The sequence below is a fragment of the Mya arenaria genome, chromosome 15, assembly GCF_026914265.1.
Source record: "Mya arenaria isolate MELC-2E11 chromosome 15, ASM2691426v1".
NCBI classification, from domain to species: Eukaryota; Metazoa; Mollusca; class Bivalvia; order Myida; family Myidae; genus Mya; species Mya arenaria.
The window spans coordinates 53,114,167-53,258,345 of NC_069136.1; the positions used below are offsets into that span (position 1 = coordinate 53,114,167).

Here is a 144,179-nt window from a genome sequence, read left to right on the forward strand (position 1 = left end):
GTAATATGTTTGAGGAGTTTACGTAGTTGAGTTCCCGCTTTTGAACGGTCACTGAACCACGAGTTCACTATGGTTTTAAAGGAGTCATGCGCATGCAGCCTCTCATTTGCCTCAACAGTTAGCACGTAGCAAAATTCAAAAAGCACTCCAAAAAGTTAAACCTTATGTCAACAATCATGACACTAAAGAATACAAATGGTATTAACTGTTACAGTCACTTCACATATAAGATAAAGACTCCATCTACAAACACATGAATCCAGTCAAAACAACAGTGATATCTTATAAGGTACGATTCAGTAATTCAAACTCAGCCATTCGATATAGCTCGACTGAGTTGATTTAGGGTTAAGAGCTTATTTAATCGGATTTTTATATTGGCCGCGTTTTTATCGAAATAAAAATAATTGACAGTTCGTTATACGTTAAGGAAGATTGTAACAAATCAGAAACATAAAATCATATTAAAAAATGACTAAAGATAATCGACCACCAGACAGATAACGTATTTTCGTTACCAACGTCAGCTTTGATACAAAAGTATATAAGCAATGCACATTTTCTAGTACATGATTCGCAAACGTGGCTGGCAATACTTTTGTTGCAAATATTTCTTTAAAAATCCGGCCGAGGCACGTTCGAGCAATCTAGCTTGATGGACGGAGTGTACTATAAACAGAACTGTCATAGGCAGAACAGATTTAGTGCAAACTAAACAATGCTGTGCAGGCATAACTGTTTCTATCTCAGTCGATTTTGAAATACTGTTTTGGCAGTATGAATATATGTATATGATAAAGAAGGTTCTTTGTTTCGCTAAATTTGGGGAAAAGTTGGGGTATGAAAACGGCTTTCTTAAAGTTTTGTGGAAGAAAAAAAAATTCACTACGGTTGGTGTGATTTGTCAGAAATAACTCCCATCAGCAAATACCATTGTTTTGAAGGATGTGAGGAATTGAATGATGGAGCCGAATATTCTGTTTCAACTCTTGGCGAATGTAGACGTACAACAGGATGCAAAACATTTGGTATACAAAATTCAACAACGGTGAGTAGTTCCGGGGCGAGTAAACAAATATTCAAACCGATGACTGAATACCAAATTCAAAAAATTGAAATGTACTGAAATAAAACGCAACTTTAAAAGAAAACAATATTTTTTTCCATTGCTTTTTAAACAATTACAATTGGAATTTCGCTCCCACAGAAATATAATATCATGACTTTCTTATTGTCTTGTAGTGTTCCGTCTTTCGTGTGTGGTTTGTAAACTCTTTTTAAATCTTGTGCTTCTTAACAGCAAATTTAAAGTTTAGTGTACGTTCCTGAATAAAACATTGTGTAATTATTTCTGGATCTACATTTAAGAATAGCCAGCCATTGGAAACGAATGCTTGCACTAAAACGTAAAAGTTTAAATAAAGTTTCACATACCATAAATGCCAAAATGATAGCTGGGAAGAAATATGATCTAAGCGTTACAATAAAAATATCATTGAACATGTGCCTAAACTTGCATTTCCTAATTAAATAGCAAAGCAGTACGTCATTTGTTTGTCCATAACAGATCCAATGAATGTGAACATAGAGATATTATATTGCAAGAGATCTCAATATAAAGTCAAAATAACATCTCTCCAACCGTTTTAAGGAACCGTAACTATTTGCAAAATTAGATATTTATGACGTTTGTCATCCCTGTAAGCTTCTATTAAGTTTATTTGATGAAAATAAACTTAACTATTAAAGTACTTACTGTACATTAGAACTTTCCTTAAGTGTTCACAATTCGCGAATATTTTTTTTTTTTTATTTTTTTTTTTTTTATGATTACACTCATGGCATATGTCTTGAAGACCTATTTCAGATGATTTTTTTCCATACTCAATGTCCTGTACGGATACCTGTGTTGACTGATATACTTTGGCTTGAAAAAATAAACTGACATGCGTGTATCTGTCTATGCAATAAGGCCCCTTCTTTTAAATCACTTTTAAGAATTTGAAGTAATAGGTTTTATTTTTTTGGTTTTATGTCATACCTTGTTTAGGTGAAAATTCATACTCTTTGAATATGATTAATATAATACACATATACTTATTTTGAATATTTAAAAAAAAGTAATTCATGACAGATATGTACTGTTACTTTCAGTATCATTTGAAATAGTATAAACATTATGTTACACTCAACTTTAAATTCTTACCTCGCAACGAATGAACTAACATCCAAGTTTTTTTCCGTTGCTTTAAATCTTAAATAACACATATGATATACCTTGTATTAAAATGTGTAATTTGAATCTTCTATTATCAACAAGTCTTTAATTATATATAGTAGATAGAATGAACTCTTTTGACGCTTATGTATTGTTATTTTAACTAACTGACTGGCCGTACTGATAAGACATTTTCTCAAGTAACAAATACTCTTTCAGGTTTTGCGATGTAAATGTGCCAGTAAAAACGCCCAACGGAAACAAACATGCAAAGAAAAATGTGAAGAAGCGGATCAATATCCGTGTGGTGACACAGCCGACACCAACATATTCTCATTTTACACTGTTGAAAACGGTACTATTAACATTGATTTATTATGTTTATATCCAGTCGTAGAAAACAAACGAACTTAATGTTTATACATGATAACAAAATGTATGCTTACATAAAAAAATATTAATCGGGAATCAGTAAAGAAAAGTATATCACTTTACCAAATAAACTAAATACATTCAGGAAGAGGGACCATTTTCTCTCCACAGCCGAAAATTTAATAGGGTATTGATAGTAAACAATGAATAATTGCATAACATATGCGTTTTTAAACCGGGCGTTATCGGTTGAAAACGTGCATTATTCAGTAAATTCACTTTTGTTTTACATATGCGCTGCATCATAACAATGGACACTGAGCAACCTGGTTTCTGGCCAAAAATGGGTCAACGAAAAACGACGGTGTAGCGTATGGGGATATTGTTCTGTGATATTGATCAAGACTCGCCAGTCCCTAAATAATTTATCAAATCAATCCACAACAGCAACCGCGAAAGTGTTTCAACTGAAAAAGCTTCGAATGAATGATGCAACTGTCGTTTATTGTTGTGGCCGTGATCAAGCGTGATCAAGCGCATTGTTAAACTTTTCTAAAAAGACAGCTAATGACGTCACATGAGTATCTATAAAAAAATATTTAAAACTCATTGTTTTTGCATTTTTATATCATTTCATATCATTTAACAGCTTTTTTAATCCTAAAAGTAAAAGATGGTGTGTATTAAATGATAATAGCGAGAATACACTTTTTCGGTCGCACGCAGGCTGTAAACCATTTCACGGGCCTTTGCAGATGGTAACGGCCTCAAAAAGGTGTATTAACCCTATAATGTAACGTGATATTTCATTTCCATAAGTGATTGCACTTTGTGTACTTTAAACGTGGCTGATATATCAACGTTTTTATTTCAGTTCCTCCTAGCGAATATTCACAAGACATTCACAGAGACTGCCTCCTGTTCTACTATCATTACAGTCCTGACAGTGATACTTATTGGGAAACGTGCAATTCAGTCCTCCCACCAGCCCTATTATGCAGCAACAACTATTTTTCAGGTAACTATTTTTTTTCAAGCCACCTAATATGAAACAAGATAAATCAATTTGCGTAGCCCGACAATTGTACAGCGCCCACTTAACAAATGGGTTTTTGTGAGTCACTATACGATTGGTCCGCAGGTTAACTGTTTAAAACGGATGACTCTGAAACTATACTTTGTCGCGTAACTGCCAGAAGCGACATTAAAAAAAAATAGTTTGGGTACCTTTTGGCATAATCCCCAAAATTATAATGATCATTAAGTGTACTTTTTCGTTATCCAATGTCGTTTAGGAGTTGTATAGCCCTTAACGTTTGTTGAACATTTAAACGGTTTTGGGTTTGCTGGGCGAACTAGCTCCTTTGTTCAAGTGGTATTCTTGTAATGAAGTGCGAAAAGCACCTATTTTAAGCAACGGATTTTTCTTCGTAGAGTTGCGTGCCTTTGAATAGCACTTTGGTATGCATGAAGTGACCTTATTTTATCCGATATTGAAAGGATTTCCCCTGTTAACATGACATTTTATGTTGCGAATACATATATTTATTAGACCCTTATAAATGGTCCATTGCCCTTATCAAGCTTACAAAGTAATATAAGTGTTTTATTATTTACCATTGCTGGCATTACAGCATGGAGACAATTCATGTATAATAAATTAACTGTTTGGAAAATATGAAACATTAAATGGTTTAGCGTTTGCAAAAGTTCATTTTAAACATTGTGTTCGTATGAATATAATTGAAGTACTAAAAGTACTTATGTAGTTGATTTTTGTTTGATTGTGCCCAGGAGCCACCAATTAACGAAGACACAATTAGGCACACAACGAGAGACAGGACAAGACAACACAGAAGGACCACACGCCCATTAAATTATTTGTTTTTATAATTCGGGTCGCCCCAATAAAACGATCCCCGTGAAACTTACCCCGTTGCTGTTCATTGTTCTTCCCTCATTGATAGCCGTTTTCCGTTTGTGACGGAGGCTCTCTTTGTCGTCGTTGTTACAATTTTCTTCCCTTTCACCTTTTTTCTTTCACAAATCGATGTCTAAGAGTTCGGCTTTTGTAGTGTGCTTGTAGATGATAAACGCTGAATATTAAATATTTGCAGGTCAAAACTCCGCAAAAGAAATCCATAGTATTTTTGTTCACTTTTGTGACCTACATGTAGTTGAAACGCGGCCAAAATAACACAGCAGTTAAAGCTCAAGAATCCTATTTTCCAGCCGTTATGCTAGTATTAGATACGCACGAAAATTCTTAAAGTTGTAAGATTCTGTGTTTTATAATTGTGATGTGATGATAACCGAGTAGAACCGAATCACTTGGGGTTGAGAAAAAGTAATTGGTATGTTTAAAAAATTTTTTAAGCTAAATAAGAGCTAGCATTGCCTTGAGAATTTGAAATGCTGTTGCTATTAATAGTTTCATTGGTACTAGCTTGCCGTACGATCCTTAGCAACGCGTGTCAGTTAGCAACAAAAACGATTACGAATTTGATTTTTTTTTCTGTGTTATGTTTATTATCCGGTGCAATTTGCAACTCGCAGGCAGAATAGTGTAGGAGTTGAAATTGTATCATTTGACACTTTTTCACTCGGCCGAGGTCTCAAGAGACTTGACAAGCTGTTGAACTTGACCCCTTGCATGATAGATTTAGGGAGCTTTATGAGCTTTATAAATTCAAACGCTACGGTTTTTTGCTACATGTCTTGCAACAAATACATATTGTCCCGAATATTTTAATATTTTGTAGATATATAGTCTACTGATGCAGCAAAATCATAACAAGAAGATAATGTCAATATTCTTGCTTTTGTTTGAAAGGAATTAATTGAAAAGTACAATATATTGAAAACCTAACTAATTTGTTGCATGCAATTGTATACATATTTTGATATTTAAAAACGAAATTCAATCTTGGCGCAAACTCTCGATGTACAAAGAACGGTCAAGTCAATAAAATATGCACGAAAGAAACGCGTGGTTGTACAGATTGTTGTACAGATGCCGACGGATTATAAATGTATTATTTATCAACTATGACGTATTTGACGCGATACTAGGACAATCATAGTACTAATACTTAACAATTGACAACGATATATGCAAAAACTCGCCCAATATAGACAGAAGTCGGCCAATATGAGTGTCTTCTGTTTTGATTGGCTACCAAACTGGCCAAAAAACGGATTTATGGAATGGAACATTTTCATTGGCTGTCAAAACTAGGGATAATATTAGAATGCTGTAAATTATTTGACAAAAGGCAGCCATTCTTCCATTTTACCGGCTGTTTTGAAAATAATCAGCCTTGTTTAAATTATATTTTGAATAAATAGCCTATAAAATACTTCAATCACCTTGCACAGTTTGATTTTACAGTAAGAAATAGTTTTTGAAAACCGACAAATTTGACTTCGACCGTGAAAACAATTTTGAACTTTTGGCAAACGATTAACGAAAGAATCACGAAAAGATATGCTTACTTAGACTGTACAGTGCAATCGCCTTTATTCATGAGCCATTGCTATGTCATTTTAAACGATGCATGTCAAAATCAGCAAAGTGCCGTCTAGAAAAGCAGAATCCATGAATGAAAAAAGGGATATAAGCTTCACTAAAAACTAAGGCCACACCAAATGAATGTTTAGTTCCTCGGATTTTTGCCCCCAAAAAATGGAGCGAGCGAGCGAAAAAAAAAAGATTTTTTTTTGTTTTGTCAGTTTTCATAAAAACCGAAGCGAGCGAAGAGCGAAAAATATATTTTTCCTTATATTCAATATAAATAAAAAAGATTGTTCAAAATAATTGCCCTTAAACCCATTTTAATGCCATCTTAAACTGAACCTCTAATGGACATTGGGAAAATGTCGGAATACATACTATTTATTCATCCGTGTTTAGTACAAACATTATATGGATACATCTAATTTCTTATATAATTAAAACGTACTTTAATATGACGATCATTCATAATAATAATTAACCCTGCTTTTAGTAAAAAGTTTGAAACGACTTATATAAATCTTCCTGAATCAGTTTAACATCATATGCAACTGTATTTAGACATAACTTAGGATTGATTTTGGATTTGTAAAAAATGATCACTTACACAGGCATCATCAAACATCTGACTCCATATAACATAGACTAAATTTTGTTTTTATTATCACAGGAAATGCAATGACATGTGCTTATTAAAACAAAGGAACAAGTGTAATTTTCAGAGTACTTTTTTTGGTTATTTAGATGTTTTTATACACCAGCCAATTGTATATGCCCCCCCCCCTTAGTCCGGAATAGCGGGGACTTTGACTTCCGGTCACTCAAAACCTGGGTAAAATAACCGACCTGCAGGGACACACTACTGGTAAAATCCCTGCCAAATGGCCCACGCAACCCCGAATACCTATGTGAGGCCCATTCCCGACTATTTTCAATATGAAGACAAAACCACATTCACTAGGCACTGCGGGGCCACCTGAAAGGTAAAAACACAGCCCATTGCCTCTGCTGTCCCCGGTATACCCCTGGAACAAGGGTGAGGGGTGGGCGGGGCCGTGGTTACAATTGACAAGTGCATTACAATTCTGGATTATGCTGCAAATAAAAACAAAATATAAGGTGATATATTTAGGCTTACTTATGTTGAGGTATATCGCTATTTGTGAAAAGATATTTGTTCAAAACTGTTGTTTTGTCAGAATTTGATCAAAAATGAGCTTGATACATCAATTTGGACCAAACAATGACTCATGTTCCAGTTAAGTTGACCCGTCATCTTCAACATCGTCGTTACGAGGTAAAATTTTGGTCCCTGGTATTACGACTTGAATAAAATAGTACTAAGTTGATCATTCCGATTTCCAAAACGAGTCACTAATTACGCAATATAATCGCTACCAGTCTCAGATACACATGCTTTATTGCATAATGATTGCTTTAAATAATGATCCGTTAGTGCATGAGACGATCAACAATGACTTCAAGCATGCTCAAAACATATTTATTGTCAAAAATAAGATTTAATTTCCAAACTTCGAGCCACATTGTTTATACCGGAAGCCGCCATTTTGATTGAATTTATTGAAACCCATGCTAAACCGATCGATATACAGTATAAAAAACACTACGCATCGGTAACTTCCCTTTACAAAAGCACTAAAACTAGCGTAGAAAAATTATACTTGATTATTTTTAGCCTTTTAATAAATTATTACCTGAAAAAAATTTGGCGATCAAAATGGAGGTGCGGGCGCGCAAAAAAAATAAAAATATTTTTTTTACATTTTCAAAAAAATAGGAGCGGTAAATCCGCGGAACGAAATATCAATTTGGTGTGGCCTAAAGGTAAATCTTTAGAATAATTTAACCAAAATGCATATGTACTAGTATTAGTAGTAGTTATGAGTATGTTAGTAGTAGAAGTAGTAGTAGTAGTAGTAGTAGTAGTAGTAGTAGTAGTAGTAGTAGTAGTAGTAGTAGTAGTAGTAGTAGTAGTAGTAGTAGTAGTAGTAGTAGTAGTAGTGGTATTTGTGGTAGTAGTAGTAGAAGTAGTAGAACTGTGGTACCTGTCGAGTATAAATGTGTAAAGCTGATGAAATCTTCAGTTATAACATTTGGCGACGAGGATAGTGGGAAATGGCTGTGTACGGAATAATAAAAGAGATCAAACTGTCTGGCGGAATTACGTAAATTGTCGGAGGATTTCGAATTTGGCGAGGCACTAGAAATGCTGGTTCGTTATCGACTCGTATGTGGCATTAATGAGGACAGGGTGCAGCGGAGATAACATTCAGAACCAAAGCTGGACTTTAAAAAAGCTTTTGAGATTGCGACAAGCTTGGAAATTGCGGCAAAAAGTGCTGCCGCTTTATATAATCAGTCGGCAAATGGGGCTACTGTGAATAAAGTTGGTCAACATAGGCACCACACAGCAAGAACTGCTACCTACAGACAACCTTTAAAAAGCAGTTGGGAAGCAGTGTTATAGTTGAAAAAGAACAACGCATGGACCATTTGAATGGCGATATAAGGACTGTGTTTGCTACAATTGTTCAAAAACAGGACATGTGCAAAAGGCTTGTAGAGTGGAGAAAAAGCAAAAAATAGCTTCCGCCAAAACAGTTTAAAAAGAGACCAGGAAAGCAGAACTTTGCGGAGTGAAGTGTACACCATGTATAACATTGACATAACCATATGAGGTTTAAAATGACCTTAACTCCACAACTGTGTCATTTGAGCTGGACACTTGAGCTTCACCAACGACAGATAGTCGGGAGACCTGGGAAACATTGAAAGAATCTTCATTTCTTTGAGAAAACTAAAGCAAATTTGATAACACACTCTTGAGAGTATTTAACAAACCTTGGGATATGCAACGTGAACGTGGATTCGAAAACAAAAACGTTGTATTGCCGATCATTGTGGTGAATATTGATGGGCCAAATCCCCTCGGAAGAAAGTTGCTTAAAAACTTAAGTGGGAAGAAATAAAATATTTTCTGTAATATTAAGTTTGGCAACTGATGACAATGATTTGGATTCGATTTTTAACAAATACGGACGCGTATTCAATAAAGAACTATTTGAAAATAACTGGCGTGAAGGCAAAAATCTACAGTGACCTGGATAGCAAACCAAAGTACTTTAAAGCACGACCGTAGTACCGTTTGCTATGTAAGAATGCATCCAGAAATAGCGTGAACGTCTACCAAACGGAGAAACAATAACTCTTGTATAGATTTTTGGAATCGGCGGCGCCGATTGTGCCGATTGTCAATGGTGGGAAATCAATCAGGATATGTGGAGATACTAAAGAAACAATAAATAAGTGTTCGAAGTTGGACAATTAACTTATTCCCTATTCTTAATTACAAATTTGTATGCAACGTTAATTGGGGGAACCGTTTTTCAAAATTGGACTTTTCACAAGCATACTTGCTATCTGAACTTGAAGAAGAATCGAAGAAATATGTCACCATTAATACGCACAAAGGTTGATTTGTGTACAATCGAATACCTTATAGTGTGAAGTCTTGTCCAGGAATTTATCAACGTTCCATAGAAAATATGCTACAGGAACTGCCACATGTTTTTGTGAGAGATGATGCCATTTAAGTCACATAAAGTTCACGCAAAGTACATTTGTAAAATCGGGAATGTGTGTTAGCACGGTTACAGAAGCGTGGTGTCAGCCTGAACCGAATCAAGTGTGTCTTCTTAGCAAACGCGGTCATTTATGCTGTCAAAATTGAGATTTCATGATAGATTGCACTGACAAATTTGGTTTGTTCAGAAATCATATATTTTAGTTTGCATTTAGACTTATATAGAGCTCTGAATTTTGGTTTTGAAAGACAGTGTCAATAATATGGATTATAATGAATGGGGCACTTTGTCTCGAGTAGTTGATTTCGATGAGTATGGCATTTTCATTTTAAACATCTGAACTTCGGTGTTTTGCACGTGTATTTGTATGCCTTGGTGCACAGTGTCAAACTGTTATTTAATCAATGTCTTGAAAATTGTCATCGACAGTCTGCGATATATTTTTTTAATTAGTTGTACGGAAAATTGGGTATACTTTATGTCGACTTCAATGATATGTCGAGTGATACGCACCTTTTAGGTTCGTTTTATAAGTCATTCGCTGTTAAAAGCGGCTACTAATCTAAATGGAAGTTTGTTTGGGCTTTATTTTAAACATAGTAGACATGATTTATTTGTCAAAAAGAAATAATATATCATAGAGTTAATGTGTTAAATGTAAAACACAAGGGTGTAATACTGCACTTTAGAATGATTGCATTATTGATTAAAAGATAAGAAAGATAATCTGAAGATCAGAAGATCTGATTCACAGCGGCATCGCCCGAGATGAATAATAATAGTAAACGTTGGCATCACCTGTTACGGGTATAGTTTATATGCAAATGTTCTTATGGAGTTTTAAAAAGCATCATCGCTGATCCACGGCGGCATTGTCAGAGATGAGTATTTATAGTACACGTTCATAACAAGTATTACTTAATATGTAAATATTGTTATACAATTATGAAAATTAGTATCACTGATTCATGGCGGCATAGCCATAGATAGATTGCTTTAGTACTCGGTGACATCACCAGTATTAGTTAATATGTGAATATTGTTATAAAGTTATAAAGAGCGGTATTGCTGATTCATGGCGGCATCGCCAGAGATAAATGATAATAGTACACGTTGTCATCACCAGTATTAGTTAATATGTAAATGTTGTTATAAAATTGTAGAAAGTGGCATCGCTGATTCATGACGGAATTGCCATTGATGGATGATTATAGAACACGGTGGTATCACCATCACTAGTTAAAATGTAAACATTGTTATAAAGTCAAAAAAAGCGGCATCGCTGATTTATGGCGGCATCGCCAGAGATAAAAAAAAAAATTACACGGTGACATCACCAGTACTTAAGTTAATATGCAAGTATTGTTATAAAGTTATAAAAAGCGGCATCGCTGTTTCATGGCGGCATCGCCAGAGATAAATAATAAGAGTGAAAGGTGGCATCACCATTACTTGTTAGTCTGTAAACATTGTTGTTTTGCTGATTCATACGAAAGTTATAATTCTCAGTCATAAGCCATGATTGTTAACCGAATTGATTTATGTGAATGAACTATAAATAATGATTTAGCAGAAACATGTTTGCTTAAACGTATATTTTTGCAAACGCACAAGGATGACACTTTACCAGATGTTTTACCAAAAGCTTAGTGGGCAAAGTGGATCTTCTCCCGGAACTGCTACAGAAGTGTATGGCCACAAGTATCATTCGTCAATACGAAAATAGTTCATTCAGTTAGAAAAGTAGGATTTAACTAACGGTTTAGGGAGAAGGAATGGTTTGCCTGCTTAAGTTTTCTACTATTGAAATATATTTATGTTCATTGACACGAATTCCTTAAAGGGCAGGTGTTTAGTGGCTTTTGCTGGTTTTACCTGCTCTGGCTGTAGTACAGAACTATTGAATATCAATGTAATAGACACAAACTTATAAAACGAAACAATGTTCACACATATAGAGACAGTTCAGTTATTACTAAAGCTAGAACTTGTGTCCAGTTCATTTAAGGAATGAATTGCGGGGTTGATGTCATTATCGGGGTATGAACGCAATTGGGTTGGTCAATGTGTGTGGAGTCCAAAGGACTCCACGCGTAGTTTTGACCAACCCAATTGCGTTCATATCCCCGATAATGACATCAACCCCGCAATTCATTCCTTATATTTACACCAATAGTTCATTATTTCATTCAAGAATTGTTAAAAAATTTATTCATTTCATTTAAGAAAACCTTTAAGTAATCCGTTCTTACCCATTCTGTAAATAGAACGACCCGACTATAACCGGAAACATTTTTTTCGAATGACGTCACAATAAAGTGGGAAAAGATCAACCACTTGCAATCACTTGTAAACGTAAAATTGAAACACTTCTGGTACCATTATATTTAAAATATAATTAACTAACACTTTTAAAAATGTTGATCTATATTTTACGGGACCTGCAGACACAATACAACCAATAACAAGATCAATAGCTTTCATGTATATTGTTATGCAATGAATTACGATCCGAACATATCCGAAGATGTTGCGTTCATTGATTGATGAACGCAATTGCCGAAAGGCAGTTCATTTAAGGAATGGAAGTTGAGGTGTAAATATTTACTTTTGAAAAGCGATTCATTAACCTAAAATGAGGATGATTTTATCCAAATTTATATTGACTATACAAGGTTATGCGGTTAATCGATATCTTATACGAATATATAAGATTTATTTATTCGGACACTTGTAACTCATGTTGACGATATTTAGAAACATGGTGAACATTTATTCAGATCTGCTTCAGAAACGTGTGATGTCAACAATGGACAGAATGTCAAAACACATGAATGTTAGTTAAGTGAATCTAGTAAAACTAGATATGTGTAACGGTTTGTTTAATATTTGTCTTTGGCATTAAGTTTGTAAACAAAAGTTTAAAATGTCATTACCAGTCAACAATGAGTATATTTGATGAAAATAGTTTTTCTTCATCATATTGAGAATAATTGATTACATATATCAATTTACCCGTCCTTTAAAATTCATCGGTTTTCCAAGTTCTTCTCTGGGACTTCCAAAATAAGAACATTGAAATAGTATTGAGTTTGTTGTTTCCTATAGGTGAATATTAAATGGTAAACAGGGAAATACTTTTTTTTGAAGTTTAAGTGATACGAATAAGAAGGAAATTATGTTCCCTTGTTACGATGTAATAACCGCCAGGTGGCGTTTATATGCACGAATGAATTGTGCGCATATTAATGTAAAGGCATTTGGTTCTGAGGGACCGATACGTTTACATAGATTCAATTGATTGTAAAGTGTTTACAAGAAAACTTTTATGGTGAATGTTGGTTATATTTTAAAAGTTCATCATTTGAATTATCAAATTTGTTTTCTCTTGTCTACGAAGAAACTGACGATATAATTAACACTTGTACAACTCGGTATCGCACGTATACATGAACAATTGATATGTTTTTTGCGTAAATTGCGATGACAAACGAGTGGGGGTTTCTGAGTTTTTCCCAAAAAGAGGGGTTTATCTCAGGTTTTCCTCGGCCAGTCGACCACGTCTTTAAATTCCATTTTCGGTCAAGCATGTTGTACTTAGACTTACTTTACTTATGTTGCAAGTTCATGCTGTTTATGCTTATATATTTCCAAGTGCTTCTCAGAGACTTCCAAAATAAGAACATTGAAATAGTAGTGATTTGAAGTGGAGGCAATAGAATGGTATTCGGGGGATATCATATCTCTAGGTAAATACGTTTGACCCAGATCGAACAGTTTAATGCTTACTAAAGTGTTATTTGTTTGTATTCATAATGCAAGCCCTTTTCTGTTATAGAATATAACCCGATGGCGGAACTACACTATCAAAGTGATCAACTTTGGGCCCAGGCTGTTGAAAACTGCGTCGTTGGAGGGAAATTCCCTGCATCGATACAAAGTATAAGAAATGTGAATTTCACAAACCCGGACGCGCAGAGACATTGGACAGGAATAATAAAGAAAGAATCTATTATATCTTTGAGCGATGTGTTTGGTATGTACATCATTCTTTCATAGTTAACCGTCTAACATTTCATAATGTTACCACGATTTTAACGTATGGGGCGGATGAAGCGATCTATGTCTGTAAGGTGAACAACTAACATGATTCAGATATTGTTCATGTTTTTGTCCCAGGTTAACCGACGGTATGCATATTGTTTCCAAACGTTCTCTACAGGTGTGAACCACTATAACTGCTTTTTAAGAAAACGATCATTTGAATAAAAACCATTCGACAAAATCTTCCCTTGAATCCTATGAAAAAAGAAAACTTTAAAAAAATAAAATAAAGGTAGGTTAAGTCGTATTTTACTTTCAACCAGGATATATGCTCAAATAAAAGAATCGTGACTTTTGAGGTGAAAAAGGATTTGTGGAATAAGTTAATACGTTCGTATTGACGATTAAAACTCGTTAAACAAGCGAGCAACACAGTTAAGTCATACATCATTCAAAAAGAGTAACGGAAAATGAAACGAGTTCATGCTCAAATAATTATTGTGCTAAAATTGGTTCCATTGAAGGAATAACAATGCTTGAACCGTTAAGCATGTTTTAACACAGTGGTAATTTTTCAAAATCAAACTTTTGTTCCTAAAATGATTTGTTTAATCTTGAACTTTATACGAAACTCAAGTAACACATAGCATATTGAACGATCTTTGTTGGCAATAAATATCACGCATAAGACTAGCTAACAACTATGTTTTGAATTTCCATTTGGTGACTTCTTTTCCCCGTATTGTAAGTTTCAAGTACAGGGTCTATTCTGATAACCAAAACATACTTGGATGTCTGTCTCGGTTAGAACCTGTCCGCCACGGGTAGGCTCTCAAAAGTAGGGCAAAACAGGACTGCACTAACAAATAAATTTAACTCATGTTTAAAAAAACAAATCATGATAGACTTTTCAACATCAACTAGACATGGTATATTACCATATAAAAGATTAATGCACACCATGGTGCCAATAACGTTTTCTATAGTGATTATATATAGTTTAGACTCTGTACCGGACGAACACCACAAATTATAAGCGAATAGTTACAATCCAGGCCCCAATTGCTCGAACAGTGTTAAGTAACTTAAAGCAGGATCACGCTAAGCACGTAATGTATATGTGTTACATTATTTTCTTCTTGAAGAGTTCTGAGACTTTTTAAGAACATTATCTTTATCACAATTACAATAAATATTATATATTCTGTAAAACAGCTAGAATTGATAATTTTGCTTTGTAAAAAAGATACAAAAGCTTGATACACTTAGGAATGATTATGGAAATATGGCCAGAAATAAAGAATAAATACGTTTTACAATATTTGTATTGAATTGTTTAGAACAAAGCCTCACTATACGATTCATTTTTGAAATAAGAACAAACTTGTTAACTGTACATCAATTTCAAGAAAAGCCATGATATTAAGCAGTAAATATAGTTGAGTAAAACTATGAAAATAAAATTACATTTATATCATTAATAACAATATATGTTGTTTGTTCACCTTTGCATGTATCCACTCTATAAACTGGTTTCATTTTCATAATATTGTTAGTGTTAAGCTTTTATTTCTAATATATTGGTCTTTTTAAATATAACATTTATCGATTATTTGACAACTGACCATATTCGTACGATTTACTTTTGTTTTATTGATTGAGATTCGTGGTGAAGAAATATGAAATGATCGTGAAAAGGGCAAATGTGGTGCCTTTCTATTATATACTCTCTGTATTTTTTTTATAGAATAATACATGGTCAGCCATGTATTATCCTGTATAATACATATATTTTGTCATTTGTCAATGATTTCAAATGAACTTAAAAACATGATTTTGCGGAATAATAAAGAATATGTCATATAATTAGCATCTAGCCTGAAAGTCTTAAAACTGAGATATAACAAAATGGTTTTGAACGGCATTAGCTGCAAAAAATAACGAATGACTGGAATTCAAAAAAGCCAACCTTTTCGTACGTATTTTTAAAATAAGCCTGCAATTTTTCCATTCTTCAAATATTTCCTGTTTTACATCGGCTGATTGTGATGTTTATTTCAATAGGTGAGCACAGCTTGGGTCGATCAAGCCTAGGGGCAGTTTCATAATAATCTCGGCTTGAATAACCCTAGACATTTCGCTAGAATAATTAACATTTCTCAGCGAATAAAGTAAACCAAAACGTTTCAACAAAACATTTCCTTGTCTCACTGCTTAATGACATTTACCGTATGTAGTACATCCAGTACGGTTTCGGGTAATACTCGTTACAGAAACACGGGAGGTGTCATTATTGGTAAAACTAATTTCACTATTATTGCATCGATTGTTCCATTTTAATTCCTTTAAAGCCTTCAATGTTGAAATGTTTGCCTACCGAGATACGGCGGCCATTTTATTTTCGTGAAATGACGTCAGTGTGCACGTTTTTGTCTTCGTCAGGCAATTATGCCATAATCGCCCTGACGTGCCGTGATAATCTCAAGGGCGGAGACAATATTCATTATTGCGGGAACGAATTTCTATAGTAAAATGTTACTATTTATAGTGAATGTGTATTATTGCCGAATAAAACATAGGAATCATAAGTTAACTAAGCAAACTTATCTTATTATTTATTTTTATTAAATTTTTGGTGTTTGCATCTTGATAGAACTGTTATGGATTTAGTTGTTGTTAAAGTTATATCATGTTTCAAAACTTAAGTTGAATGTCGATTGTTTTTGTTTCGTTCATGACACAAAATTAAAGTAAAATTGATCAAACAGTCATTAAATCAATCAATCAAACAATGAAGAAACGGGGTGTTTAGTTATAGAATATATTAAATTCACAAAAAAATGCTCAAGCATTAATATTTCAGTTTTCGGTGTCCGCTCATTTTCGATTCGAACACTTGTTAACTATGCCGAGGACAACTTTTGCCAGTTAAAAATAGTTTGTTTATCGTTCCACACACATTTCAAAATGTATTGATGTCGAACAAATTGTACCTTATTCACGGAAATAATTGAGCAAATGACATAAACTTCACTATATTCCCTAGTAAATAATGTATTCGATTATTGCTAGAGTTTCTATTTTAACCATCATATCAATATCACACATGGTTGAAATAGAAACGCACGTTATGTCATTCCAAGTTCTTTTCCAACAAGTTGAGGTTTTGGTAGCGGTAGTACTATTAACATTCTTTCTTCACTTTGTAGTCAATCAATTATCGAAATCGCTCCATCCGTCCGTCCGTTTAAACCGTTTTAACCATGAAGTGTTGGCTTATATTTCTCCTTTTTGAAGTTATGCAACTCTTTCGACGTACTGAAATTGGAGTTATTGTCTTCGAAATACGGTCCATAGAACAACATAGAAACGATCATAGGAAGTTGAATTTGAATGCATACTGGATTTGTAGCCCTAGCATGCGTCTGAGTAAATCTCGGTAACTATTTGAAGGATATATATTCGGTGTGGCGATTGTTTTACCATATCGCAAAACGCCTCATCATAGGAACTTGTTGATTTCCAACATTAATATGAGATGAAATAATAAAAATAAAATTATACAATTTCACTGATTTAGTAGCCTTCACTTAGCAATGTTCTATGGTAACTTTTAATAAATAGGGATATTTAAAATATTTTACCTTTTAGTAAAATTTGTATGTTCCTTTAACGTGGCTTTACAATTATGAATAAAAAATCGAGTGTATATTTTTGCCACCAGAGCTCCATAACAATTATGCGGATATCATGCTAACAGCTTCGCTAAGGCAGATTTATGGAGACATATTATGAGGGAAACATACCGTCTAGGCGGGAAACGGGACAATGTTTGTGCTCCAAACATGTACTTAATGAACCTCTTAACAGTTATAAAGAAACAATAAGTAACATGTTAATCACCTGTGGTGACTTCCATTTAAATAATTTATCGTTCACGATTCGGGATTCATAATTCACAAATTTCACTCTGCACGCTTTCCATCTTAATTGCTTGTCTAAGTCATTAAGTAAATGTATACAACAACGGCATAATGGTATTAATTATTTGCTATGAATGAAAAACACAGTATATTGTGTTAGTAAAATAATAAAATAGAATCTACAGGGACACGCCCAGAAGTAAAAGTTTGAACGAACTCTCTATTAAGAGGCGACTTAGGAAGATTTACGACCTTTTGATAATAAAATATAGAACGCTTGGACCATTGTTCCAATGATAGACAGCCCTGTTATTTCTATATCTCAACTATTCTGATACCCATTGTTTTGTAGTTATCCTCCTGCTTTTCGCCGGCAAATTCTGCTAAAAATGATTTTAAAATCATGTACTGATATATTGATCCGAGAGTGCAAGACTATTTGACTCATGCACACTATTGCGTTAATTTACCTTCCTTTATTAGTGGATTATAAATTTGCATTTCTAAAAAAAAATATGACAGAAATGAAGAGTTTGATAATATACTGTAGATATTACAATGTGAAATTGGCCAAATCGCTTGCAAGACGGACAGTGCTGGTGGTTTTCATATAGATTAATAATAATTCTAATAATATTTGTTTGAAATGCGTAAAAGGGGGTATTTTTTCCGAGTATATACTGTTTTATGGAAAAGATGCATATCATATGAATTGTTCAACGAATAGTTTAAGCATTTCAGCATTATATAACCACGTGTAATATGTATTTATTCGCGTTGAAGGGGAGACATCATGTTTTGTATAATGTAACGTTATGAAAGAATGTTCAAACATATGATTTGTTCTGTTGATATTTTAAACAAACTTGAGAAAGTCTTTGATAGTGTGGATCACACGCCGTATTACATTATCTGATATATTACCTTACAGGTGAAAGCACCAATCCACCTCGGACGAATGCATATGCGGAGAAGATAAACCGGACTTTTTACGTCAAATTTGCTCACGAAGGTGAATCGAGAAAAAGCTTGTGCACAGGAGGTCAGTACAAATTGAGCATGAATATAATTCGTAAATACTAAATGTTGGGGTAAGTGTGAGTCTGAGCGTTCGTAAACCGGTTTAAATAACTGGGTTTCAAGTGACAATGCCAAGTCGTTTACCCCCACCATTTACCAATGACGTTAGTTATCTTGTAGCTTTGTGTAGCATGTGTTGTGCTTGTTTGGGCTTTATCATTGTGCTCTTAAACAGGACCCTGGATACTGTTTTTTGCTAATGTTCGTAAGAGATAATAACTTTCCAACGATTTAAATTTTCCATGAAATTCATTTCGAACAAATTTAAGCAAGGTTCTTATTTTGTTAAAATTGATAAATGTAGACTCGTGTCCCATAAACTCGAGTTCCACCTACCGTTCGAAGATGGTAAACACATCATAATCGGTAAAACTATTGTGGTGTGGATGTGGTCTGTTTGTGATGTTTATACGTGTATATGTGTTTACTTTACTCGTTTGTGTCTCTAGTTCAGTGTCGTTTTGACTCTTACCTTGTGTTTCTAAACAGGATTTATATTTGAAATTTTGACTTTTGGGATTTTCCCTGTAAAGCATGTTAATGAAATATGGAAGAACAGCTATAAACTCCACAAACAGCACAGTATATATAAAAAGTATGTTTATTAAGAATTGTTAGGTACCGCCATGGAACGGTCAATCTCGAATAGAAACAAAAACGGTGTATTTTAAATGCATTCTTTGATCAAACACCTTAGCAGAGATGACCTACATCAAACGTTTGCAGAAATGCATTGTCTATTCAAGAGGGGTTTAGTGATTAAAGTACTTTAAAGCCGTACCAAAACCCGAATAAGGCGATATCTTCATGTTTTTCAAAATATCCATGCTACATTGATTTAAACAGATTTTGCTTTTGTAAATGTATGGTTTATTGCAAGTGTTTTTAATGCTTAAAAGGCTTTAAAAACGCTTCGAAACGGAATTCTGGGAAAAAGCTCAATTTCAAATTGTTTAATTTGCTTACTTTTGACGTAATGTCAATGCAACATAGGTCTAAACAAATTGTTCGCATAAATGCATTGTCTTAATTAGCGGGATGGAGTGCTTCAAGTACTTGATATCGCACAATAAGTGAAATGAGGAATAAGGAACAGAAATCTGAAAAACATCGAAAATTTAACTTACCCGTTTTTACACTTTTTAACTAAACAACTATGCAGAAATGGTCTACAAAGAGAATGTTTTGCAGAAATGCATCGTCTGTTCAAACGGATCTTAATACCTTAAGTTATTTAAAAAAGCTACAAAACCCCGAACAAGGACCAGAATTCTTGAAATAGTCGTACATTCACTTACCCGTCTTATTCTTTATGACTAGTTTGCGGCAATGCATTGTCTATTCAATTCAGCTTTTTGTCAAAATAAAAGTTAGCACACAAATAATAAAGTATTTAAAACAAAATAATCAATGTAGAAATTCTAGATATGAAATTGTAAAACATTACAATGCAAACTTAAGGCACGAGCCCAATCAAATAAATCTCTTTCTGCACTATAAAAGACTAAAAAACTAAAATTTGACTTATATTGCAGAGGTTCACCAGTCCTTAGTAGCCTTCAACCACTGTAGGTGGATGTACTTACCTTTGACATCCTTTGAAATTTCCTGACCATTTGGTTAAAAACACAATGACCAAATGACAGACAATCTAATTGTCTTTTAGCGTGCTTTTGTCCGATATTGATACCCTTAGTAGATAAAACGACTTGGTTTCCAAAAGAAACACACCGAGTGTTGTGTTTATACAATAATGATCACTTTCAATGTTACTTAAGTGTATTGAAATCATACAGTGATATATTTTATGCTGATACTGATTCATTTGGCTAATTGATTAAAATATCAAATCATTGTGTTTCTTTAATTGCCATTCAAGGTAGTTGATATACTAGCTGCAGTATAGTGTTAAATCAGCAATTACACTGTCGAGGTGCATTTGAGACCGATATGTTTCTCAAATGTGCTTACTTAAAAACCATAATATTCTATTTATACCACATTAATCAGTACAATTATTCTGGAAGTAATGTTTTGTATTTATCGCATGATAATAGATACGTTGCCGTCAACCGCTTATGGCAATACAACATACACAGATCAAACGCAAGCGCCAACATTGAGAACAACGCCAATATCGCTTCCGGTACCCGAAGAAACAACATCATCTTTAGACAAGGACGAAGGTGGTATATTTAATGATAACTATTCTAGACGGTTAGATCACAAGTAGTTCTTCATAGGTTATGTACTTGAATTTTTCGGCAGCTGTTGTGTTTAAATACAAGATTTCTTTCATGAACTTTTAAATGATATAAAACCTGACCTCAAGCCAAAAAAGTCACAAGGAATAAAACAGAAACAAAAGAAATGCGTTTTGAAAAATCAATAAAACAACACAGATTGAAGATCATGAAAGGAATCTAAATATTAGTTATATATAGTCAAATGATATTCTTGGATAAGGAGCACAGATATTGAAGTAGCATCATTTCGCATAATAATATTGATGATTATGGGCAATCCTTTCTATGGCGCCTTAGATTTTATAAACATAAAGCATTGTCATGTTTCGAACAATCTTTCATTTCCAATGTTGGACAATAGTTAATCATTAAACCGTTTATGGTTCAATGATTTTGGTTATTTCCAGTGTGTGTTTGGTAAATCTTAGTCTTGGTCCAAATATCAGTTAAATTCGCAAATAAAATAACAGTTATATTACAATTACAGGGTCATCCACTGGAATAGTGGTCGGTGTGATTATTGCTGTGACATTACTTGTTGTTGGAGTACTTGCAGTTATGATTAAGAGAAGGTAAGTCATTTATAATAATTATCATTATGATGTACGTTTTGCACTTTCTTTTATTAATACCTGTCAATCATTATTAAATAAACACTAATATATAACATTAATCCCTTGGAAACATTCTTTAATCAAAGGTGTATCATATGTTGACGTTATTTTGCTAAAACATCGTGAAAGGTACATTTTGGACATTAATGGATGTGCTCGCAGCGACAACGACTTGAAGTTACGAAACAGATTGATAAAATATACTAGGTTTTATTTTTTGGTTTATTTCTTAAATCCAAATTTCTTTCAAAAGGTGAATACCACTCATCGTTAGCATATCTAAGCAATGCTATTTTGATTGATGGTTAGACATACTTATTCCTTTTAATATTCATCAAGTTACTACCTGTTGTTAATATATGTTCATACAAATATTAACATACAGATCAGAGGCACATGCTTGATCTTCCTTTGCAGGAACTAATAATGCACTAGCAAAGATATCATTTTGTGAAACCTTGTCATTACAAGGGACAAAAATAACAGTCAAAATTTAAATTAAATCCCTTTGAACTAAATAAAGGAGGACATGCTGAGCTGCTTTGCCTGTCAAAAGATAAAATTCAAGTGCATGTTACCGTACACACATACACATAACCTTACTAACATTCAATTGAATGGGCATTTACTGGAAGAGGAAAAACTTTGCAGGTGGAATATATAATGCTGAATGTAATATTATTATTTAAGTTAAATATATCTTGCATGCGTATATAACAGTACAATATATATATTTTTCAGGTACATGCTCAGGGCTTGCTTTAATAACGCCGCGACAGAAAAGACTACACGACAGCAAGCCACAGGAGTTTCAACTACTGTAGACCATCAACAACGAGTTGAATATGTTAACACAGCAAATAATGAAATGCACATAAACGCCGGAAAAAGTATAGAGAGTAATAATTACGAAAAACTGAACAGGACTACGGGTGTTGACAACTATCTCTCAATCCAAGAAATAAATTCAGACGAACACGACTCTCAAAACACATGAAGGCAAAGAAAATGTTAGTTCTTGGGGTTGTGTGATTCCATATAAATTGCATTTATTTATCAATTAGATTCATAACATAACGATTTACAAGTATATAAATAATGTGTCACAATGTTACTTATTATCATGATTCAACATTATATATTTATCAGTAAAGAACTTTTACCGGTTCTAACCGGGCTCAATACAATACACAAAATAAACAGAACGTAAATATTGTCCCAGTAGTTTTCATTGTTTCATTAATAAACACATTAATAAATCATATGTGTTAAAGTTTGATATTGCTTGTCAATTATTTTCACCAAGTACTCACAGAAAGCAACATTTTCACGATTGATTTAGCGAAGACGAGATTTTCTGAGATTACTGGTGAAGTAAATATTGTCTTCATTTCTTTCTGATTTATTTGAACAACTTAAATGTTCAAATAAAGCTTCTGGACACATTTTAGGCGCAACCTTACTGAACGTTTATGTAAACACTGACGAGTAAGACTTTAGGAAATTATATTCTTTCATTCATATCATGTTACGAAAGGAACACTTCCGGCTGATCATCTTTTCGATTGTACACTCTTTAGTCTTTCATTTCCAAACGTTTAATTAAAAATCCCATCTTTTATCGGCATATATTTGCTTTCATACTGTATTCTACTCAGAAAGTTTAGCGTTAAACTTATTATCAGTCTAAGGTTATTATAAAGTTGTTCTTTAAACCTTGGATCTATAAACCATGGAATTTTCTAGTGTCCTTCAGGATGGCTTCGACATTATACTAGCTTTTATGCGATTGAAAGGAAACTGTCTGTCGTTATAATGTGAATAATTTCCCAACATTGATTCGAGTTCCTTTAATGGTTCAAGTTTATGTTGATTAATGTCCAACTCATAATCAACAATTGTGCAGGTAAAGTATATGCAGCAGTTGGTTAATAGGTCCGGACTATTAATAAGAGACTGAATATCTACATCCTTAACATCCTTTGCATACGTATCGGAAACATTTAAGGTAATTTCATCTCTGTCGTGTATGGGTACTTAAGAATATGACGGAAATGAACGTGTATATCTATACGAACATTTACGGAAATGATCATTGAATGCCATAGACCATGCCGTGTGCAGCTTCACTTTTTGTATATTAGCTACAGTGCACAAGGAATTGTCATGCAATGCATGTTTCTGAGGCAGAAACTTGCAAAGGATTCATTAGACGATTTTGAAGTTGACTATTATGTGATAGCGGTAAGTCGCCATCGGATTCACTATTTTAATGGAGTTTGAATCTCATAATGTAGCTTAAAATACTTTAAAATGATTCAGTTCCAGCTAAAGAAAAGAGGGAAGTAAAATTCAAGAAGGTATCTTACACAATTCAGTTAGAAGTGAGAGTGGTATATTGGTAAAGGTATACGCCTCTCAGCAAGAGCTTGTAGATTCGATCACCACCAGGGTTACTTTCTTATAACCTTTCAAAAATGGTTTCTGCCCAGAAAACGAAATCGAGAGTCAGCCTCAGAGATTCATTTCAACTTTAACCTTCGGTCAAAAATAAATTAGTATACACCAAAATACAGTTTATTTTCAATACAGATTTGCAGGAAGGCATATGATGTTTGCAGAGATTCAACTTCTCAGAGATGCTTCGACAACTAAAACGGTGTGCAATTAAAGCACACGAATACAATACTTGAGGTATCAACCATTAAACCTACGTCGTTGGGATTAACTTGTTCGATAAGCTAACCAATTTCAGGAACCTGTCGTCAATTTATATTGTAAATAAACGTCGTGTGGGCTATATAAGGTCAATGTATCCTGCTGATAAGGGAGACTCCAGGCGGCCGATTAAATTGACTTTTCTTGCATTAACCGAGGCCCACCCGTGGATGTTCTATAACTCTTACGAGGTTATTTTATTCCAAGCAGTATTTAACATTCGCATACTTTGGGATTGTAAATGATGTATTTGCTCCCTGTCGATCTTGGTTAATGACGTGTTATCTCAGTAGAATGTAAATGACGTCGTTTAAACAAGAGACGTCATTGGCACCGCTGCTGTTCAAAATAGCGAATTATACGTACTACGTTAGACTGACTTTAAAACGTTATTGTCAGCGTTAAAGTGGTGTTATCCCAGAGAAAATTCACTTTAATTGATTGTTCATCTGTGTATTAAAACATTTGGCTAGTGCTCGAATAATCACGAAGTATTTCTCTGACAGTGAAATGTTTAACCGATTAACCACTATTGTAGTATAGATTTAATCCTTAAATAAAACGGTGTGTAATTTGCATATTCAACCAAGCTTGAATTATAAATTGATCACTCAATCTTACACATCAAAGCAACTTAATCAAAATGCGTTTTACACTTCCCTTCACTCAAATTACTATCATCCATATATTCGAATAATACATTTCGGAAGAGAACGTCTCTACAACATATTCAATAAACAATACTAAAAGATAATTTATATTGATATAAACAAATTGTTACTATTTACGAGATAAGACGGTTATTAACTGAACATAAATTTGAATAAAGAACATATCAGAATTTAAGATTCCATTTCAGATTGATACTGAAGCTTTTCGAAACCGACTTTTGCTTATCTCACGAGTCGATCTTAACCACGGCGGTATGGTCAACTTTGACATCTTAAATGAATTCTTGAAACGTTTCTTGAGGGAAACAAGTGGGCAGAGTGAGTTACGATCCATTGTAAACCTTACTTTATCTATTCATTAATGAGCACATTTACATACTTCTAATTGGAAGATATACAGTCACCCTTTGTTTGATATTGCAATACATATATATTGGTACACGGTTAGAGTTGCTCAGGTAGATACACCGTTCTCTTAATGATTTATCATGTACTTAGATATGTTTGAGTATCAATGAACATTGTAAACGTAGGTAAAAAACAAATTTATGTAAAATAATAGTATAATAACAATAAGTTGGTAAACTATTTACTACTCGTGATTCATGAATATTTAATGTGTTATGCCCCCAATCAAGGCGCATCTGACACAGGAGTTGTGGGTTCAAGTCTCGGTTGAGGCATTTCTAAATTTATTAAAAAAATATTCTTCCGTTTAGTAAAGACGCTTATGCACCGAAAATTTATACATAGTCAAGAGAAATGCGTAGTACAGCATATTAACTATGTTATATGTTTCAAATGTGTTTATATCTAAATTTGGATTTATATATAGATTAGATGTCAAACAGCAACTGTGGAACATTATCTATAATTCAAAGTTTATAACCGATCACACTTACATGGGTTTCTTACGTATTTCAATATTTTTTAAATATCAAATCAAAACGGATTAAGTAGGAAAACTTCAGGTGATGATTTCCTATTATTTCAAGTGATTCCTTCACATTCAATATTACAAACAAACTTCGGTGTATCGTCCTGCAAATTAATAGACTATTAATAGTCATCTCAAATCATCAATTATGTTGGTTTACACTTCTATATACAATGACTTTTAAAAAAATATTCGATAACCTTAGACTTCAGTATCAATTTTGTACCGTTTCCCAAAATGAATATAATTAACCAAGAGTATAATATCAATATCGCAGGTATGGAGCATTAAGTCCCATCAGTTTTCTTGGTGGAATTCAACTTTATTATTGACCATATTTCTCCTATGGAAGCTCCCGTGGTGATTTCGAGAATTACATTGCCAGATTGCGCGCCGTACAAACACAGGTGACATTTTTGTTCTAAGGCTGTGAATTATAGGGTTCCACTCAAGCAACATTTTGAATGTTTGCTGCATTTCTAAATTCGACTTCACAGATGCAGGTTCAAACAGGTTGTTAAACCTCCAACACTACGTATTTAAAACTGATGATTCCATCGATAAATCGTAGTCTTGAGTAAAATGTTTAGTCGGTGTTTTCCTTTTTGAAGGTATATGCAATCAAGGAACTCGGGCGAAGAGCTCTTGCGTTAAACAGGACGTTGCATAATTTTTCAATGGTAAGTTTATTTTGTGCATTTTGAACTTCGGAACTGATAGTACCTTGTATTATATTGAAAACATTCCAGGTGGTGTTTATTTTGTTTATAATCGACTTTAAAGGGACTAGACACCAGATGATACAATTGCAAGAAAAGAAGAAAATTGTCAAAAACAAACATTAAATTGATATCGCTGTGTGCATTGACTCTTTATTACCATTGTATAACATCACTAACGACATTTGTATCTTTGAAAGCTTTTGCGTATTTTTCAAATTCGAAAATTTTATGCGTCTGTCTACCATGTAAATCACATCGGCATATGCACCTGTACTAATCACATGACTTTCACATGCTAAATATACTCACTTTAAACGGGAAACCATTATGCGCTGTAGGTCACTCAGCTGAGAAAGCGTCAAACTATTTTAATCATGAAAAGAGAAATTCATACTACAGTAGCTTGTATTGACAACTCTATGCTTGATTTAAGGAAATTTGTATTTTGTGTGTTTTGGAACCATCTGGTGTCTAGTCCCTTTAAATACATTTTAATCTAGATAATCCTTTCGTAATATCCATTGGCAGTTGCCCCAAAGATTCACCGAGAATGACTCTCTCCTATTTCTTCTTTTTCTTTCAAACTTTAATAATATAACATATATGTTTACGTTATATTTTTAATGCATATCTGACTTAGATAAAAGCCTGACAAATTGAACAAAAACCTTTTTAAACTATCATAAAGACGATCTTATCATATCTTTCGTAAACCATTGCTATCAACATTATTTATATTCATACATCATGTATTAATCGTGATTTAATCAAATTGAAAAAGTTTCTTACCTTTGTAGGCAAAGGTCCCAGGCCAAATTGATCGACTTATATTTGATCATCCAGAAAATTCCTCATATTTCCTGATTTTTGGCGACGAATTGTATAACAACTCGAATATTTAAAATCAAACTGAAAAATAAGTAAACATTAATTATTCTACATATATCCTGTATTTGGAATAAAGATATTGAAAAAAACTGCTCCTTGTTGCTAGGTGTGTAGACATATTGGCTTTAGCAATACATGTCGTCACAATACAAAAGACCATAACAGAAATATATCTTTATTAACTCACTTATAAGAAGAAATCTTTTCAATATCAAATATAACTGGTTTTATCGATAGCAAAAGTATTATCTAAAATCACTTTGGTTTATGTTTACTAAAAGCATAAAGGTAACTGCATGTATCACTTAAGCCATGTATGTCAACGCATATATAACTAAAGGCATGTTTGTCAAGGCATATCACTAAAGGCATGTTTGCAAAGGCAAATATCACTAAAGGCATGTTTGTCAAGGCAAATATCACTAAAGGCATGTTTGTCAAGGCAAATATCACTACAGGCATGTTTTTCAACGCATATATCACTAAAGGCATGTCTGTCAAAGCATATATCACTAACGGCATGTCTGTCAAGAAAATATATAACTAAAGGCATGTTTGTCAAGGCAAATATATGACTAAAGGCATGTGTGTCAACGCATATATCACTGAAGGCATCTTTATTAAGGCAAATTTCACTAAAGGCATGTCTGTCGAGGCATATATCACTAAAGGCATGTTTGTCAAGGCATATCACTAAAGGCATGTTTGCAAAGGCAAATATCACTAAAGGCATGTTTGTCAAGGCAAATATCACTAAAGGCATGTTTGTCAAGGCAAATATCACTACAGGCATGTTTTTCAACGCATATATCACTAAAGGCATGTCTGTCAAAGCATATATCACTAACGGCATGTCTGTCAAGAAAATATATAACTAAAGGCATGTTTGTCAAGGCAAATATATGACTAAAGGCATGTGTGTCAACGCATATATCACTGAAGGCATCTTTATTAAGGCAAATTTCACTAAAGGCATGTCTGTCGAGGCATATATCACTAAAGGCATGTTTGTCAAGGCAAAATAACTAAAGGCAAGTTTGTCAAGCCATGCAACACTAAAGACATGTTTGTAAAGCCATGCATCACTAAAGGCATGTTTGTTAAGGCAAATTCACTAACGGCATGTTTGTCAAGACATATCACTAACGGCATGTTTGTCAAGACATATCACTAACGGCATGTTTGTCAAGGCAAATCACTAACGGCATGTTTGTCAAGGCATATCACTCACGGCATGTTTGTCAAGGCAAATCACTAACGGCATGTTTGTCAAGACATATCACTAACGGCATGTTTGTCAAGGCAAATCACTAACGGCATGTTTGTCAAGACATATCTATAACGGCATGTTTGTCAAGGCATATCACTAACGGCATGTTTGTCAAGGCATATCACTAACGGCATGTTTGTCAAGGCAAAATAACTAAAGGCATGTGTGTCAAGGCATATATATATATATATATATATATATATATATATATATATATATATATATATATATATATATATATATATATATATATATATCAATTAGGGCTGACCACCCTGGAACGACCAGCAGAAAAACATTTCAAGGGAGTTCTAACAAGAGAACATGTTTTAGTGGTGCTATTGCATACATGCATAATACTAATAGACAAATATTTAAGCACATGCATATAGAAACATTGCATGAATTCCTTGTTTATTTGCAAACTTGTCTTATCTTCAATTTAGCAAATCAATTCAACAATTATGTTCAAAACAAGAATAAGAATATATTCTGTATTATACGAAAAGCGTACATTTTTCAGGGATGAAATAAAAAGTCAAGGAAGAAAAGCAGTGGTGGTTTACATGGATGTAATGAAAGACCTGAAAACCTTCATAACAGATGTAATGCTGTTTTACATCTAAATATGTAATAAGTAAAATAACACAACTGAATGTACTTCTGTGCATCGTAAAAAAGCCAATCCACGATGAAATATAACTCATTCAGTGTTTTTCGGATAACACGTAATGCTTTTATTCGTAACGGATTGCTAAGTATTAAATTTGTTTAAATCCGCTATTCAAAACTAAAACAAAATAATTGCTTTATTTATATTTTGCCAATTATCTTACTATGCCTAAAGTGTTGCCTTTACAAAAAGGAGTATATGCCTGCCGCTTGTTCACAATGGGGTGTGTATGCTTGGGACTCCAGTAATGACTACTACAGAGCATGTCTCAAATGGCATCTCTCGTTTGAGATGTCACCCGAAGATGTTTATAATCTTGGCATTCAGGAAGTCGACAAAATTATGACTGCTATGCATAAGGTAAGAAATAGTATATTTAGTAGATTTCCGAAACTTTATTAGCCTTATTCTTGCGTATGTGATGCTATAGCCGTCTCGTCGTCCAAGGTGAAGCTAGATCTTCTTGATAAGTCAGATCTTTGGATATAAGTTGATGCTTCTTGAAAATATAACATTGCTTATGGTGTTGCTTGGGGCAATGATGTCATGACCATAATATCAGTGGACCATGTCATTCAGACAGAACGCTTCATGTACTTTGTACTTACGAAGGAACTAAAACTTATTAAATGATGCGAATGTTTTTGCAGAGACAATCAAATGTGAGACTCTCTAATCGCATAATTATCAAAAATTTAGCCGAAACACAAAGCGTATTATGTATAAAAAACAATCAATACATGCACACAAATCGAGGTGTGCTTGCTAAATTGTAATATCTACCAGAGGCGGGTCAATGATTTCGAATTAGATGGTGTGGAATAGGGATGACGCGCTCCATGTACACAACGCTTCTTCCCTGTAATAATAAAGGAAATCAGCTAGTAACAACCTATTCTACAGACTTGAACATTAAGTAGTTAATCAGTTGGGTAGGGGCTATCGTAATGGAGCAGTGATGACAGTGTTAGCACTATGTTAAAAATCCGTTACCTAGCGCTAAAATAAACCTGTCACACCATTTAATAAATCCGACTCGATACATCCTTTCCTAATATGTTGTATATACTGCATTTGAAAATATAACTCGTTTTCGTTTTTCTCTTAGATCTTACACAAGCAAGACTTTAAAGGGTCAGTTTCTGAGTTTTTCAAAAGTCTGGAAAACGACACAAGGGCTTTTTCAGACAACCAGGTATAAAAAGACTATCAAAACATGAATAACTATACCCGTAGATATACGCTCATCGGCGAAATTGAATATTAAGCCAAATTAATATTAACGATGAGAAGCAATAAAGAAAGATATCATAAAATTTAAAATTTGTTTGTATTTCATAAAAAAAACGTCCTGCACTATTTGATTATCAATGATTTTAATTGCCATAACTTATAGTGATATAGACATGTTACTGTCAACAAATGTTTCTTTTGCAGACCTACATTTTGCAGTTTCACAATGACACAGTCTTCAAGAGGATAAACCCTAAACTTTGCAAACTGTTTAAGGACATCCCAGATGTTCCTCTTGAGTAAGGCTATTTGGTCTTAAATCACTGATGAAATGGTTTACATTGGACACATTCACCGATTTTATGTCATCAGTTTGCACTTTTGCTAATGAGTCATTTATCTTGTAATGAACAAACGATCCTCTGTAACTGTCAAATATCTATTTGGACTTACCTTTGTAGAAACAAGCCTGAAACAATTGAATCGTCAAATAACTATAATATAGAACATTTTCTGTCTTACTGTTTAATTATTATAACTTATAAGCAACATCAGTCGAGTCTATAAAACTGATAAGTTCTGTTTTGGTAAAAATTAACCAAAATGTTTATTATCCAATTATTGACCCTTAGATAAGACAATTAGATATATTTACTGATACTTGTCCACCATTGCAATATCTCTCTGTTGAGTATATACTGATGTTGTGTATACACGCCAATCATGGAATTATAGTTCGTTAAATGATTAGTTGATATTGTCCTCGGTGAGTAGGGATATTCCCATATGACACGTTCTAACTTATCAGACCGGTTTTCATTCAAATGCCAAGAAAATAAACAGCAACAACAAAGAACAAAACTATTTCACAAATGTTGAAAGTATACTATTTAATCAAAATCAAATACATTATTGTTTATATGCATCCCATTAACAGAATAGAAGCCTCTTCCTCCGACGGACTTGGTGGTGGCTACTCATCGGCGTCCGAAACCTCTCCTGGCAGATTCACTATTTATCTCTTCAGGCCAAGGGAAGTGTGAGTAGCAAGATTAATGATTCTCATTTATTCCTTATTTATTCTTTGTATTTCTTAGAATGAATGTCTTTCTTTTTTAAAAAGGGTTGTTGTTTTATCAAAAAAAGAATGGTATCAGCTGAGTAAATATCACAAACTTTTTATGAAATATTTCAATACATAAAGTATAAAACGCTTACACTTGCCTCTATTAAATTATTAAAAACATTATTGATAAATGCCAAACAGTCATAACAAATTATGTCTGATCATGTTGGAGCAATCAAGGATTATGTCTGCTCATAAAATGTCTTAAGCATAATTAATATATGTATTTGCAAATATTTCTCAAAACTACAAAATGTCTACTCATAAAACATAAAAAATATATTTACATGTGTTGTGTGCTCATATTTGATTTTAAATTTTCGAGAAAATGTAATCATTCTCTCATGAATTATGATATCCTGAATTATTCTCTTCACATAAACAGACCTTTGTTTGAGGCTATGGCATTTTCCCTACACGAGGCCAACCCGGGGCACCACATGCAAGTAAGATGTGCATTGCAATTTATCATTTTATTTAAATTATCTCTTTATTAATACGCGGAAAAAACTGGGGCAATTCAATGAGTAAAATAATAACGGAATACCCTGTTTCTCTTACTAAACTGATATTTTGGTTGCCAGGCTTGCGTAGTGGTTAAAGCACACGCTTCTCGCCAAGGCGTCCGGGTGAGTTTGATTGGTGGTCACCAAGGCGTCCGGGTGAGTTTGATTGGTGGTCACCAAGGCGTCCGGGTGAGTTTGATTGGTGGTCACCAAGTCAGACAAGCAGGTTTGCTCCGGATTCTCCGGTTCCCACACAGCACACGAACGCCCTCTCGAAAAAGTGCCAATTAAAGTGATTGATAAAAGTTGCAATTACTTGTTTCACTATCGTTGTAAAAATAAATAGTGTTTAAACTAAAGCCGTTTCATAACTAATCGATACAACTGGTGTTTGTACGAGTAAGACACAACAATAGTTATATTATGTTTATGTAAACATTTATAGAAGAATGATTAAATTATGCATGTTATGCGTTGTGATCCTGTATTTTTTACATTTACATATAATTATATTTGTTTTTTACAACAGCATAGTTATTCAATAAAAGCAGATTTACCTGACTTTCGACGAGACCCGATGGTTTCCATATTATTCCGCATATCAAGAGGTAATTTAGTTTCTTTCATGATAACAATACATGCTATCTGTTAAATTCGATATTTAACTATGTTGTTTCAAGTGTCTTTCGAATCGACATAATGAATAATATAACTGTTCCGTCAAAATAACCATACCTTTTTGTTTCTGCTTTCATGCAACATTTGTTTAGGTGGAAATGTAGGCAAAATGTATGTAGCTTGTCTAAGAATATTTTCTACAGAAGCCCTTAACCTAGATATCATTAAGACAAATATTCTACCATGTATTCGATGAAACTGTTGACTTATTTAGCTCATTATACGCTTGTTCTACGCTTTTTGACAGTATTTTGTAATATATATTTCTTTTGAACTATTTCCACAATAGATTTAATAGACAAACAATATTACTTCTAATAACAAACCATATTTGATTAACGCCTGAATTCCATTTTGCCAAAGATTATTGGACATAAATTTATACGAACGCCTTTCATTTTCCGGGCGTCCGCAAATGTTTAAGCCCCCAAAAAAGGTATATTATTTCATGCATCCACAGTCTGCTAACGCGTCTTTATTTGCATTTGTGTAATCACAATTATATGAAGGCACACTTGATCTTTATCGATTCGTTGTAAACGTAAACATATGTGAACCAGATGGAGTCGCGCAGTGAATGTTTTTTTAACTAAGCAAAGGCGGTCTATCATGCATATAGGGTTTGGTTTGAATACGTGTAGGAAAAGTCCCTAGCTGAGAAGTAAAATATTAAAATGTGAGAAAAAAAATGCCGCAAAGCAAAACGAACAAAGAGTAAAACTTTTTACTTGAACAAATGTTCTTCTAAAAATCTTACACTCTTTTAACATAAACATAAAACCCTTTAGTCACAAATGGAATAAGGCTTCCATTATGAAACGCGGAGGTTTAAAACAGATGCAGGTTTCTAATGCTTACGGCAGTTTGAAACATAATTCAATATTGTCCCTGGAACATGTTTTAAAACAAACTTAAGTTCGTCAATTTTGGGTAAATTAAACATTATATTTTTAATGCAAGTTAAAGATTCCAGGTTTGCTATTGACTAGAAGATTTTGCCCACGTATTATTAGCTGACGTTCTTCTTCTTCAGGGCTGGGGTTTGTATTCGGAATATCTTGGAGAAGAACTGGGACTGTATTAAGATGACTACGAGATGTAAGAGTAATCTCCTTAATTGTAATTAAAAATTGAAGAAAGAAAACAGCAGAATATGAATAAAATGAAAATGCCATTTTAACAACAACAATACAACATTTCATCTGTGTTAAACAATACAAACCCTTTTCAAAAAAATATAACACACATATAATAAAAATATCGTTACGTTTATGTTCTCTCACCTTCTGCTTCCCCCACCAGGATGGGTAGGCACAGTTACGACATTTTGCGAGCATGTCGGCTTGTAATGGACACTGGCCTTCATTACTACCGGTAAGCACTGAATTTATTCTTACTGAGTCATTCTTGTAATGCAAATGTTTCATGAAATATATACAAAATTAATAAAAATATACAAAACATGTTTTGAAATGTTCGTTGAAAAATGGTTAATAGGTTTATACGCCTTCTAATTTTGTTAAAGCTAAAACAAATTGTTTATAACAATAATGGTCCTTTGTATCGAATATGAGAAGATTTAAAGCGAAGAAAAACGACCATACTAGTCAAGGCATTAAGTATTAAGCCAGAAACGTTCTTAATAAATCATTACATTATTAAATATGTTTCATAATAATTTCAACAGTTGGTCACGTGCGAAAGCAATAGAATACCTTCAAAACTATACTGCAATGTCATATGATAGCGCAGCCAATGAAATCGACCGTTATATCAAGTGGCCAGGCCAGGCATGCGCTTACAAAGTTGGGGAAATAAAGATCCGAGAACTTCGGAAACATGCAGAGGATGAATAAGGTGAGCGTTTTAACATTATAAAATATGAGCATTACATAAAATTTGATTATGAGTTGTTTAAACTTAAAGTGTATTGGTACAATTGCTCAATTTCTGTAGTTAAAGCAATACTTTACATGCTGTATTTGATTTTAACTTTTAGGTTCAAAATTTAACATACAAGAATTTCATCTACAAGTATTGGAAAACGGCGCCATGCCAATGAGTGTGTTGGAATCTCTTATAAAACGCTGGATACAGAATATCAAGTCTGCAACAAGCGCAGGCGCAATAAATACCAGCAATCTGTTGACTTTGTCGGCATTTTATTTATCTTATATCATTTTATTTAAATAAGCATATCTCTGAATATGTTTAAAGAATTTTTATTCAAATGAATGAGGACAGCTTTTTTATGAAATCTTTCTATAGATAAAGTTCAAAATTACTGGAAAATTAATCGTATGCAAAAAATAATGCTGAATATTATGATCAATAGTTATATGAGAACCTTAACTTAAAGGATTTGAATGTAAAAGAATGCAGTTAACATCTCCAAAAAGCTTCGAGTAGTCTTCATGATATTGAAAATGTGACGAGGTCGCCGGAGATTAACCCAATTATCATAACACTAAGTAGACCTATTCGATAACGTGAACAATGTACTGAAATGCATGATTTTGAATCGTGTCTTAATACGCTTTGAAGGAACTTAAAATTGAACTTTCAAGACCGGTATAATGTCGCTAACACCTCCTTAATATGTCCCTTGACGGTTAAAACACATATCCGTTTGTAATATTGGCGCCGCCATGATTGACTATTTTAAGACCCGTATCACATCGATATCATTTCTGTTGGTTGAATGACCGAGAATTGATTCCTCAGTTATAACAAACGACAAAATATCGCATTCTATGCTAGTAAAATTCCAGCGTGTCACATGACCGTAAATTGCAACAATCTGGCGACATGTTTCGAGGGTATTTTGGTGTATTTCTTAATTGGGGAATTTGTGACCACGTAGCTATTAATGGAAAACCCCATTTATAAAGTCAATCTTTCATCAGTACACAAATCATTTGTTTGCTGTTTTGTTTTGATAATTAACGTGAAACGAGTTAAACATACTTATGCATTCAAATTTAAATGATATTTGTGTGCATCAATCAATGTTTTCTACCTTTAGAGTATTTATATTGTGTTTATATTCCATACATCTGATAAATACAAACACTGTCTATATTCGAAGAAAAGAACTCCATACCACTTAATTCCAAACGAACGAACGAAATCATCGAACAGTGTTCAACATTTGTGTCTCTTAATTTTTCACTTGCACCTAGCGTGACATAGAAACACATTCAAATCGAACTCTTTGACGATAAGTCGGACAATGGTGCTGTTCTCTGATATACTCAGTGAAGTGTGGATGTAAATCCTATCTACTAAGCACGTTCAATTAGCAAAAATTTTATTCAGAACTTTTACCTTTAGAACAACTCATTGCCATTTCTATGTGGAACTACATTCTCCATTTTTTTTTAAATTTACTCGTATAAACCTCTAAAAATGAAAAATAAGAAACCATACTCACTGTTTACATCCATATTCCACTCATTGGCACTATAACGGAAGACGCGTTGGAACATTTTGAACACATAACAAAATGTTATGGCTCCAATGATTAACCGGCGTGGATTTGAAAATTGAGTTTCTTATGCTCCAAGACATTAAAACAATAACTCCTGTCATCAATCTGTGGTTTTCATCGATTTGTGTAACTATTGATAAATGATGGGACGAGTGAGAGGTTGGGTTCACATAAACTGGTTTAAATCACGTGAACCTTGGTTCAATTAAACTCATGTTTAAATGACTATCGACGGCGGTTCTCAAGCATTTTCTGATAAAGCCATTATGAAGTATGTATGGACTGCTTGTGGTGTTTGTCAGTTTTATGCCTTTCGTCTGTTATGGGTGGTAGTCTTGTTCTTCTTAACCGGGCTTTTACTCTATTATTTGACTACTATTTCTTCACGATACCTTAACATTTCAGCAATCAAGAGGTTTTTCGTCTTATTCTGTAAAGATTCTAAAACTTAAAAAGCATTTACATTTTACGGGAATGGCTTTACACAAAATTAATGTGTTTATGTGTCTAAATCATCAGGACTCCCCGATCAGCAATGGCTTGCAGCTTTTAAGAAGGTAGGATAGCAGATATTTTGAGAAAGATATTTGTATTTTTGTAACCGGGAATTGAAGTTAATCAACTATATTGCATGATATATTTGAATATCTGTCTTATTTTAAAATATATCATCAAGAACCCGCAAGACATTACTGATAGGTCGTCCGAAGCATTTTGAAACAAAAAAATATTTATATTGTCTACCTACTTTTCCAAAAAATGTTAATGCTTTTTGAACCAAAATCTTCTTTCGTAACATTTGCTCAACTCATTAATACCACAGAATGTGTTGCAAAGGATGTTTGTTCTATTCCTGAACGATTTTTTTCCTTACACTTAGTTATACATGACCTTTATAAACATTTTAAATGTTGGCCTTCCCCAGCTACTTTTGCATTATGGTAGGCCATTAGACAGGAATGTAATGAAGCGCTATACATTTGCTAAAGTACGTTGACCCTTTTCACAGTTATTGTCAAAAGAATAATGGCTATTTTAATGGGCAGTGTAAGATTTGATCATTCACAATAAAATACTACAAATGTGAGGAAAACTGCATGGCCAATTTTACACATTTTTGTACTCGGACTTTTGAGATAGTCTTTAATACATATTTAAAATAATCAAATAAATGGCCGGACCCACATCCGAACCTCTCAAAGTATCCAGATCACTTCTAAAACCATGGCCTATCTATCAGGACTATGTAAAAAGAAATGTAGCAGCGGTGAGATTCGAACCCACGCCTCCGAAGAGACTGGTGCCTAAAACCAGCGCCTTAGACCGCTCGGCCACGCTACATTCACAGTCATTTTAAGCAATTGTTTATACTCAATTTTATCTTATTCGTTAAAGTATCTAAAACTACGCGAATGTAACACCCGTGATGTAAATATCTACTACATACATTCGATAATCTGATGACAGGTATCGTGGCCGAGCGATCTAAGGCGCTGTTTTAATGGCACCAGTCTCTTCGGAGGCATGGGTACGAATCTCACCGCTGCCACTTGATGTTTTCATAAAAATCACCAGCCACGTAAGTAACATTCATATCACAGGGCACTAAGAAAAGGAAATTAATGAAAATTGATTTTTAAGGACCATTCACAGTGAAAAAGTGGGTGAGCAAAAAATTAAAATGTTTGAAAAGTTCATAAATATCTACGTTTTGAGGAACAATCTTTTACAGGAGTAAAAAAAACATCCTTTGCAATACATTTAGGAATAATAAGGAGTTGGGCAAATGTTTCTGTTGTTTGTAATTGTATAATGTTGTTTCATACCACAATGATGATAAAAATGCTACCAGTATAGATGAATATATTGCATCGCTATATATAACATATGAATACATAAGATTATTACTCAACTCATTGTTTCCGATCTTAAATTTAAATCAAAATAAACGCACAAAATTACTTCTGTTATAGGATTACAAAAGGTCGTTGTACGGGCAACCTCCTTCGAAGCATGCACCATGACCAAAATTCTTCCTGGAGATTCTGAGGATCTTGTTCAGCAGTTCCTGATAAAATGAAACGTCGATTTGTTTCATCTTAATGCTATTTCAAAGGTCTGTGAAATATTATGTTATACTACGGTTTATACTCCCCTACCCAAGCATTACGTATTAAAAATAGAAAAATAGCTTTAATTCAACATGTGTTTACAACAAGAAAAAAATAAATGCAAATATCTCTCGCACAGATATTATTTACCATAGCTTAGACGAAACTTGACTTTTTAAACTGCACTCTCACAGATGGACTATTTTGAAAAACACACACAATATTTTAGCATCAATCAATATTTGCGTTTATGTCTGAAAACCAGTGTTATAAGACTGTTGACAAACGATTAGATCGCTGGTTTTCATACCTACTATTTTATATGCCCAAAACGTATTTTTTCTTAAAGCGTTAGTAACGCTTTTAGTCATTGAACTTAGAACGTATATATGAACACTGTGATCTGATCTTTCGTCAGCAGTCTTATATGAAAGGCTCCCAGACTTAAACTCGCAATTGGCTCATTCAAAAAAGAAAAATTGTGAAAAGTTTTCAAAACAAACTAGTAAATGAAAAGTTTTATATACTTCTAATTATTTTTATTAAATACCTTGAACGCTTCTAACATGACAACCTACACACCTGAATCTTCCAATACTTATGTACTTATTTGTGATACTTTTTTCCTGTTAGCTATAGCTAACGAAAATGTTTTAAGATGGAATCATTACGGCGATCCCTGTGTCCGTCCCTTTGTCAGTTTAAACATCTGTTTGTACAGTAGATTTCTCTGAATGTTTACCAGCCCCAATTACAAGATCTTTCAGTGGTTATTAATGAATTAAAGAAAAACCATCACATACAATGTTAAATCACATTTTACGAAAGTTTGTATAGTTGAACAGGAATCTAAATGAGAGGGTATTGCAAAACATCCACTGTTTGCGTCCAATCGGCAATTTCGAGGAAGCCTTTGATGATTTTCACACTGTTTGAATTGATAATATCACTCAAAATTGTGAACACAGTAATTGAAATACCAAACGCATGAAACTTAAAAGCACAAGATTGGTTTACGATAATCTGACCTTGTATTTGACACAATAAAGATGCGTACAGCCATATTTGTCGGCAGCAATATCCTAGGGGTGACACTTTTCCGCCTGACTGATAAAAATGAGGCGGGCAATATTGTGGAAACCAGACATTTATCACATATTTCTCAGAAAAGTACCCTGAACTTCCGTAGGTATAATCACAGTCGCGCCACAATGGAGTTTTAAAAACTACCATGCCACGCAGACAAGAGTATCACTGCCCAGCCTAATTCAGAATGCGGTTGTTTCAGGCGACAAAAACCCCTACCACATCGAAAAAGCTACCTTTCCACTACACAGGATACTTATATACATGTAAAGGAATACCTGCTTAATACCCGTGTATATCACTATCACATGCACTGCCACTAATGGATAGATCACCGATGAAGTCAATGATGGAGCCCGACACGAAACCAGATGATCACCATTCCCAATTACGTAGACATCTTAACTGTCGCGATGCAGTGAAGGATGGGTTTGTTTTATATGTAATGTATGGTAATTAAACCGGTCCACATGGTGACCCGGTCACATAATGTCACAGACTGCTTGTCTGCGCTCAGGAGAACGGCTCATTTCATGATTGGTCCACCGATGAAATTAATGATGAACCCAATGCGAAACAAGGTGCTCAACACTTCTCAGAACCTATTCTTCTTCAATTGCGCAATGTGGTGAATGAATGGTTTGTGTAAATGTAAGACCTGGCAAAAAAACCTGGTTCCCACGTTGAGCCGGTCACTCAGTGTCACAGAATGCTTGTCTGCGCTTACAGAACGGCACATCTCGGCATAACTTATTGTAGACGCTATCTGTAAGACACACTACACACATTCATCATTGCACCAGGCCGGTCTTGCATGTAAAGAAGAAGACAGTGTGGATGCTGGAATGTTTACCAGAGGGTGACCATATGAAAACTGGTATCTGACCTTTTCCGTAAATCCTTGTGGCGGACATCACTACACAACAGCACTACAAGCTTAGATAGCATCAAGTGACAGTTATACAAGTCATTTTGAGGAGTTGATATTGGAACTGAACAAAAAGACAAAAAGCATAAACGAAGTGGGGGTCCAGCGGTTATGTACATATTGCAGAAACGGCATAACACTGAGTCGAGACGAATTCGTATTAGCTTAGGACCCAATTGAGTTTGCAGGGTTTGAAATAACCATCGACAGTGTACGCCCTCGTAAAAAATTACGTGCGTTCGATCCTCAATTTCACGACATCAAAACCATCATGTTCGGTCTCGCTTTGGAATTTTTAACCAAGCTTCATAGACATAAGAATGACCGGCATGTTCTCTTTCCGCTAATTACTCCATGCATACACTATTCCAGTGGACTAAAGAGTTTCAACGAATGCTCGATCACATCGGAATCTATAATCGACTGTACGCTTATTTATGACCGATTTGACTCACTCGCTTTCCGCACTCCTTTACTCTGCATAACAAAAGCAAACCTAAGATAATACGTCACTGTTCACAAATCACAAACGCGTTTTCCTTGTGAGCATGGCAGTTGGTCAAAGGTACCGTCTCCTGAATTTACGCCTAGAGTTATATTTTCTGCACCGTCATGAATAAACCGACCCCTTCTGGTCGCCGTACTATAGCCTTCTATTTTCCTTCTAGCCCCAAGTGCAATACAACTGAGAAATCGACCACCAAAACCTTTGTAAAGAAAACAGCCTCTGAAACCATAAAGATCATTCCTAAAGTCTCCGGTTTTGGATGATTCATGTTCTTGGAATACGATACCATACTGCATACTGTTTTTCCCGCCACGAGACCGCGAAAAAAAAAAAAGATTTTACTGTGCGCAGGTTAGCATTGTTCATGTGCTTCAGTCCTTTGACTTATCAACTTAAAACATATCATATCGAACGCCGTCTGGCTGTTCTCCTCCATTGCATTATGCCTCATCAAAATTTGAATGAGCAAATAACGATCACGGACCCGTTTCAGTTCATGGCGTAAGATTCAAGATCGCATATTTCAAAACGCAACCCCCTTTTTGGGATAAACTGCATTTCAATAAAACAGTCATCGTGTAGATTCTACCCGTACGTTATGTGCGTCCCCGAGCACTCTTAAGCAGATTAAGGTATATGATTAAGGTAACTTGTAGAAACAGGGCCCGCACTCTTTGGCATATTCATATAGGCGCTTATAGTCAATATTAAATGACGGTGACCTTAGGAAAATAAAAATTGTACGAGTATAATTATCAGAAAACATAACCAAAAACATTCGCTTTAAAACCTTAATACAAAGATGATGTCGAAGGGTTTCATCTCTGTAGGTTTTAACTTGGCAGCAGCATGGTTGAATCTAACAAACTTCAATTTTGTTACTTTATTTGCTAAAAACTGACATAAGTGTTTATGTCTATAAGAAACAGCTTTTAATACAGAACGTACAAAATACGATAAAAGCAGAATTAGATAGAATGCTTAAGCATTAATTTAAATTTGGTTAATCAAGGAAAATAACCAAGTTACCTTTGAATCAAGTGCAACATACATGTAGACGGCCTGTTAAACAACTTAATACATCAAATTAACTACATATAACGCTTAAAACACGTCTGCAAGATCCGCTTGTAATGAATACAAACCTAAATGAATTGGACTGATCGGAAACATGTCATGGTTTAGTTGCCAATCACTGCATGCAATGTCGATTTCTTATATATTTCATGGTATTCGATCACTTCTTGTGCAAAAACTTCTACCATTTCTTTATACCACGGCATAATCAGCTTGCTGATCATTCGCATCTATATTCATGCAAGGTTTTAGGGCCCTGGAAGTATCATATCCACTATCTCCATCTGTTTCTGACTTTCCATATACGTTATCTGTGCCAGAGCTTTTTGATTCATGTTTGCCGTCGATCAGGTTATTGGTTATATTGTATTCATTTTCAGTTTGTCTGTCCGGCATTCCATCTTGATGAATATGATCGTAATCATTAGATTGATGTAAATTGACTTTGTTATAATTGCTATTTGGCTTAGCCAATCCGGACTTGGCTGGGCCCTTTTTGACATCGGTGGTGTCGTAATCATTATTAGTATCTTTCTGCGACATTTCAGTGAAATCATAATGGTCAACATTGGTCGTATCTGGCTCTGCATAGTGTTCGGACTCCTCTTCGGTTTCCTTATTAAACGTTTTTTCAAGCAAAAAATAAGAATGATTTGAGGCTGTTAATTCATTCATTGTGTTTGTAGTAGATTCAAGTGTCGGTGTTGATACGGATGATATTTCGGTTTTTGTGTCTTCGTTATGGTTGCCATTTTCACCCTTTCGTGTGAAGTACTTTGCAAGAAGTCCTCTGTAAAGTAAAAAAATCGTAGCATTTGTTTATCATTTAGGGTATCATACATTATTTGTCGGATACATAAATTTATTTGAGCAATCTTATTGACTATTGCATGACCTTTGCCGACTTTTATTTGTTTATTAAGTTATGAATTTAAAGTTTTAACGAGATTCACACCTTGTCTTTAGCATGGACATAAGTCAAATACTCGTTGAATCATTAAATCAGATTAAAACTCCATATTCATTGCGTTATGTTTTAAATTTGTTCATTGCATTATAACCGTTTCCTAGTGCAGCATTAAGAAAAATGCAAGGGATGTTGACCTATTAAACATATAAGCAGCAAGATAAGAACATGCCAATTAACCGAAATTGGCCTTGTAGACATGGTATATTTTAAACGTTCGCGTATTATTTCATATGGGTAAATATATTGATTTACAAATAAACTAACAACCTACCTTCTTTTCAAGAACACCAGCACAATGACCACCAAAACGATAAGCACTACCAGAGAAACGGACAAACCAGCAGCGAGACCTGCCGTTGATCCTGTGAAGTATAAAATATCATTTGGGCGTTTATGTATTCACAGTCATTTCTGTCTGCAAGTGTGCGAGTTTAATCGTGCGCAATCAACACACATGTTACATACCATATTTGTTTTTGGCTCGTTTTAATGGTTGGTTTTAGGACACAATATACAAGATGTAATCAAATATGTTTACAATGCGTACAAAAAAACCTTGATGTGTGTTTAGCTCAATAAACTTTCGATTCATACCAAAAGTAGACTCAGCAATTGCGAACAGTTTATGTATCCTGCATATCTGTAATTTCATATTCCGGTTGTTCCTCTTTTACTTAATTTTGTGCGAACACCAACTTTATACTCATTCGTGAATTTAGATTTTAATATTTCAAACAATCACCCAATTCATTTGCTTTTCTAACTCGCTAAAGCGTTTTAGATAGAAAGTGTTCAAAAGTTAATAATACATTTAAAATGTCACACAGATCGGAGGCCTGTCACAGAAGGGTATATCGCGCCCGGTAATCCATTTTGTAGTCAATGCTTCTCGGAGACGTTTGAACTAGGACATGCACAGTCGACACATATGCATTGCCTCTCATTGCCGGTCATTTTGCTAGGTGTTTAAACGCCGTTTAATTGTTGAACAAACTTAACCATAGCTTTTTGAATGGTTGTGTTATGTAAATTGATCGAATGTTACCCTCAAAAGTGCATTATACCTTTACATTTCGAATGTTTTGAAAAAAATGACAACTAAATGTTTCGCCAGTATTTGTTATATTAGGTTTTCTTTTTAGGAATGATTATGTCAATTTTCTATTTGAATTATGATATGTAAATTCTCAGGGTGTCCATCACACTATAACTGTATCATGATTTATTGTTAATTAGGGTTCTCGGCCGTATTGACAAATACACTGAATTTTTTTCAACTAGGTGAGGACATTTATATATAAGAATGACATCAGGTATTCAAAATAATTATGTTTTCACCTAAACCGAAAATGTAAAATTCGCTTCATGAATATAGTTGACTATAAACAAACCCCCTTCGTCTTTGTCTAAGAACGCTGGTGTTCCTTCAGAAATCGGGTGCGATGTTAGCATTGTAAATGTATTCAACGCTGGTGTTTACGTCGTATGTGTATCTGTTGTTATGACATCATTGGTTGCTATCACGTATGTTTAATCAAATAAATGGCAGTTTTATAGGAATATACGAAATAAAATCCACACTATGGCAACCAAGTGCATGGTCGGGAGGAAAAACAGTGGAAACAAAAAATAATAATATTTTTAGGCCGTACACAACTTATCAAAATATTGCCATACATAAATGTTGGCGATAAACGACTTGGCATGGTCAGTAAAAACCAAATACAATTAACTGGGAATTTCAACCGGATATGAAAGCCCAAACACACACTCATCCCATCATTTAATATTTTACATTTATGATATACATGATATGCATGCTCGATTTGTATTTACCTCCTGCGCACACACTTTTTTTCGAGTAACTTTCATTAGAAAATCTCACGAAAACAGTCTGGTTTATCTTCTTCACATATGCATAGGTCAAAGGTGGATATGTGCTTTTATCTGTAAGGTAATGAAGCAGTATAATTAATATATCATAGACTTCCTCAATTCATACATATACTTCTTTCATTTAAAAACAACCGTAATTTAAAAAAATAAATATTTATAAACACACACACGCACGCACGCACGGACGCACGGACGCACGCACGCACGCACGCACGCACTCACACGCACACGCACACATACACACACACACACACACACACACACACACACACACATGCAGTATATATATATATAATATATATATATATATATATATATATATATATATATATATATATATATACTTTTTGAAAGAATATAGAAGCGTATCATTTGTTGTCTCTTAACATTTGTTGTTCCTGGTCAAACGTTTAGGCTTATCCATGTATTTTCTATTATTTTTATTATTTTAAATAACACGATATATGTAATTTTATATTCATAGGCAATATTTAATAATATTCTGCCGTTGTAATATGCATCTACCTAATGATTAAGACAAGTTTTAAAGAAGCTAGCCGAGCAGAGGGAAATTTTGAATTTCTGAAAATAAGTCTTGAAGTATCTTGAAATATATCTTGAAATATGAAATCCTTAATCGTGAATTAAAAATCATTCAAACGGAAGTCACCACTGGAATGTGACATGCTAGATATTGTTTTATTAACTTTTAACAGGCGTTCATGTTTGGAGCGAAAGTATTGTTCCGTTTTTACTCCCGCATTAGCCTCAGCGGCGCTGTTGGCATGATATCCGTACTGTTTTCATAGTGCTCTGGCGACACCAATATACACTCGCATTTTGTCATATTTACTAAAATCGTAAAATATCTCAAAGATTACCATAGAACATTGCGTAGTAAAAGCTACTAAATGTGAGCAATCGCCACACCGATTGTATTTCTTTCAAGGATTAACGTGGTTAAATCTAGACAAATGCCAGGGATACAACTCCAGGATGCATTCAAATTAATTTCCTGTTATCGTTTCCGACTTGTTCTCCGAAATGTAATTTGAAAATAAGAATATCTACAAATTCAGTACGTCGAAAGAGTTATATAACGACGAAGGGGAGACGCATTAACGAACACTACTGTTACAGCGATTTTCACGAACGGACGATGCAGCAGCACAGTTAACAAGTGTTCGACCCGAAATTGAATGATTTTCTAAAAATTGACATGAAATGATTTTAATTTATTCTATAACCAATACATTTTTAGTTTGAAGGTATTGTTCAATGTCTGTTTTCATCGCAATAATGTGTTTAAACGCTTCTAAAATAATAATTATCCAGGGCAATTGTTCAATTACGTCTGAACAAAATCGCAGGCAATAGTGAAAACGATCAATACTAGTTAGTTCAGTCTTAAAGATAAACACTCAGTATGGCATTTTGGAAAAATTAACGTTTCAACTATATAGATCATTTAATGAAGTACAATAAATTCCGGTTAGGTTGTCCGGTAAGCGCAGTTGTTAGCGCACTCGCTCCTCACCAAGGCGACCCGGGCTAGTTTCCCGACCTGGGCGCATGTGAGTTTAGTTAGTGGTCACCAAGCCGGACAATTGGGTGTTAGCCGGGAACTCTGGTTTCCCCCACATCACAAATTAGCCCACATCATCGCGCAGCATCGTGTCAACGAGAGTGATTTAGTATAAGTTAGCCTATTTTTTCACAATCGTTGTAAAATATATAAAGATTAAACTAATAAACTCCGGTTGATAGGAAAATACGGTTTTGCCAAGCACTATTTATGCTTTTTTTAAATACAACTCTCTTTTCGTTAGGTGTATAAAGTTTTGTCGAATGGTTTTCATAGGATCATTTTGTTAAAAAGCAGTTGAAGGTGACATTTGGTTATTTCCTATGGAGAACGTTGGTGAACAATATGCAAACCGTCGGTCGACTGATACGACAAAGTACACAGTATCTGAATCATGGTAGTTGTTCATCTGGATATAAGGTCAAATCGTTGTAACATTATGAAAATATAAGACGGTAAACTCATATTTAATGTAATACATACCGAGAATATCGCTCGAAGATATAATAGATTCTCTTTTTATTACTCCTGTCCAGTGGTTCTTTGTGTCCTGGTATGTGAAATGCCGATTTTTAATACTTTGTATCGATGCAGGGAATTTTCCTCCATCGACGCAGCTTTCAACAGCCTGAGCCCAATTTCCATAATTTGGATTTTCTAGTTCCGCCATCGGGTTATTTTCTATAACGTATTAATGTTTGCAATATGATAACAAACAAATCACACTTTATTAAGTATCGAACTGTTCGATTTGGGACATACGTAAATACCTAGAGAAGTGTAAGGCGTAGCAATCGTATTATACTTCTACTACTACTACTACTACTACTACTACTACTACTACTACTACTACTACTACTACTACTATTACTACTACTACTACTACTACTACTTCATTTGTGGATTTGAACAACGGCAGTGATATAGATATACAATATTCCTCTACATCGTTAAAATATAGCAATATTTTCAGTACTTCAATATTATTAATACGACCACTATGTTTAAAGTGAATTGTTTTGCAAATTTATTTTCGCTTTGTTTCTTTTTGCATTAACGCGCCGAATTGTGTACCCAGTTTCAGAATCATCCGGTTGAAACTCAAGGCTTTTAAATGCCAGCTCCACAACTTATCGGTGGTGCAAAGAAAATGAGCTGTCGACACTTCCGTGGTGCAACTGTACATGTGTCTTGTGTTTACGTCTACAAACGTGAGTATGATTTATATTTCATTTGACAATTTTATTAAACTGACAGATTTCGATACTCGGAAAATGTGGTACCGTGTAAGAGCAATTTAATTGCAGGTTGATTATGACTTCGTTTCAGACTTTGGGCGAACTGTGGTGCCAGGAGCTTTTCTTCCTTATCGGACTTGTGCATACTTTCAGATCTGCTAGCATTTCAAATACACACCAACCGTAAGAACATTTTCTCGCATGCAAATATAACTAAAATATATAGTACACCGGAACACAACAAAACTAATAAGCACTTCTTAAAATAGAATTATGAACATATTTATAGTGGTGGCGCTGTTTTTTAGTGATGATGCTATCGAGGAGTGGTGGCGCTGTCGAGTGAAACTGTGAACCTGCCGACCAACCGTATAGTGACTTAATTAAATCCAATTGTTGAGTAGGTGCTAAAAGTGTCAGGCTACGCCACTTGATCCGTCTTGTTCCATAGAAGAAAAAAGTTTATCAAGGAAATATAACACACACTATAAATTTAAAATAGGCCAACATGACCCTTGATCAAATTTATCAAATACAGTGGCTTACGTATACAAATATAAATAGCGAACAAGTAAACTATAAAAAAAAGTATAATTGTATTAAATAAATAACACCTATAGAGTTTGATATATATATCATAAATATTTAAATGAACTAAACTATGAACTAGTATATTTGTATCATATTATTTACAACAGTATCTATATAATTTTGATAAACATATCATAAAAGACACCCGACTTATGCACTATATCCATGCATTGGAAAAACTAAACGGAACTACTATAAACTTCTTGCAAAATAACTTAAATACTGCACAATTTTGTAATGATATTTGAAAAATTGTATCTTTACTATAATGTCTACATAATACAATAATACAACATGCGTATGATATGTACTAAATGTGAATTTTAATTATTTTACCAAATGTAATACTAATGCATTATATTCTTAACTTGAATGTATGTATCCTATTCCCACCCCCACTAAAAAGGCGAAAACGAAATTTAAGAAGGGTTTACAAGGTAAAGCTAAGTCGATCTTAGAATTGTTTTGGTTACCAAATAAAATGCATGGCTATATTTTTATACAGACGCATATTTTCTTCTTATTAGAAAATCTATACGTGAACATACTATTTCCTTATTTCAAATGCATCAAATATAAATACAGCTATTTTCTTTAAAATGTTTGCATTTTCAGACTTTAACATAGAAACAGCCTTAAACATGATCGGTCTCTCTCATATAAGGTGGTTTACAAAATAGAAATAGTTACCTGAAAAATATTTGTTGCTGCATAAAAGCATTTAGGTTGATAAAGTACATGAATTCCATTGATAATCATATCCATTAATGTACTTATAGAAGAACAGTAGGCAGTTTCTGTGAATGTCTTGTGAATTATTGCTAAGAGGAACTGAAATATAAAGGTTGATGTATCAGTGACGTACAAAGAACACCATGTGCTATCCCTTTTTTTTAAATAAAATATAAAGTTATATTTCATTGATGAACATCAAAACCCTATTTATTTGTGTCTCTGGAGGGAAAATGACTCCTCTTCCAGAATCAGTAGACTTGCGAACTTTTCTTTGCTGATTTCCGATGAAGATTTGTTACATGTAAGCATACATTTTGTAATAATGTATTCACATTTAGTTCGTTGTAAGTTTCAACTGGAGGTCAACATATAATAGATTAATGTTATTAGTACCGTTTTCAACAGTGTAAAATGAGAATATATTGGTGTCGACTGTACCACCACACGGATATTGGTCAACTTCTTCACATTTTTCTCCGCACGTTTGTGTCCGGATGGCGTTTTTACTGGCACATTTACATCGCAAACCCTGAAATAGTATTCTTACTTATAAACAGTTTAATAAAGGTTTATAAAAAGGCAAATATTATGTGTAATTTAAGATTTATTTAAATATGTTACAAAGAAATACTATAAAGCTAACTGTAAAATAATGTTTATGACTATTTTAAATAAAACTAAAATAATATGTAAATGATTATTAAAAATTACTATTGTTAGAATATTCGAGATGAGCGTCAGTGTATTATGAAATATGAATTTTCACTATGAAATATGAGACATGAAACAAAGCTATGGTGTCCTTATCCAACAGAAGTAATACTTATAACTGAAATTCTAACAAGTGGTTTAAAACAAGGGGCCCAATAAGCGTGTAGTGTTTTTATGCTACCAAAGAACAACAGGCGCAACATATACCAATAAATCATATTGAATATGAAAACCAAAGTCATCAGAAATAGGTCTTCAATACATATGCCATGAAAAATAGACCTCAAATGAAACAGCTTAATATAGATACTCGCAGAATGTGAAAACCCACTGAATTTTCTAATGGACAGTAAGTTGTTTTATTGCGAAGTTACACTTTCGTCACATAAACTTATGTGGAGCTTACAGAGATGACAACACTTTACCATTATCGAATTTTGTAAATAATTCCGTTTCCTTAAAACGGATAAAAATACTTAATTTAAGATAGAGGTCCCTTGTAATTCAATATCTCTATTTTCACATTCCATTATAATCGACAAACAATTAAAGTTTTGCTTCGCTATATAATAAAGTAATGCAATTTTAGCCACATTTGTCAATGCTATTCTTTATTATATTGTTTAGACAACATTTCTACCAGCTATCACTCTGACCATTTACGGCATAACAGACATCATATTAAACAAGAAAACACATTTGAAGTTTTCAGTGCAAACATTCATTATTGTCTCATTAATTTCAGTCCAATATCTTGAGCATGTAGCACAATGCATATGCATATTTAAAAAAAAACACTATTCATTTTGTCCACGAGTGACTTATATTGGGGGCATTATTAAGATACATGCGTTGTAGAAAGAAGCCTTAAACATGAACCTTATTTATATGTCCAATGCATTTTGTTGGGATGGAATTTGGTTTTACTGAGAAAAAATGAGAAATATTCACATACTTTCCTTTTCATTCGGCATAAGATGACTATGACACAAATTGTAGAATGTCGATAGTCTGTCAACGCTTTTCGCGATTTGATTTAAATGGTAAAAGTGTATGTGTATCACATTCATTAAGTAATGGTTAAAAGGTTTTTAGGATGTAATTACACAAGAGAATGGGACACACCATCTCAATAAAAATGCCAAGTAATAGCTGTTTTAGGCAATTTAGAACATAAAAATATACTTATGAATCAACTACTATCACTAAAAAACTGTAGGATTAAATGAAGTATAATAATTTTATTTCAAACATAATGAATTGATATTTCACGCCTAATTAGCATTTAATTGCACCATTATACGATCCATACTTTTTCCGGGTTTTAACGACTTCTCAGAGTGTATTTCCGGGGTAAAAATCTGTCCGAGGGCGATGACCCACATTCTATTCTTAACTACAATGTACATGTAGATAGTATCGGTCCTAGACTCAATTTAAACACAGGTATATAATACATGTATTTATTTGATTCAGTACGCGTTCATTTTGAAACTATTTGCGGATTCTGCTTTTAATATTGCGTTCTGTAACTCGTCGATATTAAATCAAATGCTTTTTGTACAATTTCAATTTCAAACTATTCGAACTATATTTACCGCAGAACATAATTTGAAAACTCATTATAGCGCTTTTTATATCAAGCTAATTATTATGCAGAACGCAGACCGTAGCTAAAATAGCAGATTGCTTACTAGGGTTTTTGATGGAAATGTTAAAGTAAATTAGGTCGGTGACCACCGCAGTTCTCACCGCGCTGGGGGTGATACGCCCTTGCGCGCATTAATTCGTCAAAAGTTAAAAAAAATCATGTCGATCTGCCGATGCGATTCCCGAGATACGGCCTACAACCTAAAAAAGGTGTGGGACTGAAATTCCAATTGTTGTTGTTGATGATTGAAATAAACAGTTTTGAAATAATTTGATAATTTCTCAGATTACATTTCATATCAAACTCCTTAAACGCAGAATTGTTTGTTCAGTCATCGGTTTTATATTTATTTAATCGTTTCGGAATTACTCACCGCTGTTGATTTTTGTATACCGAATGTTTTGCATCCTGTTGTACGTCTACATTCACCCAGAGTTGAAACAGAATATTCGACTCCATCATTCAATTCCTCACATCCTTCAAAGTAATGACATTTGGTAATGGAAGTTATTACGGACAACACGGTAGTGAATAATACTTTAAAGTAAAACTGAGAGTAAGCAGTTTTCTAATCCCAACTATATTGAAACAAAACCCCTAAAGCCGGCAGGTAATATTTATTTTATTATATACATTTCATATTCATAATGTCTAAACAGTATAAACAAGTAGATTGAGGCAATCCTGTCACTATATGCCTTGATTAGTTGTCAAAAAAGTACGTTCTGCCTAGGACATTACTGTCAGTGTAGCTAGATTGCTCGAACATGCGTCGGCAAAATTTGAAACGAAAGAGTTTGCATCAAACGTAGTGTCAGTCACGTATGCGATTTAATGTATGTACTTGGAAATGAGTATTTCTCCACTGTAGTCAATATATGATATGATTTGATGTTTATGATTTATTACACTCGTCCCAGCTATATATAAAATCTGTCATCTATTTTGACTGCGAAAAAACACTCGGCCGCTTAGGTATTTATTAGTCAAGAGTATATACGTTATAAACCCTCAGAACGGCCTTATGAATGATTGAATCGCAACTTTCAAGAGATATTACAGTTGTTTCAAACGAATTCATTTGTTTGTATGTGGAGTCCGTATCTAGTACTTGTATTACTCCAGCTACCGTTCAAATGCGGTAACTCAAGTATTTAATTGTTCTTTAACCTGTTTCAAAAACAATTATGTCTTGTAAATCATTCTTTTTTTATTTAATCGGACTACTTTTGGTTATGCATGTAGGTATATTTATATAAATGCATGCATTAACTTACCAACGTACGCATAACTTATCCATGTTTTGGCATATCCAATCCAAAACCCATTATCTTGATCTTCTGCATTTGTAAGAAATTCCAAACCATTTTCAACAACGCATGAGCCATCATCCATGCAGACAACCTTTGGTTTTGCCAAGGTGCAACTAGACTTGTCCCATTTCGTTCCATGTTGTGAAATAAAAAATCCCTGACCTGAAAATTCCACAAGATAAGGCACATTCTGATCTTTATCTCGTATAAATAGCAACTGATTCAATTAAAAGTTTGTGCATACAACCACGACAGTATGCTTATAGGAACATTAAACCACGAGAATATGTTAACACCTAAACCAACCGGGTCATGGCCAGCTATGACCCCATATACATAACTAGAACCAATTTGGTAAGAGGCCACTACGTAAGGCTACATACCAAATATGATAGGTCTGGGCCATGCGATTTCAGATAAGAATTTTCAATTGTTTACTATATAAGTACATATAAATCCTTGGACCCCAGGGACGGGTCCAGCTCTGGGGCTGCATTCCAAATAACCCTGGGCCATGCGGTCCCAGAAAATAATATTTTTAAAGTTTGAAATGTTAATCACGGACAAATGTCGCCGAGCTAACAATAGCTGACATGAGCATAAAAATTTCCAAAATGCACACTTTAAATATTTTGAAGGGGTATGAATATTATATCTTATTATTTATTATCTGCTAGAGAATGTAGTTATCAAACATATGAAATAAATAGTATGGATAACTTACGTATAATCAACGCGACCAAACGTTGAGGAACAAGTTTAAATTTAAGAATGTGCAATAAAGCATGACACGAGGTTATTATACTAGCAAATAAATGCTAAAAATCTCCTCAATTTTCCTATCTCACCCGATGATATACCATCTTTGATGGGAAGTTTCCTACCGAATGTGATTTCTCGATAAATCTTGCCGATTATGTTTATCATTTGAATGTGCCGGATTGAGAACTATTTGCTTTCAGCACTGCTGATCTTGCCATTTCTTACCAGACTGCAACTTTTATTTGAGTTATAACGAACTTATTCTGATGAAACTTTAGAACATCACTTTTGAATCAATATTAATATTTTGACTAACAACTCATATTTCCAGTACTCATTCATTTATTGTAAGATACATGATGATTTTACAAAGGTTATGGATTATTTCTTTTCTATAGTAAACATTTAACAATATGTCGCGTTTAAATGATGTTTTTGTATGCTTTCATGTCTTAATAATCATAGTAAATTATCGACCGTAAGGTCAATTGTAATATCGACTCATATCTAATAAGCTTCATATATTAGGAATGAGTATTTCTTTAGCAGTCATAATAATAAAACGACGTTCATGCTATATACATAATTGATGTTGTTGTTTTAATTTTTTTTTATATGAATAAATATATCTATTCAAATTTATATTTTAGATGAATAGTTTTTATATTGAAATATCACAGTACCTTTGCAAATTACTCCCAAACAATACAAAATTGTCACAATTACACAATTAAATGGATTCATTTTGTGTTACTTCATATCACTTATAACTTCATTCAGGAAGATGAAAACCTGGTAACGCGATCTCAGGTAAAAGTTAGCATACATTAACCGGTTGTTGTAAACTTCCGTGTTTGTGAGCACTTTAAATACTCGAGTAGTCACGATATATACATTGATAAGACCTCGAGGGTTTATGGGGAAATTTTTATCTGTTTATCTGTTAAGTGTCACTTAAAGTGTTTTTGAATCATACTTAGCTTCTTTACTGCATTTCTATTGATGATACCACAGTATTGTGGAAGCAATTTAAAGTTAATTTAATAGAACAAAACTTAAAAGTTTCAAAATGTCGTTTTATATTTAGTTTTGAAGTTTTATTATCTGTAAGCATAATATATATATTATTATATAGTAGTCACGTAAAACACATTGATAAGACCTCGAGGGTTTAAAGCGAAATTTTTATCTGTTTATCTGTTTGCTGTCACTTAAAGTGTTATTGCATCATATTTGGTTACTTTACTGCATTTATATTCATGATACCACAGTATTTTGATAGCAATTTATGGGCTTTCGATTGTGCAAAAATTAGTTTGAAGGACCAAACATAAAAGTTTCAAAACTTTTATAAATAGTTTTGGAGTTTAATTTTAAGCAAGCATTATACGTATATCCTTTGAAAAATGTAATAAGGAGTTGGGCAATTTTTGCATCATTTTCGGAAATGTCTTTTACAAAATAAATATATATGTTAAGATATACAAGACTACCCGATCAGCAATACCTTGTACTTAAACGTAGCAAACTTTCTGCTCAAGCAAACATAGATGTTTTAATTGCCAGTCCCTTTATAATCAAATGATGGAATAGCCGTAGTTTGAATGTTTCCAACTCTTGTCTAAATTCAATTAAACAACACAGACGAACCTAATAGCAAAAACGGGGTAAAACATCACAAACTGAACATGGTCACCATTGAGGGAGAATATTTATTTTTCTTAATATTTTTCGCTACCTTTTCTGTTCTGATTATGTTGTCGATCGTTTGTTTAAATAATACTTAGTACGCAGAATTCCAGCTACAATATTCAGATATGCTGCAGTTCCAATAAATATGGCTTTTGAGACTATCTGCTGATCGGCAAATACTAGCATTGTCCTCCGCTAGCGGAGCTGTTTGCGTGTTTAAATATTTTTTTTACAATAACATTTTATATTTGTATAGCTCTTCCTTTACTTTGCATATTGTTTTTGCAATAAATTGCCTATTGTTGTATTAAATTGCGTAACGTGTTCTGTATATCAAATGTATTGGTAATTACCATTTGTTAAGCACATTGCATTAAATATGGCTAATAAACAAGCTGATATCAGTCAAGTCGTATGTGCATATTTCAGTAGCTGCGTGCATTTGTACCCTAAACGCAGTGTTTGGTTAAAGTACGTGTTTCATTTTATGATATATGCATATTGAGCAACTCATAAACTAATGAAAGTTTGATAAGTACCACTTGTATGTATTTAATTAAGATGATATATGTTTATACAATCACGCAAATACATTACATATTTATTATCTGTTGAATTTTATCATACAACCAATGTCATTCTGTTCAATACGTGAAATGGTGGATATGAACCAGGTTGATTCCCATTGGTCGTTCTGGACCAGAACTGTCTCTCAGTTGCTGTAAGAAGCTGTTTATTCTTAACTGCTATACATGGGAAAATAGAACACCTTAAGAAACATTCTTAACAAATCCTGATGAATACATTCTAAAACTATCATACAGGGAAAAACTTAATTTACTTAAATGAACAATGGAACTAGGTTATTAAACAAAAAAGTACTGAATTTAATGTGAATACGTAGCAAATATTATAACATTGGTGGCAAATCTAATGAAAGGACGTGCAATATAATGTATATTTTGAAAAACAAATGTAACACAATGACCCTCACCAATATAAATTCATCTTTGTTTAGGTCATCATTCCTATCTTTAGCTACTGAGTGGCCAAAAGGAGCATTTAATTTCATAAGAGTTCCATTACCGTTACAGGCAGATGTCTGTTAGATATTCCGGGAATAGATGGAAGAGTCAATCGCTGTAATGCATGTTTAGGATGGCCCGAAGACATTACAATCTAACAATCCTTGATAATCATACCTAGTTTTCTGCCATGTTTCTTTTTGTGATTTTATGTTATATGTCTTTGGCGTTTACCCAGTGCTATTAAACCGGGTTTATGTTTAAACATTTTGCTACTGAGCTTGTTTCTGTAGCTTTTCGCATAAATACTGAATATAATTTTCAAAAACGTGCCCTTTACTAAACTTATATCTTTCTTTGTGCCATCGAAGTTCAATCGACTTTGAACCTGGGCAACCGCTAATGGCTAATTTAAGTACTGTGCAGGAAATAATTGAATCATCTTTTTTTCTTAAACTCTGCCCTATCTAATTGCATATTGTTGAAATTAAGTCATTTTTCTTAATGTTATGAACAAACACCACTCTGGCAGGTACCTATTTGAACAGACCTTAAATACAAACCGGAAACAATTGTTGAAAGTGTTGTTAAGGCTTATGGGTAATATAGTTCATTTTCTGTCAATAAAACTTGGTAAAACTTGGTAAAAGTTAACCAACCAAAATGTTGATTGATTTGTCAATATGTATCCAATTACTTACTCTTAGGTAAGACAGTTAGATAATGTTAAATATATTTTTCAACAATTTTCTGTTGAGTATAAACATAATTCATGAAAATATTGTTTGTTTTTAAGTGATTAGGTGATACTGTCACCTGCGAGTAGGATTAGTCCCATATGACACATTCTAAATTATCTGACCAGTTTTCGATACCAAGAAGATATACAGCAAGAACAAAAAACAACGATAATTCACAATGTTGAAAGCAAACTATTTAATCAGAATCAAATGCATTATTGTGTCAACAGTATAGAAGCCTCTTCCTCCGACGGACTTGGTGGTGGTTACTCATCGGCGTCCGAAACCACTCCTGGTAGATTCACCATTAATCTCTTCAGGCCAATGGAAGTGTCAGTATCGAGCGTAATGTTTGTCGTTTATTCCTAAATTAATTTCATTTTATTTATTGAATGAATATACTTTGTATTTAAAATAAAATATAAATTTATTCCCCCACCAAATGACAACAGCAAAAAGTATCAGTTAATATCACAACCTCTATTTCAGTACATATTTTTTTAAATGCTTAAACGTTCTGCTAATAAATTATCAAAAGCATCCACTATATATGCAAAAAACACGTAATAAATTATGGCTGATCATGTTTTACAATCATGGATTATGTCTGTTTCTATAATATATACAAAGGCGCTGTCTCTACGGGCTTGAAGTGTTATTACCGGACACTTTAAAGTTTAAGTTTACTTAATGACTTAGTGAAACATACTAGGAGTAAAAGGGAAATGTTTTTCGTATGGGTTAATGCAACTTAGAAGTCTTTTTCCCCATTTAAATAACAAGCAGTTCTGCTGCAGTTGGCAATATATTTAGTATATACAAAATCACCTAAAATAATATTGTCTACAATAACATAAAATGTATCAAGCATAAATATAAATTTTCAAAAGTTTCACAAAACTTCATAAAAATTTATGTTGTGTGCTCTTATTTGTTTTAATTGTTTCAAGAAAATGTAATTGTTTACTCCTCTATTTTTCTTTCAACATAACCAGACCGTTGTTTGAGGCAATCGCACTGTCCTTACACGAGGCAAACCCGGGGCACCACATGCAAGTAAGTTGCTTATTGCAATTTATCATTTTATTTGAAGTCTCTCTTAAATGATGCAATGGAAACTGAATGACCGAATACCCTGTTATACTTGCAAAACTGATTTTGGGGGGTTGTCCGGTTAACGCAGTGTAAGCGCAATCGCATCTAACCAAGTTAACTCGGGTCAGTTTGTGAGTTTGGTTGTCGGCCACCAAGCCGAAAAAAGCGGGTTTTCTCCGTGTTCCAACAATAACACAAGATCACCCTCTCGCGCAACATCTTGCCAACGAGAGTGACTTAGTACAAGTTAATGTAACATTCTTCACAATCGTTGTAAAAATAAATGATATTGAAACTAATGCCGTTTCATAAGCAATCAATACAATTGATGTTAGTACGAGTAAGATAAAAAATAGTATAGTATTTATAAGTAATTATTTATAGAATGATTTTATGGTGCGTATTGTGCGTTTTATCCTGCATCTTCACATTAACAAAAACATGCTTGTTTTTTCACTACAGCATAGTTATTCAATGAAAGCAGATTTACCGGACTTTCGACGAGACCCCATGTTGTCTTTCTACAACATTCCAAGCTGGTTTCCATATTATTCCGCGTATCAAGAGGTAATTTAGTTTCTATCATGATAACAATACATGCTTCCTGTTATGTTCGATATATAATTGTGTTGTTGCAAGTGTCTTTCGAATAGACGTAATGAATAAAATATCTTTTCCGTCAAAATTACCATACCTCTTTGTTTCTGAAAAATGAATGCGTTCATGCAATATTTGTAAGGGGGACATGTAGGCTATATGTATGTAGCTTGTCTGTGAACATTTTGGTGATTTAAATGTTATATTTTCTTTGATGCAAGTCCGAATTTCAGGTTTTGTTTGCTATTGACTAGAATATTTTACCAAAGTTTTACAATCTGACGTTCTTCTTCTTTAGGGCTGGGGTTTGTATTCGGAATATCTTGGAGAAGAAATGGGTCTGTATGAAGATGACTATGAAATGTAAGAGTAATCTCCTTACTTGTAATATCATTTTGAAGTATGAAAACAGCAGAATACGACCGAATGGATAATGTCCTTTAAAAGACAACAATAAACCATTTCATCGGTGATAAACTATACAAACCCTTTTGGAAAAATATTACACACATCTATATAAAGTTAGTATAATAGTTTTACTTGTTTATTTTAATATATTCGTTCTGCGTCCCCTACCAGGGTGGGTAGATATAGTTACGACATTTTGCGAGCATGTCGGCTTGTAGTGGATACTGGCCTTCACTATTACCGGTAAGCAAATTAATTTTCTTACTGAGTCATTGTTGTACTTCGGACGTTCAATCAAATATATACCATATTAAAAAATACAGCAAATGTTTCAGAAAGTTAGTTTGACAAGCGGTATATATGTCCGCCTCCTAATTTTGACCAAGCTCAAGCAACACATTGTTTTTAAATAAATTTATCCTTTGTATCGAATATGAGAAGATTTAAAGCTTAAACAACCGGAATGTTTAGTCAATGCATTTAGTATTAAGCTGGAAATGTTTTTAATGAATAATTACATTACTAAGTTTGTTTGAAAATCATTTCAACAGTTGGTCACGTGCGGAAGCAATAGAATACCTGCAAAACTATACTATAATGGCATATGATAGCGCAGCCAATGAAATCGACCGTTACATTACGTGGCCTGGCCAGGCATGCGCTTACAAAGTTGGGGAAATAAAGATCCGAGAACTTCGAAAACATGCAGAGGAAGAATTAGGTGAACGTTTTTTGCGTTATAAGAGCTTAAATACAATTTGATTACGCGTGATTATTTGTTTAAACTTAAAGTGTATTGGTACAATTGTTGGTACATGCTGCATTTGATTTTAATTTTCAGGCTCAAGATTTAACATACAAGAGTTCCATCTACAAGTACTGGAGAACGGGGCCATGCCAATGAGTGTGTTGGAATCTCTTATAAAACGCTGGATACAGGACATCAAGTCTGAAACAAGTTCAGGCGTAATAAACATCAGCAATCTGTTGACTTTGTCGGCATTTTATTTATCTTATTTCGTTTTGTTTAAATAAGCGTCTCGCTTAATATGTTTAAAGGACATTTCCCCATACGTAATAGGACAGCTTTTATATGAAATCCATCTACAGATACAGTTACAATAACTTGAACAGTAATCGTTTGCAAAAAAATGTTGAATAGTGTATTCAATGTTTATATGAGGGCCTTAATTTGAAAGGATTTGAATGTGAAAGTATGTACTTAACATAATTCAGACCATCGGCCACTAATTCCCAAGCAACAACTCGGCCATATATTGAAAGTTTTGGATAGGCTTTAAGATATACAAAAATGTAATGAGGCCAATTACCATAACGCTAAGTAGACCCATTCGATAGCGTTAACAATGCACTGAAATGAATGATTTTGATTCGTGTCTTAATTACGCTTTGAAGTAACTTGCAATTGAACTTTCAGGACCGGTAAAATGTTACTTACTTATCCTCCCTAAAACATGAAATATGTCCCTTGACTTTTGTATACATACACTACGTCTTTAATATGAGCACCGACATGATGGACTATCTTTAACGTCCCGTATTATTTCGAGGTCATATCTGATTGTTAAATGGCCGAGAATCGATTCCCCAGTTGAAAAGCGCCATAATATTACATTGCATGCTGGAACACCTCCAGCGTATCACATGACTGTTAATTTCAACAGCCTTTTCGCGGGTATTTTGGCGCATCTTTTAACTGTGGTATTTGTGGCCACGTAGATTTGTATAGAAAATCACATTTATAAAGAATATTTTTATCAGTACACAAATCATGTTTTTCTTATTTTGTTTTTATCATTTAAGTCAAATGAGTACAACATAGAACTGCATTACAATTGAATGGTTTCTTCTGTGCATCACTCAATGGTTTCAGTCTTCAGAGTATTTACATTGTGTTAGTATTCCATACACCTGATTAACACAAACGCTAGGCCCATATTCGAAGAAAATCAGGAATACCGTCAAGAAATCCATACCAAAGTTTGAACTTGATTTCATATGAACAAATTTTGGAACGAAATCGTCGAACAATGTTCATCCTTTACTGATTGATAAACTCGCGCATAATGTCCCATAGATTGCATCACATTCACGTCGCCTTTATTGACGGCAAGTCAGGCAATGGTGCCACTTCATTGCAAGCACGTGTGTAGTTCATTGCTTCAAATAAGCCAATCAGTGCAAACTGTTTCGCGTTCTGTAATAGTTATATTTGCCTTTGTGACTGAATAGATTCATAGATTGGGCCATCCACAATACTTCATGATCTACTCACCTGAGTTTCGCCGATAAAAGTAAAAGCGGCTCTTTAGAAAGTGTTCATTCAATGTGTAATACATAAGCTATATAACGTATACTATAACCTTTATTATACTACATATCTATTATGTGTTGTTCCCAATGCAAAGATATGTAGAACATGGCCTATGTGTAAGGAAGTATATTATAGACAATTAAGCATGCTAACCACACATTTTATTTCATTAATCAGGTATTCTGTGTTTTGTTATTTTACGATGTTTCGTGTCTCTCGTTGAGTACCTGTTAGGCCGTTAGGCCCTGAACATTCATCTCCCCCTGTTCATGTATTAGGCCCTGAACCTTCATCTCCCCCTGTTCATGTATTAGGCCCTGAACCTTCATCTCCCCCACCCCCAAGTTAATATGTTATGTCCTAAATCTTCCTCTTTCTCCCGTCAATGCGTTAGGCCCTGAACCGTCATATCCCTCCCCAAGTTAATATGTTATGTCCTCAACCTTCCTCTTCCTCCCGTTGATGTGTTAGGTCCTGAATCGTCATATCCCTTCCCCAGGTTAATATGTTATGCATGGAACCTTCCTCTTTCTCCCGTTAATTTGTAAGGTCCTGAACCTTCATTTCCCCCCGTTAATGTGCAATGCCCCGAACCTTCCTCTTTCCACCGTTAATGTGTCAGGCCCTGAACCTTCCTCTTCCCCCCGTTAATGTCTAAGGCCAAATGTGTTGAAAATGAGAAGAGAGTTACGAAGGGAGACAGTCAGAAAAATGGCCACTTCACTTGACCTCACAGAGCTGTCTGCTAGTACAGACTGCCAGTATATTTTTTTTAAATATTCAAATTATTAACAAACAAATATTGCTAAAATATGCAAGATGGTTTATGAAATGTATCAAATAGATATCGTTTGAATTTCAAGTCCCCCAAACAGTTATAAATACTACTTTCAAATATATTTTTAACTGTCAAACAAATTCAAATTTCCAGCAATGTTGATTAACAGACCTTGAAAATTCTTGACCCTCGAACAGCCAACGGAATTTCACTACCAATTCCTGTTTACTACAGGTTTACTAGCATAGTATGAGTATGTAACTGCCATATGGTGGGCAACATCCATTTTCTGAGGTGATATATACTATCAAATGACTTATTATAACACAATTGGTGGTCGTATTGGTCAATAATTTATTTATCTAATCTCAAATGAGAAACTAATGGACAAATTCTTCTGTACCACTGTATCAGAATCATATAACACCATAAGCCATGTAAATGTTTACAATCTAAACTGCTGACCAGAACAGACCTCATAAACCCGATTTACCACGCCTCCTCTGCCAAATAGGCTTAATAACTGTCCGGTAGGATATTTGGGGTCATGCACCCCGGCCTTTAAAGCTTTAAAACCGACAATACTAGTCAATGCATCTAATATTAAGCCGAAAACGTTCTTAATGAGTAATTACATTAAGTATGTTTCAAAATCATTTTAACAGTTGGTCACGTGCGAAAGCAATAGAGTACCTGCAAAACTATACTGCAATGGCATATGATAGCGCAGCCAATGAAATCGGCCTTACATTACGTGGGCTGGCCAGGCATGCGCATACAAAGTTGGGGAAATAAAGATCAGAGAACTTCGGAAACATGCAGAGGAAGAATTAGGTGAACGTTATTTTCCGTTATAAAATAAGAGCATTACATAAAATTTGACTACGTGTGATGAAGAAAGTATTTTACATGCCAAAGGTGGTCGAAAAGCTTAAAGTGTATTGGTACAATTGTTAAATTTCTGTAGTTGAATCATTACTTTATATGCTTTATCTGATTTGAATTTCAGGCTCAAGATTTAACATACAAGAGTTCCATCTACAAGTACTGGAGAACGGCGCCATGCCAATGAATGTGTTGAAATCTCTTGTAAAACGCTGGATACAGGACATCAAGTCTGAAACAAGTTCAGGCGTAATAAACACCAGCAATCTGTTGATTTTGTCGGCATTTTATTTATCTTATATCGTTATGTTTAAATATGCATATCTCTGAATATGTTTAATGAGCTTTTATCCCAATATATGAAGACAGCTTTTATATGAAATCCTTCTATAGATAAAATTCAAATTTCTGGAGAGTCAATCGTATGCAAAAAAATGCTGAATATTATGTTTACTGTTTATATAAGGGCCTTTACCCGTTTCAAAAGTCGGCTTCCGTGTGTTTGACGTGAAGCCTCGCAAGTACACAGACAAACATGTTTTGTGTTGAAATAACATCTAATAGTCGCAATTGGATGTCTTCGTAACTCTCGTTAATTGCTTTTATATAATGATATTAAATACAGACGGTAGACCTAAAACAAAAAAATATACACATGAACGTAAAATCGATAATATTCAAACAGCTTTCAAATCCTATCTTAAGTTTAATAACGCAATAATGTAAAAACATGCAGAATTAGTTATTTGATTGATTTTAACAATTGTTGCAATCGGCTTATAAATCCAAGTGAGGTAACTTACTTTTCAGTAAGACTTTGATTGTTCGAGTTGTTATACAGGGTATAGCCAAAAATCTGGAAATATTGGGAGTTTTCTGGTGGATCAAAAATAGATCTATCAATTTGGCATGAGACCTTTGCCTACAAAGTAAGTAAAAACATTTATCTAATAAATTTGATAAATCATACACTACAATTGTAAACCAACTCCATCAAAAACATGTTATTACCGAATTCGTATAGTTTTTGAGTATTCATCTTGTTTATTTGCGGAAGGCAACGGTTATAGTTCTTACAAGTGAAACATTGTGCAATGTACTTTTCAACTTAATAGTTATTCGTCCAAGTTTTTAAAACAAAAATGGCATCTATACTGTCAGACTGCACTTTATGGCTAATGTAATGGAATTTATACTGTCAGACTATAATTTAAGACTAATAAATGGATTCTATATATACATTGAGGCTAATGTAATGGAGTCTATACTGTCAGGCTATACTTTATGGCTAATGTAATGGAGTCTATACTGTCAGGCTATACTTTATGGCTTATGTAATGGAGTCTATACTGTCAGACTATAATTTATGGCTAAATTAATAGCGTTTAAACTGTCAGGCTATACTTTATGGGTAATGTAATGGAGTCTATACTGTCAGGCTATATTTATGGCTAATGTAATGGAGTCTTTACTGTCAATATATACTTTATGGCTAATGTAATCAAGTCTTTACTGTCAGGCTGTACTTTATGGTTAATGAGCTGATTAAATTACCTGTGCATATTTAGATTATAAGCGTGAACACTGAGAAATAAAGCACATAAAAAGCCATAAGAGCTAGATTGTCTCGGCGAAGAACGCCAACAGTTGTTGTTGTTGTTGTTTTTCTTCAGAAGAAAAGATTCCTAACCCAGCCATTTTAAGAGCCTCATTATGACCCTTGGTCTACATTTACGTATCGCCTCTTGAAACATATGTGTCAAGTTCATATGGATGTATTGAACTGTTTTTGGTTATTACCAAGGTAAATGTGTTTTTGAACTACGACTCCGACGAGATTGTTTCTGACAAAAAAATCAAAGGACTTACCAATGACTATCGCGAAAAAACTTTTTTTTGTAAACTATTGGACAAAGGTTGGATTTTTCAAAACCGTTTATGATAAAGTATCTATACATCCAATCCCTTCAATGCAATTGTAGGTTTGTTATTAAAAAATACTGTTTTATTGTCTGAAAGGTTCATGCGTAATAGGCAATGGGTCTTTGTGCACTTCCTTATTATGTGTATGACAACATCATGTTTCATGATCTTTGATATATACTGCTATCTATGCGTCGTAATGCTACTGAAATCTGTGCAACCAACTTAATCAAAGTCATACTACAAAACATTCACCTGTGTTTGTACAGCTTTCAATCTTGCTATGTAATTCTCGAAATTTCATCGGGAACCTCCTTGTGAAAAGTAAGGTCCAATGAAGAGTTTGATCCCACAGATAAAGCTGATTGGACTTAACGATCAGTACCTGTCAAGAATGAATACGACCTGAACGTTGCAAGGGACATATATTTCATGCATCAATTTCATTAATAACCATCCTGGAACCACTTTATTATCTTATTGAAAAATAAAAAAATCACAACTCACTCCGCCCACTTGTTGCCCTCAAGGAAAGTTTCAAGAGTGTCGTTTAAGATTCATAGTTGACATTGGCACCAAAATCAAGCTCGTCTTGTGAAATAACCGAAAGACGATTGTAAAAAGCTTCAGTTTCAACCTGAAAGTATTTTATACTTTTTAGATTTGAAAATTAAGTTTCTTATGCTCCAAGACATTAAAAAAATATTTTCTGTCAACAATCTGTGGTTTTCATCGATTTGTGTAATTATTGATAAATGTTGAGTACGAATTGAACCGAGTGCGAGGTTGCGTATAAATAAACTGGATTAAATCACGTGAACCATTGTTCAATTAAACTCTTGTTTGAATGACGTTCGAAGGCGGTACTCCAATCATTTTCTGATAAAGCCATTGTGAAGTATGTATGGTCTGTTTGTGGTGTTTGTAAGTTTTGTGCCTCTCGTTCAGTCTGTTTGTGGTGTTTGTAAGTTTTGTGCCTCTCGTTCAGTCTGTTTGTGGTGTTTGCAAGTTTTGTGCCTCTCGTTCAGTCTGTTTTGGCTCGTAGCCTTGTGCTCCTTAACCGTGTTTATACTCTAATATTTGACTTCTATTTCTTCACGCTACCTTAAAGATGCACTCTTACTCCCAGATAAGATTCACCACAATTAATAATATTGTTTTAATATTCCAACAAGGATAAATAAATGTCAAAAACAATTGTTATTATGAAGCATACCGAGTTTAATTTAAAAGAAATGAGCATAGACACGGTATTCCTACTGTATGATACTATAGTAGACCACAGTAAATCTTTTAAAATTCACCAATTATTTAATATTTTTGCGTTTTCTGAACAATTTCCATAAATGCATTATTTAGTAAGTAGTTTAAGGTTTATCAGTCAAAATTGATGTTTGTTATACATGTGTATGTATTGATTTTGAATAAGAGTGTCAATTTAACACTTAAACAATCGTGAAGTTTTATCTTATTCGCTAAACAACGCGATTGTAACATACTAAATGTCAATATCTACTAGATACATTTGATAACAGTCTAAGTATGAGAACAGGTAGCGTGGCCGAGCGGTCTAAGGCGCTGGTTTAAGGCACCAGTCTCTTCGGAGGCGTGGGTTCGAATCCCACCGCTGCCACTTGATGTTTTGCCCGCGAAAAACAGCTTCGTTTCGTTATTGATACTTACTATCGTGAAATTTGATAATGAATGTGCATCAGACAAGAGCAGTACCTATAGCACTGGTAAAAACTGGAAAAAAGTGAATGGTGCGAATATTAAACTTTATCATACCCTGTTGTTAAATGACGATGGACTTACCAATGGTAAGCACTGCTCCTTGGATAAACATCATATAGACAATTGCTACAAGCGTATTTGTGACACTCTAATCAATGGTGCAAATAGATCATTCCCAAAGAGACGTTTTAAAAGCTTTCTGAAACCGCCCTGGTCAGAGACTTTGACGAGAGAACACAGGTCCATGTGGGAGGCTTGCGAACTGTGGCGCCGTGCGGGAAGACCAAGAGTGCCGACCGATGTAATGTTCGTTGCATACAAGAGCCCCAAACGTAAATTCCGTTTTGCACAGAGACGGTGTATCGAGGAATATCTAGCCACCATAACCAACACACTAGAACATATAGCAAAGACTGATCCAGGCAGATTTTGGAAAACGGTCAATACCAGGAAAAAGTTATCAATTTATAATAGCGGGGCAGGAATTAACTTTCATGGAACAATGTACCGGGATAGGAACGATCAAGTCAGGGAACGGGGCTTATATTTCCCAGATCTTTATTTCCCATCACAATCTCAGGATTTTGACGATGATTGGAAGGAGCATGTATCGCGAACAGTCCAAAATGCATTTGGCAATATAAAACCTGACCCAGATGCTTTTGTGTCAGAAAAAGTAGTTCAGTGCGATTCAAACGTTACCTCAGTGCAAGGCAGGCGTAAGTGACGGGATTTTATATGTACACCATATCTATGGAAGGTCAATCATCGCTCCAGTATTGGCTGATATGTTAACTTCTATGTTAAAGTTGTCCCATATCCTGGTGTTTATGAAGATAGGTACGATAACTACTATGCATAAGGGAGGTAATAAGAGAAAAGACGACCAAGACAACTTTTGAGCCATCACTCTGTCGTCGGTTGTTTTAAAGGTTTTTGAAATTATTATTTTGCAACGATGCAAGGACCAATTACTTACAAACATTGACAACCAACAGGGTGGTTTTCAGGAACAGTAAGGATGATTGATGTCATCTTTTTCGCTACGTGAAAGCTTATTATTCGCCCGGGAACATTCCTCAACTGTATATCTTTGTTTTTGGATGGGAGGCAAGCTTTTGACCGCGTCTGGCATGATGGGCTTTTCTACAAACTACTGCAAACCACCATGGATCATACAACACTTCTTGCAGTAAAAGAGATGTATACTGCAGTTCAAATCCATGTTAGATTTAAGAGTTTATCGTCTGAAAACTTCGACGCCCTACAAGGAAATCCTCAAGGCCGTAATGCGTCACCGATAATGTACCTTGTCTTTATCGACGGACTTAAAAAGGAGTTGCGTGACAGTGGTTGTGGGCTGTGTATTTATAATATTTCCATAGGATCACCAACGGTAGCCGACGATATGGTGTTGTTGTCTATATCTTAACTTGGAATGGACAATATGATGAACATTTGTTGTTATTACTCCCGAAAATGGCGATTTTTATACAATATAAAAAAGGGGCTGTCTTAACATTAAACATCCGTTTACATCAATGACATATATTCCATCTGGGTAATGAACTTATCAGTGAATGTGATGCGAATACACATTTGGGAATAATTTGCAACTCCAATTTGTCTTCGACAAGCTTCATAAAGGCTGCGTGTCAACATCTGCAACACTGGAATACGTCCGAAGTCGATGTCTCCATTAACTTTGAAGAGTGTTTATGAGAGTGTCGTACTGCCTAAATCACTGTATGGTTGCAAGAGATGGTACTTTTACTCAAAAGCAGATATACAAGGTATTGCATTAAACATATGCAGAAAATAATGCTGAACGCAAGTAACATTTTTGCATTTAGTGCACTAATGAATCACCCTATTGAAATGTTTATAGACTATAGAAAACTTACATTTTTGGGCCAATTATGTCGACTGCCAGCATAATACTTGGCTAAGGAAATATTTAACCATAGACTTATCAAGTATCTCCATTGTGACAAACAGACGGTCGGCTTTGTCCCGGACGTATTTCGTTTATTGGTGAAATACTCATTATATAAATACATAGTGTCTTACGTGGACTACGGTACGTTCCCCTCCTCCTACGCTTGAAAAGGTATTCTCCAATATAAGGTGCTGAAAATGGAAAGGCAAAAAGTCTTTGACTCTGTGCTCCAACTTAATTTATGGTGGCTCACCCCAAACATAATCACACCGCGGAAATATTCAAATATATGGTTAACGGCAAAGGCATCTCTAAGACTATTGTCAAAGTGCTCATTTCTAACGAACTTAAGTGCCTAATTTATGACGAGACAATACTCTCGCAACTGTGAAATGTGTCATCTTATGTGTGAAAGCCTGCCAGAACATATCATGTGCTACTGTTATAAGATCGACCGTGTGAGTCAAACACTGTGGGAACATGTCTTTGACCTTAAAGGTGCGGTTTATTTTAGAAAGTTCATGACTCTGAGTGGGAGAAGAGAGAAGAGTTCCTCAATATAACGAACATTTTGGCAGAAATGTCAGATTGGAATTTGACTAGTTGGGATTTAGCAAAGGTACTGAAAAACATGTTTGAATATGCGTAATATAACCTGGACTTACACATAAAGGCAGTTCATATATTGCCTCTAATGAAAGTGTGTTTGCCTAGAATGAAATACTCATCATTATATTGTGTTTCGTGTCGTTGTTGTTGTTATTGCTTCTTTTAATGCTCAATAACGGTAATAACTGCTATTTTTTATTGACCATAATTAAAAATGACTGTAATAACTGCTACTTTTTTATTGACTACTTATCTGAACATTTAGCTATTGATTCAACATACAGAAATCTTGATGATGTATACGAGCAATAATAACTCGAAATAAGTAAGGTAATACAAAGTACTTCAAATTGCTTTTACTCATATAAATAAAACAATACACTTTTCACATTTGTATTTCCATATTTTTTTTAAACGCTTACGTTTGATTCTCCTTATGCAGTTTGGAATTTAGAATTTTGCTTTCGTCTCTAGGTTCCAAAACCCTGCAATTATTAACAAATAAACCAAACACTTTGAGCTATTACTCATGTATATCTTAGTTTTGATAATTGATTAGTTATCTTCGCTTACCTTGCAAGTACAGGTTTATTTATCCCTCAATTTTAAAACCACCAGTTCATTTACTTTGTATTTTTATATTTTTTCCGTTGTTGTGTATATAAAATCATGCATTATTTGGCATTGATATTGTACTTTGGTACCAACTAAACCTATTGTATCTATGTTATGCTCTCCATATATGGAGGAAATAAAAGATCTATCCCGCCAATAGGGAAAATCGGGCTTGTTCCTGTTGTTTGTTATTGTATTATTGTTGTTTAAAAACTGATATCACACTGATACCACACTGATGATAAAAATGCTACTGATATTGATGAATATATGGCATCGATATATATAACATACGAATAAATTATCTATGTAAATAATGATTGTTTCCGATAACAAATTGTAATTTAAAATACACTCATGTGTTTGGTCACAACATTACTTCTGTTGTAAGATTCCATAAGGTCATTGTAGGTGCAACCTCATTCGATGGTCAAACTTGTAGGGTTGTTGCGCATGCGCCATGACCAAATTTTTCCGAAGGTATTGTTCAGCAGTTCCTGATACAATGAAATGTTGATTTATTTCATCTCAATGTAATTTAATAGGTACATGAAAAAGATATTGTACTACAGTATAACCCTCCTCCCCCACTACGTATAAAAAATATCTTTAAATTCAACTGCAAATATCACTGGATGTAATATGTAATGCGCAGACCGATAAGATTTACCATTGCTTAGACGAAACCTGACTTAAATCTGTGATGATATGTTAACCTGATTACTGGTATATAGGAAACGTCCGACTTCGGAATGTTCTAATCAAGATATGAAGATGAATACACATAATGACATCTTTACCGTGAATTACTGTAGGCAACCCAGATATGATCAACGAATTTAAAAGATACACACTATTAAAACGTATGGGTTTTTTTCAATTATACGGCAAATTAAACTATTCAAATTACAAGATAAGAAATTCTGCAAGGATAAATGTAATCAACAGCCTGAGATAAAATCACTATTTTCATCACATTAAGAAACGCATAATTGTTAACTGTCATATGATGACATTACTTTTTAAATAATTTAAGCATTAAAATGTTTGTATAGTTTAATTTGGCTATTAAAAGTCGTTGTTTCATATCCGTTGGTTTGCTGATGCCACTGCATGTTAAACCGTTCTATTAATACACAATTTTACTTTCGGACTTTATAAAGACAAATAGTCGTTTAATCATAGCATTTGACTATTACATCAATTTTCTAATTACATGATATTTAACGGGTTTTAATTAGACTTGTTATATATTAAGCATTGGCGGTTAAATACCTAAGTATCGCAGTTTGCCAGAGTGTCCGAACAATTACACTGTTGTTTCGTTTTGGAAATTTTTGTAATGAGTTTCAACTGTTTCCTACTTTTTGGATAAACGTTTGATAGCTTCGTTCTAGGAGACGTGTATTTCCTCCGTGTACTCCGGTTTCCATAACAATGAAGATGAGGCGGGCAATATTGAGGCAACCGGATATATATATCACATATTCCTCAGAAAAGTACCCTGAACTTCCGTAGGTATAATCACAGACGCGCCACAATTGGGGTTTAAACACCACCATGCCACGCAGACACAACATTGTCACTACAGGCCCAGCCTAATACAGAATGCGGCTGTTTCGGGCGACAACAACCCCTACCACATTCGAAAAAGCTACCTTTCCACTACACCGGATACTCATACACATTTAAAGGAATACCTTCTTAATACACGTGCATATCATTATCACATGCACTGCCATTATTGGATGGATCAACGATGAAGTTAATGATTAAACCCGATTCGAAACCAGATGATCTCACTCTCATTACGTAGACATCTTAACTGGCGCGATCCAGTGAAGGAAGGGTTTGTTTTAGATGTAATGTAAGTAATTAAACCGGTCCACAAGGTAACCCGATCAGTTGGTGTCAGGGACTGCTTGTCGGCGCTCAGTAGAACGGCACATTTCATGATTGGTCCCCCGATGAAATTAATGATCGACCCGATGCGAAACAAGGTGCTCATCACTCCTCAGAACCTGCCCTCCTTCACTTGCGCGATGCGGTGAATGAATGGTTTGTTTAAAATGCAAGGCCATGGCAAACTAAAACCGGTTACCTCCGGTGTGCCGGTCATTCAGTGTCACAGAATACTTGTCTGCGGTTATAGAACGGCACATCTCGGCGTAACTAATTGTAGACGCTATCTGTAAGACACACTACACACCTTGATCATTGCACCGGTATCTGACCATTTCCGTAAATCCTCGTGGCAGTTATCACTACACAACAACACTACAAGCTTAGATAGCATCAAGTGACAGTAATACAAGTCGTTTGAGGAGTTGATATTGAAAATGCCAATTAAGACCAAATGCATGAACGACATGGTGGTCAATTGGTTAAACAAATATTGCAGAAACGGCAATACACTGAGACAAGATGAATTAGTTTTTGCTAAGGACGCAATTGAGTTTGCAGGGTTTAAAATAACCAGCGACAGTGTACGCCCTACTCAAAATTTACGTTTCGATCCTCAATTTCCCGACATCATAATCATCATCTTCGGTCTCGCTTTGGAATTGTTAACCAAGTTTCATAGCCATTAGAATGACCGACATGTTCTCCTTCCGTCAATTACTCAAACCATACACTATTCCAGTGGATTAAAGAGTTTAACGATCGCTCGATCACATCGAACACTATAATCGCATATGCTATCGAAAACTGTGCCAAATCTTTGACCCAAGTAGAACAACAGATTGGTTCAAGACTTGCATATGTTTCTAGCTACGCCAAAAGGACTGTTCATGTCCCAAAGAGAAACCACTGTGCTTCAACGATGGATGGAAGGTCACCCTTGTTGGTAGTCGGTTTACACATGCAACAAACACCCGTATATCCCGAAATTCCCGATTGAGGAAGAAGCACCAGCTGTGAAAGGCCAGCTAATTGTACTTGGATATGACAACTTGGTCGTTGCTGTTCTTCACCAGCATTTATTGCAGTTAGTATTATTATAAATTGTTTAGCGATTGGTCACTTCTAATAACATAGTCTTTAACCATAAAGATACTTCCTTAAGTATCCGGTTTCGGATGATTCATGTTCCTGGAATACGATACCATACTGTATATTGTTTTTCCCGCCACGAAACCGCGAAACTCTTCTTCGTAGACGAAGTCGCGACTGTACGCTCATCTATGACCGATTTGATTCACTCTCCTTAAGTAACTTTCCGCACTCCTTTACTTTATGTAACAGAAGCAAATCCAATACGTCACTGTTCACAAATCTCAAACGCGTTTTACTGTTGAGCATGGCAGTGGGTCGAAGGTACCGTCTCCTGATTTTACGCCTAGAGTTACATTTTCTGCTTCGTCATGAATAAACCAACCCTACTGGTCGCCGCAATATAGCCTTCGATTTTCCTTCTAGCCCCGAGTGCAATACAACGCAGAAATCGACCACCAAAACCTTTGTAAAGAAAACAGCCGGTGTAATTTGTATTTCACTGTGCGCAGGAGATGGATTAGCATTATTCTTGTGCTTCAGTATTTTGACTTTTAAAACTTGAAAAAAATGTCCTCTCAAACGCCGTCTGGCCGCTCTCCGTCGCATTAAGCCTCATTAAAATCCGAATGAGAAAATAACGATCATGGACCCGTTTCAGTTCATATCGTAAGGTTTAAGATCGCAAATTTCCAGACGCAACCCCCTTTTTGGGGTAAACTGCGTTTCATTAAAACAGTCATCGTGTAGTTTCAACCGTTAAAGTAACGGGTGTCCCCGAACACTCTTAAGCAGGGTAGGGTATATGATAAAGGTAACTTGTAGAAACAGGGCTCGGACTTTTTGGCATATTCATATAGGCGCTTATAGTCAATATTTAATTACGGTGACCTTAGGAAAATATATACTGTATACATTTATCAGAAAAACATAATCAAAAACATTCGCTTTAAAATCTTAATACAAAGATGATGTCGAATGGTTTTATCGTTGTAGGTTTTAACTTGGCAGCAGCATGGTTGAATCAAACAAACGTCAATTTTATTACTTTATTTGCTAAAAACTGACGTAAATGTTTATGTCTATAAGAAACAGCTATTAACACAGAACGTACATAATATGATAAAAAAGAAACATGCAAAATTGGATAGAATGCTTAAGCATTATTTTTAAATTGGTTAATCAAGGAAATTTACCAAGTTAACTTTGAATCAAGTGCAACATACATGTAGACGGCTTGTTAATCAACTTCATACATCAAATTAACTACATATAATGCAGAACTTACAACTTAAAAAGCGTCTTATTACGACATTAAGTGTTCATACATGAACATGTTGCATTGGTTTTACTTCAGGCGGACAGGTTAATCAAAGCTTAAAACACGCCCGCAAGATCCGCTTGGTAATGAATGCAAACCTACAAGAATAGGACTGATCGGAAACATGTGTAATGGTTTAGTTGACAATCACTGCATGCAATGTCGATTTCTTTCATATTTCATGGTATTTGATCACTTCTTGTGCAAAATATTCTACCATTGCTTTTTTACCACGGCATAATCAGCTTGCTGATTATTCGCATCTATATTCATGCGAGGTTTAAGGGCACTGGAAGTTTCATATCCACTATTTCCATCTGTTTCTGACTTTCCATAGACGTTATCTGTGCCAGAGCTCTTCGATTCATGTTTTCTCAAATGGTTATATGTATCCTTGTCATCTCCGAAATTATCATTGGGTTTGCCGTCAATCAGATTATTCGATATGTCGTATTGATTTTCAGTTTGTCTGTCCGACTTTGGCAGCCTTCCATGTTGATGAATATGATCGTACTCATTAGATTGATGCAACGTGACTTTGTTATAATTGTTATTTGACTTAGCCAATTCAAACTTGGCTGGGCCCTTTTTGGCATCGGTTGTGTCGTAATCATCAGAAGTGTCTTTCTGAGACATTTCGGTCGAGTCATAATGGTCAACATCGGTCGTATCTAGCTCTGCATAGTGTTCGGTCTCCCTATTAAACTGGCTCTCAAGCACAAAATAAGAATGATTTGAGGCTGTTAAGTCATTCATTGTGTTCGTAGTAAATTCAAATATCGGTGTTGACACGAATGAAATTTCTGTTCTTGTGTCTTCGTTGCGGTTGTCTTTTTCATCCTTTGTTGTGTAGCACTTTGTTAGAAGTCCCCTGTGAAGTCAAACAAACGAAGCATTTGTTTATTATTTAACGTAGTATATAGTCTAAGTCGGATACATACATTTATTTGAGCAATAATATAGACTATTACATGACCTATGACGATTTCTAGTCTTTTGTTTAATTATGACCAATGTTTAAGACGACAACCGCGGCTGCGGACGACGAAATCAAAGATCCTTTTTTTTCTTCAAAATTTAAACCAGCGAAATACTTTGGGTATAGCATGGACATTAAACAAATACACGTTGACTCATTAAATCAGATTAAAAATCCTTGTTCGTTGCCTTATGTTTCAAATTTGTTCATTCCATTATAACCTTGTCACAACTAAGAGAAATATTTAAACGTTCTTCCTAGTGCATCATTTAGAAAAGTGCATGGGATGAGGACCTTTTAAACATATATGCAGCAAGATAAAGATATGTCGCTTTAACTGAAACTTGCCTTATAGAGAAGTTTAAGCTATTATTAGTAGTTTTATTGAAATAACATTTTAAACGTTCGCGTTTTAGTTCACTTTGGTAAATATATATATGTTACAAATATACCAAATAAACCTACCTTCTTTTCAAGACAACCAGCACAATGACCGGCACAATGATAAGCACTACCAGAGAAACGGACAAACCAGCAGCGAGACCTGCTGTGGATCCTGTGAAATATAAAATATCATTTGGGCGTTTATGTAAAGTCACAATCATATGTGTTTGCATGTATGCAAAAACAATCGTGCGCAATCAACACACATTTAACATACCATATTTGTTTATTGCTCTCTTTGTTTTTTTATTGTTAGTTTTACGAAACAATTATACAAGTTGTATTCAAATATATTTTGCGATGCGAACAAAAGGCTTGATGTGTGTTTAGCTCAATAAACATTCAATTCATACCAAAAGTAGACTCAGCAAATGCGGAATGTTTATGAATCTGGCATATATGTTATACCATATTTCGGTTGTTTCTCTTTTATATATTTTTTAGAACATCATCTTTATACTTGACTATCAATAGTTGACTATCCACATACCCCCTCTTTCTTTATCTAAGGACGCTGTTGTTCCTTCAGGTACCGTATGCGATGTTGGCGTTGTAGATGTATCCAATGTTGGTGCTTGCGTCGAATGTATGTCTGTTGTTATGACATTATGGGATGACGTCACGTGTGATGTAGGACCTAATGTGGTATAGCGGTACGTAAGTCGCTGAGAAAACCAAAACTATGTGGAAATCTCAAACATTACATACGAAATAAATACACTCAAAATGTGTAAATAAAACCAAGAATAAACTATTATAATATAAATTCGTATAAAAACTATCACTTATTGTTTGAGCTGCTCATTTATGATACTAGTATGCGTAAACTGATATTTGAATAGTACATGTGACAAAAGTGGTGTTTTTGTTTTAAAAATATCTTTTTTTGTCTACTAAGGGTTATTATCGTACACAATAACACTATAGCAACTCTTGTCACTCGTTCTATGGTTAATGTCCATAAAATGAAGTATGTATTGAAAAATAAAGTTTATTGAAGAAAATTGTATCCCAGCCCTGTGTGCATTAGAGTTGATCTGGACGTAAGATCGCTAAAATTTCAAATCACTGAACAATATCAAAATGATATATTCACTGTTTCAAACAGTGAAATATCATTAACATATTTATTTAATTAAGGAGTTCATGTTTATCTTTGTTACGAGCTAAACTCGATATTTGTTCTTGATTTTTTTCTAAAGATGTTGGGTACTTAATGTGTTCAGACTTTATACGGTATCAAAACTTTAAAAACAGTAATTACCTATTGTACTTTTGGCAAGTGTCGTGGTTGATTCCGAAAAAGATGATTGTGTCGCTCGTGTCGTCATCGTGGGTCCTGCCGATGGACCATCTAAAAAATATTTAAAAAAAAACCCAGCAATAACGTAAAATCATATACTGTGTAAAAAACATCAAAGGACATCCATTTAATTCGGACTTATGTATAGAATATATAAAGTCAAAGCACATATATACATGGTAATATGAAGACATTATACTTTGTACAGTTAACTTAATCAAGGATCCTGTTTAAAAACAATGCAACAAATGCCGACATGGCACCAAACAAAAAAAAACAAGCTGTAAGATGAAATTATTAGGCATGTTTTTGTTTTAACTAACATCTCCAAAAAAAGGCCAGGTTACGGTAGGCATATTTTGTTTAGAACTGAGATGAACCAAACCGACCCATGTCAGGGTATTTCACTTTTGTACAAACTTTCAATTAAAATGGTCAAATTTTTATATTTACACCTCAACTTCCATTCCTTAAATGAACTGCCTTTCGGCAATTGCGTTCATCAATCGATGAACGCAACATCTTCGGATATGTTCGGGTCGCAATTCATCGTATAACATATACATGCATGGAAATTATTGATCTTGTTATTGTTTGTATTGTATCAGCAGGTCCCGGTCCCGTAAAAGAAAATCAACATTTAAGAAAGTGTTAACCTATTATATTTTAAACGTATTGCTTCCAATAGTGTTTCAATTTTAAGGTATTAGCCATGTAATACAACTCGGGAAACATCGACATATATCGCCACTCGCCGTAACAGATCGCGACGAACATCGGGCGTGTTCGGCCTGTACCGGATGTTGCTATTTTTAGAAACAGAAGGTATTTCCCGGCTATTCATAGGTCAATAATGGAATTTCTACATCGTAGGATTTGGAAATATTGTGATGTTTTTCTCATGAATATACGTTTAAAATAAATAAACACTAAAGGTACACGCTGACAGTTGATTACGATACATCCAACAATTTGAGTCATTACAGTTAAACATGGATTATAAGTGAAATATACGCGTAAGAGAAGATTTTCTCTCGAAAAAACGAACTGTCAACAATCGGCATGGAACTGGGATATTCGTATCAAAGGGCTCTGAATGTAAGTATCCCTGAGCAGTTTTGTACGTTGATGTGTTCAAAAACGTTTGTTTTTTAATTCATTTTTGGAATTCTTAAATCATTTTTATTAGCTAAATGTTTAGACAGCATGTTCATATTTTACATGTACTTATGGACATGTTACATATTTTTATATGTACTTATGTACATAACTTATGTTTAAGATATAATATGAGTATGTAATCTTTAAATTTATTGTTTTATCTTAGAAAAATATTAAACTTAAATTTTTGTTTAAAAATGATGTGTTTTGGTACGTGACCTATTTCTAACATACCACAATACATGTACATACCCGTTATTTGTTTACAAAATGCGTTTTTTCAAAATTAACCTGTGAAAAAAAGTTGTATGTGGTTTGGGGCTTGAAGCCGCATCTGCTAGAACACTATTGACATTCATTGGCTTGGTGTAGGTCTCGTTAAAACCCCATACTGTTGTGAATCATTATCAACCATATGCACAACAACTACACATTTGTGTCTACCAACCCTTACTCTTGGCTAAAACAGATATTAGTGCAGAATGTATAATACTTGTGCATTTGTATTTTACGGTGGTAGTTTCTGCTGTTGATAATCAGAAGTCTAATTTCTTCCAGGCAGGAAAATGACTGAATATTACTTAGTCTACAACACTGGGTTATGAAGAATTCCAGTCTGCATTAAATACTATGTTGGATCCTTGAGAGCGGATTTGACAGCCATGTCCATCCACAAGACAGTCGCATCTGATCGAGATGATGTGAGTATTTCATATAAAACATATTTGACTTGGTTTTTGTTTTTATAAACCTACTGTATTCAATAATCAAGTGGTGGTGGTGGTGGTGGTGGTGGTGGTGGTGGTGGTGGTGGTGGTGGTGATGATGATGATGATGAATTTTATTGATAAATTTAATAATTTTCTTTATATATATACATGTATGTATCAGCTTGTTCTTTGAAAATAATGTCGAGAAATATTAAACTGTTTATATTTTATTTTGTATATGTATGGCAGTATAATTATCTATACTAATTAGTTAGAAAGGCTTTAAAGTACAACTTTTTTCCTTTACAGCACTAAACATTCTTGATGGGTAAAGTACCTGAAGGTGCATGAAAACCAAATCAGCATTGACTTAGCATTGAGTAGTTATCATCTCTGCACACACTACAAGTACAAAGCATGGGAACAGACCAAACTTCAAATGTTGAAGAGTGAAGAATTATTGTGAAAAAACTAATTGTTAGAATACCAATGACAAAATAAAACAGATATACATCAAATTACCCACAGAGATTGTTTACATGTTATAATATTAAAACAAAACATTAGTTGAGAACTTTCACTCTGATATTTTTGGAGGGGCAAGTCCACTTAGTGTTCTTGTTTCTTCACATATTTTAGTTTAAAAGTACACTCATTTGTTTTAAACTCTGTATTCTGAGTTAGTATCATAAGTAAAATTCATTTATTTGAAAGAGTACATTTTATGAATAAGTCCAATTAAGCTTTATAATTTTTTACAAGAAAAAGGTTGATTTTTAAGCATTTTATTAGCTATAAAAATGTATGGTAACATGACATTATGTATATTTTCTACAAAACTGGACGGTAAACTATCATAAATTGTCTTTTAAATTGTTCAATAGACATCATAGATAATATCTAAAATGATTTCAGCAGCTTGCCTTATAGTTAACTATTTTTTATGAATTTTATAAAACTGCTATATATTTTCAAACATCGAAAAACTGCTCTTTTCTTTTTTCCATGTGTATCAATAATGTGTTCGTTTGAACTTTAGTTTTCTGTTAACTGAAGTTTATTTTACCAGAAACTGTTGTGTTTATTTCATAATCTCTGATAATGCGAAAAAAATCAAATATAGACAAAATATTTACTTGTCGCTCCTTGTAGCCCTTTGAGTTTGGGGGTGGGTGTAATGAAACATAATAACTTTTTTAATTCACGGTAAAAAATCTTCACAATTTGGATAAAATTCCCATAGTGTACCGTGATTATAACTATGTTGTCGGTTAAAGCTTTTAAAAAAGTGTGTATTACGCGGCTAATACCTTAAGTTTAAAAGTGATTGCAAGTGGTTGATCTTTTCCAGCGTTATTGTGACGTCATTTGAAAAAAATGTTTCGGGTTACAGTCGGGTCGTTTTATTTACAGAATGAGTAAGAAAGGAAAACTGAAAGGTTATCCTAAATAAAATGAATTATTTTTTTAACGTTTCTTGAATGATATATTGAACTATTGGTGCAAATATAAGGAATGAATTGCGGGGTTGATGTCATTATCGGGGACTCCACACACTTAGATGCATGTTATTTTTGTATAAGTAAACCTAATTTAAACAGCTTACAACTGAGATCTTGGCAAATAATTATATTTGTCTTAAGGACCCCATTGGAAATAAGTTGAATAACTTTAATGGGTTATCCTGTGTTATATATTTGTCACATTGAATTAAATCTTTGTTAACGCACGTATGTATCCAAAGCATTCTAATGATGTTGTGCTTTAGTATAGATATCATCATTAATACTTTGTTAATCAGTCTGTGTTATAACTTTATGAGATATTTGGTTTGTTACAATGACATATATATGCACGAATAAATCTATCTATCTATCTATCTATCTATCTAGACCAGCCCTATTGCGTTTATACCCCGATAATGACATCAACCCCGTAATTCATTCATTAAACATGTTCAATCAAATAAATGCACATTTTTTTAGGAAACTACGAAATCAAATCCACATTCGGCAACAGATGTGTATGATCGGGAGGAAAAATAGAGTCGGTCGGTAAGTAGGAATTTTTATTTTTATTTTTACGCCTTACACAACATATCAAAATATTGCAATTTATAAATGTTAGGGGTTAACGACCTGGCATGGTCAGTGAACACATGTAAGTACTAGCTGGGGATTTCAAACGGTTTGTAAAAGTCAACCTCACACTTATCCCAACATTTAGTATTTACAAATGATATTCATGCTCAATTGATATTTACCTCCTGCGCACAAGCTTTTTTTCGTGTCAACTTCGTTGGCAAATCTCACGTAAAAGGTCTGGTTGATCTTCTCCACATAAGCATACGTCAATGGTGGATAGGTGCTAATATCTGTAAGGTAATCGATCACTAATACCACGTATAATTTAAAATATCACTGATTTCCTCAATTTGCACATTTACGTCTTTCATTTCAAACAATCATAATTTTTTTTTTTTTATTTAAAACAATTGATACGTTTAAAACGTCAACAGAACAAATCATACGCTTCTATATTCCTTCCAAAAAGATGCATTATACTTAACCTGGTGTCTTTCCTTCAACGCGAATAAATGCATGTTATACACGGTATGTTGCTAGTATAACAGACATTCTAAAATTGACACATAAGCTTCTTTCAAACTATTATCTTTTTTTACATATGCTGATACGTATACAATACTCGCAGAACAAATGATAATAAGTTTCTACAACAAATTAATGCCCGGAATAAAGTCCCAATAAACGCATTTAAAACATCTATTATTTGAAATATAAATATATAAATATCTATATAATAAACCCTTCCTTTAGGCCACACCAAATTAATAACTTGTTCATCATATTTCCCGCACCTTTTTCTTCAGAAAAGCAAAAACAATATATTTTTTTTCACTTGCGCCCGCACCATCTAAAAAAAATAGTTATTTTTTTTACGAGCGCTAATTTGTTTAGTAGAATGTAGCCTTTTCCCTTATAACCGCGGTTTTCGATGGTAACAATTATCAAAACACCGGCTCAATCATGCATCCGCTCTAAGAAGAGTCAATGAACTATATAGACCCGGATACAAGTGTCTAGATGATCGAGACTAAATTGGCATTTCACTTCCTGATTCTTGAAAATTACGTCAACAAATGACAATTCTACAACCATTTAAAGTTTGATTAAATTTTGGACAAATGTGTTTGTTTTAATTTGGCTCACGCTAAAAGTAAACGTATGTAGGTTATACTGGGCAAGAAATGCTGAATTTTATCGTGAATGACAGTGATTATCCAAAGTTTGAATTTGGTTCGGACAAGTTTGACGGGAATTCGGATGACAGTAACAGTGAAAAGACAGTTTCAAACCGTGCATCTATACCTACTACACCTGTCCAGGTAAAAACTTCAGGTGTGTATTTTAACTTCTTTGTTGTTTTGCTGTTAATATAGCAAATATGATGTATTTTTTGTATTATTTGTTTCCTTCAAAAATAATTATACAGTACATTTAATAGTTTATGCATGTTTGTTTTTATTTTGCTACAGATCAGAGTATAGTGCTTATTTAATTCATATGCAATGCATGTACATGAGGCAACAAGGGCATGCTTGTGGTGGAGGCCTTGGTCGCGGATGATTCAATGTTCGTGGACAGTAGGATGACGCTAAAAATTAACCTGACTGACATTTATATGTGCTTCATGCAATCCCATGAGTTTTACCATTCACACAAAAACATCAAACAAGCCCGATTGTGTATATTTTGTAAATATTAGTCGAAAAGGATAAAAAATGGTGCCTGACTGTGTGATTGGAAACAGGTATTAATCACGCTTTGTGTTGCGAATAAATGTTTGTAGATTTTTTTTAGATGTTCATGTGTATATTTAAACTATATATATATGAAAACATTCAAGTGTTTAATATGTATGTTGATTGGTTTTTGTCTATGAAAAAATATTGCATATTGTATTTTCTTGATATATTTTTTTGCTATATATGAAAACTGACACAATCAGTATTTGCAGTACAAAGAAGTAAAAGTGTGTTTTGTATTTATGTTTTCTATTACTTGTCTAAATTTGAATAAGATATCCAAAAAATTAAGGAAAATCTGCAAATTTAAAAAAGATAGGCATTAAATTCTGATAAAGCCTTAAATCAAACTTGCGCTGGCTGGAATTTTCTGTGACATATTTTCAGCTGAAATGATTTACAATAAGGTGTAGGTTTTTTGTAAATTCTCGTCCAGAACTTAGATGGCTACCAAGGCCAATCATGTAGTCAAAGCAAGAGTGGTAGCTGTAGTTTATATTTGACTGCAAATACGTATATTCATTTTGTGAGTTATTTTTTAAGTCACCTTGTCTAGTCATTTCCATGGCATGAGATATGACAATGGATTTTAATAGAGAATTATTTGTAACCAAGTTTTCCTAAGGAAAAGTGGAAAACCTAGTTAATAGATTTGGATATGCCATGTGCAGGCAGGTGGCTGTGACCATTGGCGCTTGTGTCCAGGCTTTTACTTAGCCATGCATAGGGTATTTTGAATTTATTTTTAAAAAAAAGGTTTAAAAAACTGGAAAACTGGTTATGAGTTCTCTCATTTATGAAATAGTTTAAAGAAATACATTTGCTTGATCTCAAATAGCATTTGTTTGATCTCAAAACTAATATTTGTATAGAATTATCTTTTAGTGTTATCATTCTTTCACTGGGTGTTATCCTTGTACTGTTTACAATATCATTGTTTAGTTAATAAGTGAATAAAATGTGAGGAAAAGTGAGTTAAATCACTATATATATTTGTTCGCTCTTCGCTTGCTCCTCTTTTTTGCTAAATGCAAAACAAATATTTTTATTATTATTTCGCTCGCTCGCCCCATTAATTTTTGGAAAAAATCCGATGAACAAATTATCAATTTGGTGTGGCCTTACGTAATAATTATTACTAGTAATGCACAATTTGTAATCCACTTACATAGGAAAGGTAAAATACCGCAATAGTCTCCACGAGGTAAATATTCTTGGACTTTAAGATCAATATATAAGTGTATATTTTAATATTAAGTTTAAACAGTATTGGCGAGCGAAAAGTAGGCAGCTAACTACGGAAAAATGGGTTACCGAATCATAGATACTTTATAAAAATAACAGAGCTTTCTATCCCAAACGTTCTAAACTTGATGATCTGAAAGTCATTTATAAATCTTCCACTTGTCTCTTAACAGGGTTCTTGTTCAAACTTCTAGGCTTATCCATGTATTTTCTATTTTATCATTTTAAATTTTAAACACGATAAGTAAGTTTTTTATTCATAGGCAATATTAAATATCATTTTGCCGTTGTAATTTGCATTTACTTAATGACTAAGACAATATTAATGCGAAACAAGTCTTAAAGAAGCTAGCCGTGTAGAGTGAAAATTTAAATTTCTGAAAACAAGTCGTGGTATCGTAAAGCATGAAATCCTAAGTCGTAAATTAAAAATCAATTAAACGGAAGTCAGCACTGGAAAGTGAAATACTGCATATTGTTTCATTAACTTTTAACAGGTGTTCATATTCGGAGCGAAATTACTGTTCTCTGTTGTTACCTCCCGCCTAGACGGTATGTTTCCCTCCTATATTGTCTCTATAAATTTGCTTAAATGGAGTTGTTGACATAATATCTGCATTGTTGTCATGGTGTTCTAGCGGCAACAATATACACTTGATATTTACCTTAGTTGTTAAGACACGTAAAAGGCACGTAAACGCATTCCTTTAAACGTAAAAAAGGGTCCTGAAACTATTTATTAAACGTTACGATAGAGCATGGCGTAGTAAAAGCTACTAAATAAGTGAAATCGATATTGTTAAACAGTCCGAATGTATTTATTTCAAGTAGTAACCGGGTTTTCTGTAGACAAATGCCAGGGATACAACTACAAGATGCATTTAAATTAATTTCCCTCCATCGTTTCCGAGTTGTTATCCGGACCGTTATTCGAAAATAAGAATGTCTACAAATTCACTCGAAAGAGATACATAACGTCCAAAGGGACACATAATATCCAACACCTCACTGTAACAACGATATGAACGAACGGATGATGCAGCAATTTCGATAATTGATTTAAATGAACAAAAGGATGTAATCGGTACTACAGCTAACAAAACGTCTACACTATGGACACTAACTTGTTAAGACATAACATGCGTTTAGCTATCCATTTCAATCATGTGGGAAATTGGAATGATGATCTAGTAAATTAAAAAATTCGTTTTTCTCACTTGCCTTATTTTTTCTATTACTTCTGTACGAAAGATAAAAATTGCCCGATTTCTATACATTTTGCAGTTGGTGTGTAACGATTAACAAAGTATATTAAAAGGCATTAATTGTCCACGGCACAGTTAACTCGTGTTTGAATCGATATTGAACGAATTACCAACAAATTACATGAATTACATGAACTTCTTTGAACATCTTATTGTGATTTTAATTTATTCTAAAACAAAAGCATTTTTGCCTTGATTGACTGATTGATTTATTGATTGAATGATTGATTAAGTGAGTGATTGAGTGAGTGACTGATTGAGTTACCCTTTAAGTTGTGTGTTGTGAGGAAAAAAAAGTATTCTTTCTTTCTGATAATTTCGACATTCAAACGTATTCAACAACTTTAACATGGCGTTTTGAAACATGAAATAACAGCTAGATCCCCTACTATAAAAAAACCCAAAGGTTAAAAAAATATTAAAAATAAATGATATTTGTTAAAAGGCAAACCCTCCCATTTTTTCTGCAGAAAACAAATCAAGAGAGTACGTTATACAAATATTCCTCATTCAACTGTTTTTTGGTTATGAGAATACACCATGTTATTGTAGGGTAGTAACGTAACATAAAGAGAAAAGAAGTCATTATACGGAAAAGACAATATTCATAAAATAGTTTGTAAATTAGTCTTATGCGTGATATTTGTTGCAAATCGTGTATAATGCTATGTGTCACTTGAGTTTCGTACACAGTTCATGACAAAAATCATGTAAGGTACAAACGTCTTGGTTACGAAAGATTTTCTGTGTGTTAAAAAAGAACATGTCATGTCATCAAAGAAATCAGTTTTAGCGAAATATTTATTTAAGCATTAAGCTCGTTACTTTTTTCGTTACTCCTTTTGTTTGATGTATGTATAAACTGTCCTGCTCACTTGGTTGGAAATTAAACCTTGAATACAAACAGGTTAACGAATTCCTAAATATTCAAATTGTTTATTCCTTACATCAACGGATACGATTCATTTATTTAAGAATATAATTCGAATTATTCTTTTTTATATGCGACACTTTTTCACGTGACTTGCCATGCCTTTTAAACACACCTTCGCTCTTTCATTCTCCTGAAATAGGCCAGAAATACCATTTGATAAAAAGAAAATACTTCGCAAATATTGTTCAATTTCTGCTATAATTGCAATAAATGTTCAACCACTCCTAAGAAAATCCAATAATTTGTTTAAATACGCCTGAACAAAATTCACAGTAAATAGTTTACTCGATCAATATTAATTAGTTCACTCTTATAAATATCCACTATCAGGAAACGTACACTGAACGCCTTAGAAAACGCATCACTTACATTTTTAAATTGATTAAAAAATTGTACATCGGATGTATTCAAAATTTCTAGGTAAAACAAACAATGTGTTATAAATATTGTATGCAAATTTCATAGCCACGTCTGTGGTATTAGCTGAAAAACAACTGTAAACGTAAGACACGGTCGAACACCGCAAATCACAGTTTGCTAGTAAGGAATATTTGACCCGTTTGCCTGTATACAGGCAAGACATCTACGCCTCATGGACAGTGTAAGAGCTGCTATGCGGTGTTGCGGGATGTTGGCCCACTCATGCACAATAGCATTGCGTAATTCTGCAACATTGCGTTGAGGGGGATTTCGTGCATAAACCCTCCTACCAAGCTCATCCCAGAGATGCTCAATAGGAGCCATGTCTGGAGACGGCCAGTCCAAAACTTTTACATTGTTTTGGACAAAAAACTGAGTGGTCCTTCGGGCTGGAGCATTATCATGTTGAAACATGTAACGTCCATGTGGAAACTGACGTCGCACAAACGGCAAAAGCACTGGTTGAAGAACATTATTTATGTATGTTTGTGCATTTACATTGCCATTTAGCACAATTAAGTCTGTTCTGGCAAACTGAGTGATGCCAGCACACACGTAGACGCTACCACCTGTCATGCTTGAGAATACAGTTGTCCTGATAACGTTCTCCACGACTTATGTACACGCGTGCACGGCCGTCGGCATGGCTTACGTTGAATTTGGACTCGTCGGAAAAAAAACGACTGTCCCCCACTGCCGCCGGGTAAATCTATGGTAGTGTCTGGCCCATCGAACACGAGCGAGTTGGTGTCTGGCAGTCAATTTGGGCCAGTCTTTGGTCTACGGCACTTCAATCCGACGTCACGCAGCCGTCTTCTGACTGTATTAATATTAATCTGTCTACAATGCGAAAAACACAGTGCCTGTACTCTCTATAAGGAATTAAAAGGTAAAAACAATATCGTTATGCATAACAAAACAACAATGTCTTACCCGTGGACACCAATTATTTGCCTGGCTGTGGTGGTAGCAGACCGGAAGCGGTTTCTCCTATGGGCTCTTAGCATATGTCAAACCTGTTGCCTTGTTGTTAAACGGCGTTGGCCCGGGCGTGGTCGGTCTTTGACTGTTTCTGTAAGTCGCAGACGTCGTGTTAAACGTAATATTGTAGAATGGTGGCAGTTGAATTGCCTTGCAACGGCTCTATGGCTTATCCCGGTGCGGAGCATTCCGATAGCCTCTGATCTTGCTTGTTCATGTAAGCGCGGCATTAACGTGGTGTGTCAAAATAAGTCTACACTATGATTTTACGAAAGGTAAATCACCAATGTACATGTTTGCGTCATTCAGGTCTAACATGGGTACTTACCACGAGCGGCACGTGCAAATTATGGTAAACCGTATGTGACGATACGACAGGACATAATATTCTTGTTTATTTATCAAATTCAATAGATAATGAACGTATCATCTCATATACACATAACATTTCGAGTTTAAGTAAAAAGGGGCCACACAAAATGGGTCGCACAAGTGGTGCGTTTTCAAAGGCGTTCAGTGTAAATGTTAAAACGTTCTATAATATATAAATATTGCATGGCTTCCAGTGTGACAGTACATTTTGTCAACATGAGGGAAATACTGTTTCCCGAGGCGAAGCCGAGGGTAACAGTATTTACCCGAATGTTGACAATATGTACTGTCACACTGGAAGCTATGCAATATTTATTTTATTATACCGAACACAGTTACATTTATATACATATATAAAGATGTTTCACCATTAATCAACTTTTAAGTTTAATCAATTTGTTCTGTATTTATTGTTTTCATTAGTTGTCATTTTTCTGCAAATGTCGTTAAGAAATAATGCAAACACCGGAAGTTACCAGATTTACAACACATTTTAATAAGCGCTTACCACCTCAGACTTGGGAAACCCAAAAATGCCTATTTTTAGACGCGCGTGCTATGCGACAGTATCATGTCAACCGGTCAAAACGGTACTGTCAGTGTGTGACAGTATGAAATTGCCCATGGTGGGTATAGGAGAAATTAACATGGGCAGGTCACGTGAGGTATAATAATATTAAATGCAGTCCAATAAACTGCAGTTGCAAGTAAAATACGTCTTTGCAAAGTACTGTTTATATTTTTGAATAAAACTCTTTATTCGTTATGTACTTAAAGGGAAATTTGTGTCGTATGGTTTTCAAAGGATCGTTATGTTAAAAAGTAGTTATTGGTAATATTTTTTTACTGAAGAGAACGTTGGTGAACAATATTCATACCGTCGGTAACCCTGCTACGAAAAAAACACACACTATCTGAACCATGGTAGTTGTTCATATGTATAGCCTTTTTTACAATATCAGAAATAAATTGCTGCATCCGCCCATACGTTCAAATCGTTGTAACGTTTTAAAAATATTAGGCGGCTAACCCAGAAATAATGATCTACATACCATGCATATCCCTTAAAGATACTATAGATTCTTTTTTTATTATTCCTGTCCAGTGTTCCTGCTTGTCCTTGTCTGTAAATTTTCCATTGTTTATACTTCGTATCGATGCAGGGAATTTTCCTTTATCGGCGCAGATTTCAACAGCCTGTGCCCAATTTCCCTCACTTTGATCGTCTAATTCCGCCTTCGCCTTTTTATCTATAATAAAATAGTGCTTGCGTTATAATAAAAATTATAGTAGTAGTAACTCTCTTTAATGGCGACAACACACGTACATCAATAAATGTTGTTTTTAACAACGACAATCATATAGATATACAATATTCGTGTATATCGTTGTTATTATTCTTTGTCCTCAGCGGTATCCTTTATTCGTTTCTATTACCTCTCATGTTGTTGTTATAACAAATCAAGGGTTTGTGAGCACACGCCAATATCTAAAAGTTGGTAGTTTTTTAATTTGAAAATATAGTCAAGGCATAACTTGAAAATATATATAAACCGGTTAATAAACGATGTGCATAATAATATATTACATTTATAATAGGTCTGCATTTGTTCAAAGACAATCTGTACGGCCGCACATTTTCCTCGTGCACACAGCATTGACTAGACCTTTCCATGTGCATCGAGGGTTGGATTTTGCGCCAGTTTGGTTTTTAAATATTATATTATATTATATTATATAAAGATTAAAATAATTTCACGCGACAAATAATTAACGTTGCCTGAGCAATATACCGTAGATTTACAACAGTTTATAATGAACGTGACAATATATGTGTGTTGCAGGATTTGTAGCCTCAAACCATAAAATTTGAATAAACAAGAGATGTTTGTCATTATGCCCCCCCCCCCCCCGAGCGCCATGTTGTCAGGATTATATGGACAATTGAATGAAATATGCATGGACCAAAATGACAGCTGATTTGTTGCCGTTAAGGCAGTTTTAAGATTATGACCATTAAAGTGTGAGGATAGAGTGTGTTATGACCATGACCTTTGACTCTATGAACTCAAAATCCAGAGTCATCAGCTGGTCACCAGAAGCCTAAATGTCAAGTTCGAGCGCCATGGGTGCAGGCATTGTCAAGTTATCACTCGGACAACCTTTTATCATTCAAGGTCACTGTGACCTTGACCTTTGGCCCAATGACCCCTAAAATCAATAGGGGTCATTTACTGGTCAGGCCCAATCTCCATGTCAAGTTTGAGGGCCATGGGTGCAGGCATTGTCGAGTAATCACTCGGACAACCTTTTACCATTCAAGGTCACTGTGACCTTGACCTTTGGCCAGATGACCCCCAAAAACAAAAGGGGTCATGTACTGGTCAGGCCCAATTCCAAGTCAAGTTTGAGGGCCATGGGTGCAGGCATTGTCAAGTTATCACACGGAAAACCTTTAACCATTCAAGGTGACTGTGACCTTGACCTTTGGCCCGATGACCCCCAAAAACAATAGGGGTCTTTTACTGTTCAGGCCCAACCTCCAATTCAATTATGAGGGCCATGGGTGCAGGCATTGTCGAATTATCACCCGGACAACCTTTTACCATTCAAGGTCACTGTGACCTTGACCTTTGGCCCAATGACCCCCAAAAACAATAGGGGTCATCTACTGGTCAGGCCCAACCTCCAATTCAATTATGAGGGCCATGGGTGCCGGCATTGTTGAGTTATCACTCGGACAACCTTTTACCATTCAAGGTCACTGTGAACTTGACCTTTGACCCGATGAGCCCAAAAACAATAGGGGTCAGCTACCGGTCAGGCCCAACCTCCAAGTCAAGTTTGAGGGCCATGGGTGCAGGCATTGTCAAGTTATCACTCGGACGACCTTTTACCATTCAAGGTAACTGTGACCTTGACCTTTGGCCTGATGACTCCCAAAAACAATAGGGGTCATCTACTGGTCAGGCCCAAACTCCATGTCAAGATTGAGGGCCATGGGTGTAGGCATTGTTGAGTTATCACTCGGACAAGCTTTAATATTATTTTACCATAAAAGGTCACTGTGACCTTGACCTTTGACCCGATGACCCCCAAAATCAATAGGGGTCATCTACTGGTCAGGCCCAACCTTCATGTGAAGTTTGATGACCAGACGTCCAGGAATTGTTGAGTTATCACTCGGACAAGCTTTGGTCTACCGACGGACCGACCGACCGACCGACATACCGACATGTCTGTGCAAAGCAATATACCCCTCTTCTTCGAAGGGGGGCATAACAATGATTAAAAAGTTCCCCAAGTTTATCAGGTTGCCACAGGAATATCAACAACAGCGACGAGAGACTTAACATCCCCGTGATGTGTCACAACGAAGGCGAAGGTAAGATACAAATTAACAGACCTAGCAAAGAGAGAACAGAACAAAGTTTATTTCTTATTAATCAGTTCACGCAATAAAGACAATCATATAAATCAAAGATGACCCTTGATCATTGATTAATTGAATACTCTGCATATACATGGTAATCGGTTATAAAATGAATGAAAGCCTGAAAAAAAAAAAAGATAAAGCATTTGATCATTTGATATGAAAATAGAATAAATATTGTTTCAGCTATATTCCTATAAGATGTCTTATGTAGATAAATCAACGTGATGGTGTAAGTACAGATGTTATTCACAAACATATTATAATCAACGAATTACATTTAAATATGCAATGCGTTGAAATTATACATTATGAAAAAAGTGCAATTTCAAATATGACAAGTAAGGGAACAACAATTAGTGTAACAGTTAAGCATTTCTACTTCTCAATTCAAAAGCCTTGTACACAAAGATAGATACGTTATGAAGTTTATGTTTATTTTCTGACTGTAAAAGTTCGTTAGCTTTTAACAAAGAGAGTCGTTGACGATGCTATCTATATATGTAATTATTTCTTATCTCAACATACATCCGGCATTCAAAAGAATTGAACTCGTCTTCAAGTACGTTGCATTGCATATAGGCCACAATCTATCATGCAGAGGAGTTCTATTCCATCTACCCACTTCTACATTCAATCTATGTGCGCTCAATCTTAATTTACTCAGTGCAAATCTATATTTTGGAATATTAACGCAGTTCAAATAGGGTTGGAAATTAAAATTGATCTTACTTTCAAGATTGTGTATAAAACTATATCTGACACGTTGTCTTAAGAGACATAAATAGCGGAATATCAATGGCACCCTGGTTTGGCCAAACATGATGAAATCCTAATTTTTAAGAATCTTCCTGATACTGATTGCCCAATTTGTAGTTCGGTGACGTGTTTCTTTATCTTCCAAGATTATTTTAATTCCACGTTAAGGTTTATGTGTGCTTGCGCATTTATTATTTTAAACCAAAACCGCACCATATTAATTATATAACAATAATTAATATAAAGTCTACCAGTCTCAACGTAAGCAAGTTATTTTGTGTTGTTGTTTTCACACAAAGCAAAGATTTAACGTAAAGAGTATGGATGCGTTCAATGGCCATCCTATTTGAGGTACCCCAGATTTCAGACCCATACAATAATATAGGTTGAATTAGTTTATCAAAGACCTTTAAATTATGACCAGGTGTAATATTTGTTAATTTATTAAAATATTTTTTTTCCAAACGGAAACTTGCTTTTCTTGCTTGTCCAGCGAGTGTTGTTGCTACTTGCAGAAAAGAACCACCTGTTGTAAATACTACGCCGAGATACGTAAAATTGCTGACTATAGTCTAAGATATTAGCTTCATAATAAAAACGTAAATTTGCAGGAATTATTCCACCTTTTCTGAAGATTAAAACTTTTGTTTTGTCAATGATGACCTTTAGTTTCCACCTGTCACAATACTCAGTGAGTAGATTTAAATTTGACTGTAATTCTTCACATGATTCCGCAAATATTACTATGTCGTCAGCGTACATTAGCAGGAATTTTTTCAACATATTTGTACCAATGCCATTAACGCCTTGTACTTACAAAACCTTTTCTAAATTATTGATATGCATTGAAAATAGAAATGGCGAGAGACATTCACCTTTCCGTACGCCTAAACAGCTTTCAAAAATATTACCAAGCTCACAGATGATTTCTTCAGAGATTTCCCTTTGAAAATGCTAACTCCGTCAACGCTTCCCTTTTAACGAATTGGAAATCCCTCTGTCCGTTTTAAAGGAAAATAACCAAACTGTAATATTTTATTAAATATTTTCATTAAATACGGTGATAAAACTTTCTTTCCATAAATAAATAACAAAAAATAAATCAGGTCCTGGAGTTTTTGCTAGGTTTAGCTTTAAGATGCCTTTATTAAGATCTTGTAAAGTAAATGGTTCATCCAGTTCAGAAAACATTGAGTTTAACTCACTATCTACCATGCTATTATAATATAAAAAATCTTCGTCTGCCTAAAAAAAAACGCGTCTTCTGGGTACCTTAAAATACACAGTTAACGAGTCAATGGATATATATATGGAATATTTTGTAGTAGCACACTCTTAAAGTAATTTCCAACATTTTTTTTGCATTTTTAGTTCTTGCTTTTAAGAGTTGTTTAGTATTCTGTTTTGACCTCTGATATTGTCGTAATTTATTCTTATAAACACTTCTAGCGTTGACCAATTTAACTCTTTTTTCATCATTATTACATTTTCTATATGAATTCAATTCACTATAAAAAGCCCCTTTTCTACCGAACAGACTTGATCATATAACGTTCTTTTTTCAAGTGAATATTTAGTGTTTCTTGCAGCTTGTTTCTGTAGTTTTTCACATAAGTATATTTAATGTTTGAGATTGACCAAATAAAGGCATACACATTTTTTCGAATTCTGACGAAAACATAATTAAATTGTTTTCAATTTCTTCATTTGAACTACAATTGTCAATATTAGTTTCTACATCATTTATACAATAACTGAAATAAGAAATGTTTAAACACTAAATTTATTTCTCCCTTTTATCATTATTCCAATTAAATTTGTGTGCCTGTTTATTATTATAATTATTATTGTTAGTATTATTATTATAATTTATTATAATTATAATTATTATTATTTTTATTAATATTATTCTTATTATTCTTATTATTATTCTTTTTGTTGTTGTTGTTTTTACAACGTCCTAAGAGCTAAAATTCGAATAAACAATGATCCGACATGATATTCGGCGAACTAATTTCAAATGTTGCAAGCTTTTGAAATAACATTTCATCAACGATGAAATAATCCACTGCACTAGATCCATTGCTTCCAGCAAAAGCTCTAGTCTTTGCATCTACACCAGCTCTTCCATTGGCCATTCTTAACACAGTTTGTTGGAGAAAATCAATTTATAAACGACCGTTTGAATTGGTAATGGTATCTTTGAAACATCGAGGTATAACAGCATCTATGGCATAATCGTCTGGTAGTATATTTTGCCAACTTAAACTAATATTTTTGTTCGTGACATAATCGGATAATTGTCCTACATGAGCATACACATCACCTAAAATCAGTACAATTGTCCTCACAATATTTTTGTCTTATGGTTATTATATTATCCATAATAATATCATTAGTGTTATTTTGCACAAAAGCTTGCCTCGTAGAATTAGAGGGCACTATGAAACAAGCATTTACTCTGATCCATAAATGCGTATCAGTGTGACTTGAAATGAACATATTATCTCATACAAGATAATCTCAAACATAAACAAGTATACCACCCGAATAGCGTCTAATACCTGTATTTTTCTCAGCTCTGTTCAAAACAAAATATTTGAAGTTAACATATTTAAAATCATGTTCGCTACCTCCACACGTTTCTGTAAAACAAATAATGTCATTCTTATTCAATATCGTGCTCAGTTCCTTTGTTTTTATTTTGTTTAATGTTTTTGTTATAAGCTCTTGAATATTTAAACTAGCAATGCGGATAATTTTACTTGAAATCGATAATTATTCTTTAAAATTAAGCATGAATTCTAGTCTAGTTTTTCAAACACATATTTGTTTACATATTTGTTGTGGTAAAATCATGTCACAATAATGTCACAACATAGTTGAACAGAATTGTGGTTTGGAAACTAAATGACTAAACAAATGATAACTATTATGGTTTGTCTAGTGTTTATGTTTGTATTTTGAATTTCGCTACAAATCGTGTTGTATCGATTTTTATTGTTTCGCGAGGTTACAGTATCGTCCCATCCCTATCAGTGAACTCCTGTTTCATTGGCCGTCTCAAGGCGGTCACCCAATAAGACCACTAACCAGCTTGTGACATTAATATTTTTATGATGTTACTTTTTCGAAATTGGTTGTTGTTCATGATGTCTTCATTTCTGGTCTTTTAAGTGTAAATGAACGTTTTATTGATGGCTTTAGAGCGAAGTGTGCCATATACTCTTGTTTCGATATAGGCGGTGACCCCGGTATTAATAAATACAAATATCTAATGACAATGTGGTCTTGCTTTGTTGTTTCTCTCGTTTAGTGTATGTAAGGACGTAGCATTGTGCCTCATTCAGTCCTCGTTTATAGGTGGCTTATGAGCACGATCAATCCCAAATCAATTACATAAGTATTTTCATTACTTTAATTATACTAATACGACCACTTTGTTGTTAGTAAACGTTTGCAAACGCACAAAGCATTTAATGTTATAGATTTTCAAACGACTAATTTATAATACATGAAACGTCACTATGTTTGTGTCTGTAAGGTCCGCAATGATCAATAATAAAACAGTAATGTTACAACATCTTAGGCCAGATAAGGGTTACGATAGATATGATCTTATAAATATCAGTATTCGAAACACAAAATGTCATGTTATCAGCCGAAATCATTTTTAATATTGGATATAATATGGTCACTCCCTAACCTCATACCAAGATTCTATTCTAAGACACGCTACTCGGGGGGGGGATGTTTCTCACAAAAAGTCTTATTAAAATTCAAAACAATTCCACTCGAACAAAAGAGCTAGTTCGCCCCTTAAATCACATGCCATTAAAAGGTTAAACAAAGGTTAAACTCTTAAACGACAGTTGTTTACTAACAAGAACTCTTTAAGATCATGAAATTCCGTGGGGTTAATGTTAAAAGGAACCAAAACCTTCTTAATTTCATTTTCGCTAGGTTTTCTTTTTGGTATTAACGCACTGAATTTTGTACCCTGTTTAATAATCATCCGGTTGAAACTGTGAGCCTGCCGACCAACCGTATAGTGTCTCCAATAAACCTCTTGGTTGAATGGGGGTTATTGTCTTGCTAGGCTACGCAACTTGATTACTCTTGTTACATATTAGGTGACATACAAAATAGAAATAGTTACCTGAAAAATATTTGTTGCTGCATAATATCTTTGGGTAGGCTGTTGAAGTGCATGGCTTCCAATACTTGATTACTCTTGTTACATATTAGGTGACATACAAAATAGAAATAGTTACCTGAAAAATATTTGTTGCTGCATAATATCTTTGGGTAGGCTGTTGAAGTGCATGGCTTCCAATAATAATCATATCCAGGTTTGTGCTTATAGTAGAACAGTAGGCAGTTTTGGTGAATATCTTGCGAATTATTGCTAGGCGGAACTGAAATAAAAATGTCGATGTATCAGCGACATACAAAATACACAATGCACAATCTTTTTTAAAATAAAATATCAAATTACATATTTGGAGAAGAGATATGTTTTAGTACGGCGTTTCATTGATGAATATCAAAACCCTATTTTATTTATGCCTTTCGAAGGAAAAAGATTCCTCTTCCAAAATCGGTAATCTTGCAAACTTTTCTGTGCTTATTTCCGATGAAGATTTGTTTAATGTAAGCATACACTGAACACAATTTCTAATTAGTCACACGAGTTAAAGACAATAACTCAAAAACTAGTCGATAGTTATCACGTCTAACACAATAACATAACATTTTATTTAATTCATTTGATAAGTGAATGATCTGTGCCAATTCATTTAATACCACTGTCAGTTTAGAAAGTCACAATTTATTTAATATTTCGTATGGCCCCCTTTGGCAGCAATCACTGCCCGACAGCGCGATCTCAGTGAGCGAATGTATTGTGGTTAATTCCCTGGAGATTCCCAGTCAATGCATGCACTGCCACCTGCTCAAGTTGTCCGAGATTGCCTGGTGTGGCCCTTGTCTTATGGCGCAAGTGAGCGTGTCCAAAAACATGCTCTATGGGATTCAAGTTCAGACTCCTTGCTGGCCATTGCATTACTCGGATGTTGTTATTTGTTTGCAAGTGCTGCGTTGTTCTTGCGGCTTGACACGGCGCATTGTCTTTGGCAAGTAACATACCTTGATTGGCGGCTATGTGTGGCAGGATAACAGGTCTAAGTAACTATGTCATTTTGGTACCTTAGCGCATTAAGATTACCGTATATATTCTGACCAAAGGCGTTTTGGTGTGCATTGACATGTGTGCAAATAACATAACGGAGCCACCACCGAATCGCTTCTTTTGAACTACACACTCCGTGTTTTTCCGTTCCCCTTGGCGATGGTAGACCCACACCCGACCGTCAGCTTGTTGCCCCTCTAGTCTCGTCTCGTCAACAAAAAGGACATTGGGCAAATCCGCTTGCGTGATTCGTAGGTGCCGTCGTGACAAGACCAACCGATCATGCCGATGCCTTTGGAGTAATGCGATACCTTTTCTTTGTCGTCTAGATCTGATACTGACCTCACGGAGGCGGTTACGAACTGTCTTCTGTGTAACATTTCTACCATATAAATCAAAGGTTTGCCTCGCTGTTGAGGTCGGTAACTCTAGATTTAGGATTCCACATGCGGTCAGTGACAATTCCGGTTTGCTGGAATTCGGACCAGAGGAGCTGAATTGTCCGAAATTGTCCGTTGAATGATTGGGCTACCTTAAATAGAGGTCAAACTTTGAGCATGTCATAAAATGAACACGACATTATGTTTCAAAATGAATTTGGTAAAGAAATGACGTCATGAAAAATGTGATAACATACCTGTCTTAGGGCTTGACCAACTGCAACTATTTCAACCGCTCTACCACGCTCTTCTATGGTAATTCTTGTCATTTTGTTATGTTTTTCAGTTAATAAAATGTGTATTGAACACGTGTAGATCATCATGTACGAAAACCAAGGATTGCACGAGAAAATTTCACGCGAAAGGTGCACACGGCTAATTTGTTACACTCGATTACATTTGACCAAATATTAAATATTTTATTAGTGCATACGATAGGTTTAGTATAATTCGTACATTTAATACCGGATTTAAAAAAAATAAAAAATTAAAACTATTTAAATTTATATCTTTTGAGGCTGACTAATTAGAAATTGTGTTCAGTGTACATTTTAAAATCATATATTAACATTAAGGTCGTTTGTATATTTTCACCTAGAGGTAAACATAATAAATCAATGTTATAGTACCGTTTTCTACAGTGTAATATGAAAATATGTCGGTGTCGGCTGTGCCACCACATGGATATTGATCAGCTTCTTCACATTTTCGTCCGCATGTTTGTTTCCGCTTATTGTCATTACTTGTGCATTTACATCGCAAGCCCTGAAAGAGTATTTACACTTCATGACCTAGTTCTGAGCTACATTGACCATGTGGAAAATGTCATATATGTAATGGCCAATCAGTTAGCTAAAATAACAAGACCTAAGCGTCTAAAGAAGCCATCCATTTTCTATATATAATTATATACTTGTTGAAGACAAACATTTGAATATATTTTTTTACATAGTTTAATAACAAGCAAATCATATGTGTAATTTAAGATTTAAAGATAATATATAACAAATATATGTTAGGAGAAGAAAAATAAGATCATGTTGATAAAATAAAAAACCGTCATTTCGGAGCGTGTGTGAATTGCCAACATTTTATGATTCTCTATTTATTTAAAAACTTATTCCGCGAAAACTCCGGTTTCTTAAAACGTCTGCAAAGGGGTTTGCTTGGCATTGCAATGAAATGCCTTGCAACAAGCTAATACAATATCTCTGCTTCTACATTACATGAACCATTTTTTGACAAACATACAAAGCATTGGTTTCCTATGTTATTAGGTAATGCAATTTTAGCCACATTTGTCAATAATATTTTTATTAATATGTTTGGACAGCATTTCTTCCTAGGTACCACTCTGACCATTTACAACTTTGTTTTGAGAAACTTTATATAAATCATGAAATCACATTGGAGGTTGTCAGTGCAAACATTCTTTTCGTATGGCTGGTCATATATTTATATTTAAATAGCAAACCAGAAATGTTAACGTAATCTTCAGGGACATACCTTAATATGTGACCAATTTACAGTTAAGAGGCACAGGATTTAAGGCTCAACAAGCCGCAAAAAACATTACAAGGCAATCAATTTTTCATAATATAAAAACTTTGTGGTACTGAAATTCAAATTGTTGTAGTTGAAAAATTAGCATTGCATAAATTGTATTGTTTGTTGCGTTAGTCCTCTAATTACAGTACATATCAAACTTCTTAAACGCAGAATTTGTTATCCAGTCATCGGTTTGAATATGTGTTCACTCGTCCCGGAACCACTCACCGTTGTTGATTTTCGTATACCGAATGTATGGCATCCTGTTGTACGTCTACATTCGCCAAGAGTTGAAACAGAATATTGGGCTCCAGTGTTCGATTTCTCACATCCTAAAAACAGAAGCATTTGCTGATGGAAGTTATTAACGGACAAATTAAACCAACCGTAGTGAATAATACTTTTAAGTAAAACTGAGAGTAAGCAGTTTTCTAACCCAAACTACAGCGAAACAAAGAACTTAAAGCCGACAGGCAATTTTTTATTTAATTGCGTACATTTCATCTTCATAATGCCCAAACAGTTTCGAAAAATCGATTGAGATAGAAACAGACAGTTCTGTCATTATATGCCTTGTTTAATTGGAAAAAATACGTTGTGCCTAGGAAAGTGCTGTCAGCCAAGCTAGATTGCTCGAATGTGCGTCGGCCAATTTTTATTAGAAAGAGTTTGCAACAAAAGTATTGCCTGTACCGTTTGAGATTTAATGTATGTTCCAGGAAATGTGCTCATTTCCAGTCTAAGTATATTGCTGTTTAGTATTGATAAACGTTTAGACAAATGTGAGGTAATGAGCGTATAAACTCGTTTACACCTCAGTGATCTCGTGTTTCAGCGACCGTTCAAATGCGGTAATTCAAATATTTAAAATGTATCAAATATATTAATGTTATTTCATTGTTCTTTAACACGTTTCAAAAACAATTCTGTCTTGTTAATAAATATGTTTTTATTAAATCGGACTCCTCTTTTGTTATACATTTATGCATATTTACATAAATACATTAACTTACCAACATAAGCATAACTTATCCATGTTTTGGCATATCCAATCCATAATCCATTATCTTGATATTCTGCATTTGTAAGAAATTCCAAACCGTTTTCAACAATGCATGAGCCATCACCTCTGCAGGTTACATTTGGTTGTGCCAAGGTGCATGTAGACTGGTTCCATTTCGTCTCATGTTGTGAAATAAAAACTTCCTGACCTAAAAAATCCATAAGATTAGGCAAATGTTTATCTATATTTCATATAAAAAGTAACTGATATATTTCAAATAATTTTTAATAGCAAAACAAGTTTGTGCATTCAACCACGAAGGTATGTTTGTAGGAACATTTAACCACGAGAGTAGGTTTATAGGAATTGACAGTTTGTACACTTTTTAATAGCACAATTTAAACAAATTGAAGAACAACTACCTTTCCAATATACTAATGTTATAATTTAAGAAAAGCCTGTCTTTCACTGTAGTTTCATTGCATTATTGATTAGCAGTTGTCGATCGATAGAGAAAACAAATGTATTCATTTCGTTGTAGTCTCTTATAAAATGTAGTTTTACTTTAACATGTTGAAAACTATATCACTAAAGAATGTCTATGACGTCATGCATTATATAATACAGTGAAAACTATAGGGACGCGCCAAGTCGTCGAAGATTAAAAAAAACGCAATAGGTTAAAATGGCCCTATATCGCTCACCAGATTAAAATGGCAAGTCAGTGGTTATAAAGGATGATCAACTACATGAGGCTTCATACCAATTACAAGAAATCTTAGCTTTGTGGTTTAAGAGGAGAAGATTTTAAAGTATATAGAAAACCTAAGACAAACGGGGCATGGCCAGCTATGACCCCATGGACATAACTAGAACTAGTTTGTAAAAGGCCACTACGTAAGACTGCATACCAAATATGACAGGTCTGGGCCATGCGATTTCAGAGAAAAAAATTCACAACTTTACTATATAAGTACAATGAAATCCTTGGACCTCAGAGGCTCCATAACAAATAGCCCTGGGCCATGCGGTCTCAGAAAAAAAAATATTTTTAAAGTTGGAAAATGTTAATCACGGACAAATGACGCCGAGCTCTCAATAGCTCACATGAGCATGAAAAGGCACAATTTAAATGTTTTGAAAGGTTTAAATATTATATTTTATTATTTGTCATCTGCTAGAGAATGTCTTTACCAAAAATATATAATAAATAGTATGGATATTTTACGTATAATCAACGCGACCAAACGTTGTTGAACAAGTTAAAGTTTAAAGAATGTGCAATAAAGCATGGCACGAGGTTATTATACTAGAAAATGCTAAAATCTTCTCGATCTTCCAATCTCATCCAAAGTTAACCATCTTTAATGGGAAGTTTCCTACCGAATGTGAAGATTTCTCGATAAATCTTCCCGATTATGTTTATCATGATTGACAACTATAAACTTAATCTTATGAAACAGTGAAACTTATTTCATTTTTAGCACTATGTTGATCTAGCCATTTCTTATTCAAACCAGACTGCATTTTTTATTTGAGTAATTACGATACCTTTTAACTTATTCCGTTGAAACTTTACAACATCACTTTTCTATCAATATAATCATTTTGACAAACATTTTATATTTCCAGGACTGATTCATTCATCGTATGATACATGATGATTTTACAAAGGTTTAAAAAACAACATACTAAATAGTTTTCATTTATGAATTAATTCTTGTCTTTTGTAAACATTTTACAACATGGCTTTTTTAATGATGTTGTTTTGTATGCTTTCATATCTTAATAATAAAAGTTAATGACCGTCGACCTATGAGCTTTATATATTAAGAATGAGTTTTTATTTAGAAGTCATAATAATAAAACGACATTCATGCAAAAATCATTAATTTATGTTTATGCTTTGAATATTTTCAATATATAAATGAATATATCTATTCAAACTGATATTTCAGTTGAAGAGTTCTTATATTGAAATAGCACAGTACCTTTGCAAATCTCTCCAAAACAATACAAAATTGACACAATTACAAAATTCAATGAATTCATTTTGTTTTCCTTCATATCACTTGTAACTTAATTCAGGGAGATGGAAAGCTGGTTTCGCGATTTCAGATATAAACTAGCATACTTTGTTGTTGTAAACATCCGTGTTTGTAAGCACGTTTAATATTGGAGTAGTCACGTAATATACATTAATAAGACCTCGAGGATTTTAAGCGAGACTTTTATCTGTTTATCTTTTAAGTGTCACATAAAGTGTTTTGCATCATATTTGGATACTTTACTGCATGTTAATGCATGATACAACAGTATATTGGTAGCAATTTAGGGCTTTCAACACTGCAAAAGTAATTTTGAAGTTTCAAAATTTCGTTTTGATATCTAGTTTTGATATTTAATATTCAGCTAGCAACATACATATATCCTTTGAAACATGCACTAAGGTGTTGGGCAACTTTCACATTTTTTTCGGAAATGTTTCTTACGAAATATCTTTTTTATGTACATATATATATATATATATATATATATATATATATATATATATATATATATATATATATATATATATATATATATATATATATATATATATATATATATATATATATACAAGACTACCCGATCAGCAATGCCTTGTACTTAACCGTAACAAACGTTCTGCTCAGACAAACATTGATATTTTAATTGCCAGTCTCGTTATTATTTTATTATGGAATGGCCGTCGTGTGAATGTTTCCCAGCATTGTCTTAATAAGATGAAATAAAACAGGCAAAATTGGTGTAAAACATCAAAGACTGATCATGGTCACCATCGAGGGGCAAAATATTTTTTAATTTTTATTTTTCTCTACATTTTCTCCTGATGATTTTGTCCTCATTCGCGGATTTTGAATAAATAATACTTAACACGCAGATTTCCAGCTGCAATAATCCGATATGCTGCAAATCCAATAAATATAGCTTTTGAGTATTCCCATTAATCAGCAAAAATAAGGCGAGCATTGTCATCCGCTAGCATAGCTCTTTTGTTGTTCAAATATCTTTTCTGTAATAACATTTGTTTTATTCCATAGCTCTTATTTAACTTATCTTTTTTGTCTGTAAAATCACATGTATTTGCAATTACGACTTTGCACATTGAATTAAATATGGCTAATAAACAAGCCGATATAGTCAAGTATGGTTCGTATGTGCATGTATCAGGAGCCGAATGCAATTGTACCGTATACGCATGGTTTGGTTTAAGTATTTGTTTCATTTTATGATATATGCATTTTGAGCAATTTATAAACTAATCAAAGTGTTATAAGTACCTTTTGTATGTATTTAAAGAAGGTGATATATGTTGATACAATCACTTAAATGCATCATCATATTTCTTATCATTAACTAATACTTTGCCAAACAAACCATGTCACCCAAGTCACCTAACAATGGAACTAGACTATAAAACAATAAAGCACTAATTTAATTATAATGTGAAAACATTTATTGCAAATCTAAAGAAAGGACGTGCAATATAATGATTTTTTTGGAAAATTGAAAAACAAATAGCAGAAAATACGCAATCGTCTTTATACGACCGGAAGAAAAATGCAGTTCTTAACAACGCAATCAACTATGCTTCGTATTTTCAGTTGATGGCAGCGTCGTATTTGAGCTTTTGGCCATTTTTTCTGAAACATTAAAAATTACTTCTAGATATTGGAAAATCAGACAAAGTTTGATCAACATTAAGGACACCCAGCGTTTATGTTGTTTGCACTGTTGAAAACAAAAAGGAAATATAAATATTTTGAAAGTTAGAATGAAGGAATGTGGATGAAATAAAAATTAAATGATGCAGAATTAAAAACTAGTATATTGGTTCAATGTCTTTCGCGACATAGAACCAACATTAACTTTTTCCTGGGATAGAAAACATTTAAGAAATAATCAATGATCGGATTATTGATGTTAGTAAACTAAGCTTAGTTACAACATCTTGGTTACGAAATGTCTGTCTAACACACATAAGGGAAGTCAAAAGCATAGAGGAAAATAATTAAAAAATATTCAAGTCAGTTAAATGTCCTTAGAATTGAATTGTGGATGCAGGGGTTACAGACAACGCCAAACTGATTGTAGACAACTCATGTATTAAACCTTGAATTAATCTGCAGGGCGTAAAAAATAACAATTGTGAAAAAGAATAAAAATGAGGAATTAAATTACTTCCTAGTGTTAGTAATTCTTAACTGTAGCTGAAGTCTGAGGTATGATATAACAGAAGACAATACCGAAGCTAATAACGGGGTCGGGTCGAGAAAATGATACCACGCTGGGAAAGGGATAGAGGGACAATTACGTGAAAGGAGTGAAAGTGGGTAGGGAAGGAAAGGAAATACACAGAAAGTGCCTGATGATACGAGAGTAGACGATGGTTGACGACGAGACTGGATCTGTTATAATCAGTTAGTGAGTGCATGGTATATGTGTTTACATTAACACAGTTGACGGCTAGCCACACTGGAATGCCTTTTTCGTCCTTTTATACAGCACTATAAAGATTAAAACGTGCACCAAACATCTTACACTGTTGGTATATCACCGCACGTTTAGATTGGATTTACATATTTAGATACATAACATTAAACATGTTAAAATAAAATATCTGTGTAATTGTCGCGCGTTTAGACTGGCTAGACAGTTCATTAACTAGAATGCAATTAAACGTATCGCTTTGAATCGGGTCATTGTTATACTTGTGTTTTAATACCCAGATCTCAATCAGAGAATATATATTGACTTCAGGCTCGTATACAGACTCTCAAATATTGAATAAAAAATCTGGTGTTTTGATGTTTTAGTATTTTTGTTTAATACAAATTAGACAGGAGATGTTTATGTCACCTTGCTAGTTTGATATACATATAATGTTTTCCGGCGCTTAGAGCCGTCATACCAATTCCGTTCTCTAATCGAGTCATTTCTGAACGATATTAACAAAACTAGGATACATTATTGTAGCTCGAAAGAACTCTTTAAACAGTCATATCTTAATATTTACTCTAGTCAATGGCCCTTGACTCATTTCACACCGAAATATGCTTAACTCAGACATTTTATATTCAATATCTGCCTTATCTTGAAACAACATTTAGGAGCGAATATCTCGATCAAGGAAAATAATCAGCACAACCAGACCGCACTACTTACTCCGGCGTTACGACCCTTGTATTATCCGCATTGGACTTAATTGACAATGTACGCCTAGGAGTCGAGTGATTGGTTAAGCTATTCCTATTAAGAAAAGGGCAACCTAAGCCTGCAGCGTGTTTTATTTGAGCAAGTGTAGTCTCGTTACTTTTGTAGTACTAGTGTATGTGTTCCCCATTGAATAATACTTCGTTGTTATTGAATTATTTCCAGAAAACTTATTCCGAAATTTCATAAGTAAGGATATTATAAAGCTTTCGTTCGAACTGGAGATACGATGAAATAACTATGACCATTTATATGGCAGTCTTCACCTGCTGACGGTAAAGGTTTATAAATATATAAAGAGAACGTGCTTATGTGCAAGAATGCTTGATATTTCGTTACTGGTATTGAGTCGGGAAAAATATCGAAGATCGGTTTGATTTTATCCGGGCGATTAGAAGTGCTATATTGGCATCTTACATGTGATTTAAATACATTATCGAACAGATGGCTTTGCCAAAATTTATTTCACCAAATAGTATCTTGGAGCGTTTTAAACGTAGCTTCATTAGGGTGTTTGAGATGTATTGGCAAAACAGTGACATATACATCAAATTTGAAATGCAAGCAGTCTGCTGTTCCAAATTGAACAAAGCAAACGGTCAGCCGGAACCAAACTTCAATTTAGATTGCTTTAAAACAAGGCACTGGAACTCTGAGAATACGCAAGGTCCCCTTTAAATGCGACTGTGTTTAACCTACCAGTGACCTTTCCAAACAATTGTTTCAGTCGATTCTCAGATCTGTTTATATATGAGATAATAAAAAATACCATTAACTTTATTTGCTATTCTCAACTTTACTACATCATTGTATATATTTATGATTTACTAATAATACCGTGTTGATAATACCGTGTTGAGTAAATATCTAATGCATTCAAATTGTATAATCTAATGCCAGTAATACATGTATCTTGGTATTTATATTTTTATAATTGAACTCATTTATTCTATTACCCTGCCTCATTTAAACTTAAAATATGTGTAATACCTTTGATGTGTTTAGTATACTTACAAACTTGCTTATACTCCACCTTTTAAGTTTAAACAAACAGCTAGACTTTTGTTTTTCTAAATATTTAGTAAAAGTGTTAACACTGTTGGTTAACGTCTTTGTCTTTATTTAGATGATTATTATATATCATGATTTTTATAGTGTGTTTTAGAATGTATGGTCGATTTGTAGGCGTTTTTATAATTTCTAGATTGTTCTTTAGTTTACACAACTCATGTTATATCTTATTTTATAATTAATACATATATGTATTAAGCGTTTATTTCCAGATCATCAAAAACAAATTCCGTATTTTTTCGGAAATATCTTAAGGAGCTGATAATTGATATCAAATACCCGCCTCTAAATAGAGATTATTGTGTCTTGTAGCTTGAACAGTTCATTTAATCATTCACCTGAAAGTGACCATTGCTTGTTTATGTGGTTTCTATACTTTAGTGTATCTTATTCAGTGTCGTTTTAGCTCTTGCCTTGTGCGTCTAAACAGGGCTTATTTCTGAATTTGCGACTACTGGGCTTGCCTTTGTAGTTGTCATTGTAAAATTAAATTGTTTTCTTGTGGAACTACTGAGCAAAGATAAATCACAGGTAAAAGAACATGATGTTTTATGTGTTGTTTTCTTTGGGAGGCAAAATGTAGCACCGCTCGCTTCAATGTCTACACATTTTTTCACATTAATATTGATGCGGAATGTACTTTTTATGAATTGCTGCGGGCTTTTCATCAATTTCACTTTTGCCGAAAGCAGTTAGACCTATATCAATGCCTTATTCCCCTCAAGGAAACAATTAGTTTGCTGCTATACATTTTGGGCTTGTTTCTATAACAATATTAATTTTAGTCGAAATTGAAATTATTTTAGTATCATATATATATATATTGTTTTGCTACATCTTTGAGTGGATTGAACTTTAGCAAGTATTCAACGTGTTGCCATTTGGGACGTTTAACAGATTTAAGTGAGAAACAAATAAACATAGTTTCGCGTTAAACCTTCGAGGTCTCGTTAATGAAAATTACATGACAACTCTAGTATTCACCGTGCTCACACAACACACGGAAGTTTACATTAACCAGTCAATGTATGCTTTGATTTACCTGACATCGCGATAACAGGCTTTAAACGTCCTGAATGAAGTTATATGTGATATGAAGAAACTAAAAATGAATCTTTTGAATTTTGTTATTTTGACGATTTTATATTGTTTGGGAGAGATTTGCAAAGGTACTGTGCTAATTCAATATAACACCCGTTCAACTTTAGTATCATTTTTAAGACATGTCTATTCATATGATTTGAATATTTAAGCATAAACAATTGATTTTAGCCTGATCATCGATTTACGGTTATGATGGTTGAACAAAAACTCATTCTTATATACTCATTTTTAATATATGAAGCTCATACGGTATAAGTCGACATTACAATTGACCTAACTGCCTTAAATGTACTACGGTTACAAAGATATGAAAACACAAGAACATCATTAAAACACGACATGTTTTAAAATGTAAACAAACGGCAATACTTAATTCTTGAAAGGAAACTCTTTAGTATATTGCATTTTTTAAACCTTTTAAAAAATTTCAAACTTGATCGCTAAATGTGTTTCATATTATGATTCATACCATCAGAATTTTTTATTTTTTTAACAATCTTATATTTGTTAACGGAAGTACTCGATTAGTATCACATACATAACTGAAACCAATATATGAATCAGTACCGAAAAAATGCGTTGTTTGTCAAAATAATTATCTCGATTAAAAAGTTATAAAGTGTCATACCAAATTGACGTCGAAATAATTAAATGTGATGTTTTTACTCAAATTAAAAGATGCAGTCCAGATTGAATAACCTTTGGGAGGCTCAGCAAAGTGATAAAACAGAAAATAAGTCAAAATGTTTTTAGTTTAAAGTTTTCAATCAGGCACTTTCGAAAGATAAACATAATCGGCAAGATTTATCGTAAATTCTTCACAGGCGGTAGCAAAGATAGTCTGTCATGGGTTTACATAGGAGGATCGAGGTGATTCATAGCATAGTTTGGCTAGTATAATAAGCATGTGTTATTTTATATTGCAGAATCACATGGTTTCTTTATGTTTTACTAGTAAAATCTTTATTAATCTTCTTCTCTGAAACCGCATGGCCCAGACCCTTTACACGAAGAGTTCAATATGAGCTAGTGTGGTCCTTGACCTTCTCTCAGACAGCATGGATCAATATTATTTTATATGCCGCCTCATGTAGAGGTCCTTTACCAAGATTGTTCAAATATGTCCATGGGGACAAAGCTGACCCCTTGTCCAAGGTTTTCTATATACTTTTATAGCAAAATCTTTAACAGTCCTTTACTAAAATTGTTATAATTATGTTATTTTGGTCAATAAAGGCCCTGCTCCAGGTATCACAAATTTTCTTTATGATTATATAAGTAAAATGTCTTCTCTAAAACCGCATTACCCAGCCACTTAACACGTTGTATGCAGCCTGTTGAAGTGATCCTTTACCAAGAATGTTTTTTAATCTGTCCCTGGGTTCACAAATGGCACCAGCGAATTGGGTCCAAGGTTTTCTAAATACTTATATTAAAAAACTCCATATATGAATCTGCAAAGCCAAGGCCTTTGATAACTGGTATGCATCTTTATGTACTGGCCGTTTAAATGTTTAAATTGGGGGTCCAAGGCTATCAAAGGCTAATATAATATGTAGCCTCAAGTAGTGGCATTTTCCCAAATATGTTCTAGTTATGTCCCTGGGGTCAAATCTGGCCATGCTCCGGCTGTTCAAGGTCTTCTTCTCTGAAACCGCATCGCAAAGACCATTCACAATTGGTATGCAGCCTCATGTAGTTGTCGTTTGCCTATTTTGTTCAAATTATGTCCATGGAGTGAAAACTGGACTCTCCCAAGGGGTCCCAGGTTATCTACACTCTTATTCTCTGAGACCGCAAGGCCAAACTGTTTGATATTTGATACATAGCCTCATGTAGAGGCCGTTTTTCAAGAATGTTCAAATTATGTTTCTGTGGTCAAAGCTTGCTTTTGGTCCCAGAATTTCTATATACTTATCAAGTAAGATGTTTTCCGTACACAATAAATGAACCCCTTAGCAACCACTGCATTCCGTAGCAAACACTTACTTCCTTAGCAACCAATCATTTCTTTGACTGTTATTGACTTACTTAGCAGCCACGTAACCGATGACCTCCTAAGAACCCAATGTCTTCCTTTGTAACCATTTACTTCCATATGAACTACTTATCTATGTATAGCAACGTATGACTTCCTTAGCTACAAAAGACAACATAAGCAACTACAAACAGTCAAAGCAACAAACGACTTTTTTAGCAACTGACGATTTTGATGACAACCAATGACTTCCTGAGTAACTCGATGATTCCCGACAGTCCACTTACTTCATAAGTATTTTTTGATGACTGGGCAAGTTCCTGGTTTTCATTGTATTATAGGAAAATAATGTAGAATGAGAAAAGAATAATGCACGACATCCTTTAGTGTTATATTTATTGTCATGCTATAGTAAAACTATATTTTATAAGAGTCATCAACGAACTGAATAAAATTCCTATCTTTATCGATTGACAACTGTAAATCGATGATGTTATGACAACAACAGTGACCAGCAGACTTATCTATGCATATAACGTTAGCATTATGGAAAGGTATTTGTTTCTCATATTGTTTGTTATATTGTGCTATGCAAAAGTGTTCAAACTGTTTATTTGTATGTATTCTCGTTGTTGAATGCATAGACTTGTTAGACTATTTATAATTATTCCAAATATATCAGTTACTACTTAAATCAATCATCTATACGAGATGGATGAGCATTTGACAACTCTTATGGAATTTTCAGGCCAGGGAGTTTATATCTTACAAGATGAAAGAAATGGAACGTGGCTAAATGCACCTTGGCAGAACCAAATGTAATTTGCATAGATGATGGCTCATGTATTGTTAAAAATGGTTTAGAATTTCTTACAAATGCTGAAGATCAAGACAATGGATTTTTGATTGGATATGCCAAAACATGGATAAGTTTTGCTTATGTTGGTAGGTAAAAGCCCGTATTGATGTTAATACACATATTGAGAAAACAAGACTGATCTTATGATTTTGTCATCTTTTGACAAGACATGATTGTTTTTGAAACGATTTAAAAACAATATAACAATAACATTCTATATATCGTAAATTACACATATTATTTACGTTTCATTAAACGGAGTCAGAACATGAAATTTGAATGTTTTTTTATCAACAAGTATTTAATTCTTTATAGAAGAAAGGTAGGCCTCTTTTAAGCTTATGTCCTGAAGATTTAACTTACTGATAATAGGGCAATACTTGCATTATACATTATGCTGATGGACAGAGTAGTTCAGAAATAGGTCTTTAAGAATTTATATATACTATTTCAGGGTTTGCGATGTAAATGTGCCAGTAAAAACGCGCCACAAACACAAACATGCGGAGAAAAATGTGAAGAAGCAGATAAATATCCGTGTGGTGACACAGCTGACCCAAACATATTCTCATTTTACACTGTTGAAAATGGTGTTTATAACCTAGATTTATAATGTTTACCTGAAGCCGACAATGTCCAAAGCATATTACCAAAACTTGACATAATCAAAGCTGAACTTCTAGACTTCGATGTTTTAGCGTTTTCGGAAACTTGGTTATCACAGTCAGTTGACACCAACAATATTCTTCTTCCACATTTTCAGGCTCCTGAACGCAAAGATCGGGCAACCATTAATTATGGAGGTGTTATTTTATATGTCAAGGAAAATATATTTTATAAGAGGAGATTTGATCTAGAAGTTCTGGACACTGAATGCATTTGGATCGAGTTGGCTATTAAACCTAACTTGAAGATGCTTGTTGGATTGTTTTATCGACCCCCAAACACTTCTGCTGTCTTGGATTCACGTATTGAGGAGTCTATTGACACGGCTGTAAACAATGATATTTCTAACATTGTTTTGGTGGGTGATTTTAACTTGAATGCTACTCCATATTGTATCAGTCCTAAAATAGTGTCTTTATGTCAGCAATATGGTCTTACCCAATGCATTGATGAGCCCACTCATTTTACCGAACATTCTTCGTCTATTATTGACCTTGCTTCTCTGTGAAGTTGGAGATCCCTTGTTTGATCAACAAGTTCGCTATCACTGTCCCACTTTTGTCTTCTTTAAGTTTTGTAAGCCAAAGTTAATTTCTTATCGTCGTCTTGTATGGCTGTATGACCGTGGTGATTACAATACATTTAGAGCACACCTCGAAGATTTTGATTGGGACTCGATTCGCTCCAATGATCTTAATACATGGGTTTCTCGTTTTACTTCTACTATTCTTGATGGTGCCAAGCGCTATATACCTAATCGTATGATCACTATCAGACCTCAAGAACCCAGATGGATTTCATCGGATATCAAGAGGCTCATTCGTCGTCGCAAACGCTTATATAAAGAGGCGAAGAGGTCAAACATACCATCTACATGGAGGAAATTTAGAGAGCTACGGAATCTTATTATTTCTAAAATTAGAGAAGCCAAGGCTTTGCATATTGACTCTATCTCTAAATCTCTACTCGAAAAGAAACATTCCAAAGGCTGGTGGTCTACCATTAAACAATTCATGTCCCCTAACTCTGGTTCTCTTTCGATTCCACCTTTAGTTGTTGAATCTGGTATTATTCATAGCAATGCAGATAAGGCTGATGCTTTCAACACTTTTTTCGCCAATCAAACACATCTCACAGAGCCTAACAGTGAACCTGTACCACCGACTTACCATATATCCTCCCTACTAGCAACAGTCGTTTTTAGTCCCTCGGATATAGAGCCTCTCCTTCGTTCTTTGCCACTAGGGAAAGCTGTAGGTCCAGACACGATTAATAATCGTGTTCTTATTGAACTATCTGCCGTCCTCGCAAAACCACTTAGTGATATTTTCAATTATTCGATGTCTATTCCATCCTTTCCTGATTCCTGGAAAATTGCTAATGTTTGCCCTATCTTCAAGAAGGGTGAGTCTAATCTTGTCGCTAATTATCGACCTGTATCTCTACTTGACTCACTTGGCAAAGTCTTTGAACGTGCAGTCTATAAGCACTTGTTTAACCATATTGTAGACAACAATATATTGACGGATTTTCAGTCTGGCTTCCGACCATGTGATTCAACTGTGAATCAACTATCTTTTATATATAACAGCTTCTGTGAAGCACTTGACAACGGTAAGGAGGTGCGTATCGTATTTTGTGATATAAGTAAAGCCTTCGACCGTGTCTGGCATAGAGGCCTTCGTTCGAAATTGCATGCTATTGGCGTCCGAGATCATTTGCTTCACTGGCTTGGTAGTTACCTACAACACCGCAAACAACGTGTTATACTTCAGAATTCTTCGTCTTCCCTTCGTTACATTAAAGCAGGTGTTCCTCAAGGTTCCATTTTAGGACCCTTGCTCTTTATCATTTATATTAATGACATTGTTCGCGACATCGAAGCTAACATCAGTCTTTTTGCTGATGACACTAGCCTATCTATGGTAGTCGATACCCCTAACAATACTGCTTCTGTTCTTAACTCGGACTTACAGAAGATAAGCCGTTGGGCCGATACTTGGTTAGTCTTCTTTAATCCCCAGAAAACCAACTCAATGATGATTTCCAGGAAACTCCACCGACCCCTACATCCCCCTTTGACTATGCTTAACCATAACATTTCAGAGACTTCCTCCCATAAACACCTCGGTATGTTTCTTTCTAGTGACTGCTCCTGGTCTGCCCATATTGATTATATCAAAGACAAAGCATGGTCCCGTGTTAATATTCTACGTTCGCTCAAGTTTACTCTGGATCGTCTCACCCTTGAGACAATTTATATGACCTTTATCCGACCATTGCTTGAATACGGCGATATTATATTTGACAACTGCACTGCAGGGGAAAAGCAGGAACTTGACAAAATACAACACGAGGCTGCGAGAATCGTCACAGGTGCAACAAAGCTAGTTTCTATTGATAAACTTTACAGTGACCTGAACTGGCAGCCCCTTTCAGATCGCAGCACCAACCACAAACTTATTTTTATGTTTAAAATCAAATCCAATATTAGTCCTACATACCTTGTTAATCTCATTCCTTTACGCCCAGCCGATCCTAGGTACAATCTTCGAAACTCTTCGGATATTCCACTTATACATTGCAGATCCACACTATACTATAACTCTCTTGTTCCGTCTGCCATTCGTGCTTGGAATACTCTCGATTCAAGTTTCAAGTCCGCTGACTCAATACAAAGTTTTAAAAGGCTGATTAGTAATACTCCTAAGGTTCCTCATTATTTTAACACAGGACCTATGCGTTTACAAGTCCATCACACTAGGCTTAGGCTAGGCTGTAGTCTACTTAATTATGATCTTTACCGGAAGAATATTGTTTCCTCACAAGCTTGTCTCTGTGGTGACTCTGAATCTGTCCGCCATTTTATGTTATTTTGTCCCCTTTATACCTCCTACAGAGAGGATATGTCCGAGTCAATAAATTTGCTCGTCCCTGGTACAGCTATCACGCTCGACTTATTGCTAAAGGGTAACGTTCGATTTACTGATCCCGTCAACTCGCAGCTTTTTTCTATTGTTTACTCATACATTGATTCTACCAAGAGGTTTCTTTGAGTACTAACTCTCTAAACAGCTTATGTGTGCGTTGAAATTCATCTAATCTGTTTACTTTGAGACACATCATTCCCATAATCTTCTACTGTTTCTAATGATTTGGTATTATGAGCGCTTAACTCATTTTATCTATATGTTTGACTTACTAAAATATTTACATTTTACTATAGCAATATTCATTTGTAGTACCGCTCAACTTAAAACTTGCTCTATGTTTGATTTATTACAATACTTAAATTTCATAATAGCATTATTCTTCTACATTTATTTTAGATATATTCATCTTCTTGGTAAATATAATAAATGATATTTTGTGCGACAACCTTTTTCTGATTCGTAAAGTATACATGCATACGAAAATGATCTATATAAGCTATGCTTTCGATCAAATTCTTTGTTTTTCATTGATGTACATATGTTGTCTTGTGTTATTTTCCTCAATAAATATGTTTAAACTAAGCCGACACTTACAAACGAACAAAATGTAAATATATGATTACAGAGTAAATGCTTAGATTTAACTATCTATCGGAAGAAAAAGCCCTGAAAAGTATGTCACTTTACCCAAAAAGCTAAGTACACTATGGAAGAGTGACCCATTTCCCTCCAAAGGCGCAAATAAAAAAGGGTTTTAATGGTTATCCGTGCATTATTGCATAAAATGTGTGTTTTTGGTCTGTTGATGGATTTAGTGGTTGTTAAATTCCTTGTTTAAGGAATGTTTGGCACCATACTCCCGTGCTTAAAGTTAGCCTGAGATGGCCAACTTGACCAATAAAATATTTTTGTATGTATAAAAATAGCTTTGTGCATGAAAATTACATAGATATTGTAACCAACGAAAAATATAGAAAAGAACTATCTCGATTTAGACTTTCATCGCATTCACTGTATATACAAAATGATAGATATGATAATGTAAATAGACATGATAGATTATGTAAACTCTGTACGCAAAATGTTTTAGAATCAGAATATCACTTTCTTATATGTTGCAGTGCATACTCAGAATTAAGAATTAAATAGTGTATAAGTCTTAATTAGCGGGATGGAGTGCTTCAAGTACTCGATCAAGCACAATAAGTCGTGTACTTGAATAGGGAACAGAAATGTGGAAAACGTAAAACAAAACTTACCCGTTTTAACAGTTTTTGAAAAAAAAACCTATACCGAAGTGTTCTTCATAAAAAAGTTTGAAGAAATGCATCGTCTGTTCAGGCGCATTTTTATGCTTAAACTACTTTTAAAACGTATCAAACTCAAAATAAGGAACAGCATTTTTAAAAATCTAATAAATTAAAAACAAAAAAACTTACCCTTTTGGCAAAAACACTATGCAAAAATGGTCTACATAAACATTCGGTACAATGCATTGTCCATTCAATTGGTTTTCAGTGCTTAAAGTGCCTTACGGTTAACATATATTTATTTGAAGAACTGAAAACGAATGAATGACCGGATATTTATTATTTAAGCAGTTAATTATACAATTAAAATTGTTCACAAATATGTTAATTGCCTTACAAATAGAAATAGAGATCGTAGTAGAATTCAACCACTGTAGTTGGACGTACTTTCTTCGACAGACGTTCCCAAATTACCTGACCATTTGGTTAAAAACACTTTGATTAAATTACAAAAAATCTAATTAATATATAACCCTCAGTAGATGAAAAGATCTGTTTTCAAAAGAAACACACCGATTGTTGTGTATTTATTTATGATCAAATTCAATGTTACGTTAGTGTATTGAAATCATATAGTAATATTTTTTATACTGATGCTGATTCATTAATTGTCATTCGACGTAGTTGGAATAGCTAAAGAATAGTGTAAATTTAGCAATTGCATTGTCGAGCAGCATTGAGACCGATATTTCTCCAATATGCTTACTTACAAAACATTATATTCATGCTCGTGTAAGATAGGTTCAACCCGACCCCCGCGCAGGGTGTTTTGCGGAAACTCGGTAAACCTCGTTTCCGCAAAACACTCTACGGTCGGAATGAATCTATCTTACACTCTTGGCCATAGAAGATACTTATTATCCTTTCCATATCCATCAAGTTACTGCCTGTTGTAAAAGTATTGCATACATTCTCATAAAAATCTTTGCAATCTTAAAAAAGAGACACATGCTTGAGCTCGATTTGCAGGAATTAATAATGCACAGGCAGACTATCATTTAACTTAAGTTTAAGTTACAAAGTTACATGCGTATAAAACAGTACAGTACTGATATTTCTTTTAGGCACATGTCCAGATTTTGCTGTATAACGCCGAAACAGCAAAGACTACACGACAGTCAGCCACAGTGTCCACTACTGTAGAGAATCAACAACGAGTTGAATATGTTAACACAGCACAACATGAAGGGCACAGAAATAGTGAAAACAATCCGGAGGCTATTACTTACGAAAAACTTAACATGACTAAGTGTGTTGACAACTATCTCTCACTTAAAGAAATAAATGCAGTCCAGCACGACTATCAAAACACATGACAGCACATATGAACATTGTAATGCTAAGAAAATTTATTTTTGTAGTTGTATGCTTCCACATGAAATGCATTTATTTATTAGTTAAAGTCATATCATAACGATACACATGTATATACATGTTGTGTCACAATACCATTTATTTTCATGATTTAACATAAGTATGCACATATTTATCAATTATTAACTTTAACCGTTTCTAAACTGGCTCAATACAATAAACAAAATACAAAGAACGCAAAGCTTGTCCCATGAGTTTTCATTGTTTCATTAATAAACATATAAGAATATCATTTTTGTTAAAGTTGAAATTGCATGTCAATAAATTTCACCAAGTATTCACAGAAAGCAATATTTTCACGATTGATTAAACGAAGACGGGATTTTCTGATAATGTTATCTTCTTTTTTTTCTGGTTTGAACTGAAATGTTCACAATAAGCTCCCCGATGTATTTTAGACGCAACCTAACTGAACGTTTATTCAAACACTGACGAGTAAGACTGAGGAACATTTCTTTTTTTATTCATATCATGTTACGTAAGAAACACTTTGAGTGGATCACCGTTCCGATTGTTTACTCTTCAGTCTTACATTTCTAAAAGCGTTTTTAAACTACATCTTTCATTCTTTAATCTAATCAAAAAGTTTAGCTTTAAACTTATTATCAAACTAAGATTTAAAGTTGTTAATTAAACCACAGACATATAAACCATGGATTGGAAACTTGCTTCTGTTTTTAAATAAACGTTTTGAACTAACGTAAGCACTGCGAGATCGTCCGGGATCACATCGTTTTGAAAAAATGTGCTACATTCATCCGCTGCAATCTTCGTATCTACTGCTGTAACCAAAATGACAAATTCAATGGCTTTTTCTTCAAGCCCAAGGCTTTTCAAATAACGTTCCAGACGTTAATAGAATGATTTTTTTTTAAGATTATAAATTGTTGCATTGGGGTGATAATTTGAATATATCATATAGATGAAGGCTGTTGCAGTGTCCTTCAACATGGTTTACTTTCGGCATTTTGTTAGTTTTTTTATGCGATTGGAAAACACTGCGGGTCGCTTTAATGTAAATAATATACCAAAATTCCTTTAATGTTTCCTGTTTATGATCTTTGATGTTCAATTCATTATCAACAATTTTGCATTTAAATTATATGTAGCAGTTAGTTAATATGTCCGGGCTATTAATAAGAGACTAAAAATATACATCCTTAGCATCGTTTGCATACATATCAGAAAATATAAGGTAATTTCACCCCTTGTCGTTTATGCGGTTTCGATATATGTGTGCATTTTAAGTAAATTCCTGGGATAAGTCATTTTTTTCTATTCTAAATAGCTGTCTGGTCAAATGATACACGTAATACCTTGATAACGTCAAAAATACATTTCCAATCAGCTTATATCACTTTTTCATATCGATATGCAAATTGTAGGAAATAGACATAAGTGAGGAAATTACCTGTTTTTTATATTTCTGTTTACCTAAGAATATTACGGAATTAAACAGGTAGATACGAACATTTACGGAAATGATAATTTAAGGCCATAGAACATGCCGTGTGCAGCTTAGTCTTATAAGGGAGAGTCCAGGCGGCCAATCACATTTACATCGGCTATCCGAGGCCGGTCCTCGGATATGATATAGCTCTAACGAGGTCATTCTATTCCAAGCAGTATTTTACATTTGCATACTTTGGACTGTTAGTTCGCTTGTTGCTCGCGGTCGAGCATGCGCCTGTAACCGGATTCGTGGCGGCGACTTAACTATATCAAGATAATCAATCCACCTCTTTGTGTGGCTAATTAGGTCTAAAACTAACCAGTATTGCCCACCAATTACACTTGGAATTACGAGCCAAATTAAAGGCCTGTGCCTCGTAAGGGGTGTCACGTAATATCTAGCCATGGCACCTATTGCAAGTACAGCATTTGCCACAGGGACGCAGCACTCGTATCTGCGCATCAAGTATATGCCGTTCTAACTTAATGCCTGAAACGTGTTGGCTTACACACCAAATTGTTTAATTCTCATAGCTTTCGCATCGCCACACTTACACACTTTGCAAGCAATGGTGTTTCATCCGAAATGAGGCACTGTTCGTCCGACTCTTCCAAACTATATCAGACAAGAACATAAACTTATTTGAGACAAAGTAAAAAGTGGTAATGCTCACTGCCAAAGATAATTGTTCTACACGGAAATGATTTCTCTCGAGCCCTTTATGAGGCGATAGCAAAGGAAATCGCAAAAAGGAATACGCTACTCTATGGTTGATTTCCGAAATGATGTCAAAACATAGGCAATTATTATAGATCGCAAAAACAGTGTGTGTATATACCACGTGATAAATTACGTCATATATGCTATGTCGGATTGCAACATTTTACTTGAAATGAAGACTTAAATCAAAGATAACTTTACTTTAACTACACCTTTTCAAATGAAACAAAGGAAAGTCTATGCCGCTTGAAGAGCCCCGCCTTCGTTGTATTACCGGAGTTTTATAAGGTGATTAGTTTCATCAAACGCTTCGACAAACATGTTTCCGAAATAATGGTTTGACAATGCTCCGTCAGATGGCCGTATTGAGAAAAGGTTTGTCGAAGTGTTTTAAGAAACTAAACTCTCAATCAAACTCTGGTAAAGACCGAAGGCGGGGCTTGGTAAGCGGCGTTGACTTCATTATGTTTAATTTAAAATGGTGAAGAAATAGGAAAGTTTTCTTCGTTTTAAGTTTTCATTGGAAGCAAAACATTGCATTCCGACATAGTATTTATGACGCAATTTATCACGTGGTATACACACACTGATGAAATGGCGGACTACACAATACCCCGAAGCGACATTAGTTCTATAAGAAAGCGCCTAAGCAGATATGGACGGTTCCGGTTAAGGACCAACCAAAACAACGCTGTGCTTGACATCGATACAAACCCAACTACAAAAGCCTCTATGCGGCCAGAGTTTATCTCTCTATTGTCGGGCTTGAATTTTATTTAGACTCACTCACACATTTTGTTACACATTCTTTGAAATAGTTTGTACTAAAGTCAATGGTATATTGAATTGGATTTGGAGAATGAATATATCCCTGTAAATTCACTTCGGCGTAAGATTATGTCGGTTGATTAACTATTGGTACTGAATAGCTACGAGATTATTTAATTTTATACCAAAGGCATTATCGAACAAATAAATGTTCACTAGATATGTTGCCTTTCCCAGCGTTTCGCTTGCTTCGGCTTTATGTCCTATGCATAGGGATATAGTTTACATTTCATCATTTTATTTTTGTTAAAGTTATTTTGTTAACAGAAATATAAATAAGGCAGGGTCGGGTTTAAGTATTTCCTTCTAGCCCTGCAGGACCGTCAGGGATTGTGTTTTCGACATTTTGCCTTTTTGTGTCAAGGTTTGGGTAGTACTGGTGGTTGAAGTTACGTCACGTGTCTTGGTTAACGCTAGAGGAACAATTTGCCTACATTGGGAGCTAGTAATGTTAGTCCTGGAATATCAGTATATAGGGCCATCTGTAAATATGCCAGACACTATATCGAGTTTTATTAACAATAATCTAGCAAACTAGTTGACTTCCAACGGGAGTTTACGTCACTTAGCGGCCATACCAGCCACAACTCACATGTTATCGATAAGTATAAAGGCAAAAAATTTAAGGCTTTTGTTGTTTTATTTCGCATGATAAAAATAATAACAAGGTTCATCTCAAAAGATTCACTTTCCTTTCCAGTTCCAATGCATTTATTTGCAGATGTTTTCAATGAGATCATTGTCATAGTGTTAGGTGAAAATAAATACAATCAATGCATATACCGTATTCTGAGAAATTAAACATATGTCATCATACACTGAAGAAATTAAAACACAATTCCTTTCAGAATTGGTTATGAAATGGGATTTGTCTCATTTTTCATTTTTATATGCTTTAAACTAAGCTGCCCAGGGACCGTGTTCAATATCGTTCTAATAAGCCTCTGTTATCCCATTCAGTCTATTGGCCAGTTATTTTTACAGTCAAATCAAAACACTTGGATTTAAGTCTTAAAACAAAGTGAAACTCTAAGCTGGTTATTGACGACAGCCCCACCGTTAACAATTGATATGAAGAATAAGCTTCTGATTACAATTTTGTAAAGATTTAACTTGTTTGAGCTCGGGAACACATTAAAAACCCTGACAAATAGAGATTATTCATGTAATGAGGCCGAGCAGGTTTACGTGTTTTAGCTCTCAATCAAAATGACGCCAGTACTTATGTGAAAAACTAAGTCTGCCGGTTCGAATACGAGAGGTTCATTCAATCGACTATACAAATTGTCAGTGGTGGATGTTTGATATCTACACTCAAACATTTATCCATTCAAGAATAAACTCCGGAATAAAGCCTTGATTACGTCGGAAAAATAAGCGAGTTATGTGTAAAACTTATCATGAACTGAATAATTGCGGCTTTGATCTGTACATAATATGTAAAACTTAAATAAAAATGTTAAAAATGTATTGTTTTACATATCTGAAACAGGTCTTCTGAGACAACATTTCTTCATCAGAGAAAATGACACTATGGCGGCTCGAATGCATCACAGACATAACATTATGAATCGGATTATATTTCTAAACGTTCAAATTTGTATGCTACCATTTTCCCTCCGCACTTTCAGTCCTTTGATTTGTGTATAGGATGTTACAAATATTACAATGTAAATATAAATGGAGAGTTTAATATAATATTTAAGGAGTTTAGGCCACGAGTAAAACCAACCATAGTTCTTCCAAAAACATCACATTAAATACCCAGCATTTTTTTAAGTAAACATAATATGTATAATATCGAATATTATATTGTTGAAGTGGAAATCATAATAGACTAGAAATTCAGTTATATTCAATAAATGTATTTGATAATGCAATTTACTGTGTTCTTGATTTGGCACGTCCATGCTTTTATTGCCAATGAATAAAATGCATGAACATTCTGAATGGGTCTTATGTCTACACTACAATGTGGTAGCTCAACTGCGATCATGTTACGCTATACCCCAATGTTTACGACACACTTAAGCGTTACGGGTTAAGAAAAGCGATTCATATTAAAACTATCATCTGATAAGTCGGGATTATATTTGATTTTGACGAAAGTTTAAGGTTTGTTCGAGCTTAAATTATATCTTTTGAAAATGCAATTATTTCCATGTTTTAAAAAGTGTCGAACTTTTGTTAAGAACGTCACTTTTTCTTCATTTTTTGACAATTTTACATTAAATAATAATGTGTTTTCGCTTAATTATAATGATGAAGTGAGTAAAATTCTGTTTAATAAAAAATATACTAAAATAATAATTCAATATTAAACTTACATTGACAAAATGTGATATACTAGCACGTCTATTTTTTTTCTTTCTTTTTCTTTTCTTTGAATTAATGGAAAACTGTTTGTTCATCGTTTAAAGCGATGCAGTATGAAACTTTTATGCCTGTATACATGTTACTATGCACGTTTTGTATATGTTTTTGCACTTCCTGTTTGAATAAAAAAATGTCCATGAAAGAACGAGAAGAAAGTCAAATAATTAATTTTCATAACACCCTTCGCCTTCATTTTATGAACTTATGTACTTCCTGTACTATTTTATAGGGTTTGAAATTGAAACGAACTTACTTTTAAGTTGAAAAAGATTAGTTTGTTCCCTATTCCTTAGAAATTTCACTAATATCCATTGAAGGTACAAGGGGACGAAATGCGTATACTTTACTTGACGTTGATCGTTTTCGGACTTCCTACGTTAATTCATGGTAAATACATTTTCATTTCAATATTTTAACCTCAATTGATGTAACAGTATATATGATTTGCACTTTATCAACATGCAATGACATCAATCGACACCATGTATGTCAAAAGGACAGCACAGGCAGTCGCGGTTAGAGTGATAGCTTTTATAATCTTAACCGATATTTATTTTCATGAATTGGATAGAATGTTAAGAGCTCATAAAATTTAGATTTTAAAAATAACAAATACAGCATTAAAAGTGAAAAGTGACAAGTATTTTAACACAATTAAATCTGTTTATGCTTATGTAGGTTAACTTGATGTAAAACAAAGCTGGCGAATTAAACGCCTCATATCACGCTGACTCGGCATTAACTGTAATTAGTCATTCTCTGTGCACTGCATCATTTTTAAACTTCTAAAGTCTCATATGTTATGAACACTGCAAACAAAATATTTAAATTGAAAGGGTTGAAAGCCGTTTTTGATGCGCATGCGATCTGTCTTTTGTTTTCGTAATTTCTTTGTGATGTTTATACGTGTGAGTATCTTTTCTTTTTTTGGGCCCTTGCCCTGGCCTCTAAACAGGATTTATTTTAAATCTTTCTCATACCGGATATGTCTTTGTATCTTTCATTGCATTATTGTAAAATACAAAAAGTAGTTTCGGTCCTTTGATTAGGCGATTGATATGCCTGACAACGCATCGATTGTCAATTTGAAACTAGTAAAGAATTATCACTTAGCTTTTACAACATTCCATATACATGTTAAACTTAGCTGCAGCAAACAGTATGTAATTTCAATTATTTTTGTTTATCCAAGTTTGATATTGAATTTATACAATTCAAATCAAGCAACGTCATATGTCGGATGTCAAATGTGCAACATAAAGATCAACTTTAGCTTTACGTATATGTTTTCACCAGATAAAAAAAAGAAGTTTTGATAAGTATATATCAATAGTTACGACAAAATAGGTACAACAAAGTTACAATACACATATCCGATGTCATATCAGGCATGCTCATTTACCAGGAACTGCTGAACAAGACCTCAAGAGTCTCGAGGAGGATTTCTGGTCATGGCGCATGCGCTACAACCCTTCAACGTCTACGTTCCAGGGACTTAGCAAATACGATGATCTTATGGAATCCTACAATATAACAACGTTCGAAACAAGACGAGTATGTTTTCAGTCAGGTTTAAGTATAACTTAAATGCAGCCAATTGAACAACACCTTGATAAGTTATCCATCAGTTATGTGTTTGGTTAGTTTGCAGATTTAAGTGATCTGATAGGTTAGTATTGTTATTGGATTAATATCGACCAACCAATTCACATTTTGGTGAACTTTGACCCAGCCAAAGAATAAACCAGTTGTATACAATTGGCTGCTGATGTTCTTGTTAAATACACAATGTAGTACGACACGTACATGACTACATGTATGTGATATTTACACTTTTGGAGTGCTTCCTTAGATGGAAATAAATTGTCAATTGCAATCATATTCCGATTTAAATGTTAACATGTGTAAGAATACCTCTGATAGTACAACACGACATGTGCTTGGTAAATGACGTTTTATCTCAGTAGAATGTATATGACGTCGATTAAACAAGAGACGTCATTGGCACCGCTGCTGTTCAAACAAGCGAATTTATACTACGTTAGATTGACTTTAAAACTTTATAGTCAGCGTAGAGTGGCGTTATCCTAGAGAAAAATCGCATTTACTGATTGTTTATCTGTGTATTAAAACATTTGGCCAGTGCTCGAATAATCACGAAGTATTTCTCTGACGATGAACTGACCATATGTTTTTTATATACCGATGAGCAACAATTTTAATATTTATTGAATCCTTAAATAAAACGGCGTGTAATTTGCATATTGAACCATCCTTGAATTATCAATTGATCACTCAAGCTTACACATAAAAGCAACTTAAACAAAATGCATTGCACTCTTCCCTATACTCAACTTACTTGTACTATTATCCATATATTCAGATATTATATTTAGGTAGTGAACGTATCTACAACATATTCAATAAACAATACAAAGGGATAATGTATATTGATATAAACAAATAGGTACGCTTTAAGAGATAAAAAGGTTGTTTACTAAACATGAATCTGAATAAAGAACATATCAGAATTTAAGATTTCTTTTCAGATTGATACCGAAGCTTTTCGAAATCGACTTTTGCTTATCTCACGAGTCGATCTTGACCCTAGTGGCAAGGTAAACTATGACATCTTAAATGACACCCTTGAAACATTTCTGGAGGGAAACAAGTGGGCAGAGTGAGTTATGATCCATTGTAAACCTTATATTATCTATTCATTTATGAGCACATTGACATACTTCTTATTGGAAGATATACGGTCACCCAATTGTTTAATATTGCAATAAATATTTGGTCGTACATGGTTAGAGTTGCTCGAGTAGATGTATTTCTTTTCCTGATATTTTATGAGGTAGAACTTTAATATATTTGAATGGGTGTTGCAATGAGCATGTATAGTTACTGTACAATAATCTTATGTTACACATTAGTTTAATGACAATAAGACTGTAGACTATGTACGACTCTTGATATATATTTTTTTCTAAATGCCCCTATATGCGCATTCGACGCAGGGGCTGCGGGGTTCGGCTGAGGCATTTGTAAATTTATTAGAAATATTATTCATTAAAGTATTTATAAAAGAAATACGTATAACAGCGTATTGGATATGTTATGTTTTTCAAAACGTGTTCATTTTTTAAAATTTGTTTGTTTGAATATATTAAATGTCATACAGCAACTGTGGAACATAGTTCTATCATTGCAAGCTTAGAACCGTTCACATAACCTTGCTTTTCCTTCGCACTTCGAAAAAAAGAGAAATATTTCTGTCATAATTTCTAATACTTGACCGGATCGAGTATTTTAAGTTTTCCATTGTTTCAAGTGATTCGTTCATGTGAGATATCACAAAATAAAGTTCGATGTATTATCCTGTATAACTGCAAGTTACTAGACTGAACAATCACACTGATTTGCAAATCCAAATATAATAGGTTATTTTCTATTACCTGTTGCTTCAGTATTATCCTTAAGTTGTTGTTTTTGTACTGTTTTCCAAAATAAATGTAATTATTAAAGTATATATTACATACATCGCAGGTATGGAGCATTAAGTCCCATCAGTTTTCTTGGTGGAATTCAGCTTTACTATGGACCATATTTCTCCTATGGGAGCTCTCGTGGTGATTTCGAGAATTACATTGCCAGATTGCGCGCCGTACAAACACAGGTGACATTTTTTGATCCATGGATGTAAATTGTAGGTTTCAATTCAAGCACCATTTAGAATGTTTGCATTTTTAAATTTGACATCACAAATGCAGATTCAACCAAATTGTTAAAAAACTCCAACAAGACGTGTTTCAAAACTATTTACTGGCGATTACTTAATCCATTAATCGCAGTCTTGAGTAAAATGTTTTGTTGATGTATTTCTTTCAAAGGTAAATGAAATCAAGGAACTCGGGCGAAGAGCTATTGCCTTGAACAGGACGTTGCATAATGTTTCAATGGTAAGTTTATTTTGAGCATTTTGAACTCCGGAACTGGTAGTACCTTGTATTATATTTAAAACATACAGTTCAGGGGTGTTTATTTTGTTTATAATCGACTTTAAAGGGACTAGACACCAGATGCTACAACTGCAAGGAAAGAAGAAAATTGTCAAAAATTTACATAAAATTGCTATCGTTGTGTTTAACGCATTGAATCTGTATTACCTTTGAATCACAAGACTAACGACATATGTATCTTTTGAAGCTTTTGCGTGTTTCTCAATTCGAAAATTAAATGCGTCTGTCTACCACGTAAATTATACTTTAAAATAAGCGTCGGTATACGTACCTGTACTTATCAAGTGACTTTCACATGCTAAATCTACACACTATTAACTGGGAAACCATTATGCGCTGTTTTTTAAAGGGTCAACTCAGCTAAGAAAACAGCGTCAAACTATCCTTTTATTCGTGTAGAATGACAATCATACTAGCTCGTATTGACAAGTCTATGCTAGTTGTGAGGAAATACTGTATTTGTCGATTTTGGAAGCATCTGGTGTCTAGTCCCTTTAAATACAAATAAATCTAGTAGGCCGTTTGTAATATTCATTGGCAATTGCCCCACCGATTCACCGAGAATGACCCTCCCTTGTTCCTTTTTTTTCTTTTAGGTGTAAGCAATCTTTAATAATTTGACATATATGTTTGCGTTATATTGTTTAGTGCATATCTTACTTAGAAAAAAAATACCGATCGACCAACTGAACAAGAATCTTTTTATCTATCGTAAAGACGATCATAGCATTCCTTTCGTGAACAAATGCTATCAATATTATTTCTATTTATACATCATGTACGTGCCATGAGTTCATCAAATTGACAAAGTGTCATACTTTGTAGGCAAAGGTCCCAGGTCAAATTGATCGACTTATTTTTGATCATCCAGAAAATTCCTCATATTTCCTGATTTTTGGCGACGAATTGTATAACAACTCGAATATTCAAAATCAAACTGAAAAGTAAGTAAACATTAATTCTTCTACAAATATCCTGTATTTAAAACAAACATATTGAAAAAGGCTTCTCTTTTGTTGACAGACATGTGGTCATATTTGTTATAATAATAAATGTCTTCACAATACACCACAACTAAAAATATATTTTCATCAACAAAGTTCTTTTCAATATAGAGTATAACTGGATATTCTCGACAGCAAAATTGTTACGGTGTTTTATCGCTGAAAAATGCCATAACAAACATGCCACTGTTGACACATACCTTGGCTGATATATGCTTTGCCAACCACACGCCTCGACAACACATGCATTGACAAGTTGCCTTGCCAAAACATGCCTTGAACACATGCCATACATTAAAAAGCATGGTTAAAGTATGCCTTGTCTATCTGAAAAACTGTCCTGACTTCAACTTACCTAACTACTCTAAAACTACTGAGGTAAAAAGTTCCGTTCAAAACAAGAATAAGAATATAATTATACCATATTATACAAAATGTGTTCATTTTTCAGAGATGAAATAAAAAGTCGAGGAAGTAAAGCAGTGGTAGCTTACATGGATGCAATGACGGACCTGAAAACATTCATAACAGATGTAATGCTAATTTACATATTCCCATGTCATACATATAATAACACACCTGAATGTACTTCTGTGCATTGTTAAAAAGCCAATCCACGATTAAATATAACACACTCGGATAATATGAATGCTCTTCTACATAACGGATTGCTAAGTATTACATTTGTTCAAATCCGTTATTCAGAACTAAAACAAAATCATTTGTTTACTTATATTTTACCAATTATCGTTTTTGCCTAACGTGTTGCCTTAACGAATAGGAGTATATGCCCGCCGCTCGCTCGCAATGGGGAGTGTATGCTTGGGACTCCAGTAATAACTACTACAGGGCATGTCTCAAATGGCATCTCTCGTTTGAGATGTCCCCTGAAGATGTTCATAATCTTGGCATTCAGGAAGTCGACAAAATTACGACTGCTATGCATAAGGTAAGAAATAGTATATTTAGTAGATTTCCGAAAAGTGTAGAAGCCTTTATCTTTAGTTTGTGGTGCTATTGCCACCTCGTCGTCCAAGATGTAGTTAGTTCTTCTTGAGCATTCGGAACTTTGACCCTAAGCGTAAAAGGTATACAAAACAATACATGAATACAACCACAGCCGGCCAATTATTTAAAAAAAAGAGGGGTTGGAATTTTGAATAACGTACGTCTGATCACCTAAAAGCAAAAAGTATATGGTATAATAGAGTTCTTTGTGGCTTGCGTTTCTCCTTAAAGCATGTTGACAGTTGAGTCTGAAATAGTGCATTTTGGTCGTAATTAATACAAGGGTTGTAATGATAAAATAAATCAGCAAGTTACTGCCTATTTAACAATCTTGAACACTATCCAAACGGTTCATCAATATTGTTAAAGTCACCGCATTGGAGCAGTGAAAATATTAAAGCTTTGTTAAAGCTCCGTTTACTAGCGCTAAAATGCACACCTGTTCGACCATTTAATACCAAAGGAATAATCACATAAAGGTCACCGGAAAGGTCATCGAAAACAAAGTATTCTCGAGGGCCCGACTCTACACATCAGTTCAATATATCTCTTCGATGTTAAATTGCATTCAAAAATATAACACACTACTTTTCTTTTTTTTAAGATCTTAGACAAGCAAGACTTCAAAGGGACAGTTTCTGATTTTTTCAAGAGTCTGGAAAACGACACAAGAGCTTTTTCTGACAACCAGGTATGAAAAGACTATCAAAACATAAATAACTATACTCGTAGCTATACGTCTAGCGGTGACTTTGAATATTTAGCCAAATCAATATTAACGATTTTAAAGAAGCAATAAAGATAGATATCGTAAAACTTGTTTGTTTGTATTTCATAATAAATCGTCCTGCAATATTCTATTATCAATGATATGTTTTATCCATATCTTAGAGTGATTGAGATATTTTTAAGGGCAGTGAAACATGTAACCGTCACAAAATGACTTTTTGTATTGCAGACCTACATTTTGCAGTTTTACAATGACACAGTCTTCAAGAGGATAAATCCTAAACTTGGCAAACTGTTTAAGGACATCCCAGATGTTCCTCTTGAGTAAGGCAATACAATATTCGATCTTAAATCACTGATGAAATTGTTTTAAACTGACTCAATAAAGAATTTCATGTCATCGGTGATTATTTGTTTTGCGTTTTGTTAAAAATGAGTCATTTTTATTTGAAGATGCACCCTTAATCTCAAATAAGATGTACCACAATTAATACGATTGTTTTAACTTAGCCGAAAGGAGAAAAGCATCTCGAAAAAAGTGTTTCTTATGAAGGATACTGTGTTTTATCTGAAAGAAAGCTGCAGATAGCATGGTAACTACAGCATTTTACTAGGTTGATAGCAAACTGTTTAATCAAAATCAAATGCAAAATTGTAACAGAATAAAAGCCTCTTCCTCCGACGGACTTGGTGGTGGCTACTCATCGGCGTCCGAAACCTCTCCTGGTAGATTCACCATTAACCTTTTCCGACCAAAGGAAGTGTGAGTATCAAGCGTAACGACTCTCATTTACTTTTGAAATAATTTTATTTTATCTATACAATGAATTTATATATGGTTTTTTTTTATAAATAAAATGTGTTTTTATTCCCACCCCCCCCCCCCCCCCAAAAAAAGAAGAGGTATCTGCTCAGTAAAAATCACAAACTTCTTATACAATTTTTAGTACATAAAGCGTAAAATTCTTAAACGTTATGATAATAAATTATCAACAGCGTTCACATTATTTGCACAAAAAAGTCCACATAATAAATTATGTATGATCATGTTTTATAAGCTTGGATTATGTCTGCTCATAAAATGTCTCAAGCATAAATAAAGTATTTTTAAAAGTTTCTCAAAACTTAAAAAAAATGTTGTGCGCTCTTATTTGCTTTATTGTTTTCAAGAAAATGTAATAATTCACTCTTTAATTATTAACTGCTAAATCATTCTCTCCACATAACCAGACCTTTGTTTGAGGCTATGGCACTGTCCCTACACGAGGCAAACCCGGGACACCACATGCAAGTAAGTTTGTTTTTATTCAATTAATCAGTTTATCTAAATTATCTTTCTATCAATACGATGAAAAAGGCAGATGCGAAATAATGACCGAATACCCTGTTATACTTACAAAACTATCTATGAGGGTTGTTCGGATAGCGCAGTGGTACGCGCAATCTTTTCTAACCAAGTCGACCCGGGTGAGTTCGTGAGTTTGGTTGGTGGTCGCCAAGCAAGACAAGTGGGTTTTATCCGGGTTCTCCGGTTCCCACCACAACACATGACCACCCTCTGTCAACGAGAGTGATTAATATAAGATACAATTACTTGTTTCACAATCGTTGTAAAAATGAATATAGTTTAAACTAAAACGCATAAGCAGACACTACAACTAATGTTAGTACGAGTAAGACAAACAATTTTTATATCATGTGTGTGTAAACAATTATAGAAACACTTGTGATGCGTTGTTATCCTCAGTTCTCACATTTACATATACCCATGATTGTTTTTCACTACAGCATAGTTATTCAATGAAAGCAGATTTACCGGAATTTCGACGAGACCCGATGTTGTCTTTCTACAACATTCCAAACTGGTTTCCATATTATTCTTCATATCAAGAGGTAATTTAATTTATAACATGATAGCAATACATGCTACCTGTTACATTCAATATATAATTATGTTGTTTAAAAATGTATTTCGAATAGACATAATGAATAAAATAACTGTTCCGTCTAAGGAACCATGCCTCTTTGTTTCTGAAAAATATGTATTCATTCATGCAATATTTGTAAGCTATGGGTTATATGCATGTAGCTATTTTGGGAACATTTTCAATAACATTAAAGTGAGCTGCAAAAGCCTTGAACTTAGATATCATTTAGACAAATAATCTACCAAATATTCGATTAAACTGTTGACATTAGATGACTTTTTTAGCTTTAACATACAATTTTTCCACTCTTGTTGACAGTCTTTGGAAATCACATATCCTTATGAACTACTACTACAATAGTATTAATAGACAAAGCATAATACTACTGAATTTTCCATTTTGCACACAGTATGTGGTCCAAGTTTGATGTAAACCTTGAACACCTATAGTCGGATATAAACGTAATGCGAACGCCCTACATTTTGCAGGCATCCGTAGATGTTTATGGCCAAGAAAAGGTGTATTATTTCATGCATCCACAGTCCGCTAATATTGTCCCTGGAACATGTTTTAATGCAAACTTAAGCATCGTCAATTTTGGGTAAATTAAACATCATATGTTTTAATGCAAGTCAAAGATTCCACGTTTCGCTTGCTATTGACTAGAAGATTTTGCCCACGTATTACTAGCTGACGTTCTTCTACTTCAGGGCTGGGGTTTGTATTCGGAATATCTTGGAGAAGAAATGGGACTGTATGAAGATGACTACGAGATGTAAGAGTAATCCCCTTACTTGTAATTTCAGTTTGAAGAAAGGAAACAGCCAAATATGAACAAATTAGTAATGTCCTTTAAACAACAACTGTTACAAAAGAATATAACATCGGTGATTAACAATACAAACAACTTTCGAAGTAAATTACTCAAATATATTACAAAATCTGTTATAATGTCTTTACTTTTTTAATTTTCAATGTTTTTTTTTTCTTTCTGCTTCCCCCACCAGGATGGGTAGGTACAGTTACGACATTTTGCGAGCATGTCGGCTTGTAGTGGATACTGGCCTTCATTACTACCGGTAAGCACTGAATTTATTCTTGCTGAGTCATTGTTGTACTCCAAATGAAATATAAACAAAATACAATATACAAAACAATGTTCCGAAAAGTTAGTTAAACTAGCGGTAATATGTCTGCCTACTATTTTTGCTCAACCTCAAGAAATGCATTGTATATAACAAATATTGGTCCTTGGTAGCGAATATGAGAATATTAAAAACATAAACAACGACATTACTAGTCAAGGCATTTAGTATTAAGCCAGAAACTATCTTTATGAATAATTACATTATCAGGTATGTTTCATTATCATTTCAACAGGTGGTCACGTGAGGAAGCAATACAATACCTGCAAAACTATACTGCAATGGCATATGGTAGCGCAGCCAATGAAATCGACCGTTACATTACGTGGCCTGGCCAGGCATGCGCTTACAAAGTTGGGGAAATAAAGATCCGAGAACTTCGGAAACATGCAGAGGATGAATTAGGTGAATGATTTTTTTCCGTTTTAAAATCAGAGTATTACATTTAAGTTGATTACGCGTGATGAATTGTTTAAACTTAAAGTGTATTGGTACAATTGTTCAATTTCTGTAGTTAAAGCAACACTTTATATGCTTTATTTTATTTTGATTTTTAGGCTCAAGATTTCACATACAAGAGTTCCATCTACTAGTACTGGAGAACGGCGCCATGCCAATGAGTGTATTGGAATCTCTTATAAAACGCTGGATACAGGACATCAAGTCTGAAACAAGCGCAGGCGTAATAAACACCAGCAATTTGTTGACTTTGTCGGCATTTTATTTATCTTATATCATTTTGTTTAAATAAGCGTCTCTCTGAATATGTTTAAAGGACTTTTCTCCATACGTATGAGGACAGCTTTTATATGAAATCCATTGACAGATATAGTTTGAATAACTTGAACAGTAATCGTTTGAAAATAATGCTGAATAGTGTATTCAATGTTTATATGAGGGCCTTAATTTGAAAGGATTTGAATGTGAAAGTATGTACTTCACATAATTCAGACCATCGAGCATAAATTGTTTCTTTCGAAGGCGGAAAACATAGATAAATACATATAAGCAACGTAATAATTTTAATGTATGTGTTTTTTTTTCTATTAAAAGCTACGTGGCCACTAATTCCCAAGCAACAACTCGGCCATTTATTGAAAGTTTCGGGTAGGCTTTAAAAAATACAAAAATGTAATGAGACCAAGTACCATAACGCTAAGTAGACCCATTCGATAGCGTTAACAATGCAATGAAATAAATGATTTTGATTCGTGTCTTAATTACGCTTTGAAGTAACTTGCAATTGAACTTTCAGGACCGGTAAATTGTCAATTACTTGTCCTTCCTAAAACATGAAATATGTCCCTTGACTTTTGAATACACATATACTACGTCTTCAATAAGAGCACCGCCATGATGGACTATCTTAACGATCCGTCATATCTGATTGTTAAATGGCCGCGAATTGATTCCCAACTTAAAAAGCGCCAAAATATCGCATTGCATGCTGGAAGATTTCCAGCGTATCACATGACCGTAAATTTCAACAGCCTTTTCGCGGGTATTTTGGCACATCTTTTAAATGTGGAATCTGTGGCCACGTAGCTATTCATAGAAAATCACATTTATAAAGAATATTTTTATCAGTACACAAATCATGTTTTTCTTTTTTCTTTTTATCATTAAAGTCAAATGAGTACAACACAGAACTGCATTACAATTGAATGGTTTCTTCTGTGCATCACTCAATGTTTTCAGTCGTCAGAGTATTTACATTGTGTTAGTATTCCATACAACTGATTAACACAAACGCTAGGCCCATATTCGAAGACAATCAGGAATACCGTCAAGAAATTAATGCCAAAGTTTGAACTTGAATTAATATGAACAAATTTTGGAACGAATTTGTCGAACAATGTTCAACCTTTACTGGAATGATAAACTCGCGTTGGGGTGCAATAGATTGCATCACATTCATCTCGCCATCTTTGACGGCAAGTCAGACAATGGTGCCACTTCATTGCAGTTTATCGCTTCAAATAAGCCAATCAGAGCAAACTATTTCGCGTTCAGTCATAATTATATTTGCCTTTGTGACTGAATAGCTTCATAGATTGGGCTATCTACAATACTTCATGATCTTCTCAGCAGAGTTTCACCGATAAAATTAAAAGCGGCACTTTGAAAAATAATCATTTAATTTGTAATTCATTAGCTATTAAACATATATTATAACCTATATTATACTATATACCTATTATGTGTTGTTCCCAATCCAAAATTATGTAGAACAAGGCCTAGGTGTAAAGTATGTTGTTGATTATTTAGCGTGCTTACCACGCATTTCATTTCATTAATCAAGTATTATGTCTTTTGTTGTTTTGCGACGTTTCGTGTCAGGCCCCGTACCTTCTTCTCCCCCCCCCCGCCCCCCGTTAATGTGTTAGGTCCTGAACCTTTATATCCCCAAGTTAATATATTATGTCCTGAACCTTCCTCTTCCCCAGTTAATGTGTTACGCCGTGAACCTTCCTCTTGCCCCGTTAATTTGTAAGGCCCTGAACCGTGCTCTGCCCAAAATTAATGTATAAGGCCCATTACCTTCTTCCCCCGTTATGTGTTATGCCCCTAACCTTCCTCTTCCCATCGTTAATCTGTTTGGTCATAAACCTTCCTCTCCCCTGTAAATGTGTTAGCCCCTAACTCTTCATCTCCCCCGTAATGCGTTAGGCCCTGAACCTTCTTCCTCCCCGTTAATGTGTTATGCCCCTTCTTCCACCGTTAATGTGTTATGCCCCTAACCTTCCTCTTCCCATCGTTAATCTATTTGGTCATAAACCTTCCTCTCCCCTGTAAATGTGTTAGCCCCTAACTCTAACTCTCCCCTGTAATGCGTTAGGCCCTGAACCTTCTTCCTCCCCGTTCATGTGTAAGCCCTGAATCTTCATCTCCCCAGGTAAAGGTATAGGGCCCTGAGCCTTCATCTACCTCCGTTAGTGTTTGAGGCCTTTATCCTTCATCCCTCCGTTAATGTGTTCCAATTCCCCAGTTTAATTGTCGGTGTATCCTCGTAGATGCAAATGAATTTTTATACTCGACTAACACAATGCACAATTTATTCCAGCGTATAGCATGCAAAAGACTTGCGCTTACCGTCTATGTCCGTGTAAGGAAAGAAACACATGAGCTTATATGCTTGCATTTGTTATTTTTGCATCAATGTGCCCACTCTATTTCTTTACCGCATATATCTGCAGCACGAATGGGTGACTGTTGATTCTCGTTTAAATATGATCATCAAGCGGACCATGAGTTTTGCTACTAGAGGACAATCTACTGTTACAGTATAGTAAAGTAAAGTTCTATAGCGATAATTATCAAAACTTAAGGATTATGCGTTTTGAAGCCAGGGTTGGATACGATTGTCAGGTTTGCATCCCGCCTACGGAACGCTTCATTATTATTTAAGTCAGGAAAATAAAAATGGCTACCTGCAAACCATCTGATGCAATACATGTTACAAATTATGTTTAAGCAAAACTATCGTTTGCTGTTTAAATGTAGACTATAGCATAATTTGACTTTATCCAAATAGTTCATTATTAACATTGAAATATGAGAAAAGAAAAACGCACGTTGTCATCTTTTGGTTTGGAAGACCTATATCGATTTGTCAATTCGTCCATACAAATTTACAAATTGACGGTCGTTGCTATTTAAGAAAATTCATGAAGAAATTCTGTTTACTGACACTTTATCATGGTAGCTCTGCAAGCGCATAAATTGTTACTTTTGAACAAATTCTTGCAAATATATTTCCTTTGTACTTCTTACAATTATATTAGTTTTCCTAAAGCATAACTTATTTTTACTAGTCCAGAAAGACATTAATGAGACTTTGACTATTGATATTAACAGCTGTTGAGTGAAACGAATTAAAACGAAAGAAGAGCTGATAATGTGCCAAATATCAGAAGAGAGTTAAGTAAGGCTACCCAATATTGACATCAGATTTGAGTTTGTTAATTGAGTTGCCCAAGGTGTCATGACGGTGAAAATTAGGAGTGGTCGCTCAGAACAGATGCATAAAATGAACCAAAGTTGAAAATGGAATGTTATGCATTTTCTTAATTAGAATTAGGTGTGGCCTCAGGAATAATATGCCTCTGAGCATGACGCTTTTCAAAGAATCATTTTGAATTGTTTTTCTATTACTTTAAAGCTGCACTCTCACAGATTTACCGTTTTCACAACTTTTTTTATTTTTTGTCTTGGAAAAAGAAAATTTTTGCGTAAATATCTGCAAACCAATGATAAAAGATTGCTGACAAAGATCAGACCGCAGATTTGCAGATTTCTGTTCGAAAATCAATGTTTTATGACTTCAACCATTACTAACGGTTTAAGAAAAATGCATAAAATATTAATATTTGAACTTAAATATAAAAATCTGCGATCTAATTTTTGTCAGCAGTCTTTTATAACTGGTTTCAATGGAATTTCGCAAAAATTGGCTCGTTCCGAGACAAAAAATAAAAAAGTTGTGAAAACGTTCAATCTGTGAGAGTGCAGCTTTAAAATGTAATATTCCAAATGAACACATAAAAAATCAGAAGCGTTTAAATGTCACTCAGCAATAAACACATTCAAATACGACATATTTAAATGTACAAGGCTTAATGCTACTATGTGACTTTTGATTGGGGCTCATGATTTTAACTTTGATTTTTTTATAAATTTGGGAAAATTGTGAGATTACGGCCATACAGAGAAGTTAAATTCCCAGAAAACTCCTGTTCCAGTGAACTCGTGTTTGACTTACCGTTCCAAGGCGGTAATCCTATTAAGTTTCGGTAGTGCAATTTAATGCGTGTGTGGTTTGTTTTTGTGTTTGTTTATGTATGTGTTTGAGTGTTGAATTAATTGTCGTTTTGGACCCTTGCCTTGTGCCTCTTAAAAGGGTTTAGGTTTAATTTTTCGACTACTGGGCATGTCCCTGTGGTTTCATCGTTTAATTGTTGAAATTCTTGTTGGACTTATCAATTGACCGAACACTTAACCGTTCGTTGACTACTTAAACCTCATGTTAAACTTTGTGGGTTATGCCAGCAATGTTAATTGTTGATTTCAATTAAGACAAATAACTTCTTCATACGAATATAATATTGAGAAAACTAAGAATTTTGTAATCACAATATCATCCCATTTTAATTGTTTTTAAAATGACCAGCAGACCCTGGTCATAGCCAATGACTTTGGAATTTAACCTCATAAACTTTTGTTAAAAATTAAAAACATGACCTAAGGAGGGGTTTGTGTCTTCTCTTACAAAGAGTATTGTAATAATGATAATTATTAAAAAACCGAGTAGTTGCAGTTAACATATTTGTTATTTTGAGAGCATTCATAATGTGGAAGGTTCTTGCTGTGTTTTTGTTGTTGTTTGTGGAACAAACGCATGGCATGACGTCGTTGATATAAGTATGAATGTTTAAGTTACTTTATATTAATAGACTCAGCGTTCATGCTGTAAAATATAATAAACAATGACAATCTTTACTGAAAAATGCTATGCATATGAATTAGTATAATCTTTTTTTCTTTTTTTTTAAGAACCGTGTATTACTAAGCAAATGAAATCAATATTTTGTAATACTTTTGTTGTCTTTATAACGGTTTATTATAATTATTTTTGAAACTATTGGTCAAACAAACTTCTGATTTAAGGCGCGCAATGTGTCAGTCACCGATAGAAATATAGTGCAAATAACTCACATTTAAATATTACTATTTATTATTGCTTATTTTGTTTACTTGTAATGAATCTATAATTGTAACGGTTATATTGTCCCACCTGTCTTAACTATTTAGGATTTCACATATGTTTTAACTTTTACAGAGTAACCCTGTATCAACAGCTTTATATTTCCATTTGTCTATCCAAGGTGGCTATGTTTCCCTACTGTGCCAAGTTTGCGGCCGAGTCAGGGAACTGCACAAACAATCCCCCACGCTGCTGCTACAGTAAGTAATGAGCATTATACCAAAGAACAAAGGTTTTAACCTTGCTGTTTTAGAGAGGACTATTTACAAAGTATTCACTGTATATAAAAAACAGGGACCGCTAGAATTGGGCCACATTTCTACCGTGGGGCCATAATTTGAACACTCAAGGGTCAATTTGGACTAGCATACACGAAAAATGCGAGCAAAATTTAAATTGTGCGAGTGACTTTTTACTAAGCTCGCCAAATTCTCTTCGAGTGGATATTTTTATTCGCAGGTCGAAAATTGAACACTTAATTGTTTGACTAGGCTTTTTATTTACCGGATACATTGTATAAGCTAGGCACGCACTGGTAATGTATGCGAGTGCACTGTTATAGTCATGATGTAATGGTTCCGCTTTGCTAATAGCTGATTGCAGCTCTCCAGTCTCCACATCATGCTCGTATTGAGTTTTCCCACGCATATATCAGATTTCGAAGGTTAATTTAAGGATGGTTATTCACACGAGTACACCGGTCAGTGGTGGATTAGGCCTCTAGAACGTTTGATAAACCCATTCAATAACCATCTTAGTGAATATTTTCAACTTAGTGAGAATTACATAATTTTTGACATCAGTTTGAAATACCCACTACTTTTCATCAGATTTATTCATATGCATACATTGTTTAGACCATTTTCTTTCTTATTTTTATATTCTTGGTGTCCAATTATTGTTTGTTTGCTTTTGAAATCTTTACTAAAATGCTTATTGAATAGAGCCCCAGGTGTATACAAAAGCAATGATGTAAAACCGAGTGACCATTTGGTACGACTGGGGACAAAAAAAAAACACTTAGGTATTCATTTTTTATGGATGCATACTTACAGTGAAGCTGCAGCCTTTGTTTGGTAATGATAGTTGATGTCATCACAACTCACATTGCCATTTTACGAGGAAGCACACGAACAAATATGTGATTTCATGATACAGCTAAAGTCTAGTCATGTGACTGATTCAGAACACTACCAGTCGGTCTGGCTAGCCTCGGACATAGCTAATATGTCATACGATGACTGCACTAATACACGAATTGATAATGCCAAATGCAACTTTTGGAAATATAATAACGTCTACTTTTTATTAAAATGAAGGGTACTTAAATAATTTATGGCCACTGACCCATTTTACACATCGTACATACACCAATGTCATACGCCAGTAGTATGTTCGTGATATTAAAGGGACTGTTTCACAGATTGGCACCAAAAAAGTTTTTTTTCTGTAACGAATCTCAGGACAATTATCTAATAGAATGTGTAACGCTTTGATATCATAATTGTAAAAAAGTACCAAAATGTAAAAAAAATTGTGTCGGCGACCGGGTTCGAACCCGCGTCGCCAAAATTAAACTTCTTAAGCGTCTTACTGACTGAGCTACAAAGGCTTATTCTAATCGAGTGACATAATTAAGCTATACTCCTACCTCGGTTATATCACGTGACAACACCGACTAGCCAGTCACACATAAGGAATGAATTCTACATGGTAGATATACCCAGTATTCTTTTTAATGGAAAAATACGAAATAACTGCTAAACTTAAATAAATTGTAAACCATGTGGTACTTCAGTTAGTAAGTTTCTATGCATTGTACACATCAATGCCAAGTTTATGTCAGTTTTCGACAATTTTCTTTTCTCTCTCGCTATTTTATCATACGTGAGACAGCCCCTTTAATGTTAGAAATGTTAGGAGACCTATTACTTATTACATGTAAACATTGGTCCTATATAAGCAATGTTTGACTATGAGGCTCGTCCCTGTAGCTTTTTGTGTATTATTGTATTGTTTAACAGTTTATCTTAGTTCTACATGACAATTCTTTATAGAATTGTTTAAGTTTTTACTTGTAGTTTTGTCTCATTAAATACTTCGCATCCTAGCATAGTCTTGGCATTCAAAGAAAACAAGTTTATGAGCCTGAATCACACATTATATATATTATCGAAGTATGTCCATTTAAGTTTGATAAAAATATATACAATAATTTATAATTTGATAAGAATTTTAGAAAATTCTTGGGGCTCTTTTTCTCTTTCCTGTTTGAATAAAACTTTATTCAAAAATGTGCAAAACGGGAATTGACATAGATGATTGTACAAGTACTGGCCGTGTTTTTTAGGTTGATGGCCACGGGTGTGTTGGTGTGTTGATGAACCGGCCAGTTGTTCGTCATGGTGGACAAAGGTGGAGGTGACCGGCGTGTGTCAAACATGTGATAACCGTGAGTTGCTGTTCTTTAATCACGTCATTGACCATTGCTCTCTGTCCAAACAACTGTTGTTTATTTCAAAAAAGTTGTTATACAAACCAGATTGAGTTGTGCACCAGGTAGTTTGAGTTGCTGGGTATACCGTCAACCTTGAGTTGTGCCGTCAATATTCAATCAGATTTTGAGATGTAAATGTGTACATGTTCAAATGACTTTGAGAGGTACAATCCTCGGATTATAGAACATTCCCGTTTTTGTCGAGATATTGGGGGCTTAAAATCACGCTCTTACGTGTGATAGCTGTCGGTCTTTTAGACGTTCATAGTGGCCACGGATCTATGATACACCGTGATTTGATCAATGGATTTAGCGTATTAATTTAAATAACGCATTCTTGACAAACCTTTGCTAGCCATATAAGAGCACAAGTCCTTTCAGTGAATTAAAATACACCTATTCTGTTTAACGGCATAATATTTTCATAAAACTCGACAACCACCACATATATTTGAAAGAAACAAAAACTTTTGCACAAATACTTTTGTAACATCATAATTCTATCTCTATTCTCTTATATTTTGCTAGGTTGTAAGTGTGATACAGATTGTGATGACAACACGTATTACTCTGTGGAGAGCGGCACCTGCAGCCAATCCGCTCAGTTTCGTGATGGTAAGAATTGTGTCAGAGCAGATAGTGTGTGTATACCACGTGACAAATTGCGTCATATATGATCGTCGAAAAGCAACATTTCTCTTAGAATGAAGACTTAACAAAAACAAAGAAACAAAGGGCAGTTCATGCCGCTTAAAGAGTCCCGCCTTTGTTTTATAACCGGAGTTGATTAGGTGTTTAGTTTCACAACCACTTCGACAAACCTGTTTCCAAAATAATGTTTTGACAGTGCTCCGTCAGACGGCCGCTTTGTAAAAAGGTTTGTCGAATGGTAAAAAAAACTGAACTCTCAACTAAACTCTGGTAAAACAACGAATGCGGGGCTCTGTAAGCGGCGTAGGATGTGTTATGTTTCACTTAAAATGTTAAATAACTAGTAAAGTTATAAATGAATGTTTATGTGACGACAAATGTATTTGCGTATTATACAAACATTAATGAAGTCCAATGGACTGGGTCTATTTTCACTATCGTATTGAGTCTGAGTTTAAGACTAAGTATCAGAAAACTGAATTATTAAGTGTTTAATAAATGAACAATATAACTAATTTTGACAGAAATATGTAAGCCTGTATGTAAAAAGGATTACTGGTAACACATGTATCATATTTCCACATATGATAGCATTTTCACAGCAAAATTAAATTAAGCATTTCTGAGTGTAAGTCTCAAACTCAAGCCGATAGCGAATAGGGCCCAGTGACCATGGTTACGAACAGTTGCTTGTCTGAGTCCAGACTCAGGTTCAAGACGATAGTGAGTACGGGCCCAGGGTCCATGGTATCGAATAGTTTCATGTCTGAGTACAGACTCAGGCTGAAGGCAATAGTGAGTACGGGCCCTGGGACCATAGTTACGAACAGTTGCAAGTCTGAGTCCAGACTTTGGCTCAGGACGATAGTGATTACTGGCCCAGGGACCATGGTTACGAACAGTTTCATGTCTGAGTACAGACTCAAGCTGAAGGCGATAGTGAGTACGGCCCTGGGACCATAGTTACGAACAATTGCAAGTCCAGACTTTGGCTCAGGACGATAGTTAGTACGAGCCCAGGGACGATGATTAAGAATATATTCAAGTCTGAGTCAGACTCAGAATTACTCTTTTATCAAATTAAAAAAAATCTTCGTTCCATTCGTTTTGCAGAAATGAACTCATCGTACAAATTCAAAAAGTTAAAAAAATCATCAAAATGTTATCGTCCATATTCATTTAGAAGGAAAATACAATGAAAATGAAGATTTGCAGTTTTGCCACTTAATTCTGAACTCAGACTTAAGACTGTTCGAAATTACAGCCCAAGATGTTTTTAATACTCAGAATACTTATTATGCATTCCAGACGACTCCAGCTATTGCTACTGTTCTGCTATTGGAGGATGTCGAAAAGGTTACACTAAGAGCGGCCCCTGCAAGAAATGTTGTCACAAAGACGAGGACCAGGATCATGACGAATCTTAAACTGCCTGCTTGTCTTGATATCAACATACAATGCATAGTAAAATGATGGAAATTAATTACCATTGAAAAAGAGCGTTTTACATGCTGTTCTCTGATATACTCTGCCAGTGTGTGTATACCACGTTATAAAATGGTCAAGAAACAAAAAAGTTATCTTTCTTTAAAGTCATCATTCGAAGCAAAACATTGCCTTCCGGCGTAGCATTTATGACGTAATTTTATCACGTGGTATATACACACTGTCAGCGAAGTGTGTTTGTAAATCACATCTTCAAAGCACGTTCATTTAAAACCGAAAAACGATGTAAATTCGGATTTTAATTTCAGCGAAGTTTGTCCTTTAAAATTAGGCGTTTTTATGTGGTAAGTGTACTCCCATTGCTAGCGATATTTCGATGGGTCGCCTTTTCATTTAAGCGAGCATGACCCGTTTCCGAAGTCGGCTTCCGTAAATTTGACATGAACCTCGTTTATATATATACAGCTTTTTTATTTTATGTTGAGTTGAAAGACATTTGATTTCAGTAGTCGCAATTAGATGGCACATTTACAGTAAACAGTTCTTGCATGGGCTTTTGTGTAACAGTCAAAACTGTGGTCCCGAGGTGGAGGGATGGCTTCTGAACTGTTGTCCCTTGGCCGAAAAGCCGAGGGCAACAGTTCAGAATGTCATCCCCGATACCGATAGTCGAAAAACACTAAATTTGAACATAAATAGACCATATTTTACTATGGGAATTCATTTAACAGGGTGAGGAATCACGTGACATTAAAGGGTTCTCACATGGGTCACCAAGGGTCACAACCGATGTAGACAAACAGTAAAGTGACGATAATTTCAAAATAACTGTTTTGACATAAAATATATAAGACTATGGAATTTTCAGCTTCTCTACGAGTGAAAGATTTAAGATTTGTTTGTATTTTAAGGATGCAATTATTGGTTAAAATTTCAGCGTTGCATCGTTCTACATTATTTCGTCAAGTTGACATTTTGGCTATGGATTGCATCATTAAAATACAAGGAACTCAAAATATTTCTCACGTATAGAAGCAAAAAAAGGCGTTGTTTTTATAGGCTAAGACATTTTTTCAATTTTTTTTTCGTATTATATATACTTTGTGTATAATTCCTTAAATAGCAAGCATGGTTGTTGCACTGAATAGAGGGTTTCACTAGCGGATCGAGGGGAGGGGCACCCGGCGCGAGTCCCCCCCCTTAAATCGTCCAAGTTTACTTTTTATTTCAATATACGAGAAAAAAGTAATAAAATACTCCCAAAATGCACCATTTCGGAAAAGATAGTATTAAAATTTTGTTGGGGGAGTATCTCCTTCCGCCCTGCCAACACCTTAACCAAATAGGTTTCGATTCTGATGCCGGGCACAAGTCAAGCGGTTACGCCCCTAAGTTACGCCACTTCTTACGTTGAAATCGAGAACTGCCCCCGGATTTTAAGATAAGCACAAAATAATACAATATCCGAACGCTTAGCAACAGTGTGCTGGGCGTGGAAGGGGAGAGGGAGAGATGTGTTGGGCGTGGAGGGGGAGAGGGAGAGATGTGTTGGGCGTGGAGGGGGAGAGGGAGAGATGTGTTGGGCATGGATGGGGAGAGGGAGTGGTGTGCTGGGCATGGAGGGGGGGGGGAGGAAGAGATGTGTTGGGCATGGATGGGGAGAGGG

The 144,179-nt window shown here is 34.4% G+C and overlaps 4 protein-coding genes, 2 non-coding genes and 1 pseudogene across 7 annotated transcripts; 4 read left to right on the forward strand and 3 right to left on the reverse strand.

Moving 5' to 3' along the window:
• The first annotated feature begins 13,558 nt into the window (after positions 1-13,558).
• LOC128219479 (uncharacterized) lies at positions 13,559-22,643 on the forward strand. The gene is made up of 5 exons (XM_052927289.1): positions 13,559-13,745; positions 18,608-18,718; positions 20,814-20,942; positions 21,490-21,574; positions 22,358-22,643. The coding sequence occupies exons 1-5, from the start codon at positions 13,559-13,561 to the stop codon at positions 22,611-22,613; spliced, it is 768 nt and encodes a 255-aa protein (XP_052783249.1). The 3' UTR covers positions 22,614-22,643.
• Positions 22,644-25,259: 2,616 nt separating this feature from the next.
• LOC128219480 (uncharacterized) lies at positions 25,260-72,987 on the forward strand (annotated as a pseudogene).
• Positions 37,785-37,869, reverse strand: Trnal-uag (transfer RNA leucine (anticodon UAG)). Its single transcript has one exon. It is a non-coding gene; the product is annotated as a tRNA-Leu (tRNA).
• Positions 42,088-54,525, reverse strand: LOC128219822 (uncharacterized). Its single transcript, XM_052927883.1, has 8 exons — positions 54,374-54,525; positions 52,893-53,090; positions 51,989-52,092; positions 49,209-49,782; positions 47,173-47,370; positions 45,045-45,155; positions 43,480-43,570; positions 42,088-43,028 (listed from the first exon to the last, which is right to left on the reverse strand). Exons 4-8 carry the CDS (start codon positions 49,237-49,239, stop codon positions 42,431-42,433), a joined length of 1,029 nt encoding a protein of 342 aa, XP_052783843.1. The 5' UTR covers positions 49,240-49,782; positions 51,989-52,092; positions 52,893-53,090; positions 54,374-54,525; the 3' UTR covers positions 42,088-42,430.
• On the forward strand, positions 66,720-66,801 carry Trnal-aag (transfer RNA leucine (anticodon AAG)). Its single transcript has one exon. It is a non-coding gene; the product is annotated as a tRNA-Leu (tRNA).
• A 1,107-nt stretch (positions 72,988-74,094) lies between the features above and the next one.
• On the reverse strand, positions 74,095-103,442 carry LOC128219027 (uncharacterized). Of its 2 annotated transcripts, none has more exons than XM_052926838.1 (11): positions 103,312-103,442; positions 100,405-100,602; positions 99,620-99,723; positions 98,473-98,608; positions 96,487-96,630; positions 89,073-89,270; positions 81,241-81,351; positions 77,068-77,157; positions 76,294-76,440; positions 75,825-75,915; positions 74,095-75,251 (listed from the first exon to the last, which is right to left on the reverse strand). In XM_052926838.1, exons 1-11 carry the CDS (start codon positions 103,379-103,381, stop codon positions 74,594-74,596), a joined length of 1,947 nt encoding a protein of 648 aa, XP_052782798.1. In that variant the 5' UTR covers positions 103,382-103,442; the 3' UTR covers positions 74,095-74,593. The 2 variants fall into 2 exon arrangements, with proteins under 2 accessions (XP_052782798.1, XP_052782797.1); XM_052926837.1 differs by lacking the exon at positions 103,312-103,442 and adding an exon at positions 102,386-102,531.
• An 18,504-nt stretch (positions 103,443-121,946) lies between these two features.
• LOC128220299 (uncharacterized) lies at positions 121,947-134,324 on the forward strand. The gene is made up of 18 exons (XM_052928649.1): positions 121,947-122,061; positions 122,640-122,709; positions 123,728-123,876; positions 124,872-125,002; positions 125,869-125,998; positions 126,213-126,281; positions 127,167-127,285; positions 127,797-127,878; positions 128,127-128,294; positions 128,958-129,044; positions 129,312-129,406; positions 129,744-129,845; positions 130,313-130,373; positions 130,871-130,975; positions 131,721-131,785; positions 132,018-132,089; positions 132,391-132,560; positions 132,713-134,324. Exons 2-18 carry the CDS (start codon positions 122,655-122,657, stop codon positions 132,904-132,906), a joined length of 1,854 nt encoding a protein of 617 aa, XP_052784609.1. The 5' UTR covers positions 121,947-122,061; positions 122,640-122,654; the 3' UTR covers positions 132,907-134,324.
• Positions 134,325-144,179: the final 9,855 nt, after the last annotated feature.

Coding starts and splice junctions, on each gene's coding strand:
- LOC128219479 (XM_052927289.1), top strand. CDS start 13,559: ATGGCGGAACTACACTATCAAAGTGATCAACTTTGGGCCCAGGCTGTT. Junction 20,943..21,489: donor ATCTTTAGACAAGGACGAAG/GTGGTATATTTA, acceptor TTACAATTACAG/GGTCATCCACTGGAATAGTG. Junction 21,575..22,357: donor GCAGTTATGATTAAGAGAAG/GTAAGTCATTTA, acceptor TATATTTTTCAG/GTACATGCTCAGGGCTTGCT.
- LOC128219822 (XM_052927883.1), bottom strand. CDS start 49,239: ATGCTTTTATGCAGCAACAAATATTTTTCAG. Junction 43,571..45,044: donor AAAAAGTGTGTGCGCAGGAG/GTAAATACAAAT, acceptor TATACTTCACAG/GATCAACGGCAGGTCTCGCT. Junction 43,029..43,479: donor CTGGTGTTCTTGAAAAGAAG/GTAGGTTGTTAG, acceptor TTTACTTTACAG/AGGACTTCTTGCAAAGTACT.
- LOC128219027 (XM_052926837.1), bottom strand. CDS start 102,461: ATGAAGGAAAACAAAATGAATTCATTGAATTTTGTAATTGTGTCAATT. Junction 75,916..76,293: donor CTTAGATAAAGAAAGAGGGG/GTATGTGGATAG, acceptor TATATTTCACAG/GATCCACAGCAGGTCTCGCT. Junction 75,252..75,824: donor CTGGTTGTCTTGAAAAGAAG/GTAGGTTTATTT, acceptor TTGACTTCACAG/GGGACTTCTAACAAAGTGCT.
- LOC128220299 (XM_052928649.1), top strand. CDS start 122,655: ATGCGTATACTTTACTTGACGTTGATCGTTTTCGGACTTCCTACGTTA. Junction 123,877..124,871: donor CAACGTTCGAAACAAGACGA/GTATGTTTTCAG, acceptor ATTTCTTTTCAG/ATTGATACCGAAGCTTTTCG. Junction 125,003..125,868: donor GAGGGAAACAAGTGGGCAGA/GTGAGTTATGAT, acceptor CATACATCGCAG/GTATGGAGCATTAAGTCCCA.